The 140,064-nt window shown below is 48.6% G+C and overlaps 8 protein-coding genes and 2 long non-coding RNA genes across 14 annotated transcripts; 4 read left to right on the top strand and 6 right to left on the bottom strand.

Annotated features, from left to right (window-relative positions):
* Positions 1-18,433: 18,433 nt before the first annotated feature.
* LOC146752912 (uncharacterized) lies at positions 18,434-25,544 on the bottom strand. Of its 3 annotated transcripts, XM_085531004.1 has the most exons (8): positions 24,162-25,534; positions 21,975-22,954; positions 21,540-21,617; positions 21,046-21,117; positions 20,853-20,954; positions 20,002-20,145; positions 19,335-19,476; positions 18,434-19,149 (listed from the first exon to the last, which is right to left on the bottom strand). In XM_085531004.1, exons 2-8 carry the CDS (start codon positions 22,063-22,065, stop codon positions 19,053-19,055), a joined length of 726 nt encoding a protein of 241 aa, XP_085387130.1. In that variant the 5' UTR covers positions 22,066-22,954; positions 24,162-25,534; the 3' UTR covers positions 18,434-19,052. The 3 variants fall into 3 exon arrangements, with proteins under 3 accessions (XP_085387130.1, XP_085387131.1, XP_085387132.1); XM_085531005.1 differs by lacking the exon at positions 21,975-22,954 and having other exon boundaries at positions 24,162-25,527; XM_085531006.1 differs by lacking the exons at positions 18,434-19,149; positions 19,335-19,476; positions 20,002-20,145 and adding an exon at positions 20,167-20,712 and having other exon boundaries at positions 21,975-25,544.
* Positions 25,545-26,045: 501 nt separating this feature from the next.
* On the bottom strand, positions 26,046-27,234 carry LOC107323797 (uncharacterized). 2 transcript variants are annotated; one of them, XM_015883197.3, is made up of 2 exons: positions 27,031-27,234; positions 26,046-26,728 (listed from the first exon to the last, which is right to left on the bottom strand). In XM_015883197.3, the coding sequence occupies exon 2, from the start codon at positions 26,723-26,725 to the stop codon at positions 26,378-26,380; it is 348 nt and encodes a 115-aa protein (XP_015738683.2). In that variant the 5' UTR covers positions 26,726-26,728; positions 27,031-27,234; the 3' UTR covers positions 26,046-26,377. The 2 variants fall into 2 exon arrangements, with proteins under 2 accessions (XP_015738683.2, XP_015738682.2); XM_015883196.3 differs by having other exon boundaries at positions 27,009-27,234.
* A 12,838-nt stretch (positions 27,235-40,072) lies between these two features.
* Positions 40,073-43,238, bottom strand: LOC146752913 (uncharacterized). The gene is made up of 8 exons (XM_085531223.1): positions 42,936-43,238; positions 42,746-42,844; positions 42,376-42,500; positions 42,024-42,186; positions 41,826-41,932; positions 41,497-41,607; positions 41,227-41,345; positions 40,073-41,061 (listed from the first exon to the last, which is right to left on the bottom strand). Exons 1-8 carry the CDS (start codon positions 43,236-43,238, stop codon positions 40,262-40,264), a joined length of 1,827 nt encoding a protein of 608 aa, XP_085387349.1. The 3' UTR covers positions 40,073-40,261.
* A 290-nt stretch (positions 43,239-43,528) lies between these two features.
* Positions 43,529-46,673, top strand: LOC146752914 (uncharacterized). The gene is made up of 9 exons (XM_085531026.1): positions 43,529-43,672; positions 43,814-43,905; positions 43,997-44,095; positions 44,342-44,466; positions 44,611-44,818; positions 44,910-45,016; positions 45,228-45,338; positions 45,490-45,608; positions 45,774-46,673. The coding sequence occupies exons 1-9, from the start codon at positions 43,618-43,620 to the stop codon at positions 46,571-46,573; spliced, it is 1,716 nt and encodes a 571-aa protein (XP_085387152.1). The 5' UTR covers positions 43,529-43,617; the 3' UTR covers positions 46,574-46,673.
* Positions 46,674-62,296: 15,623 nt separating this feature from the next.
* On the top strand, positions 62,297-71,403 carry LOC146752915 (titin-like). The gene is made up of 10 exons (XM_085531027.1): positions 62,297-62,366; positions 63,058-63,186; positions 65,366-65,454; positions 67,937-67,989; positions 68,576-68,668; positions 68,856-68,883; positions 68,957-69,005; positions 69,724-69,981; positions 70,463-70,732; positions 70,821-71,403. The coding sequence occupies exons 1-10, from the start codon at positions 62,297-62,299 to the stop codon at positions 70,961-70,963; spliced, it is 1,182 nt and encodes a 393-aa protein (XP_085387153.1). The 3' UTR covers positions 70,964-71,403.
* A 9,584-nt stretch (positions 71,404-80,987) lies between these two features.
* LOC146752916 (fibrous sheath-interacting protein 2-like) lies at positions 80,988-84,033 on the bottom strand. The gene is made up of 3 exons (XM_085531033.1): positions 81,985-84,033; positions 81,599-81,724; positions 80,988-81,272 (listed from the first exon to the last, which is right to left on the bottom strand). The coding sequence occupies exons 1-3, from the start codon at positions 82,054-82,056 to the stop codon at positions 80,988-80,990; spliced, it is 483 nt and encodes a 160-aa protein (XP_085387159.1). The 5' UTR covers positions 82,057-84,033.
* Positions 84,034-88,559: 4,526 nt separating this feature from the next.
* Positions 88,560-92,504, bottom strand: LOC146752917 (uncharacterized). The gene is made up of 3 exons (XR_014940276.1): positions 92,407-92,504; positions 90,336-90,520; positions 88,560-88,856 (listed from the first exon to the last, which is right to left on the bottom strand). It is a non-coding gene; the product is annotated as an uncharacterized LOC146752917 (long non-coding RNA).
* Positions 92,505-97,086: 4,582 nt separating this feature from the next.
* Positions 97,087-101,789, top strand: LOC146752918 (uncharacterized). Its single transcript, XM_085531024.1, has 5 exons — positions 97,087-100,061; positions 100,145-100,216; positions 100,323-100,394; positions 100,495-100,563; positions 100,672-101,789. The coding sequence occupies exons 1-5, from the start codon at positions 99,476-99,478 to the stop codon at positions 101,241-101,243; spliced, it is 1,371 nt and encodes a 456-aa protein (XP_085387150.1). The 5' UTR covers positions 97,087-99,475; the 3' UTR covers positions 101,244-101,789.
* Positions 101,790-120,475: 18,686 nt separating this feature from the next.
* On the bottom strand, positions 120,476-127,290 carry LOC146752919 (uncharacterized). 2 transcript variants are annotated; one of them, XR_014940291.1, is made up of 5 exons: positions 127,150-127,290; positions 125,067-125,600; positions 124,346-124,455; positions 123,916-124,039; positions 120,476-121,936 (listed from the first exon to the last, which is right to left on the bottom strand). It is a non-coding gene; the product is annotated as an uncharacterized LOC146752919 (long non-coding RNA). The 2 variants fall into 2 exon arrangements; XR_014940290.1 differs by having other exon boundaries at positions 123,916-124,455.
* A 1,141-nt stretch (positions 127,291-128,431) lies between these two features.
* Positions 128,432-130,236, top strand: LOC146752920 (zinc finger CCCH domain-containing protein 11A-like). The gene is made up of 5 exons (XM_085531034.1): positions 128,432-128,439; positions 128,551-128,717; positions 129,015-129,293; positions 129,607-129,677; positions 130,125-130,236. Exons 1-5 carry the CDS (start codon positions 128,432-128,434, stop codon positions 130,182-130,184), a joined length of 585 nt encoding a protein of 194 aa, XP_085387160.1. The 3' UTR covers positions 130,185-130,236.
* The last annotated feature ends 9,828 nt before the right edge of the window (positions 130,237-140,064 follow it).

Raw genomic sequence — 140,064 nt, forward strand, 5'->3', positions numbered from 1 at the left:
AGATCTATCTAGGCTGCACCATCCCTGACTCAAATACTGGCTTAGTTTCTCGGGATCCCACAGGTGTTCAAGAGTTAAATCCCATGACATTGCGGGCCCCCATGCGTTGGCGAACCTGAAGGCAAAAGTCAGCGTTCTAGGACAAACAACCACACACCAATATAGTTAAATATAGCTGTGTCCATCTATTGCCTGAAAAGCCGTACTTTTATAGCAAACAAACAAGGATGTTCAAAAATCACACGTACTAATTGGAAGAAAGCTTCTGCAATAAGAACCCTAAAACCCCGCTTCAAAGCCACGAGCCTTTCACTCTTTTGCTAGAGGTGTCCTTGGTTCTCATGCTGTTTATCCTGCTCCGCAGCTGCTGCTCTGTAAAGTGCTTATCTTGATCCATGGCTGCTGCACTGTAAAATTCTTCTTGTATTACAACAGAATGGCAGTTCCCTGGGGTCTCCAGCACACCCCCAGCCAGCTGGCAAATGCTGCTGAGGACCTTCAGGAAAGACATGCCCAGGGTAGTGACAATGTCCACTGGACAACTGTGAGCCCCACAATGGGTCTCGTACCTGTGTGCCACCTTCTGAACACCAGTAGCACGGTGTAGATGCAAGGCCCAGCCAGGCAAAATCAAAACATGCTTCTGGAAGGGGATGCATTCTGAAGAGTCGTTACACTAATGAGAGGACCACAAACATTCACTCAGCAAACTCCAAATCTCTGTGCCTTTGCAGGCCTAGGGTCTTGTTTGGTTCACAGAGACATGGTGGGTTGATTCTCAGCTCTATACTGTAGCAAATGGGGTACAGATTCTGCATGACGGGTGGGCAAGGAAGAAGAGAAAAGGCTGCTGCCATCCATGAGAGGGCACTGAGCTCTGCCTGGGGATGGCAGAGGAGCCAGCTGAGAACTGATGGAAAGGGCTCAGAAAGGAGAGCAGCAGATTCTGTTCCTTGCTTCCTGATCAGGAAGAACAAGAGGAAGAGGAAAGGCAGGTATGTGAGTTACAGCTGGGATGGAATTGTTTTCTTCAGACATTCTGCTATGGTGCAGTGCTTTGGTTCTAGGAGAAAACCATTGATAAAACTCTGATGTTTACAGCTGCTGCTAAGCAGTGTTGTACAGAGCCAAGGCCATGGTCAGTGGAGGGCACATGGAGCTGGGAGGGAACAGAGTGAGGACAGCTGACTGATAGTGGCCAAAGGGACATTCTCTATCAGCTGACAGCAAGCAGAAATTGTATTGAAAGGGGTGGGAGTTCATCTCAGTCTCTTCACTGCCCAGGGCCCAGCTGGGCATCAGTCTGGTGGTGCTGAGCAAGTGCTTATGCATCAGTTGTTACACACGATTCCATATCAACGGATATATAGTGATAACTATTACTCCTTTTATCTCTCTTAGTAAACTGCTTTGTTACAACCCAGAAGTTGTACTTTTTTTCCCAGTTCTCATCCCCATCCCACTGGGAATTGGGCAGTGCACAAAGCACTGTGTGCTGCTGAGCCACATGTTGGGTTCAACAACCACTGTCATTTTGGTGCCTGATGTGAGACTCCAAGGGTTGAGATAACGGCACATCTGTCCTGAGCAGATAGGGCTTTGTGGGAGCTGGAGAAGTGCAGGCCATGGTGCTGATATGTGTGGATGTGCTCCCTATGTGTGGAGCTTGTTGAGTCTTCTCATGAAGCTTCACTGCACAGCTCCTTACTTGGTGCTTGGATGCTTGATTAGGGTATTTATTTTGCTATGCTGTTTGACCTCAGTTTGTACCACGATAAAATTGGCAGCTGACAAAGTGAAGTTTTGTGCACATTCAGCTCTGCGGTCATCTTTGGGTTTTGGAAGTAACATTGTCCATATGATTAGGAATTACACAATTTACATTGTCGCCTCTGTGAGTCCGGGGGTGTACTGGATATTGTGTTGAGGGACATGGTTTAGTGGGAGCTATAGGTAATAGGTGAACAGTTGGACTGGATGATCTTTTAGGCCTTTTCCAACCTTGGTGATTCTATGAATCTATGATTGAGGTTAAACAATTATTCAGGAATATCACTGAGAGATCTGCCCCAGGGTGAGAAGGCTCTGCATGGCAGAGGGTGTGGGACAGTCTGGGCAGCTGCCTGGAGTGGTGGGCACCCCCAGGGCTTTGGAACTTCATCTCTGAGCAACTGCAGGATCCTGAGAAACTGGTAGAATATTGGGGGCAGGTCTGATGAAACCCTGGAGATCTCAAACAGGCACAAATAACTGCAGTGTGCCAGGGCCTGGCCCACACCTACTGAGCTGTGTTTAACATTCTTCAGCATCATCAATGGGAAGATCGCTGGATCTGCTGACAGATCCTGCTGCCACTCCACCCCTCATAATGAGCTCTGCAGTCACTCCTGCTACAGGTCCTGTAGCTGTTCCAAGTATTGCTATAAGAAAATGAAACAAATTCCTCCCAAGTGAGGTGCACTGTGCCAGGAGGTACAGCCCTGTAACCCTCCAACCCCTCCAATGAGCACAGTGGCTGCTCCAACTTCAGTCAAAGGTCCTATGGTGATTTCAGCTCTGGCAATGAGCTCTGCAGTTGCTCCAACTCCTGCAGTAGGAAAACAGCCTCTCCAGTTCCTACAGAGAACCTTGAGGCTGTTAAAACCCCTGCAACAGGTCCTTGACTTGCAAACATATGCATATAAACTATTATCATCTATGTATCATATGTATATGTATTAGTACATGCACACGTTAGCCACTGCCTATATTGTATATATGTGAAAATATACTATATATATAAGATATGCATATATGCATTTATCATATTTATAATCATTTTCTTTTTATCTTGACCTTAGACCACAGATTCTAAACCTCAGCACTGCCTTGAGTCCCTTACAGATCTCCTTGGGACTTCTGAAACTATCCCTGCCAGTCAGTGAAATGCATCAGAATATCTTGATGTCTTCTCAGGGAGCAGCTCCTGAGGTATATTCCTTACATCAGCTTTGAAAGAGGCCTCCAGTTCTCTGGACCTGCTCTGAAGCAGCCCTCTTGTTATGGCAGTGCCAGCAAGGAGACCAGCTCTGACTGACCTGTTCATATTGCCGGCTACTGACTGCAGCCCTGAATTGCTGCTGTAGAGACAACAGGACTGTCGTGAGACACACAAGACCTTCAGGACTGCACAAATGAGAGGACTCAAGAGCACTGCAGCACTGGAAAGAGCACATGAATGAAAAGAGCACTTTGTGCTGCTGTCTGTGGCTGTACCTCCCCAAATCCAGGCAAAGTAGGAAGAAAGAAAAGCTAAGTAAGTCTATTTTGAAAGCTTTTTAGGTATCTTATAACATATTCAGGGAATCTGGTTCCATGTTTACATGAGCTCTTGGAGTGAGAAAATGGAAATTAGGTAGGAAAGAATTTAAATACATTTTTATTTATAAGTTCAATAACATTTTTTTTTGCACATTCCTATATGTCACATAATCAAACAGATAAAGATGCATAAAACATAAAGAACCATCACTGGGAATCCTATTGAGGAAGTTGTGCATTTTATTGTAGCTGGAATAGTGCGTATTGCAACACCTTCCTGAGAGCGTGCTTGATCACCCTGTTCCTCATGCTGTAGATAATAGGGTTTAGGGTTGGAGGAACCACTGCGTACAGAAGTGCCACTGTCAGATCCAGGAGTGGGGAGGAAATGGATGGGGGCTTCAGGTGGGCAAAAGCATCAGTGCTGAGAAACAGGGAGACCACGGCCAGGTGAGGGAGGCACGTGGAGAAGGCTTTGTGCCGTCCCTGCTCAGAGGGCATCCTCAGCACAGCCATGAAGATCTGCACATAGGACACAACGATGAAAACAAAGCAGCCAAAGGCTAAACTGACACCAAAAAAGAGAAACACAACTTCCCTGAGGTTGGAGTCTGAGCAGGAGAGCTTGAGGATCTGGGGGATTTCACAGAAAAACTGGTTCACAACATTGCCTTGGCAGAGAGGCAGTGAAAACGTACTGGCAGTGTGCAGCAGGGAATGAAGAACCCCAGCGCCCCAGGCAGCTGCTGCCATGGTGGCACAAGCTCTGCTGTCCATCAAGGTCCCGTAGTGCAGGGGCTTGCAGATGGCAACGTAGCGGTCATAGGACATGATGGTGAGAAGGGAATACTCTGCTGACATGAAGAAGAGAAAGAAAAAGAGCTGTGCAGCACATCCTGTGTAGGAGATGGCCCTGGTGTCCCAGAGGACATTGGCCATGGCTTTGGGGATTGTGGTGGAGATGCAGCCCAGGTCGAGGAGGGCCAGGTTGAGGAGGAAGAAGTACATGGGGGTGTGCAGGCGGCGGTCGCAGGCTACGGCTGTGCTGATGAGGCCGTTGCCCAGGAGGGCAGCCAGGTAGATGCCCAGGAAGAGCCAGAAGTGCAGGAGCTGCAGCTGCCGCGTGTCTGCCAACGGCAGCAGGAGGAACTCGCTGATGGAGCTGCTGTTGGACATCTGCTGTTGTTGGGCTTGGAGTCCTGTTCAGAGTGCAGAAGATAATGACAAGTCCAGACCATTCTCAGAGACACTCCTCCTGCAATAATATAAAATGTTTTCATTCTCCTACAATAGTGTAAATTTAGCACCATTACTTGCATTTAATTTCATTTTGTTCAGCATTCCTTAGGCAGAAGCAGCATTTGGAGCTCTAACCATTCCTCTTACTTTCTTACCTTATCCTGTCTCCCTGGATATTTTCATCTGTTTCCTGTCTCGTATCTTTACCCCAACTGCTCTTAGTGCCCCAAAAGCAGCCTCTGTGCCATTCAACTTCAGTTAGAAAAAGCTGCCTGTTTGCAGCTAAAGTGAATTATTCATACCTACAGAAAATGATGATAATTAAAATTGGTTCCATCCTTCAAAAAATGGGAGACTGGAAGCACAAAACGTATGACTGTTCACAAAAGAAGCAACTGATGGATGCAAAATTCTCAGAAGTGTGACAGCTACTTTCTGCCTCCAATTCGTTTTGCTTCAGAACAAGAAATGGGAATCCCCTGCCTTGGATCTCCTCTTCCAAGGGCACTAGAAAACAGAGTTGTGCAATGGATCTGTGATCCCCCTGCCCCAGGCAGCAGCTGTGGCAGCACAAGCCCTGCCGGGGGGCTCCTTCCCCCCACCCGTCTCCCTGCAGCGCCCTGGTAAGCTCCCCGGGCAGGCTGAGTGCTGAGCCTGGCAGGCGGCAGAGTCCCATGCCCGGCACACAGCCCCTGGGGCACAGCAGGGACCCTGCTCTGCAGGACAGCCCTGGGCACCCGTCTCAGCTGGAGCAGAAAGCTTTTTCCACAGTAAAGAAACATGCAGTGTCTGCAGTCAGATCTCCTATGGGATGTCCCAGTTATAGTTATCCCTTAATTAAAAGCAGCTCATGGTCAGCTGTGAGACTTACCTTGTCATGGTCTGTGAGCAATGCTCCTGCAGTGAGCTCACAGCCCACTCACACTGCACACTTCCTGTAAGTTCTCTTCAATTTCTCTCCTCTCCTTCTGTCACCTGCAGGCTGTGCTGTGCACAAGAGCTGCTCCTGGGCACAGCTGTCTCTCTGCAGCTCTGCCCACTTTTATGAGCTCCCTGTGTCCCAGGAGCCTGGACAAGCAAGCAGCAGATGATGTCATTTTTATCCTTCCCACTCGTCTCCCCTGACACATCCCTGGGTCCTCATGGCCAACAGCTCCTGAAAGACAACTGCATCCTGACTGTGCTTTGAAATCCGCTCAATTAACCACCACATGTCCAGTGGTCAGTGACTGATTGGAGACATATGGGGAGTGCTCCCAGAATTCGTTTGATGAAACAATAAGGGCACCCAGACAAGGAAGGCGAGGTTTGGACTTTCCCTGTGCAGGACAGTGATACAGCTGAGGCAGTGCAGGAGTCTCATCCGTTGACAGAAATCCTGGAGCTGAAATGGGATTCAGCTCCCTACACACCCACAGGAGCTGGGATTCCTCTGGTTCAGTTCAGAAGTGCACAAGGAGTTGCCTGCATGTGAGCTCCTGCTCTGAGTCCTCGGTTCTTCAGCAGGGAGGCAGCTGCTCACACACAGACACTGGGTGATGCCCACCATGCCTGGGCTGCTCCTGATGTGTGCCAGTGCTTGTAAACTGTGTGGGAAATCCCTGAGATAGACACCTCCTTCCTGGGCTTCAGCTGAGGGCCAGAGAGGGGATAGCACCGGCTGTCTGGTGAATTCACATGCAGCTGCAAGAGCAGCACAGGGCCTTCAGCAAAGCCATGCCCATGGTGTGTTCATGCTGCAACGTCACCTCCAAGACCCAAAATCGCTCTAATGCCTGTGTGCCACCTTCTGCACACTGATACCATAGATGAGCTATCCAGTCTGGCTATGTCCAGTGATGCTTTCCAATTAGGATGTTTACTTCTGTGGTTTTGCACTAATGCAAACACCAACAAACAGTAAGCTAGAAATCTTGATAGAGCTGCTGGCCTGAGCTCCTGTTTGGACCATGGGGACACAGTTTAATGGCTTCCACAACTGCACTGTAGCACAAGGGGGATACCGAGTCTTTAGGATGGATGGGCAAGGAGACAAAGAAGGGTGAATGCCCTCTGTGAGAGTGCACTGAGCTCTGCCTGGGGATGGAAGAGCAGACAGGTCAGAGCTTATGGAAATGGCCAACAGAGGAGACCATCAGTGTCTTTTCCTGTCTTCCTGATCAGGGAGAGTAAATGGAAGGTGCCCTCTGCAGACAGATGGGAATCTGATGTTGTCTGTCCCTTGTCCCGTTTGGTGGCCTTTGTCACTCCATTATCTGCGGCAGGGACAGCACAGCAGGGCATGTGGCATCCAGCAGATCCATGGAGAGCACAGATGGCAGCTTCTTGACCAAGCCATGGAGGAACCAAAGAGGAGAGGTGCTCTGCTGGATCTCATACTCACCGGCATTGAAGGACTTGTGGGAACTGTGAAGGTCAAAGGGGCATCAGGCCATGTGCAAGATGCAAATGTATCTCTTTTAATTTATTTATTTATTTTGAGGCTGTAAGCTTAATAGTTCATCATAAATGTCAATAAAACTGAAACAAATAATTGAAGAGAAAGATGGAAATCAATGAAAATGTGTTAACCCTTCTCAACATGAAAAATTCTCATGAGTCTTGTTCCATTTTAAGTTGTAAATATGAATCTTTGAGGTGATTTGATGTCTTTTTTTTTCTTTTACTGAAACTACAATGTTTTCCAGAACTGTGTTCGCTGAACACAAATGCCTTCAGGTTCAGAGACACAGACAGTGGTGCCAGTGCCAATGCCCTGTGACTATAGCCCGGTGCCCAGCACTACTCTTCCCTGCTGCCTATTTGATGTGCCTCATCCTCCAAGTTTTTTCAGCTCTCCTAAATAAATGGCCATGGTTAAGGGCATGTTTTCAGCAGGCCATTTGGGCACACACTACTCCCACTGCCCTCCAGATTTCTCCATCCCTTGCTCTTTGTTCAGTCAGATACCTCCCAATTATCTGTCTGTTTTCTGACTTTTAGGGGGATTACTGGAATTTGTTCCATCTCCCCAAAGTCTGATGGAATGTGTTGTCAACTCCTTCACTGTGATTTGATCTATCCCTTCCTATCTATTCTTTTTCTTTTTCTTCTTATACTTTTTCTTTTTCTCAATCACTGTCTCTTTTTTATTAAGGCACGAAGTCTGAAAGATGTTCATTAATGTCAGTAAAAGTGTAAAATAGAGTTGGAGACAAAAATAGAAATCAGTGAGAATATGTTAACTCATCTCAATGTGTGAAATACTCACAAGTCCTGTTCAATTTTAAGTTGATACCTCTCAACTACCTGGCTGATCTATCCCAGGGAGATTACTGGAATTTGCTCCATCTCCCAGAGTCTGATGGCCTCTGTTTTCAACTCCTTCACTGTGATTAAATCTACCCTATCCTACCTCAGTATAAATCATTTCTTTTAAAAGTATTCCATATGAAAGACAAACTTCAATAGATGCCGCTTGAACATGGCATGCAGTTGATCACGGTGTTTTACTGTTCATTCAATTGCATCACCTTTCCTTCCATTTGCTGGCCAGATAAAAAAGAGAAATCTTTCCTTTTCCATGCGCAGCTGGTTCTCTGAGGAAAGCCAGTGGGAGTTGGTGCAAAGCAGTTTTAACACTGAGTGGATGAATGCAGAGGAGAAGATTGATGTGAAGAAAAGTGATGCAAGTCCAATAGGTCCATTGTGAGCAGAAATTGGGTGGGGAGGCTGAGAAGGACCTTTGTCAACACAGTAACAGTACAGAACTCATTGGGACATCCTGGATTGGTATCAGTTGCACAGTGATGCTTTAAACCCAGCTATAAATAAAGAGACAATAAATTTATAATGGATTCTTTCTCTTTAAGCTCTCTCCAGATATCCCTCCTTTTTGCTGAACAAGTTCTGATAACCTGAAGAAGATAACAAGATGGCATAAGGCACAGGAGATTCTTTAGGTTATAATGGTCCCAGGGTGCATTTGATGCTGAGTTCATCAGCCTCCAGTGCAGAGAGAAGTTTGCACAAAGTGCTCAACAAGACAAAGTCAGAAGTAACAGTGAAGTTTCTTGGAGTATTAATGGGCCCAGTGAGGGCCATTACCAAGCAAGCTTCCCAAGGGACTTGTTAGAGAAGATAACTGGAAACCATGACTACAGGCAGGCAAAGGCACTGGCATGCTAAGAAACCTCTCCTTTGCCTTACGAAGCAGACAGGTCAAGCCCTGATTACAAGACCAGTGGTAGAGAGGTCCTGTATCTCATGTTGGCTCCTGGCATTTCCTGGGGCAATGGGTTGGAGGTCTGTATGATGTTGAAAGACATGGGGACAGAAGATCCCAGGCTCTACATGTGGTGCAAGGACGCTGTGAGGTTCATGTCCCATATGAGACCTATGTTTCATTGCAGGATGTGGGATGTGAGAAGGGCCCAGTGTGAACAAGCAGTCAATCCCTGTGAAACTCTGAACTTTAGATCTCTCAGTTCCAGTGCCCTCCTTTGCACATTCTCCCAGAGTTTGAAGTCCTTTATGTTCTGTGGTGCCCAGAACATAGTGAGGCAGTAGCAATGCAGAGCAGAGGGATGATCCTTTCCCTCACCCAGCTGGCAATAAGTTGCTTCATTCTATCCAGGGGACCGTTGGCTTTCCTGGCTGCCTTGGCACACTGCTGACTCATATTCAGTGTGATGCTGACCAGCACCCCAATCCTTTCCAGTCAGACTCCTCTCCAGTGTCCCATATCCAGTCAGTGTGTATGTCCAGCATTGCCCCTACCCAGGTGCACAATCAGGCACTTGTTCTTGTCATACTTTATGCACTTGGTGCTTAGTACCAATTGGTACCCACTTCTCTGACTTGTCCACATCTCTCTGCAAGTCCTCTCCACCCTCAGTGGAGGCAACAGCACCTCCTCATCTGGTCTCATCAGCAAACTTGCTCAGAACGTCTTCTAGTCCTGCATTCAAGTCATCTGCATAAACATGAAAGGAAAGTGGCCCCAAAATGGAACCCTGGGGACCCCGACAGTGACCATCTACCAGCCTGATGGAACCCACTGACTATAATCCTTTGGGACTGACCTACTGTCCAACTGCTCACCCACCACATTGTGTTTCCGTCTAGCCATATGCAGAACATTCTGTCCAGAAGGTTGTTGTGAGAAACAGTATCAAAATCTCCACTGAAATCCTCAAGGATTACATCAACTGGCTTCCCTTGGTCAACTAAACGGATAACTGTGTCACAGAATGAGCTTAAATTAAACAGGACCTTCGCCTCACAAACTTGTGTTGGCTGCGACCAATGACAGAATTGTCCTTCAGCTGTTTTTCCATAACTCCCACCATCATTTTCTCCATAATTTTACCAGGCTCTGGACTGACAGGTCCATAATTGCCCATGTCATCTTTCTTGCTCTTCCTTACAACGAGACAACATTTGCCAGCTTCCTGTCAGCTGGCATGACCCTAGACTTCTTTAGATGCAATTGAAATGAGAGCCCAGAGCACACTAAGGTGTCATCATTGAAAGAAAGTAGATGTGCCATAGCGTTGCAATGCCTTGAACTCCAGAGTATGCCACAAATGGAGCAGAGGGGAAGATTTGCCTCTTCTGTAGTGAACTCATTCATTTGGTAAGCAGAATAACACTACCTGACACATGGGGACTGTGTCTCTGCTCTGCTCTGCTCAGCTCACAGGGCAGCGGTGCAGGGTGTTGCTCTCATGTCAGTGCAGGTAAACTCACTGTAACCTTTTTCCTCTGTAAATGCTTCCTCTATTTGTATGCTCAGATACACTTCCACATTCCCTCAAGTACACTTTCATATATCATTAACAATTACACTTTCTTATACCATCAAAACAGTTTGTGAAACAGTACAGTTCTTCAGTTCACATAAACTCCCTTAATACAGTCTGTATTCTTCAGTTATAAACACTGTGCCACAGAACCAACACTAATTGAACCACCTCCCTCACACACTTCCTCACAAGCGGTACATAGTATTACATAAATGGGTTGACACTCATTGGTCGGGTGGAATGTACACCTCTCCTCAGGACAATCTTACTAATCTACAGAGTACAAACTCCTGTCTTCTTACATACAAGCAGAAAGTACTTATGAGTGGACAGACAACACAGTCTTTCACTTTGTCCGTGTCCGGCCATTTCCCTCACAGGAGGAAGGAAACATGGATCGGGACTCGGCACTCACCCTGCAGCTGTTCTGTGTCTCACTCACACCACACTCACTCTGACATTTAGATCAAAAACCATGGTTTATTCATACTACACAACGCTGACAACGTTTTCTAGCTGGAATCTTAATAACACTCATACTCTGGTCGACCAGTTGCAAATGTTAATGTTTTTCCCAGAGTTGGCTTGACACACGGTACCAAACACTTAAAGCAGATGATAATATTGAACATACAACCTATAAGCCACGTGATTACAACTTGGAGAACCCAGGCTACCATTTGACAGGCTATCCACTATATCCCATACCCGTAGGAGACACCAACCTAGGTCCCTCCTATTGTCAACTACCTGGGAGAGAGTATTTATTCTTGTTTCCATTCATATGACATACAGTTCCCTTTCATAGGAACTCACCCAAGGAGTCTTCCTACCCCAGCTGGCAACCAAAGCCATGAGCTCACCTCCCTGGGAGCAGCACGTATGGCTGTAAACTGTGTAGGATGTCTCCTCAAGACATATGGGCTCCACTTACCATACACATACCTGGTCCACCTATGGGTGGTCCTTGTCTGTCCCTGCAGTGATCAGGTGAGGAAGGGAGTCCTTCAGAGAAATCTCAGGGTGCGCCAAAAGTGTCTCCCTCTCAGCTGGTCCTGCAGCAAACAGAGCTGGTCCCACCTGGGCCGCCAAATTGACTACAGGAATTGAACTCTATAACCTCTATAACTAATACAGTCTCCCATGACATACTTATACCAAAGTTGAGGAAGTATGGGATAGGTGAGTGGACAGTGAAGTGGGTCGAGAATTGGCTGACTGGCAGAGTGCAGAGGGTTGTCGTTGGCGGTGCAGTGTCTGGCTGAAGGCCTGTAACTAGCGGCGTCCCCCAGGGGTCTGTGCTGGGTCCGGTCTTGTTCAACATCTTCATCAATGACCTTGATGAGGGGATAGTGACCACCCTCAGCAAGTTTGCTGATGACACGAAGTTGGGAGGATTGGCTGAATCTGGCTGTGCTGCCATTCAGCGAGACCTGGACAGGCTGGAGAGCTGGGCAGTAAGAAACCGGATGAGGTTTAACAAAAGCAAGTGTAGAGACTTGCACCTGGGTAGAAATAATTGCATGCACCGGTACAGGCTGGGGGATGAGCTGCTAGAGAGGAGCTCTGCTGAGAGGGACCTGGGCGTCCTGGTGGACGACACATTGGCCATGAGCCAGCAGTGTGCCCTTGTAGCCAAAAAAGCCAATGGCATCCTGGGGTGCATTAAAAAGAGCGTGTCCAGCAGGTCAAAGGAGGTGATCCTCCCCCTCTACTCTGCCCTGGTGAGGCCTCATCTGGAATATTGTGTCCAGTTCTGGGCTCCCCAGTACAAAAAAGACAGAGATCTCTTAGAAAGAGTCCAGTGGAGGGCCACAAAGATGGTAAAGGGCCTGGAGCATCTCCCCTATGAGGAGAGACTGAGGGAACTGGGTCTGTTTAGCCTTGAGAAAAGAAGGCTGAGAGGGGACCTGATGCAGGTCTACAAATATTTGAGGTGTGAGGGGCAAAGTGGTGAGGACAGACTCTTTTCAGCAGTGTGTGGAGACGGGACAAGGGGAAACAGACAGAAACTGGAGCAATAAAATTCTGCACTAATGTGTGCAATAACTTCTTTATGGTGAGGGTGACAGAGCACTGGAACAGGCTGCCCAGGGTGGTTGTGGAATCTCCTTCTCTGGAGATATTCAAGACCTGCCTGGATGCCGAGCTGTGCGACGTGGTGTAGGGAACCTGCTTTGGCAGGGGGGTTGGACTCAATGGTCTCTGGAGGTCCCTTCCAACCCCTACAATTCTGTGATTCTGTGAATATCATGGGGTGGTTTGGATGGGGAAAGACAACCCCTTTGAATGACCTTTTGTCAGGGCATGTCCTGGGATTCCTAGGATCCTCAAAATGCAGCATTGCTTCTGTCACTGAAAAATGGGGCCCTGTATGGGACGAAGGGAGGGTCCATGAGTCCCTGGCTCACCTGACTGAGTATTTCCATGGTCTTAGCAAAGACATACGTACAACTTGAGAATGACAGTTAGCTGTGTTCATGGTGGCATGGCCACTGCTGATGGCCTTGAACTGTCTGAACATAACTGAAGAGGCTCAGGCTGATGCAAATCAGCTATTGAATGACAGTGTTGAAAAACTGGAAAGACAGGTGGCAGTTTTGATGGGGAAAAAACCTAATTCAATCATTCTCCTATGGAAGATCAGTAACAACTCTCTGGAAGACCATGGGGACCCTGTACAAGGGAATCTGTATAAAATGGACTCTGTAAATGAAGGTACTAAAAGATCAGATTTTGAGGTTCCATTTGGACTAGATCTATTTGAGATCTGACTGATTGTAACCCAAAAATGAAAAAAAAAATGCAGGATAGGCTGGTGGGAGTGCCCTGACCAGTGTCCAACCCCCCAAACCCTGCTGCCCATAATACAGCAGCTGAACTGATGGATAAAGTACAATGGTTTAGACAGAAACCAAGAGAGAATGCCAGCATAGCTGCTCTGGTTATGGGACATGGAGGCAGAAAGCGCTGTGGTGAACGGACTGGAAGTTTCAAAACTGACATCCATTACTACTCACCCTGCCCTCAGGCAAAGACTGTATGCTCTGTCCAACATAATGAGGATAGCCATTTGATCAGTGAATGATTTATGGTTGTGTGTCATATAACATATAACATGGTCAAATAAGAATGACATACCATTAAACATCAGCCTGTGGTCCTCTATGGAGGACCAACAAAATTATATTAGAGAATTAGGCATGAAAGAGGCAATCGATGAAGATGATTTTGAGAGCCCAGACAATAAATGTTTCATCAGGAACGAGGGATCTCATCCTACAGCCATCACCTTTACATCAGGATGGGTCTATGTTATCCATACTGAACCCCCCCGTGGCCCTCAGGTGCTGTAATACAACAGGCTGCCCAATTGATGGGGACACAAGAGTGCCTGCGGCCAGATGCAGTCTCTGAATGGTGGTGGAAAGGTCAGAGAACCATCTGCTGCCATGACTTAGGCGTCCAGCCCCTAAGGTAATCCAGTCTGGACCCATTAGGGTCTTGAGACAACAAATGTTTAAAGAGCAGATTAGAGCAGGAGTTCAGTTTAAAAAGATCGATGGACAGCATAATCAGGAAAAAAATATCTGTTAAACAGGCCCAAGCACTGAGTATTTATAGTCCAACCTTTTCAGCCAAACTAGATGTGAATGTAACTCAAGAAGGGTCTGGATGGGGGCTCTGGCAGAGCCAGAGTTCTTTGTGAACCCCTATGAGGTTTTGGTCACAGGTTTGGCATGGAGCAGAATAAAGATACATCACAGTTGAAAAGCATTTATTGGCTACCTATTCTACACTACAGGTGGTAGAACCAGTAACTCAGATTTCAGAGGTTATCGTTAAACAACAAGGCCAGTCCAGGGGTGGGTAAAAGATCTAACACACATCTCTATGATGGGGGTGGCCCAATCACAAGCAGTGGTGCGCTCAGTTGTTCTGCTTGCCTGCTCCTCAAGGAGTTAGGAGAAATCTATGCCTGTTGCGTGTTCGAGTGCATGCGCAATGCCATGTGGAGGGCTTATCGCAATAAAGATTGGCGGATTTGCTGCGTAGACCGGTCAGAACTCAGATCTGCGTTGTGCTTCCTGCGGCACCAAACGCCCAACAGTGGCAGTTCCGTGTATTGGCCAGCAGGTGGCAGCAGAGACCACGGAAAGAACGTCTTGTGTGAGAAACTCTCAAAGTCAAAGATTTCTAGTTAGGCAAAGATGGCAGCGATAGCAGCAGTGCTTATTCATTATTGCAATACTGCGCGCACATCCCCTGTTGGCAAGGGAGAAATTGCACACCAGTCAGTGAAATCAATTCTGTTCTATGCCCTAAACCCAATGCAGGTGATGCTCTCATGGCTCTCATTGGTTGAGCATCTCAGGCTCACAGACTCCTCCAGACTGTTGCTAGGATTCATTTCCATATAAGGTCAATTACCAACCTCTTGTTTTTAGGTTTGCCTTGTACTTTTCTGCGGACAGAGAAGGGCAATGTTTCCAAAAGTCAGTACATTCATTCTGTCCTGTGCTGGGCTCTACCCACCCTGTGTATTTATCTTGTGCTTGTCTCAATTCTACCCATGTCAGAATGCCCCCAGTCTGAACTTAACTCTGTTCAGCAACTTTCTTGGTGGAAAAACTACTTATACAGCTGTTTTACAAGAGGGTTATACATTCAGTTAGGGCCGACACTATGTACTGAAAATACTGGAAACTTCCACTGCAAAAACACAATCTACCTCTTCCATCTGTGCAGCCTTGCAGACCCAGAGCACGCTAGGTTATTTCTGCTTTCATAGCATTTGCATGCTGTAGGGTGAGCAAAAGGTTCTGCTGCTTGATTCTTCTGCAAGAGCTGCCTACCGGCAAATGGTTGCAGGGATGGAGGATGTGACAGAAAGCATTTGTCTCCACAAGAGCAGAGTTACATTCAGTGCAGAGTGTGAGAGTCAGGTTGGTGTGGAAAAGCACTGACACGCTGGGGATGATGCAGTGCTCACATGTCTAACACTCACAGACATTACTGTCAGAAGGATGGTGCTGTGTTGTGCTTCTACCTTTGGCAGCCCCTGGAGAAATGCTGTGGCACACAGAACACCTTTGTATTGCACTGACTGCTGCCATGCAGCATGGATTTAACACACCAAATCCAGAGGAGCATGACTGCATCTAACTGCCCTGAGGAAAACTACTGTAGCTGAAGAGATGAGGAGGCAGCTGCTCATCTGCAGAACAAGCAGTACTGCCAGACATTGGGCCAGGTGAGCACCTCCTGCTGCAGCGTGATGATGACAGGGCTGGAGATGATCTGCAAAGCCAGCTTAAAAGTGGGAGACGTGAGTCAACACGGCAGGAGGACAGAGGTGTTAGGGAGCAGCCAAGGCATCAAAGAGTATCAAAAGGCTTTGAAAAGTATCACAAAGCGACAGCCAGGAAGACTGGGATTATCATGAGCAGCAGCCTGGATGCTAGAGATTATTTGCTCCCATACAAAATGGTAGAGATCTTGCTGCAGACATCCCAAAGCCAGGCAAAATGGGAACCCAGAGCTCTGCCTGCACGAACCCCACAGCCAGAGTGCTGCAAGCTGAGCTGCCTTGCTGTTTGTTGCATTCATTGCAATCCCTGTGAATGAATACTCAGAATGCAGTCAAGGCGATGATTGAGCATGAGAGTGACTTTATTCAATAAAAGACAGGAGGGCTTGAGAGGTCAAGGGTGAAGATGGGACTCCTCTTGTCAAGATGAGAGTGGCTCAGAGCTGGTGCTGCTGCCTGGTGCCTGGGACTGGCAGCCTGACTCTAAGTCCCCATCTAAGATGCTCAGCTTCACCTCACTGATGCTGACCTGCTCCTGCATGGTGGTGCTGCTGTTGGGGCACTCGGGCTGTGCTTGGGATGGGCAGCACTGCAAAGGCGCTGGGTCACAATCCAGGCAGGTGACTGCTGTGTCTGGCAGGCTCAGGTCAGCATCTTCAGCAGAGCCAGGAGATATGAGAGCATGAACGTGGATGAGCCCCTTGTGTCCATCACTGTTATAATGTGGAAGGCTGTCATCCGAATTGCAGCAATTTGTGCTTAATAAGAACTCTCCATTGATGGAAACACACTGCACATCACTACTTGGTTTGGATCTTTGGGGTTGACAAGGGCTCGAATCACCTAGGAAGGCATAGAAACACAAGGGTTAGTGTCAAACGTTTGCAAGTTGAATCATGAAAGAGGCTGTTGATACTTGGTAATAGAGTGGCGGCAGGAAGAAGCAAATAGGCTTCAAGCAACAGAGCCACTGTCTTGAAAGTGATCCTCATGCAGGTCCAGCTCGTGTGTTGTTTCACTGTAATCCGCTTCTTTGGGTCTACCTAGTGGGCAGCAGCACTCGAGCTGTTACTGATATCATTGAAAAGAAATGGAGACAATTGTTCTATTCCTAAGAGCTTCAAGGTGCCTAGAAGCACAAATAGAAACCAGCAGGATTTCATCCCTTCACCAAAAGGAAGGTCAAACACCTGAGCTGTGAAGAGCAGTTACAGAACCTATGCATAAGATCACACCAGGCATACTTTGTTCTAACAACAGTTATGGCACATAGTCCATTTCCTTCAATATTCCCAAAATGAAAGGATGTGGAGCATTACAGGGAAAGAAACACTGCACACAGACACTATGACCCTGATTATACTCAAGCAGCAGACTTAAAACAAGTCAGAGTTTTAGATTCCAGGATATTTCAGGACCTATCGTGTGAAATCCAGTTACACAACAGTGCCTAGGTGCCTGCGTTTCAAGCAACTTTCAGATCACAGCCATGTAAAATAAAAACAAATTCAGTGCAGAAATAGCAATCCTGTACCTTAATACTCATGAGATTATCCATTTTTTACAGCACTCTGACTAAGTTCTAAAACTTGCTCATCCCAGTTCACTTCAACAAGTTCCACCAGTTCAAGCAACGCAGTTCTGAGATCCTGTGTATGTCAGGCAGATAGAATTGAACAGTGCAGGAATAATCTCTGACAGCTTTAAGAGCTCCATTCTGCTTACAAACTCTCAGTCCAAAATTATTCGCAGTTTTAAGGAAATGAACACCTGAAGCAGTTGGATCATCTGCCATTTGCTGCATTCTGCTTCTTGGCATCATGATTAGCACAAAGGGTTTTCTGCTGTCCTGCAGAGATGGACAAAGTCCTGCTTACAAATGGACCAAGTTTCAGTGTACAGCAGAGTTTGTACCAGACTAAAAAGCCACGTCATTCAATTCATGTGCTCAGGTTGTTATGCACTCAGAAAGGAAACAGAACTAACTGTTGAATTCTGAAGGTAATCTGTGGGGTCCTGTAGAGAGTGTTTTTTACAGCTAGTTAGCTGAGAAGGGTCGTAAACACGGTGCGGTTAATCAAGCAGCCATAACACCTGCAAGGACAGTGAGAACATCAGGATGCCCTGTGATGGTTAGAAACTAGCCATGGTTCTGGGAACTCAGCAAGGGAGTAGCTTTCAGGATGATAACGACAAGCTGTTAAGATACTCGGGGATAGTTTGTAATTGGGAACCAATGATGAGCTCCACTTTTGCAATATGTATGAGCTAATTATCCGTATTATAAAGGTACACGCAGCCAAGGAATAAACGAGATTCGCTGATCATGTCAATGACAGGTGTGGTCGTCTGCTTTTCTCCCGCCGTTCTGCAACATCGTTGTTGTTTAGTGTCACTGGGTTCGTTAAACTGCTGTTCATTCTCAGATCGTTGGTTTTTTTTCATTTTTTCCCTCCTAGACCCACTCGCAATCTTACTTCCCTTCCCCTCTCGGCCGCGCCGCACCGCGCTGTTAGAGAGGGGAGGTTCTTTGTTCCTTCTCTCCCTGGGTTTGTTCCCACTGTCACCGAGTGAGCTCTAGAGAGAACTCCGTGACACAAACTCATTGCAAAGTCTAAGCTAGAAGAAGCGTCACCTCAGTGTATCCCAGAAAAAGAATAGCGTTGAGATTTTAATTGGTTTTGGTTTTTTGTTTTATTGGGGGTGGGTTGTTTTTTGTTGGTTTTTTAGGGTTTATTTTTGTTTTTTTTGTCTTTTTTTTTTTGGGGGGGGGGGGGGGAGGGGGGGGGGGTGGAGGGGTGCGAGGGGAAGGGAGAGGGAGGGGACAGTTGTTTGGTTGTTTTTAATATACAATAAAGCTCTGCAGTTCCGCTGTCAGTCGCCTCAGAGAGTTCCCGAAGGAGCTCAACCACATTCTGCTCAACATCGAGTTGTTCCATTGAGTGGAGCAATGGTAGTCTTGCAGATGGAGCAGTGCAGGAATTCTGACAGGATCTCCAGGTGTATCCAGTTCATCAACTGAAAGCTCCGCAACCAAATTGGAAGGGACCAGTCCTCTTGTGCCATCTGTCAGCTCTCCCTGAAACCAGCCATTCTCACCCACATCTCCAAAGACATTACGTTTTGTCCAGCAGTCAGAGGAAGCTCGTTTTCTGGGTCCTCATGAGGACCCTCAACAGGAATGTAGCTGTGTCGAGCTAAGAATCTTCAAACTGCTGGTGATACCTGTCCTGGAGAATGCAGGATGAAGGACAAAAGCTCTGCTCTCACATTCAGGGCCATCCTCTGACAGAAGGCAGCACTCAGGACTGTTCCCAAGGATCTCTTTCATGGCTTTCAGTTCAAGCTCCTGGTCTTCCAGATGACCTTGAAGACTTCGGGCCTCTTCAATGGCAGAATGGAACGGACTGGAGCTATTACGGAGATTCTTGTTTGACTGGGTCAGAATCTGTCTCGTTGCCTTCCCCAGCTCCATCTGCTGCTTCTGCTGCTCTCTTTTCCCTCTTGCGCGCTCTGTGAGAATGAGTTTCAGAAAGCACTACTCAGTGACAGGAAATAAGGGGAAACTTGAAAGACTTTGCAACCTAAGTCCTGGCAGTGTACTGCCAGCGGCTGATTTGGCCGTCCAGGATCCTGGCACCACAAATGCTTCATTGCCAAATGCAGCAATAAGGTGTTCTGGGGAAAGGCCAACTCACAGGTAGTCTTTGAGCACCCATATCCCAAAACCAACGGCCAGCACCAGCGCAGGCAGCAGCATCGCTGAGACCGTCACCGGAATGTGGCGCTTCCGCACAGATGTGTGAGCAGCATCCTCTGTGCTTTTGCCTGTGTTCATCCCTGGAAGAAATGAGACAATGTCCCACGTTACCTTCAGCTGCACTACAGATAATCTCTCAGTGTGCTTCATGGACCCAAGAGGTCATTTTGTCAGTGGGTGCCTCCGTCTCTGGTGCCGAAGCACCGGAGGACAAGAATGATTGCTTCCACCTCTCGTTGGGTATGGAGAGGCTGCACAGGCACTACCCATGTCCTCCTCTGGGCCGAGAGCTGGGGCTGTACTCTGGGGTCTGGGCTTGGTCCGTGGGGAGAGCTACAGAGCAGAATCCCTCACGCTTTTCCCGGCATGCGTGTCCTGAGCTCCCCCTGTGGGACGCCCCCCAGGCTGAAGGTCAGGCTTCAGCCAGCACAGGGCACAGCCAGAGCCAGCCCAGGGGAGAAACACTCCTGCTTCTTTTACATGTGCTCTATGCTCACACGCTCAGGTCTGGCTGCTGACCTGGTGTGCAAGAGCTGGCAGCAAGAGCCTGCAGGCACGCAGTGACTCTGGTTCGTGACACCGTATGATCATAGGACAGAAATTACCTGGCATGCCGGTTGGTGCTGCCTGCATTCCTCTGTCCGGGACGGGCAGTGTGGGATATCCACCTTCCTGCAGCGCATCCGGGACGGGCAGTGTGGGATATCCACCTTCCTGGAGTGCATCCCGCTCACTTTGTTGGTCCGTTCCTTTAGAAAGAAAGCAGGGCAGTAGGATTGGGATGTCACGTGCCCTCATCAAAAACTGAGCTTCTCCAATCCCGAGCTCAGGTAAAGTCCAGGCCCCCTCCAAGTACACTGTGAGCCCCTCTGTTACCCAAGGGCATTCGGGCCCTCCCAGCTATTGGACAATGCTGACTCCCTCACACCTCTTGAGAAATCAGCTCCTGTGCAAGGCCCTCACATTCTGTGCTGTCACCAGCCCGTCACAGCCAGGTAGCTGCAGGCTGAAATCCAAGCTCTAACACACAGTCCAAGCCCTCAGAATTAGCATCTCCACCTCATTTCCAGCATTAGCAAAGGCAGCCAACCCTGCTCGGGATGCTCCTCCTGCCTTGAACTTGCTCAGCTGCACGGAGGGCTTTGGATGAACAGAAGCACAGCGCTTGCCACTTTGCCACTTGCTGCCATCTGGGTGCCAACGACTGCACAAAACAGCTCTGACAAGTAATGGTTGTGCTGGGGGAGCAGCTGCCTCTGGGTCTTGGCTGGATGCAGACCATCTGGCAGCAGACCAGCTCCGGTGCTTGACAGCACCTGCAAGGTGATACAGGGAACATGGCTGCAGCACAGCTCTGACCCATCCCTTCCTGCTGTGCAGGCTACAGCCTGCCCACACCTGTATATCACACCTCAGCTTCCCAGGTCCCACAGTGAACAGACTGAAGTATACCCACCACGCTCTGCCTTCTCCATTTCCTTCAGCAGTCGCTTCAGGAGACGGGATGAGCCCTGAGAGTATTTTCCTTGTTTGGATTCATCCTCTTCTCTTTCCGGACCTTAACAGAATGTATGAAGTTAAATATCATGTGCATGAAGATCTGAAGACCAGCGGCGAGTCAGCCAAGTCAGTGAAGACAGAGTACTCACTGCTGGGATTCCAGCTGGGCTCCAGCACAGGAGGAAACCGATGACCGGGCAAGGCCCACACTGGGGGCACTTCTGCAACCAAAGACCCATGAAAAGTTTTAGTCACACACTACAGCATCAACTGAGTAGCAGAGCATACAGGGGACAGGGCCTGCAGACACAAGTGTGATCAGACACAGGTGAGGAGAGCTTCCGGCACATGTGGGGGCCTCCTTTTCCCTGAGTGACCTGTAGGGTCTGGCGGTGGTTGGGGAATGCCACAGCCCAAATACAAAGGTCTGGGCTCCCTCAGCTGCAGAGGGGCAGTGGTAACCTTCCCACTGAAACGTGGCAACTCTCCGAGAGAAAAAATACTCATGGCTCATCTGTGCAAACCCTTCCGGGCACAAACAGGCTTGGAAGACCTGGAGAGGATCTCCAGTAAAATTGCACCCAGGTAAACCATGAGAGCATGAACGTTTCAGCCTCCAAGGAAACAGACACTCACAACTTACCCCTGGGTTGTCCCCCAGGCACAGGCATGAAGTCCGGATCCAAAGGAGCATCCGGAAAGGGAGCACGAAGCTCATCATCTAGAATCAAGAACAGATGAGATAAGTTCCCACTTATATACACTATATGATGTGATCTCCTTCTCCCTCAGTAACTGGATGTGGGGCATGGGAGAATAACTCAGGTCATGATTTCCAAAGTTGCAGGGTGGACGGGATGACCCGTAGGCTGGCACCTGGCAGCGTATGCAGTGCTCTCTCCGGGCCACGTGCCACATCTCTCACAGATTACATGGAAGAAGATGCCCATCACCCCCTACCCAGCAACACCCCCATGGAAGGCAGGCCCCAGGGAAGTGTACTACAGGGCCGTGGGGACACAGCCTGACTTCTTGCTCCCAGCGCTGCTCAGTTTGGGTCCCATCTCTACCCACTCACCTGCTCCCCGTGCTCGCCACGGAGCAGCACAGCTCTCCTGAAAACTCATGGCCACCAATAGGAGGAAGAGAACAAGGCGGGCAGGGTCCATGGCCGCCCCCACACTTGCACCACGCTTCCAACACCACCGCTGCAGCCACAGTGAGTGTCGCACTGAGCCAAGCCTGCAGCCAGGCCTTGTGAGCTCATGACGCAGCTCAGCACAGTCATAGGATGGGGCATTGTGACCTCACATCTCTGTGATTCCGGGTGGTGGCTCCCCGCAGGCTGCTGCTCTTGTGATGCACTGCACCAGGGCTGTGGGGCTGGTGCTTACATCATAGAAATGCAGAATCATAGAATGGCTTGGCTTGCAAGGGACAGTGAAGAACTCAGAACCCCAGCCCCACTGCCTCGGGCAGAGATGCCACCCACAGAGTCTTGCTGCCCAGAGCTCCATCCAGCCTGGCCTTGAACACCTCCAGGGATGGAGCACCCACAACTTTGCTTGGCAAACTTTTGCAGAGCTTCAACAACCCCAAGAAGGCATTATTTCCAGCCTGGTGCACCACCTCAGGCCACAGAGGTAGTGACGCAATATGCACAGGTTATCCACGCGTGTGAAACGTGCTGCAATTAAGCAAGCCAAGCGGATAAATCCTCTCCAGTGTGGAGGATGATGGCTGAAATACAAACACGGAGAAGCTGACCTTCCCACAGACCCGCCAAGTCGAGTGTCACGTGCTTACATTTTTGTTGATAGATCTGCAGTTTCATCTTTTTTTGATGGCTAAGGAAATCCCCTTTCCTGCACCAAGTGTATTTCCCACGTGTAACGTGCTTCCAAGCCTGATTTTAGTAGCAGATATTGAAGGCTTGCTAGTTGGCACCTCCCATCCCCAAAGTCCCAGTGAACTCACCCACTGCTGGCAACTGGATGCTTGGTGGCAAGAGAACCATCACCTATAGGATCCCACCTGGGTTTCCAGAAACTGTTGCACCTTTGGATACATGGCGATAAATACTGTGTCCATACAACACCCTCATTGAATCAGAGCCTGCCACCTTCCCTACAACCAGGCAAAGGGCGCAAAGGAAGCTGAACTGCTGAACCAGGCACCAATGGGGCTTACGTGTTTGCATCAAAAGACAAAATACCAAGCAGAGAGCATGGGAATCAGATGTTGTTTCTGAAGCAGAATTAAGATTAAAAAAATTGATTTCACAGTCTGACATCAACCCTCCTCCACCCCTCCCATTCCCCCCCCAGAGCACCCCTCCCTTCCTTCCCTCTTTGTTTAAAGGAAACAAGGGGCCTGGGAGAGCAGGAAGGATGCAGGTAAGGAGTGAGACCTCACGGAAGACATCAGGCAAGGAGGAGAATAGATGTTGTAAATACCAGAAGAGGAGTTGCATCCCCCTGATAAGAACAAGAGGGGGTCTGCATGCTAAACAACTATTGAATATGTATCAGAATTCTGAGAAATCATTGACTATGTATGAGATGTACCTATATCTGTGTCAAGATTTTACAAGTCCATGTGCAAGTCTGGTGGAGCTATCCCCCTTGCTCCCAGCGCTGGAATAAACATACCTGCTTTATAACCCATCTATGTGCTATAGAGTTTGATTCCGCAAGTCACTTACACCCCATATTTTCCCTAACAGCCACACTGGGTTATCTGGATTTGTTACACTTATCCATAGTTGCTGGCAGATGTTTCTCTCTCTCTCTCTGTCTTAAATCCCCACACAGCCCATCTTCCCAACTGTGGGTTTCGGTTAGGAGGTATGCACCCATAGGGTCCATGCCCTGCTTGTAGATATTTATCCTGCCCAGCCCCAGGTGCCCAATCTGAGGCAATAGTTTCACATCCCTAATAGGCACAGTAATATGAGCCTGGGTGGTTACAGTATCCCCTCCCTGGGTTTGAGCTTAGGCAAAAATAGTAACCCTTTTGGTTTAGACTGGGCTGTATAGGTACCAGGTCACACAGGGATGTAAGGAAGCTTGGTGTGGGTGGCGCTGTTCTGCTATACAAAATGTGATCACTGTGAGAATCCCCAAGTACCAATGGATACCCCTAAGGCCCATCTTTCCCCACAGTTCACTCCTCTGCCTCACTCGTCAACTGGGTTGCAACCAGCTACGAGGGGTTTTCTTAGTTCTTCTCAGCAGCAGTAGTGTTCTTCAGGGGAAGCCTTTACCTGGAATACCCATTGGGCTTGTCGCAGTGTGAGCTTCAAGTCGTCACTCCCGGGAGCTACCTCCCACTTCTCGTCACCGATGGGTCCTTTAACACGTCTGGCATGAGTCCATCCTCTCTCTGCAGTTCGAATAGCTGTTTCTGCAGTAAATAAAACAACATAGGGACCTTCCCCTTGTGGTGTTAGTGTAGCTTCTTTCCAAGTTTTTATTAGGACCCCATCCCCTGCCTGTATCCTATGGATTGCTATCTCCAATGGGGACTGCTGTGCAATCAGATCCTTCTTGTAGTTCCTTGCACCCATTCATTAATTGTATAAGATTTTAATTGATCATCTTGTAAATGGGGGTGACCAAGAGGTATTTCAAGATTATAGGGCATACCATACAGCATTTCAAAAGGTGAAATTCCCAGATCAGTTCTGGGCTTCACACATATATTTAACAGAGCTAACAGCAAGCATTTTATCCAAGATGTCTTAGTTCCTATCATTAATTTTCTAAGTTGTTTTTTAATTTCCCCATTCATTCATTCTACTTTACCAGAGCTCTGAGGGTGCCAAGGAATATGATATTCCCATTTAATCCTTAGAATTTTCATTGTGTCATGTGTAACCTTTGACACAAAATGAGGTCCCCTGTCAGAATCTATTGCTTCTCTAATTCCATATCGAGGAATTATATTTTCTAATAGTACCTTCACTACTGTTTGTGCTGTAGCCCTTGCTTTAGGGAATGCCTCAACATAGTTTGTAAGATGGTCTACAATCACTAATAAATATTTATATCTCCCAGTTTTAGGGAGTTCAGTAAAGTCCAACTGGATCCTTGCGAATAGTTGATAAGCCAATTCTCGCCCTCCTGGGATTCTTTTTCTCATATTCTTTGCATTCACCCTCCAGCAAGTCATATATCCATTAACAATCCCCTTTGCTATGTTATATAGCCCTGTACACATATAATTATTGGCAAACTGATCCACTAAGGCCTGAGTACCCCAATGTAACATGGAACCTCCATAACACCCTCATAGCTACTGATTTTGGTAAAACCACCCATCCATCAGATAATGTCCATTTTCCCATTTCATTTTCCCAAATTCCCATTTGTATCATCTTTTCTTTTTCCATAGTCATGCACACACACGCACATGCGCGCACACACTCACGCACACACACATGCACACACGCACGGACATGCGCACACACGCACATGCACGCACACACGCACACGCACACACACACACGCACACACACTTACGCACACACGAACACGCACACACACACACGCACACACACACACATACGCACACACACACGCACAGACACACACACGCACACACACGCACACACACACACACACACGCACAGACACACACACGCACACACACGCACACACACGCACAGACACACGCACACACACGCACACACACGCACACGCACAGACACACACACGCACACACACGCACACACACACGCACAGACACACACACGCACACACACGCACACACACACACACACGCACAGACACACACACGCACACACACGCGCGCGCACACACACACACGCACATGCACACACACACGCACACGCATACACACACACACACACTCACACACACACGCACACACACACGCGCACACACACACACTCACACACACGCGCGCACACAAACACACGCACACACGCAGACACACACGCGCACACACTCACACGCACAGACACACACACGCACACACACACACATACGCACACACACACGCACAGACACACACACGCACACACACGCACACACACACACACACACGCACAGACACACACACGCACACACACGCACACACACGCACAGACACACGCACACACACGCACACACACGCACAGACACACGCACACACACGCACACACACGCACACGCACAGACACACACACGCACACACACGCACACGCACACACACACGCACACACGCACACACACACACACACGCACACACACGCACACACACACAGACACACACACGCACACACACGCACACACACACACGCGCGCGCACACACACACACGCACATGCACATACACACGCACACGCATACACACACACACACACTCACACACACACGCACACACACACGCGCACACTCACACACACTCACACACACGTGCGCACACACACACACGCACACACGCAGACACACACGCGCACACACTCACGCGCACACACTCATGCACACACACACACACAAACACACGCTTCCCCCTTTTCGTGGCCTTCCAGCAGCCGCTCAGCCCCACTGAAACCGCGTCCCAGCGCCTCAGCCATCGCACCCCGCAGCCGCCCCTCTCCCGCCCCCAGCTGCTGCTGCAGCAGTGAGGTGCCCCCCCAGGACACCCCCGGCAGTGGCACTCGGGACACGCCGTCCTCTTCCTCCTCCTCCTCAGTCTCCGACGCCTCCCCAGGAACCTTCAGCCCCACCGCACGGGTCCCGGCTGTGGTCCCCCCCGGCTCCGGCTCCGAGTCGCTCTCCGAGGCCTCACCCAGCACCACCGTGGGGGACAGAGGGGCAGCCATGGTCTGCAAGAGCAGAACGAAAGGGAGGAGGGGGAATCGCGGGGAGAACAGCCCTGTCGGGCACGGAGACCCCCGGCCCCTTCTCCCGAGTCTCAGGGGAATACCCCGCATAACAGCCCCTCATAACAGCCCCGCGCTCCCCCGGCCTCATGAGACCCCCCGCTTCCCCGCCCCCCTCCCAGCCCCACGCGGACCCCAAACACGTCCAGGCACCCGCAGCTCCATCGGAACGCCTCGCAGTCCCTTCCCAGCCCTACGGGACCCCCCACGCCCCGTAACGCACCGCCAGCCCCGCAACCACTCACTCCCCTCAGCCCCGCACCGCCGCGGCCCCGGGTCACGTGACGCTCACCCCCATCCACCGCGCGGCGCGTCGTGTTGAGTGACGTCACGCCTCCACGCGCCGGATGAAGGGCGCGCCAATAATAGGCAGCAGTGAAAACCAATCAGATGGCCGAACGGGGAAGGGCTGGCCAATAGGAGGGGTGGAGGGGAGGGGCGTGCAGGAGGCCGTGCAGGGCCGGAGCCTGTGCCTGCTGCGCGTTCGTGTGGTCCGGCGGTGCCGCCCGGTGTCCGCTGCTGCTTGGGGCGGCGTGTGCCAGGGCCCTCATCGGGAAACACTGCGTCCTTCTATGGAAGCCGCCGAGCGCCTCGGCCTGCACTCTGTACATAAGGACGCGGCGATGACCGACTTGGTGTGCGCAGGGCGACGAGTCCGCTGCTGGGACACTGTCAGGGCGCGTAAGAAGTCACGGTCCCTCCGTGTGTGAGCTCCCTCCGAGGACGAGAAGGCCGCCATCAGGTCTCCCCAGAGCCTTCTCCGGGCCGCACGAGCACAGCCATCTCAGCCCTTCCTGTCGGGAGAGGCTGTTCCTGGGCAATGGGGCGCAAAGCCAGGAGTCGGATGCAACGGGGGCATCCCCTGATGTTCCGATCCATCGCCCCGTGCTACCCAGAAGCGAGCAGGGACGAGGGAAGGGGAGAGCCTCCACTTCTTGTCTGAGGAGAAGAGGTGCACCGAGAGGCCTGAGAGAAGGGGGAGAATGTGGGGTGCGGGAGTTGCACTGCCACAGTTGACGCAGGCATTCCAGGCTTTAGGTGACGACTGCCCGAGAAATCCAAACACCAAACCTTCCTTCCAAATGAGCCCCACGCTGAGTTTTACCAAGCAGAGCGAGGAAGGAAGAAGCATGACATTTGGGCCTTGCAGGTGGGCATCTTTCTGTGCCAGAAGTTCTTTGTCCTCTTAATAGTGAAGGGACATAGTGAATAGACATGCGGAATCAAACTCTATAACCCACGTAAGCTTATAAAGCAGCTATGCTCGTCATGGCGCCAGATGCGAGGGGGATATCTCCTCCTCCAAGAGGACTCGCACTCCAAGAAAAGCTCTAGGTACATATTTACAGACAGAACATTTACATATTCATTACGTTTCACAGAAATGGCCTGGAATTCTGAGAAATTATTAACATATTGTCCGACTCTCTTGAACATGCGTCCTAAAAATGGGGTGGGGGTCTCCGGTGGTCATTGGATGAAGGCTAGTAGTCTACCCCGCTGTGAACTTCCAACCTTTTAGTGGGGGGTAGTCCAAACCAGCTCGTACTGGTGTTTTGTTGAGCCGAGGCATCTGTTTCACTCTCCCATCTTCTACAACAGGAGTCCATTCTTCTTTCTTATCGTTGATGGGCGGCAAGTTTCCGTGGACTCTGCATTCTGTTCTTCAGCTTACGTGCCTGCAAGTGCCTTGTCCTTCAGCGTGGACCTTCAGCTGACCTACAAGGAAGATAACCACGCACTCCTGCTATCAGGTACTCCCACAGCCCGGATGGTAGAAGTCTATACAGTCTGGATAAATGTTCCCATGTAACCAATGAATCACCTAGGAATGAAGCTCAACTCACACAATGGAATTTCTGAAGTTTCAGTTTGCTTTTACAAAAACAAACAAACAAACAAACAAAAAACCACAAAAAAACAAAAAAAACAAAAAAAAACCAACAAAAAAAACCCCCAATGAATTTATGCACATATACGTGCACAAGCATACATAAGAGAAGCAAAGCCCTGAAGAAATTGCTGATACTGAAATGTCATGTATTTAGAAGGCAGGAAATAGCAGGTGCAAATGTAACATGAAGACCTAGCAAATCCAGCTCCTTTGCACATATTTCTAGCAATCTGGTCCCTTCCTGTTCTATCACATACTATTTGCAGGCAGAAGCCTGATTCACACATTGCACATGGCAGACCTATGCTTCAGAAGAGCAAGATGTTTGACTGAGAGTGGATGTTTTCCATAGGATCTCTACTTGTCTATTGCAGGGATGAAGAGGTACAGCAAATACCAGGAACTGCAAAGAAAGAAGAGGAAGGTCTCAAGGCTGATGTTGCTGAATGTCTAATTTCATGTCTTCAATCCATACCTGAATGTCTAGAGGGATGGATTTTCCCAGTACTAAGCAAAATGATTAAACCAAGCACCAGGAGAGATCACCCACCCATTGGGTTGGCCCTGTGTTCTCGGTCCCTGACTCCAACCAAAACTAATGGATAAAATAAATGGTTAAAATGAGAGATGCTTCATAACGCTAAGTCGGACCTAAAAATTAGACATAGGGGATTTAAATTGAGCAGCACAAAACTAGGAAATTCCCTACTGTAACATCCCTGCCTCCCAAACAGAAACCCAAACCCATCATCTGCCCGCACCAACCTGAGATGCTGTGCAACTAAGTTAGTTGGCAGCTTGCTGCTATGACCCCCCCAAAAAACCCACTCTGACAAAATTAATGATCTTCTCTCCAGAGTATGGTTTGAATTGTGTCCAGCAAGCAAAGCCTGCAGCCATATGCCAAACAATGAGAAGGAAATAAAATACTGACTAGCTGTTTGTTCATAAAGCTCCACCTATTCTGTGCACCACCTCAAACATTGCTGCTTTGTAAAGGTTGGGTTTAAAGATGGCACTGGATACCCAAGAGAAGACTCAGGTTTGTGTTTGCTAACTTTGCATTTGGTGTTTGCTGAGTTATGGAGCTTCCCTTGCAGTTTTGGAAATGTCTGTATAACAGCAATTGTCTGCATGGAGTTGTTACCCTGAGCAGTATCACAGTCAGGACTGGGTCCAGAATTCCTCTGGATATCAGCTATATTGGAAGCTATTAACAGTAGCAAACTACTGAAATATGATTAGAGGCAAGCTGATAACTCACTTTAAATCATAGCTGGCTTCTGCAGCCAGGGAGAAATAGCCAGACTCGCTGACAAGGCAGATGAAAGCCTCCAAGGGCTCTCTGTACCTCTCTGCCTCCCTCTGCTCCTGAGCAGAGATCCATGTGTATTCCTTGGGAACGCTGTCTGTGCCAGAGAGGTTTTAGCCAACCAGCTGTGTAATCTGCAGGACAAGAGGTCAGGGTCTCAGCAGGGAATTCAGAGCGGCTCTGAGCATCTCTGGGGAAAGCAATGGCAAGACCTGGGGATGCAAGAACTTGGGATGCTCTTATCACACAGGCTGCTGACTTTGTGTCCTTTCCCTGTGTATGCTGGACACCAGACCAGAGATGGGAGTTATTTGGCCCTTTGAGTCTAGTTCCCACTGTTTTGCCTGTAACTAGAGCAAAATTCCCTTCCATAAGCTTCCTTTTAAAAACGACCATCTTAAATATAGTTCAGTTGTCTGCCTGTTGGTTATATGGTCCTTCCCCAGTCTTTCTCTCCAACTCTTTTAGTTACTAGTTTAGACGTATCCATATCAAGGTTACCCCATTTCTTCTGGTGTTTCCATGAATCTTCCCTTGCAAGCATTTACCACAGTGCACTTAAAACCTTTTTTTTCCTGTCTTCTTGACTGTTATTATTATCACAGAATCACCTGGGGATTCACGCAATATCAAGAAGCCTCCAGGCTAGGAATAATCCTTTTCCTGAAAGGTTTACAGTCTAAGTAGGCAGGACTGTAAGTGGCAATGAATTGAAGCAGAAGGTCAAATAAATAATCTAACAGATCAATAGCAAATGTAAACAAGTTCCTATTTGCATTTTCCTGATTTGCCCACCACAAACCACACAAACATCTATGGATGCACCTATTGGTCACATCTGCTGCCTTGTCCATGCCACAGAACACCTGCTTTGCCCTGCACACACTAAAATTGCCCTACCATTCCCTGGGCTTGATATAGAACTAAGGTTGGCTCAGCTGCTCATTGCCAAGTGTGTGTGGCCAGCAGTATCACCATGAGACTCATGAGATGGCTTCACTGATATGGAGTCATCTCAGATATCAAAACATCTTTGTGTCTCTTATTCATTTTGCTGAAAGAATGCTTTTTTTTTTTTTTTTTTCCTGTTAGAAAAGAATCACAGAACTATTTTTAAAAGAAGAAATGAAGAAATCAAAGAAGCCAGGTTGCTTACAGGTCCTGAAAATTTCTGCGCTTCCATACTTGCACATTCCTCCAATGTAGACACGTAAATACAAAACCCATCAAGTGGAAACACATGCAGTCAGGTAGAGACAAGCAATTTCCATTTGTCACGCAACGTGCAGAGCCAGGCACAGGCTGTGCAATCCTGACCTCTGGTCTCAGCCATCACCAGGGCTGTGTCTGCACCACGTCCAGCTGCCGCCCTTCCACCTACACTGGGGGAGATTCCCTCTCCACCTCCTCAGTAACAACAGGGTCTGAATCATGATAGTAGAATTGGCAACGTACCTGAGTGCATGGACACATATCCACCCTGTATCACAGTGATAACAGATCCTGCTGTAGGGCCGAGGACTTAAACTGAAGGAAATCAATCCATGCCTCTTGAGCTTGTTCTTGACATGAGCTCTGCTGCTTCCTGATCTCTGCATCCTTTCCTGTTCCTTTGGATTGGCAAAGCAAGAAAAACATACAGTTTTAGGCCTATCCCCTGGCAAAATGGCTGGCTCAACAGAAAGAATACACAATCCTCTGCAGAGGCACAGATCCTATCTCCTACTGTAGATCACATCAGATAACCCTATAAAAGGGCTTTTGTTCTAAGCTTCTATTTTGTTTGATTAAGAATTTAATATAATTTCTGCTTACTGAGTGTTTGTCTTCAAGATAAATCATTCTCAAATGATTAATAAGTGTGGTTAATTATTTTATACATTTCTCTATGTCTCCTGAGTGATAACAAAATTGTTCTGGTAAAAACAAAAACATATAACTTAATTCTTAAGTTTCTAAGCTTTGATTTAACATAGGAAATGTAAAACTGATCCACTACTGAGGAATTCTGAGTTCATCAGCCCTTAATGAAGCTGGTCTCATTCAGGGAAATCCCTTGTGGAAATGCTCAGTCATGGCCTGAAACAGTGATGGAGCAGGTGGGAAGGCAGGGCCAACCCAGGAGAGCTCAGGTGCAAGCAGTGCAGCTGAATAACTGGAAGGGGTGGAGGCAGGATTCACCCCTTCCCAGACCTCATTTAAGGGTTGGCAGTGGAGCTGAGGGCATCTCTTGCTGGCAGTCCCTGCCTACCTGAGGCTCTACAGAGGTAGGCAATTCTTGTCTTTCACTTCTCCATCTGTGGCTGCTGCATTTGGGTTTGTTCTCATTTGCTGTATCCAAAGACTTTGCTGCCCTGCTATTACCATCTCAGCATAGCTTTGCAACAAGCATAGGCTGCATAAGGGCTGCCATTGTGAATGTGGTTTCTCAGTTAAAAATTTAGCAAGTATTACCCTGCTCTAATACCATTTCATTTTCTTTTTCTAACAGTAAGAGGAAATCAAGTAATCACTTCCGAAGCACATGCAAATACACAATGTGAATGGATGGTCTCTCATGGAAAAGAGTGTTCCAATGGTGTCTGCCCAAATAGTGCTGTGATAATGTTTTTTCTCCTTTCTTACATCACACCTCTCCCAAACTCCAAGCCATGCAGTAGGCAGGAAATGCCATTAAAATCTGCACATAAGAATATTATGAAGAATGCATAGCTGAACATCTGAGGCTCTCAGATTAAGTTTGAATTCTTTGTGTCAGCTCTGACTCAAGGGTTTAAATCGTGGCATGGCCTTGCTCCTTTTTTACAGGACACACAGTATTACCAGGTCGTTTTTCTCTATAAATCTTGGGTGTACACATAGAATCTGGTGCTGTATCACCAAGTCCAGTCTGCTGGAGTAATTGATTTGAAAAGTATGAAAAGTGTTTGCCATCCTTACTCAGATCACATATCTTATTCTGCAAGAAACCCCGAGAGGAATTTATAGGATTATTCAATGAGTGAGGTACTATTCATGGTGAGTAAAGGTGGCAAAATGAACTTGCTGCTGATTATGAGCAGCTTTTCCTCACTTGCACTGCTGTAAATTTAAATTAACTCCACTCAATCAATGGTGAGTAATTGATATAAAATCAGAGTAAGAGGAGAATTAGTCTGTAAGTATGTCTAGAATGAATAAACAGCAAAAATTTGCTGGCGTGCAGAACTCCCCCTTGAAGCTTAGCTGCAAGTTTACTTTTATAACTGATTGCTTCATTCTCAGAAGCTCTGCACTGCTGCTCGAAAAGGAGGTCTATACTGAGTTGCTACATGCTAAAAACACACATGGTTTGCAAAATCCCATTGAGTCTGGGACAGCCTTTGGGCACAGCCTTAGCAAGCAGCTCCTGTGCAGTGCCCTGCTGTGCGCTGCCAGCTTGCAGCTGGTTTTGCACTGGAGGACACTGGGCTGACACAGGAGAGGAGTGATTTGAGCACTGCATCCCCTTCCTCACAAGCAATTCAGCAGATGCTTTATAAGAGCAAACAGAAGCTCTTGCCTTCAGCTGGGAGGTGTCTGCTCCTTCCTGCCTCCCCAGAGCAAGCATTGCACTCAGTTATGTTTGTATGGCAGTTCCCACTGTGGGGTTTGGAGCTGGCCAATACCTCTAGTTACTAACACAAAGCTATTATTATTTAATCTGCGGAGACCTCAGGATGCCTTTCGGGTGGCATATTTTTAATGCTCATGAATGTATCGCCTGGATATCGTTTAATTTTAGCTCTGCTTATTAGATTTAGAGAACAAAAAAACCTGCCTTCCTCCCTCTGTGATGCTGACCCTGCTCTCACCTGAACTCTGGCCATGGCTTTTCCTGCCCCACTTCCCTCTCCTTCCCCTCCCCCAAGCAGTGGGTTGAGGAGGGTGCCATCACCTCTGGAACTTGAAGATTAAAAGGCAAAAAATTGACAGTAAACCGCCAGTGGCTCATTTACTGTTGACGGTGAGTCAATCAAAATCCTGCTTTCCCTCTGCTTCCTGGCTTTCCCATCTGTGTGAGTTCATGACCTGATTTCTGATGTGTTCCACGCTGTAACTTTTTTCCCCTCGGAATTTAATTGCTTCTGTTTCACATTTGGGCGCTGAAAAGTTGACAGAAGCTGTACAATCCCCTCCAGCAACAGATCCTATTTATAATGCTGTAAACTATGTTTTGCAGTGATATGATTAGTAACAAAAGGGAGAAAATTACACAGAAATGTGCATCTCTTTGTATAAAACCCTGTTATCTGCCAAGTTTTACTATGAGGATCACCAGAAATGTTAGCACAGCGTAAGGAAGCCACCAAGTCTGCCTGCACAGGGCATTCTGAGAGCAGCACCACAGCGACTTGCCCTACACCAGGGACAGCATTTACCCAAACAGAGGTCAGAGTCAGGACTGAGCATCCTCAGGCACAGTGCACAGAGGAGGAGGGAGAGCAGGGGGAGGAAGGCTGGAATTTAGAGATTGTGGCAGCAAGGTGGTTGTGCTGTGATCATCTAAGGATGTCAATAAGGCTAATATCTTTTAAAAGACCGATCATTATAGCTGGAGGGAAAGAAAAAACTGAGGAAAGCTTTTGGGCACATAAACCCATCTTGAATGACATTTCAAGTCTCCTTCCATTTTCACAGGGTCTGAAATAGACCCATTTCTTCTTCGTCAGGAGCCCATGACATTTTTGTCGATATTTTTCTACCTCTTTTTTGTCTTGAAAACACATCTGAACTTTTATTTGCTGGAAACCACATATGCAGTAAATAAAAAGGGATACCTAAAGTTACCAAGTGTTTTATTTACTAAAAGATATTCTCGTGCAGGGAATGCTTGATGACTGTTTTGGTATTACTTTAGTATTTTAATTTTTAAGAATTGAAATGATCCAGAAACACTCCTAAGAACCAGGAAACTGAGGAAAGCTGGATGCACCAATGTTTTGCATAGGGTTTCTCTTTTCGCATATGCCTTTTGGGGTGGGAGACCTTTGCCTGAGATATGCCTGACCCACTCCACTGCAATAAGATGACTGTGAGAGCAACTGTTGGAGCCTGACTTGGCCTCAGCCATGGGCCAGTGCTCACTGATGGATGTTTTTAACCCTTATGAGGTTCTTTCCTAACTCTGGGCTCTGCTGAGCTGCCTTGTAGGACTGGAGCACAGGGAGGCCTCTGACAGTGATTCAGTCCTCCAACCCTTTTGATGTCATTAGACTTTCCCCAGACGGGTGGGGACTTCTACGAGTAAAGCAAACACCCACCTTTTTTGCAGTCAGACGTTTGTTTCATCATGCTGTAGATCATTATGTGTAGCCAGACATTAGGCAGCATGTCAAGGCCTTCAAGAGAGACCTGCTGCTCAGAGAGGTAACAGACTTCAGCCCAAGCGAGGACATCTTCATTATGGCCAAGGTAGCCCAAAGTTTTTAAGGCAGAAAATACAGGACTCCGAGCAACAGTGAGCACTGAGGAGACAAGGTTTGGCTGAGAACAGACTCCAAGCAACTGCTAGCTCTAGTCTGAGTGTACCAGAGGGATGCTATCAGCTTCTCCATACTAACAAGCACCAGTTTAGAGATACACTGGCAGATAAGCAGCAGAGTGATCCTTCCCACCTTCCCTGAGGCTGTAACACATTAAGTAAGGAATAAATCCCTTAAGCTGCAAGCAACAAATGTTCCTTGTGGACCAACTGGAATGCAGCTTCCTATCCTTTTCCCTCCCATGGCTAAAGTCTGTCTCTTAGCTGCTTCCTCTTCCACCAAGTCTCCATGAACAAGGAACAGCAGCTCCTCAGCTTTCAGCACTGGAATGGCTCTTCTATCGCTCTGACCCGTTTATTAAGAAACTCTTCTAATAAACTGCAATGCTAAGCTAGTACACTGCCTGGTTCTCTCCAGCAGGCAGCTGTTCCTAGAGGGGAAGAAATAGATTTATCCTGCCACCCACAGCACACCCTGGCAGGAAGTTTGGATGCTGCTATCATTCCATCAGTCTTTTTTAGCTCTCTCTTCTTGCAGGCACTTTTTGCTGTGTCACAGTGTTTGTGCTTGTTTATGTGGCCATGCACACATTTTCATGTTCCTGTAACAGGCAGACATGTGGAGATGCATAGGAGCTGCTGCATCTCATGATGCTGACATATGAGAACTTATTTGTTCAGCCTAGATCTGCTTTGCTCCCCCCTGTTTCAGCCACGATTACCTTAATATATGGAGGCACAGTAGCAGTCTCCTCACTTCATTACCCCCTAACATCACACATCTCTCCAACATCCTGAACACTATTTCATTCGCAAATGTAAAGGTGGGCATCCTCGTTTACCTCTGACAGATGGCATCTGAGCTATCTACAAAGATATGTGCTTTTACCCCAGAAAAGAAGCAAAGTCAGCCACGTTGATCTGATCAGAGATGGATGGGATGGAAGTAGGAATGGCAAGAAGAGTCTTATACTCTTTGGTAGAAAATCAACACAGAGCAGCGTGACAGTAATTACTGCACCTGGTTTATGATTCAAAGAACTGGCAGTACCAGTCCAGCTACTAATAGAGAAATCTGTCCATTAAACTTACCTTAAATGTTCTGTGAAAGACAGCAAAGTCAGGTCCTGTACAGGGACGTGAGCCTGTCAGTACATTATCTGGTCTTCAGTTCCAGCTCTTAGACAAGAGAGTCCAGTTTCTCTCCCTTCAGATGATGAACTGGCTGGAGAGTGTCACCATAAAAATGCCACAAGGAGCAGATCCCAAATGTGACTTCCGTGGCAATATGGTTTGGAAAGCTTGCAGCGCTGTCACCTGAGGAACACCACCTCAAAACACCGAGGCAGGACTTCAGCCTTCACCACTTTCAACCCAGCACCAGCTCTACAGAGAAAAGGGTATTTAGTCTATCAGATTTGGCGACGGGACCAGTGGGAAGCAGATTGAAAACCAGCAATTCGGGCAGCTTATAGTTATAGCCCAGGAAATAAAAAAATAAGAGGTGTAGGGGTTTAGAAATGAAGAGTGGGAATGAAGACCTAGCGCTGTCTTTCAAGAGGTTCAGAATTCCCCTCAGCCCCTTTTTAAAGGCAAACCCCTGCAGCTAAGGCCAAGGCAATGCAATGGCTGTGCATCTCATTGCACAGAACTTCTTGTCCTTTTACAAGGGCATCTAGTGCCATCTTCTCCAGAAAAGCCCTTTCTCTAGAGACATAGGTGTGCTGGTGCAGCATTTCTGTTACCACATTACCTGCCTTCCTTCACATATCCTGGTGCACACTTACATGGACAGCACAGTTTTGCAGAGGCACTGCACCCACGTCGAGTTGTCAAGAGGTAATGTTACCTTTCCAAAGGATTGCTGCCAGAGTGACAACAGCTTTAGAAATGTGAATCTTCCAAATTCAAGGCTGAGGTCCTGGAAGCTCCTCACTCATTTGTCCAGGAGCTCCCTTTTTTTTCAGCACCCAGGCAGAGATGTGCAGTGCAGTCTAACAGAGAGGAGACCAAAGCTCTGTCCTAGATTGCCTCTGTGGATTTGGACAAATAACTTCATTCACTCTGTTTATATTTCCTTATCCCTATGGAGATGATGCTTCACAGGGTTGTTCTAAAGGTAACATCAGTTTACTACAACTGAGCTGCTGAGCACTGGCTGAGGACGCAGTGTGCATTCTGTTAATTAATCTGATCCAGTCTGTGTCAGTGCAAGGCTTCCCCATACATGACGTTGGCTTTTTTTTGTTATAATTCTGTATGAAAAAGCAAGCAGACAGATAGCCTTTAACCACCCAACAGCCTGGAAGGCAGGGGAAGCCGACTGGACTGCTTGTTGGAGGCATGGAGCAGGAACAAGGAATGTCAGTTCTGCCACTTATTCACTATTTGACTCTGGACGAAGCATCTACCCTCTGCACACCTAATTTCATTAAAAACAAATCAGGAGGGTATGCCAAGGTTATTGTTTTTCTAATTACCCCAGAGCCCTTCCTTGCATGGAAGGCCTTTCAGAGAAGGGATTCGCTCAGAAAATAGTAATCCATCATTCAGGTGCCAAGAAATCACAAAAATGCCATGAACAAGCTGTGTCACCAAAGCATATTTCTGCTTCAGTGTGACAAACACCTGAGCAAACAAGCTGTGGGAATAAACATAATCAAAGGTTATTAGTTAATAGGGACTAATCTCCCACAAACACTTGTGTACTGAAGCAGGCTCTTTCAAAAACACAGGTTCGGTCGCAGAAGGAATTCAGCTAATCTGGAGTTTGTTTTCTCCTGCCTGCTGTGTGGTATGTGGTAAAAATCACACACCGGGTCTTCCTGGCAAACCAGAATTGCTTTTGTTGATGTCCATTTCTTCATCTCTGCTCAGAAGCAATCGTGGGTTTGGATGTGCTTAGATAGCATCACTCGTATGGTAAGCTCTGCTCAGCCTGCTGTCATATGGGGAAGTGTATTGCTAATAGGGCCATGTGAAGAACAAAACTCTTCAAAGAGGTGAATATGCATCTTTTGAGTGATGTGTTTTACACTATGAACCTTTGAAAAACTGCTCTGGTGAAGCAGAGGGGTTTGTGAACTGCAGCATATGAGAGCTGACAAAGCTATCGTGTTGGCCACAGCTATGCAGGAGAGAGAACAACAGGTTCTGCTCCCTAGGAGAAGACACAGCCCCTGCCTCCTCCTCAGTATCTGTGCAGCAGGCTCTAAGGCTGCTCCCCAAACCAGGTAAGATGCTCAAGTGCTTACAAAGGAAAGGCTTTATGTGTTATTTCTGTCTGTCCCTAACTGTTCCAACGTGAGCCCCACAGCAGCAGCACGGAAGGACCTGCCTTTCTTACTGAAGCCCACAGGACTGTCTATGAACCTCAAGTCAAACCCATGCTTAAGTAGCTGTTACATGAAGTCCCACCACAGCTGGGGACTGTGTCAGTGATGAAGTCACCCCCGACCTCTGCATCTCAGCCTGAAACACTTTGTTGCCCAAAAATGCAGCTTTTTTTAAGAATTAACTCATCTAACATCAAATGGATTTCATGATCTTTCCACAGAATGAATCAATAATAGCGGGCAGAGACCCTAATGCCATTTACCAGCATTAGTTTACACTCTTTATGGAAATCTCCTTTCTCGTGGATTACAGTAAAGCAGAATTTATCAGGACTGCAGAGAAGCCGGGGGCATCGCTTTTGGTTTCTGATCACAGCTCTACCTTCCTCCACCAAGAAAACAGCAAATGATTAGTCATATAGTACTTATTGATTTAGTAGTCTTCGTTTATAAAATTATGTTTCCCAGGATTGTTCTTTTTTTTTATTATTATTATTATTATTACTGAAGCAAATTGTAACACACTAAATTGGAAGCTGGTTAACTCCTCCCTATCTCTGCTTTTATAGCTCATTTTCTCACTGATTGAACAAAAGCCATCAAGTGAGAACTGTTTTTTCTAAACACAGAAAATAAAAGTCAGGCTTCATAAGGATGTATCATGCTCAGATCGTTTGTGCTTCCTTCCTTCTCACCACCTGCTGCAATTCCTACCCTTCTTTCCCAACCGTTTTACCCTAATTTTTATGTGAGAATATCTATTAACAGAATCATACAGCAGATAACTGATGATAACAAGTACATTTGAATAAACAGTCACACAAAACACATTTTCTATTCCTACGACCAGGAGGGAGATAACAGTTTCGTTTGTCCTCCAGATCAGAGCAGGACCAGATAATCTCAAAGCCTTGCTCCCTCTGCTCTACAGGTACACTCCTGCTTTTCAAGGAGTACTCGGATGAAGTACAATAGGAAGCTCCAGTCTGCTTTCCATGCAGATGATTTCCAGAGACTCAGGAAGAGGAAAGAACATCACTGGAACAAGGACCACAGGGATGGATTCAGATGACATTGGACAGGAAGGGGAGATCGTTCACGGCTGCTCCTATGACATCAGTAGGGCCAGCTGGTGATGTTAACTGATATACAGGAACAGCTGAAACATTGCTAACTGTCTATCACAGAGTGCTTTTTGCCATGGGTTTTGCTTATCGCACACAGTGTGCAGCAGTGCCTGGAGCAGCCCCAGCCTTTACACTGCACGGTACTATTGACACTGTGAGTGATTTATAACAAAGCCAAACATGACACAGAAATAGGGTGGGGAAATTTATTAAGGGATATAATAAACATATGTATAATAATAATAAATAAATAAATAATATTATATCATAAAATAAACTATATAAATAATACTCCCGAGGCATCACTAGGGCTGGCTGGTGATGTGCCGGGCCCGACGTGTTACCCGGGAGCGGCTCCGGCCCTGGGCTGGCCCTCGCCGCCTGGACCGGCTCGTGCGGCGTCTTCGGGGCTGGCTGCCGGTCTCTGCAGCCCGACGATGGAGAGGCGAGCGGCTTCGAGTCCGGGCCCGCGCTGGATGTCTGGATGGGCTTCCGTCGGCTGTTCTGGAAGCCCTGGAGGACCCTGGTGCTGCCGGTGTGGTGTAGCTGCAGCTCTGAGCACCTGGGCTTGCTGTCTGCCTGCTCCCAAGGTGTCTCTGGGGCCGGCTCAGAGATTCTGGGGCCCAGTGCCGCAATGGAGAGCGGCTTCTTGTCTGGGCCCGCAGTCCCTGCCTGCACCTGAGGTTGTATCCCAGTGCAGGGCAGCTCCTCGAGGACCGAGAGGTCCCCTGGCTGGCAGAGTCTGAGCTGCTGCTCTCAGCAATTGGGGCAGCATTATGGATTCTTCTACGGTGTCTTCTTGACTCATTAAAGGTGTTTTCATCCCTCTGTAGATGTGGCATGCCTCTCCTGTGGTCCGTCCTGCGCTGGATGGACAGGCCGCTGCTCTCAGGCACACAAGACTGGATAGCTGGCTCCGATGGTGCCTGTCTGGTGGTGATGGAGCTGCTGCTCTCTGTTGTCAAAGAGCTTTCGGTTGCCTGCAGTCCGTGCTCGCTGGTGGTGTCGGAGCTGCTGCTCTCGGGTGTCAGGGAGCTCTGAGATGGCTGCAGTCCCTGCTGGCTGGTGGTGCCGAGGCCAGCAAGAGCTGAGCTGGTGCTGGAGGCTGTAAGGGAAGGCAGGAAGGTGAGCAGGATGGAATTCCAGCCATGGGGTGGAACTGGCTCCCGTTTATCCCGGGATGGAGGGATTTGAGCAGGGCCGCTCTGAGCAGCCGCTGCCAGGCCTGGCCTGGCCCCAGCCCAGCAGCACGCGGCTGTTTGCCTCTTACAGGTGCCCTCTCCAGCACAGACGTTGCAATCCCATTCGGTTCTGCTATTACTCAGGTAGGAGCAACGGCGGTGTGTGCCTCGTGCAGCACAGTAGCTGCAGAGGAGCAGCTGCCAGGGCCTGTGGAAAGCAACAGGTTGTGGCCGTGAGGACAAAGTGCCGTGAGCCAGGGAGTGCCCGGCACAGCTCTGGTGCTCAGTCTGTGCTCCCCCAGCCCGTGGTGAGGCTGCGATGCCACATAGAGCCCCAGAGGGCAGCTGAGGACACTCACCCCTCTCCTGACCGCAATCTGCCATAGGGGTAAAGGCAGTTTCTGGCATGGCACCGTCGATACCAAACTGCCAGCGCTTCATAGACGTTGTTGTCGTAGAATTCTGGAAATCTGCCAGAGAAGGGAGGGAATGTGATGAGCGCTCACTGACCCAGAACTAAAACTAACCCATGAAATCCATCCCCATCCACCTTATCCCTGCTTCCAGCTTCCCAATGACACTGAGGCCCATGTTAATGGCTGCCAAGGGCCAGGCCTTGCGGGGCAGTCCTTGGGCAGGCACAGCTCATGTGCCCTCACATCTCAAGAGCTGGATGAAAGACACCAACCTGTCTGGGATATGGATCCCCACAGTCAGCAAGTCTCGAAGAAATGTCTGTCTCTCTCTGCAGTGGGGGCACTGGATGCTGAGATACCCAGAGCTCAAGGCCATTCTCTGCAGCAGAAACACAAGCAGTGTGGGTGTGAGCCGGGCCTGGTTCTGCTGAGCGCCTGCGGTGCCCACAGGGCGAGGGGAGGGCTCCTACCTGGATGCAGGCCCGGTGGAACCAGGCGTGCTGGCAGGCTGCGCACACCATGGTGCTGTACGACCTGCTGTCACCTACAGGCTCCATGCAGATGACACAGGTTGTGTCCGGCTCCGGTGCTGCCTGCACTGCCTGCTGTGGGCGGTGCACCCTGCAGAAGGACCTGGAGGAAGATGGAAGGGATGGGCGAGGTGAGAAGGGCTGCCAGGAGGGCAGAGGAATGGGAAGGAGCCCCAGGCCTTGGCTCTGGCTCTGTCAGGCTGCTGGGAGGTGTCACAGCGCGTTCCTTGCTGCTTTGGCTGGTGCTGACAGCAGGGTTAGAGGCCCACAGGACACACCTGGCAGCCCTTACCTGAACACTCCAAAGTACTGGGTGACACATTGGCCCTCGTGGGCGCAGGGGAGATGGAAGCTCCTCTCACATCCCGGCTCTGCGCAGGTGATGCTGGCCCCCAAAGTGCCACAGACGAAGCAGAACTGGAAAGAGCAGAGCAGCCCCATCAGCTGCAGGCTCAGGGCCTACGCAGTGGGCCCCGCACCTCTGGGCAGGGCTTAGGATGCGGGCAGGGCTGGGTGGCACTCTGCAGAGCTGCCTTGTGAACAGGGCTGGTCTGCAAGAGCAGGGATTTCTCCTGGAGCTGGGAGGAGGGGCTGGGATTGCTTTCTGGGGACCAGGCTGAGCTCTACTGGCACCAAGCTCCCTGTTCCGGTCCAGTGCTCACCGTCTGTGTTGCCTCCCACACTGTGCGTATCAGGTCTTCAAAGCAAAAACGTGCCTCATGATTATCTTGCGCGTTTTCACAAAGACCGCTGGCAAATCTCTGTACAGGAGGAAAGAGCACGGTCGAGTTAGGGCAGAAAGGAGGGAATCACTGATGGGAGGAAGGTGGCAGGAGACTCAAGGGAACTCACCGCACAAAATTCATGGTAATACAGTCTACGAATCCTCTTTCTGTGGCCAAGGATGTCCGAGTCTTCATCCTGTAGGCCACAGAGCACGCATGCTGGAGAGGAGAGAGTAACAGCAGTGAGCGCCTTGCAGGGCCAGGTGCCCCCGGGGGCTGTCCCAGGGGCTGCTCTGTGCCGGCTGTGCCAGCTGAGGGGTAGGGCCGCAGGCTGTGGATGCAGGGATACTTGGCTCTCACCTGGCTCTCCCGAGCCGGCAGCCTCCTGTGTGCGCGTCAACCGCAACCAAGTGCAGAGTGTCTGTCCCATCACTGCTGGGCTTCGTCCTCTGCGTGCAAACCTATGGAGAAGCGGGACGAGGCTGAGCCCCTTCCTCCCTGCTCACCTCACCGGTTCGCACTGAGCTCGGCCTGAGCCCTGCAGCCTCAGCTCTGCTCCACAGCCCACATGTCACAATGGCCGTTCAATTCTGATGCAATTCTTGGATGACCTCAGCCCCGTGAGGTGTGATGGCATCACAGAGGGTGGCACGGAACGGCCATTGTGACACATTGGCTGTGGATCAGAGCTGAGGCTGTGGGGCTCAGGCCGAGCTCAGTGCGAACCGGTGAGGTGAGCAGGGAGGAAGGGGCTCAGCCTCGTCCCGCTTCTCCATAGGTTGGCACGCAGAGGACGAAGCCCAGCAGTGATGGGACAGACACTCTGCACTTGGTTGAGGTCGACGCGCGGCTTGGGAGAGCCAGGTGAGAGCCAAGTATCCCTGCATCCACGGCCTGCGGCCCTGCCCCTCAGCTGGCACAGCCGGCACAGAGCAGCCCCTGGGACAGCCCCCGGGGGCACCTGGCCCTGCAAGGCGCTCATTGCTGTTACTCTCTCCTCTCCAGCATGCGTGCTCTGTGGCCTACAGGATGAAGACTCGGACATCCTTGGCCGCAGAAAGAGGATTCGTAGACTGTATTACCATGAATTTTGTGCGGTGAGTTCCCTTGAGTCTCCTGCCACCTTCCTCCCATCAGTGATTCCCTCCTTTCTGCCCTAACTCGACCGTGCTCTTTCCTCCTGTACAGAGATTTGCCAGCGGTCTTTGTGAAAACGCGCAAGATAATCATGAGGCACGTTTTTGCTTTGAAGACCTGATACGCACAGTGATGGAGGCAAAGCAGACGGTGAGCACTGGACCGGAACAGGGAGCTTGGTGCCAGTAGAGCTCAGCCTGGTCCCCAGAAAGCAATCCCAGCCCCTCCTCCCAGCTCCAGGAGAAATCCCTGCTCTTGCAGACCAGCCCTGTTCACAAGGCAGCTCTGCAGAGTGCCACCCAGCCCTGCCCGCATCCTATGCCCTGCCCAGAGGTGCGGGGCCCACTGCGTAGGCCCTGAGCCTGCAGCTGATGGGGGCTGCTCTGCTCTTTCCAGTTCTGCTTCGTCTGTGGCAGTTTGGGGGCCAGCATCACCTGCGCAGAGCCGGGATGTGAGAGGAGCTTCCATCTCCCCTGCGCCTACGAGGGCCAGTGTGTCACCCAGTACTTGGGGGAGTTTAGGTAAGAGCTGCCAGGTGTGTCCTGTGGGCCTCCAACCCTGCTTTCAGCACCAGCCAAAGCAGCAAGGAACGCGCTGTGACACCTCCCAGCAGCCTGACAGAGCCAGAGCCAAGGCCTGGGGCTCCTTCCCATTCCTCTGCCCTCCTGGCAGCCCTTCTCACCTCGCCCATCCCTTCCATCTTCCCCCAGGTCCTTCTGCAGGGAGCACAGCCCACAGCAGGCAGTGCAGGCAGCACCGGAGCCGGACACGACCTGTGTCATCTGCATGGAGCCTGTAGGTGACAGCAGGTCGTACAGCACCATGTCATGCCCAGCCTGCCAGCACGCCTGGTTCCACCGGGCCTGCATCCAGGTAGGAGCCCTCCCCTCGCCCCGCGGGTACCGCAGGCGCTCAGCAGAACCAGGCCCAGCTCACACCCACACTGCTTGTGTTTCTGCTGCAGAGAATGGCCTTGAGCTCTGGGATTCTCAACTTCCACTGCCCCCACTGCAGAGACATAATGATGTTTCTTCGAGACTTGCTGACTGTGGGGATCCATATCCCAGACAGGTTGGTGTCTTTCATCCAGCTCTTGAGATGTGAGGGCACATGAGCTGTGCCTGCCCAAGGACTGCCCCGCAAGGCCTGGCCCTTGGCAGCCGTTAACATGGGCCTCAGTGTCATTGGGAAGCAGGGATAAGGTGGATGGGGATGGATTTCATGGGTTAGTTTTAGTTCTGAGTCAGTGAGCGCTCATCACATTCCCTCCCTTCTCTGGCAGTGTTGAAGAATGGGAGGAGAACAACGCCTATGAAGCGCTGGCAGTTTGGTATCGACGGTGCCATGCCAGAAACTGCCTTTACCCCTATGGCAGATTGCGGTCAGGAGAGGGGTGAGTGTCCTCAGCTGCCCTCTGGGGCTCTACGTGGCATCGCAGCCTCACCACGGGCTGGGGGAGCACAGACTGAGCACCAGAGCTGTGACGGGCACTCCCTGGCTCACGGCACTTTGTCCTCACGGCCACAACCTGTTGCTTTCCACAGGCCCTGGCAGCTGCTCCTCTGCAGCTACTGTGCTGCACGAGGCACACACCGCCGTTGCTCCTACCTGATTGATAGCAGAACCGAATGGGAGTGCAACGCCTGTGCTGGAGAGGGCACCTGTAAGAGGCAAACAGCCGCGTGCTGCTGGGCTGGGGCCAGGCCAGGCCTGGCAGCGGCTGCTCAGAGCGGCCCTGCTCAAATCCCTCCATCCCGGGATAAACGGGAGCCAGTTCCACCCCATGGCTGGAATTCCATCCTGCTCACCTTCCTGCCTTCCCTTACAGCCTCCAGCACCAGCTCAGCTCTTGCTGGCCTCGGCACCACCAGCCAGCAGGGACTGCAGCCATCTCAGAGCTCCCTGACACCCGAGAGCAGCAGCTCCGACACCACCAGCGAGCATGGACTGCAGGCAACCGAAAGCTCTTTGACAACAGAGAGCAGCAGCTCCATCACCACCAGACAGGCACCATCGGAGCCAGCTATCCAGTCTTGTGTGCCTGAGAGCAGCGGCCTGTCCATCCAGCGCAGGACGGACCGCAGGAGAGGCATGCCACATCTACAGAGGGATGAAAACACCTTTAATGAGTCAAGAAGGCACCGTAGAAGAATCCATAATGCTGCCCCAATTGCTGAGAGCAGCAGCTCAGACTCTGCCAGCCAGGGGACCTCTCGGTCCTCGAGGAGCTGCCCTGCACTGGGATACAACCTCAGGTGCAGGCAGGGACTGCGGGCCCAGACAAGAAGCCGCTCTCCATTGTGGCACTGGGCCCCAGAATCTCTGAGCCAGCCCCAGAGACACCTTGGGAGCAGGCAGACAGCAAGCCCAGGTGCTCAGAGCTGCAGCTACACCACACCGGCAGCACCAGGGTCCTCCAGGGCTTCCAGAACAGCCGACGGAAGCCCATCCAGACATCCAGCGTGGGCCCGGACTCGAAGCCGCTCGCCTCTCCATCGTCGGGCTGCAGAGACCGGCAGCCAGCCCCGAAGACGCCGCACGAGCCGGTCCAGGCGGCGAGGGCCAGCCCAGGGCCGGAGCCGCTCCCGGGTAACACGTCGGGCCCGGCACATCACCAGCCAGCCCTAGTGATGCCGCAGGAGTATTATTTATATAGTTTATTTTATGATATAATAATATTTATTTATTTATTATTATTATACATATGTTTATTATATCCCTTAATAAATTTCCCCACCCTATTTCTGTGTCATGTTTGGCTTTGTTATAAATCACTCGCAATGTCAATAGTACCGTGCAGTGTAAAGGCCGGGGCTGCTCCAGGCACTGCTGCACACTGTGTGCGATAAGCAAAACCCATGGCAAAAAGCACTCTGTGATAGACAGTTAGCAATGTTTCAGCTGTTCCTGTATATCAGTTAACATCACCAGCTGGCCCTACTGATGTCATAGGAGCAGTATGTACAATTTCTCCTTCCTATCCAATGTCATCTGAATCCATCCCAATAAAACTTAATTCCAGGTGCCAATTAAATCGCTATGTGGCAAAAAAAAACCCTGGAACTCCTGCACTTCCACCAGCCTCTCATCCACATATTTATGAGATGGGTTTTCTTGTTCCTCTTACAAGGCAAGAGGATGCAATTGCCAGTCTGCCTTGGATTGAAGCGATAGCTGATGCTGCGCAGAAGAAAGGAATGCTCTCTCATAGAATGTCACATCATAATTTTGAGTAATCCCTGCAGAGATGAACTACATCAGTCTAAGTGAAAAAAAGCTTCCAGGCAACTTACAAGAGTGGGAAAATGGTTGTTTGGGTCAGAGAGGTCGAATTCTGAGAATCTGAGAGGTGAACTCTTATGAACGGTAAAGTCTGGGAGAGGAAGATTAAAATTAAGCAAGGGTGGGGCTTTTGTTGTGTTCATGTGCTGAGCTTCCAATATAACCGTGCTCCAAGAAGAATGATAGAATAAACCAAGGGAATGGGTGTTGTAATCAATGACTGTTGTGACAGTCCACCGATAAGTATTAAATTGCAGTCATTGTTCTGGATATTTGTTCAAAGCTTTGCTAAGCTCTTTTCCTTCTCAGTCTTTGCCCAGTGACCTTCATTTAGCCTCCTTAACAGGCATGGCTGGGACAGCCAGGCATACATCCCCTAACTGGTAAAGATAAATAGATTCATAGAATTGTTGGGTCTGAATTGCATCCACAGCATGTGTGCTCTGAGGATATACTCTTTAGCTCAGGCAGAAGTTATGGGCTTGAATTTTTGGGTGAAATTCTTTGGCCTAAGCCATGTGACGAGCCAGCCTCAGCTATCTAATACACACTTCTGGCTTTAAAATCCACGAATCCATGAAAGAAAAGCCATCTGTTTTATGCTTTGTTATGTTTTGTTTTTTTCCTGCAAGCCTGCTATCTCTCCAGGCTACCTATACTCAGCTTTCAGCATCTTCAAGCTTAAAGAGTCTTAGTGATTACCATTCTACCATTTTGCACCTCCCAGGCTTTTGCATGGAGGCCTCCAGAGACTGGAGCGAAACAAAGTTTAGTTGTCATTCCAGTTCACCAGTCAAACTGTAGGCTGGCTGACTGCAATGGTATCGTCATCAGCACAGAATGACAGAGCTGGTTCTTGAGAATGAGCTGGAGACTGGTGACACTGCTCAGTAGAAATGGCATCGGAAAGCTGAGAGGTCTTAACAGCAGTCTTACCCTTCAGCTTCTTCCATTTTCATTCCTATATTGTGCTTTCAATTAATCAGGCTTCTGGTCCATCAGCACCTTAAGAATAATCCTGCTATCCATGCTCTGTATCTCCTTCTCAATAACTTAAAGATGGATTCTTACTTAAACTGGTGCCATTTCATTGCCTGCAGTGGGGTCACTTGGAATTGCCATAGGTCCATGGGGAGGAACACTGTCCACTTTACGTAGTCCCCATTTCACCCTCACAAAAGCTCATTTGTTTTTATTTTTCCAGGCTCTAATTGAACCAAGCCATAGTTTCCGCTACCTCTGGAATCAATATTTTCTCTGTCTTCTGACACTTCTTTTTTTTATTTTATTTTTACATGCGGTCTCCAAAAGGGTATAATTTACTGTTAATACCATGCAATCAAAGACAATGGCAGGATCCCTGAGAGCAGAGCAATCCTGGCTTCCTAATCATGGCCCTCAGGCTCCACAGAAGAATTACAATCCTGCTCAAGGAACAGAGAATGCTTTCTCTTGTGAGCACAGCTTAGTATTTTAAAGCAGGAAAATCTATGTCTCTCTTTGCTCAGAAGGACATGGCTTCAAGTTGAATCACCCCTTGGGAAGTAAGAAATGAAGATTCTCTGGTTGGGAAAAGCAGGATGAGTGCAAAATAGCCCATACTGCATTACTACATGTCCTTTGTGTTAGAAAGGGTACCTGTAAGCATGCAAGGCCACTTCCAGCCCTGTTTGGTGACTGCACTGAGGTTCTGCCTTGCTGGGAGCTGATGCAGCAGGCTAAATTCATGGCTCTGTCTGCTGAATAATTGCTATTCCCAGCAGAGTAATAATGCCAAAGGGGTTCCTGCTGCATTTCCACACTCAGGAGATCAGTGCCATGTAACACCTCTGACTTCTGGGGAACAATAGTGCTGCCCTAGGACCTAAATAAACAGAGCTCATAGTTACAAACTCATGCTTTAAGATGTCCCTAAAACACACAGGTATTCATGTGGGCTTTTACTGGCTGTGGAAAGCTTTCAGTTTTGGTGAAAGGAATCTGGATATGCTGTAGCAGTGATGCATTTCTTTCTGAACTGTTCTCTCTTGAACCCTGTCATCCCCTGCTCGCTATGGCTTTGCTGGAAAACAATTGCCTTCACTAAATAAAATAAAAATGACCAGAACGTGTCAAGTGAGAAGCAATAAGCAAAGCAGCCAGACACAAAAGACTATAGAGAAAGGGTAGGAAGTATTCCTTACTTTCTACAAGCATAAAGAGATGTAACCTGCTGCTGCAGCAACAGTTATCCCACCAGTTATGGAGAGTACCAATGATGGTTCTTTTAAAGGTTGAGACCAAGTGGAACAACACTATGGCACAGCATCGGGGTGGTTTGCACCCAGAAATGATGGCAGCCATGTCAAAGGGCTCCTCCTCTCGAGCTGCCTGTAATTATCCCTCTGCCAGGGGAGGCCAGTTTGGGTGGGATGACCAGTGAAAGCTGCTATGTGCTCCAGAGCAAGGCTCTGAGCTCTGCACACATCAAGCAGCCCTTACACATCTCACCCAATAACTAGCAGGAATCTGTGATCTGTCCCTCCTTGCCAATGGCTGTCAATGAAGATGAGAGAGTTATTTTCCCTCATCTTTCTGTTCCCATCCCAAGCTCCATCTCAAGAATTCCTTTTGCAATGGATTCTTGAGAATCAGGGGAATATAGCAATAGAAAGGTCACTCAGCACATGCTCTGTTTATGGCATGATTCCCTATAGATTTGCTGCAGACTGTCCAAGAAGAGCTGGTATCGTGCACGCTGGTATTGAGAACACAAGAGAGATGTAAATAAATTGCAGAGAATCCAGTAAAGGTGCAGCATAAGTCCATGCAAAAAATCAGAGCTATTGGCTTTGATCTTTTGACTCCCAAGGAATGGAAGAATGTGTCTCTGAGAAGGGCAACCCAGGGAGAGAGGATATTGGTAAGTATATAGTGCATTCAGGAGGAACTGAAGGGGAACAAAGGCATGTCCAACAGTGTGTCTATGTGCTGCAGACAGGCAATTACTCTATAAATCACAGTTAAAGGAGACTTCTGCTAGCCAGCACTAACCACAGTCCCTTACCTTCTGCGAGGATCAGCCACTGTGATTGCAGGCAAAGACAGAGTGCTGGTAAGGCAAACCCAACTATTCAGACAGATAGACAGGCATCAGCACAAACCCTCAGACCACAGGTCCCTGACTGCAGTCGCCTTGAAGGGACAAGTTCTGAAAGTGGCACAGATGAGATGATGGGATACCTGACCTGAAGGGGGTGGCCACAAGGGCATGATGAGGAGCGCTGGCTAAACCACTTATCATGATGGCTTCACTGCTGGTAACAGTCATGCACTATTAGTGCTGAAAGATTTTCCTGCCCTAACGGCTAGGATTTTAAGAATCTATTTAAGTTTGATAGTCTATAGCCCATCACTGGGAGTCTGCTTAATGATGTGATTGCTCTTCTTTGTATTGGAATTGCTGACAGATCCTTAACTATTATGGTGCTTACCAGCAGTAACCATTTAAATAGAAAGAAGGAGCAGAGCATAGACTTGTGCTGTTTGAATTTGATTTACCCAGCAGCAGAAAGAAAGTTCAGTGTACAGATCCTTGCTACACTATCTAGCCTACGAGTCTGCCCTGCTCTTTGTATATCCGTATACTACAGTTAGAAAGTACATTATCCTGGAGGAAGGACGCTGCATTGATAGGAATTCTGGGGCTGGTTGTTTTTTGAACTGCAATATGTGGCACTGTAATTCTGTCAGTGATTTAAATGCACGGATTGTTGGAAGTAACCGCGGGAGACAAGTCTCATGCTATCATGGTCAACAAGCCTCGTTTATTAGGTGTTACAACATCTCATTTATACAATCAGTAATAAGTTCATGCATATTGCAAAAGTTAAGCTCAGGATTGGTGAATTAGACATTACTTCATCTGACCTTTGTGGTTAGTCTTATAGATACTTTTTCTTTGCAGCTTTGTCTACACCTTGCTACACATCTTGCTTTTCCCTTAGGCCGTCCTTGCTTCTAGATACATATTTCATCTTTAGCTACATACCCTGTCTTTTCACATCCTGATTTCTTCTCAGCTGCGTAGCCCATGATCGGCCCTAGAATAGACCGTCTTTGTCTTTAATCACGTTCATTCTTTTACAATTTAACTAGTGGAATCTCTTCATGTCCTTTCTCATGAAGCCATTCTGCATAAACACTCTCCACATTTCCCCCGTTTTCTTTTAAAATGAAAAGGCTCAGTTCAACGACCGATTAATCATATTTAACAAGCAATTCAGTTCAATTGTTCAATTAGTTCTCATGTAGTTTTATCCTGCTCCATAGCTGCTGCTCTGTGAACTTCTCATCTCGATCCATGACTGCTGCTCCATAAAATTCTTCTTGTATTACAACAATTCCAAGATACTGCCTATAGAATAACAACACTACTTATATTAATGACATAACTATTATAACTCAATCAAGACCTCGATTGACAATACTCTAAAAGTGAAAAAAGAGACAAGTCAAATACAACATAACAACATTACTGTTAAACCTACTAAAAAGAACAAACATGTTTGTACTGCAACCTAAGTTTCTGCAACCTGAAAATAAATCCGTGAGGGTCCCATTGTGTTAATCTGTAACTGATCAGGAAAAGTCTTCAATTTTCATATACTCTGATATATTGATTTTAATGACCACTAAAATTTGTGCAATAAATGCTTTTAAGATGCTCATAACCATGCTCTACCAACTGAGTTATCCGGGCTAATAATTGATTAATGAACGTGCAATTTATGAAGTAGCATGTCAAATAGAACCAATTTTAGAGGACAAACGTACTAGAGTATCACTAGGGGCATTAATAGTCATTGACCCTTGAGAAACAGCAAGCCATGTTGGTGGTGGATGCGACAGGTAGTGCCAGCAGGGCGTCCCCTGCTTCAAGGTGCACATTTCCTCTCTCACCCATCACAGATTCTCTCCTGCATTCAGAGTCTGAAGGATTTCTTCCAGTTGTACACCATATCCGCATGGCCAGTGCGTGATATAGAGCCCAAGTGGAACACCTGCTTAGAAAACAGAATAAACTATCAAATTTAGTTCTATTAGCGTGCACTTTTGTCTAAAATGATGCATGGTTATATTTTCAGATCCCAATTAATTGGATGTAAAATAGGTATCCGTTATATGATACAGGGTCATCTCTTTGACTAGAATTCCTTTCCAGGTTTTGTCTTTGCAAATTAAGAAAAGCTAATTAATAGGCTAATAACATCATAACCAAACAGTACTAAAACATTAAAAGATCTATTCCTGTAGATTCTAGCATTGATTACATCAAATCCTGTTTAATACACATCTGATCTATTACTAAAATAGAAGAAGCACACAACATCCTAGCTAATGCCTTAAACTCTAAATCTTGAGACTGCATTGGTAAAACAGAAAATCACACACTATGTCAAACTATTACTAATATTATCTATAACACAGCAAGTTACAAAGCAATACCACTAAGTAATAAACACACAATTACAATTACTATAAAGGCTGGATGCTATTTTCTGCCTTCAGATGAGACCGAAGATATCATGCTGGAACCCACATAGGGCCAGTCCCTGTGGAAATATGAGCATATTCACGACCCCAAGTTGTCAGTGGTAGAGGACAGTCCCAAAGTCCTGTGGCCATATTCCAAACATTAACCATAGGCTGTTCCTTTAGCACCGGGGAAGCCTCAAAATGATGATCCACATAAGCTGTATCTCTATGAGCACGATTCAAAAAATTCAGCACAAACAAAACAAGCAAAACCTTACATAATATTTCTTGTAGTGTGCCTCCCATATTCCCCCTTTTTTGTTTATTAATAAGAATGGATTTCAATGTTTGATAAATGTGATCAGTAATAGCTTGTCCAGTGGGAGAATGAGCAATGGCTGTAGTATGTTTAACACACCCTTCTTGGAGGAAAGTTTGAGTGGCCTTAGAGGTATACGCAGGCCCATTATCTGTTTTTGTAGTATGTGGGATTCCCATAGCAGCATAAGCAGATAACCAGTGTTTACGGGTGTCATGACTGAGTTCACCTGTATGTGCTGTGGCAAATATGTAAGAAGAATGAATATCTATTGTTACATGTGCATATTTTAGACGGCCAAATTCAGGAATGTGAGTGACATTTGTCTGACACAGTTGAAGAGGTGCTGTGCCACATGGATTTGTCCGAGTCTGAGGCAAAGAGGTATCAGTCAAATTATGTAGCTGATATTCAGTCATAAACACGGTGTATTGCATAGGAGAGAGGATCATTCTTAACACAGTTTTCCAATCGTGAGGGGTCATAGCGTAAGTGTCACTGTTTGTAACCAAAAGATTGTATGTAAAGGCTGACTGAACTCTGTATGTTCTCACTGACTCCCTTAGCTCCTTCACTGCCTCATAAGGCAGGGATTCCAAATGGGGGACCTGATTAGGAAAGGTTTGCAACGTGTCAGCATCACCCCTTAATATTGTTTCTTCTCTGCATTGCTCTAAGACATCACAGTACGCTGTAGGGAAATTTGTCATTCCTGCTCCCTTCAAAGTATCATCAGGAGGAAATGCGTCCGATTCGCTTTCTGGATCTACTGGACCTGGGTCACAACAATCCCCTGGTTTCAGTCCATCCGTGTCTTTAACCACGTTACACACGGGCTGCAGAGACACAGCCGCGCACGACGAGGGAGGGGCGGCATGGCGAGGTGCAGAGAACGACGTGGGCGAAGCAGAGGGCGGGGGTGCTGTAGAGACCGACAACGCGACGAGCGACGTGTGCGGGGGGGCAAGCGGCCGCTGGCTGGGAACGGCAGCTTGTATCGGAGCGCGGCCGCTGTTCTTTCGTGCGCTGCTTCTCACGTTTCCCGACTTCCTATAGCATACAGCAGCGTTGTGGGTGTTGGATTGACACTTGCTGCGCCAAATCCCAGTGGCTTGGCACTCGTGACGGATGTGGCCAGTTTTTTCACAACGGAAACATTTCATGAGGGAGCTGATCTGCGAGCGTGGGCTTGTAGCGACTGCAGCTTGGAGGGGTGCAAGGGCTGCTAACACTTGATTCTGAGAAGCCTCAGCCTGTGCCTTTAATCCTGCCCCTAGCTCTTTAATAGCCTCAACTATGAAAGCCTGAGCCCCTGTGGGCACGCTCGATAGTCTGTCTAACGCCTCCTCTATTGTCCAGTTACTCCTCAAAGTACTTAGAATGCCATGAGCTGTAGCATTACAATTCTGAAGTGCACAATGTTTTAGCATTATTTCCCTCATGTACTCTGGTACTCCAGCCTTCTCTATGGCTCCAGCTACCTTATCTAGAAACGCTCCAAAATCCTCATTTCTTCCCTGCCGGATTCCCATATAAGACAACAACCCACCTGGTGCCTTGATCTTATCCATAGCCTGCCTGGCCAGATGCATTGACTCCCTACATTTAGCTGGTCCTAATAAAGCCTGGGCCTCCGTCCGGATGAAAGGACCCACCCCTAAAAGTTCTTCAACAGTGACATTATACAAGGGATCTCCAGGCTGCCTAACTATCGCAACTCTCTGTTGGCACATCTCTTCCCAATAAGCATTAAATAGCAGTTGTTCGTGCTGCGAAAAAATCAACCTAGCTATAGCCCCACAATCAGATGGCAACAAAACCTGAGTACTCCAGATATAATCCAGTATCTGTCTCGCTGGCTCACTTTTTACTCCAAACTGACTGACCGTAGACCGCAATTGTGACAACAACTTCCAATCTAAAGCACTGATAGCAGCCTGTGTCCCACCTGCAGCATTAGGCGAATACCCCACCGACAGCACCACCTGTGGCACCGCTTCCAACGCCTCACCGTCTCCCGTCTCTAAACAAGCCCGCGCCAGCGCAGCCCAAGCCCCCCCCCGCTCCCGCGCGACGGCCTCCGCCAGGTCACTCTGTGCCCCAGGGAGCGGCTCATTGCAAAGGGGGGTCGAGGGGGCCGGCTGTAGCGCCATGGTCGATGCAGGCGGCTCGTCTGATACAGACGTGCAGGGAGACGGAGACGGGGCACTCGGCTCCACAGCCACCGGCAACGCAGGCTCGGCGGCCGGCGGCAACTTTACGGTGGACACTGCAGGGGGCCCCGGGCAATCTGACCATTCATTATAATTCTTATTCCTCCCCTGCGCAGCACTAGCTTTCTCTACCGCTTCCTTTTCTGCCTGATATTGCAACAAATCATTATAAACAACACGCCACCACTTCCCGCATTTTTTAACCATTTTCTCCCCATCTATCATTCCCTGAAAAATTGTATCCCCAAATTTACGCCACTCAGCAAGATCATGCACTAAATGCGGATTCTGAAATAACCCTTTAGCATAACCATACACTAATAACTTAGGGAGTTCCTTTTCCAAGTCTACCCCCTTAAACTGTCTCCGCTTAAGAAAAGCGGAAAATAAATTATATGCTGCTTGCCTGTCCATATTTACTCACGTCGGTACCGTTGCAGCCCTCCAGGCTTCGGCAGCACGTATCGGTCGAGCCCACCTGTGTGGTCACTCGAGACGCGGAGCTCCAATTTTAGCTCTTTTCGTCGTCCGTCGGGCTGTGAAATCCGGACCCGAACCCAACGCAGTTCTTCACCCGTGGCGCCCTTTTTTCCTTATCACGTCGGGGTCACCATTTGTTGGAAGTAACCGCGGGAGACAAGTCTCATGCTATCATGGTCAACAAGCCTCGTTTATTAGGTGTTACAACATCTCATTTATACAATCAGTAATAAGTTCATGCATATTGCAAAAGTTAAGCTCAGGATTGGTGAATTAGACATTACTTCATCTGACCTTTGTGGTTAGTCTTATAGATACTTTTTCTTTGCAGCTTTGTCTACACCTTGCTACACATCTTGCTTTTCCCTTAGGCCGTCCTTGCTTCTAGATACATATTTCATCTTTAGCTACATACCCTGTCTTTTCACATCCTGATTTCTTCTCAGCTGCGTAGCCCATGATCGGCCCTAGAATAGACCGTCTTTGTCTTTAATCACGTTCATTCTTTTACAATTTAACTAGTGGAATCTCTTCATGTCCTTTCTCATGAAGCCATTCTGCATAAACACTCTCCACAACGGATAGAGTTGGTGACAGCTTAAATGGCTCCAGCCCCCAGCCTTCCCTCACCCCTCCTCCCTGCCTGCAGCTCGTCTAAGGCTGACAAGTTCTGTGCAGGAACAAAGGAGAGTGGGAGAATAGGTGTAGAGACCGGTAATTGTTTCGGGTGGGGTTTTTCTAGCGTTGTTTTAAAATACGGACATAAATGGAGAGATTCCACCTTCTTTTTTTGTGCTCAGGCACAAGAATACTGTGAGAGGCTGACTGCAGGACCGTTTATTGTCCCTGCCCTCTGAAGGAGGAGACTGAAGAGAAGGAGAGGCTGCTAGGACCCTTCTGAAGGCTGAAGGACAAAGCGGGCAGCTCCAAGTGGAGGTGATGAAAATGACCATTGTTTCTCTTCAGATGTTTACAATGAAGGTTGTCATGTCACAAACACCAGAGGGGCAAAAAGACAAGTTAAGGGCTGGAAAAATGCAGACACTGTGTAGGACGGAGCCCCACTGGGAAATAAGGCATCACAGCATCTTGTTATCACTGCCACCCCTATTAATAACGTCAGTGACTTCAGGTACAACCTCAGCAACTCCAGAACGGTCTGAAAATATCGAGTGATGGACGGAGCAGCATCATACCACTGATTTACATTTGTTAGAAGCAAACATCCACAACTCACTGCCAGTAAATATGTGACGCTGTCATCCCTAACTGGTGGGAATAAAAAATGTATTACCCTGCTCTTTATCATGTGCCCTGACTCTATTTACACTTTCTCTCTCTCATGCATGCTGATATAGATATAATGGAAATGGAAAGGGTAAGGAAAGCATATCCATCAGAGAGAGGAAAAGCCATGTGAAGCAGGTTACATTTGTATGCTGAAGGAGTGGGTTGTAGGTGTGCTTACTGTGGATATTTAGACCTCGGTGCTTCACAAGGTCAGCGTGGTCTACTCCTAGCAGCAGTCAAACACTCAGCTTCTTTGCCTTAGACACACACACTGTATGGAAATATGATGCCTTCTACAAGACAGATAGAAGAGGTCCTTAAGCCTCCCACTGAAAGCAGCGGTGGATTTCCAAAGCCCAGTTTCGTCACATTCAACTTCACCCACTTAAATTCAGCATCTGAAATAGAAACCTTCCCATGCTAGGCTCCCTCTCCAGTAAGTGGAGAAAGAAACACCACCAGAGCGTAAAGCCATTCCTTGACAGCCTCTTGCTTTTACAAGGAACTCAGGGCAATTACATTTCCAGTTGAAATGTCTTAAGTGCCTAACGTTAGGTAGGACCAATCTAGATCAGCATCCTCTGATCTCTACATACAGGTTGCCCTCTCCCCATCGCTTCAGGAAGGTTCTCCGCTGTGGTTAGCCCACAGCATCCAAGCCCACTGCTCATTTGCTGTATATACAAGCAAGTTACTTAACTGCAGGAGCAGTTCTCCATAAACATTCCATAAGGCACATGACAGTTTTCCATCATGGTTCTTCTAAAACACAGGTTCTCGAGTAGGTTAGCTCTCTGGAAGGGGTCACTACTGTTGAACAGCTCTGTGTGGGGAAGGGTTGGTAGCTTAAGGACTTGTGCCCTTATTGCAGGGACAGCAAATGGTGGGAGGAAGCCTTCCAAAGCTCAGCTGCATGCCTGCAGTGGCTGGAGACACTTGGCAGTAGCAGATCATATGAGGAGGCTCAAGATTGGAGCACAGAGCTGCTGCTATATTCCACTTCAGCATGGCCAGGCCTGAATTACAGACTGCTGCATGGAGCCATGACTATGGGGCAAGAATAGAATAGAGAAGATGATCTGCCTAACCACCTTAATGAAAAGACTGGAATCGCTGCCACTCCCAGCTGCTCATTTCAAATGACAATGTTTTCATTAGAGCTAAGAAAGAATGGGAAGGAGAAGGAGTGTTGTGTGAAGCCTGTGCTGGCCTTTGCACCTGCTGCTGGGGGTGGTGATCAACAACACCAGCTGGTGACTCTTTGGATAAGAAAAGAAATAGAGCGTTCCGGGGGAATGCAATGTGAACAAGAGCAAGCAGAGCACTCAGTGCAGGAAAAACAGCTGGCGAGGGACACAGGCTGTCAAGGCACAAATTGCAGTCAAAGCCAATTAGAATTTCCTCCTAATTCCCAGGAAGTTCACTCCATCACTCCAGCTTCCCTCAACGCTCCTTCATGGCCTCCCACCATCCTGCTTTTGGTGATGCAAGATTTGGCACCTTTGGCACTGAGATCCTGGGGGACAAGCTGTCCCTTGCTCTGGAATGGGCTGAGGAGAGATGAGTGGACTCTGTCATGCATTGCAAGTTTTCAAACTTGGAGCTTCATGCAAGTTTTGGAACTTAGGAACTTGTATCCTGAGAAACCAGCCCACAGAGCAGAGAACTGTGGATGGTCCTGTCCTGCAGACCCATCCTGCAGACCCATCCTGCCATAGCAGCCCCAGGCTCCTAACCAGCTCATTAAAACATTTCACACGTTCACAGCTCCACCTGCCGTGTCACAGGAGGGTCCCGTGATCCAGCAGAGCTCAGATGACTTCAGTCAGCCCTGCCTTGAGGTTTCCTGCCTTTCAGTCCTGCACCACACAGATGATGCAAATCTAGTTCTTCCCTGCACACCCTCAGGTGTCCTAGAAGTCACTTTATGTTGATAAAAGTCAGTCCTCTGCAGCCAAACCCCATGGTGTGCTGTTTGCTGCACACCCATACCAGTGTATTCACAGTGTATTCATTCACATGAGCAGAGACAATGAGATTTTATTCTCCCTTTGATTTGAGATACTAATTAAACTTATTTTGTCCAGATACCAGTTGCATTCCAATCCTTCTGTCATTCTCTCCTAAAGACCATTTTGTTTCTTGAGGGCAACAAGGTGAGACAGAAGCAGGCAGTGAGAAAAGATCATTAGCTCGGGAACGAACCCTGGCTCTGACACTGACCTACTCCCTGTGACTCTGAGCATCTTACTTTGCCATGCGTGACAAACACCAATTAATTTGCTGCATACGCCACTAAGAAGTTGTTAGCATATAATGTGATGAGAAACGGGATGCAAGAACTTGGGAAAAAATAAGCTGGGAGGTCAGACCTGGGCTGGAGTGCCTACGTGTAGCCATAGGAGTGTATCTAACTGAGTGATAACTCAGACTTTGAAAGAAAAAAAAGGTGAGTTTAAAAATTTAAATCAAGAAATAATTGTGCAGCCTTTAGCTCTAGATAATGGCAGCGTGAGAAGAGGGATAATTAAATGATTGATATGATTTCAGAAAGAAAGCACACTTTCCCTGGGCATGCACAAGGTTATCTGTGTCATTTAATTAACCTGCATGCAGGAGAGGAATTCTCCGCTGTTATCTCTTGATCCCAGTCCTGTGATGTCTGCTGGGGGTTAGTTTTTGTTTTTGTTTTTAGAGCTAGGGTTTTTTTTTCTTCCATAGGGATTGCTAAGAGCTGAAGAGGCTGCCAAAGAAGTGAAGACAAATATCTTTGCAGGTTCTTTAAAATGGTGCTAACTGGAGAAGGTTTTGTACCGGTTGTTTTGTGCAGGGTGTGCTGATGAGGCTGCTGCCGTGGTTCCTTTCCTGCCGTGGGGAAGCAATGTTTTGCTATTTCAGCATTGCAGTGAATCCAATCTCCATGACACAAGTGAACGTATGCCCTTCTCCTGCCTAATAACACTGCTTCAGCCATTGCTATACTTCTTACTCTTACTTCTTTACTCTTTACTTTTCCTCTTTTCCTGGTCCCCATCCCTGAAGAGTGATCTGTGCTCCCCTCTGGAAACAAGCTCCACTCCTTCCTGCAGTTGCACTTCACTTCCTGTTTTCCTTCTGTCTGGTTTTCATTTGATTTTTTCTGGACTCCCAATACTTAGGCAGCTCTCCCCGTTTACAGTAGTCTCTGAGGAGAGAAGTGGCCACACAGAGAGCTGAGGAAAGGGCTCTAACATGCAGGGCCAGGACCATGGCAAAGGCAGCAGCCTTCCAGTGAGGTACATCAGTATTCTGAATAGTCCCAGCCAGGTCAGAACGGCTTCCTTGCTGCCAGTCTCAGCAGCCATGCCAGTGGATACCTCAGCCATGAAGATGCAGCTCTCTTCTGTCTCCCCTGTGCATCCTCTCTGCTGTAGGGTGGCATGGAGTGATAGAAACCTGTCCTAATAGTATCTGCTTTATCCGAAATTCCCACTAGCCTATATTTAAACATAGGGGAGATAGGTTGCTCAGGACAGCTGCAAAAGTGGAAGTCTCTGCTCTATCCTTGATTGCAAGTTCAGTCTTTCTAAAGCACATCTCAAGCTGTGCATGCTACAAGTCTGCACTTCTACTGAAGATGCCAAGTAGCAATATAAATCACGAGAGCGATGAGTCTATATGTAGTAGACAGGCATGTATAGGGGAAAACAGTGTGAAAGAAAGAAAGAAGATAGATAGATAGATAGATGTGTGCTTTAGAAATGTTTTTCAGAAGCCTTTGACGGTGCTCTTCTATCCTTGTCAAGAAAAACGAGAAAAAGTCTGAAAGCTCATATATAAAATACTCCATCTTCATCTTAAAACTCATCTCTGTATCTTTCAATTAGGTCTCATACAAGACTCAAAGGCGCGGTTTATTTTTGTACCAGCTGACACTGATGCTCCAGCCATTGAAACAAGCCTCAGAAACCAAAGGTTACTTTGGCAAAGCCTCATTCACACTAAAGGGAGCTGGAGATCTGTCTCAAAGCAACAATCTTCATAAGCTGGTCCAAATATCAAGGCAGTTCTGGACTCAGAAGTAGCATGGAACAGGGTTGTTCAGCTCAAGTTGTCAATCTGTTCTCTTTTTGAAAAGGTTTTTTGACATCAAATCTTGTTCACAACAATCTTATGCCAATAGAGCAACAATAATTCAGTTCTGCTGGTCCTGGACACTAAGGCTTTGAAGAATGGCAGTACCAGAAGCAATACTCAACATCAGAAGAATAGATGTGATGCTATATGGCACACGTTCATTCTGGAAGCTCTCCCTTCAGTCATCAAATGACTGTGTTTGGTGACAAATTTCAGTCAGGTTACTGTACTGGTTATCATCCTCACCTGGCTGCAGCCACTCTACATTAACACGTTATGCTGAAAGCTGCAGTGGCTCAGAAGCTGATTCACAAGCACATCAAGCACTCATGCCTTGGAGGCAGCAATGTCAGAAGAATGGAGGGAAGCCAAGGGAGATAGCCACTTAGAACTGTCTGATCTTAATCTAGCAACACAATTCTGTCACAGCCTTCAGGAAAACTTCCTTGCTGACTTCCTTCAGGCCTGGGACAACCTCCCTTACACCAGAAGACAGCTGTGATGTCTCAGAACTATAGAATGGTTTAGGTTGGAAGGGACCTTGAAGATCATCTGCTTCCAACCCCTCTGATGTAGGCTGGGTTGCAAGCTCTCAAAAGACCTTGCATATGCAGAACTGCTAAGAAATATTTAATGAAGAGTGGGGCAGCCCCAGTGCACTGGACTTGGTATCTGCAGCGAGACTGTGCTTTTCTCTAGAAAGGAATAACCTTAATGACTGAATAATGAAAGAAAAACAGTCACACAGTGGTTTTAGCAAAGGCACGTGGCAAGCCAGTAGCAGAGATGGAGTTAAAATTCAAGCCTCCTAAGTGCAAGTTCTATCCATTAGAACACTCTGCCTGTAATCTAAGTGTAGTGCAAACATCCCGTTGATAAGCTTTTTACAACAGCAATGACAAAGTGGAAAAAATAATCTCTTGGATATGCTGCTTTGTGGCCGGGAGAGGATTCTGTTGTAGTTTTGTTTTTTTAGCCAGTAAGATTAGGCTGCCTCCCCTGGAATAAGAAAATAGAAAAAGAGGGCAAATCATGCAGTCTGTTCACATACCAGACACTGCATTTGACATCCCTGCCCCATTTCTGGGCCTATGACAATCAGGATGCGCATGGGATGCATGACGAGAGGCAGGCATGGGAGTATGCATCATGATGGGAACTCTTCATGACTTAGCACTGCAGCTCAGGCTCTTGATGGAGAACAGTACAAGTCTGAGGGGCAATGATTCTGGCAAAGCAGTCCCAGTGTAAATTTGACAGAGAAGTCCTACAGGGCTATAAAAGAAATGTCAGTGTGGAGCCTTCCCCCATCCCGGCAATCCCGACAAGAGATCAGTGGCTACCCCTTCCCTTTCCACTCTGAAAGCATGAAATGACAGACCAAGGTCAAGTATTTTGTAGAGTGAAACGAGCTTGTGGGATTATTTTGAAAATTCACCCAAGAACACAATTTGTGAACATTCCAGGGGTGACATCTGCAGATAAAATCATCATCTGCCCTGAAGAACAGCAGTCAAGACAAGGATTTTAAAGGAAGCATATATAAGCTACACAGGCACATTTCACTGCCGTGAGATCCTGGTTTCCAGTCCACATGTTCCCAAGGGCTATTTATTTTTTTTAAAAGAACAGTTAGTCAAAGCTGGGAGCCCGCAGAAAAGGGGGGGAAATGGGAAATACAATCTCTCTCTCTTTAGCAATTGCTTGTAGTCACGAGGATAAACAAAGTCCTGAACACTGAAGGACAGGAAGACCCAGAAAAACAACACTGCAAAAAGTCGTCACCCCCAGCCTCAGCTGAGATGAGGGATTTCAGCAGAGGGTTTGGAAAAGCAGAGCAACATTCAAGTGTGCACCCCAAAATCAGCACAACACCTGATCCTCTCTCCTTGCAGACTCTGGTGAAAAGCTTGAGCTCTATGGCAAGTCACAGACGTGCCACCAAGCAGCAGATCCGCAGAGGCGGTGCACTGCAAGTGGCAGGAAATGCAGGTTTGACGGCAGCAGCATCACGGGGAGCCCAGGCGAGTCGCACACACAACACGTGCCACCCGGCCTTTGTTCAGCACAGAGCTTTAGAGACAACACACAGGCGGGTTCGGCCTAAAGAGCCCCAGTGGGATGAGTGCATCACAGACAAGGCTCCTGGAGGAGGCTGAGGTGCTCACCACAGAGCATGGCGTCTCGCTGCTTCACAGCACGTTTCTGAGTCACCAAGATGCTGAAGGAAGGGAAAGGAGAAACAGCAAAATATTTTGTGCAAATGTGGAGATGGAGAGGCTGTAAACATGTCTCAGCTCCAGCCCAGCTTCTTCTGCTCCCTTCTCTGGCGTGCCCGTGACACACATCTCCATGCCATTGGCAAGCTGAGGGAGGCTGCGACCACCCCCCCCACTGCCAGCACTTACTCACTGAGGCTTGCAGAGTCAGCAGCGCTAAGCAAGCAGCTAGAGAAGAGCATGTGACACTGAAATGAAAGTTAATTTGCTGCAATGTTATATTTTACCAGTAGAAAATAACAGAGCAAGGCCCCAGCTTTGGGACTATTACCCACAGCCCCCTGCGCGTGACAGCCGTGACAAAGTGTCAGCTTCCATGGGCTGTATGAAAGTGACACTTGCCGGAGGGTGTCACTCCTCTTTAGTGAGGACGTTACCTGTCACCCACTACTAAACTGGAGTATCTAGAATTCATTCTGACTTAGACGAAAGCCTTTGTCTGATCTGTCTTGAAAAGTCAAATACCCTTTCTCTTCCTGCAGAACCTCAGTGCAGGATGAAGAGTGGAAAACACTGAAGCTATTTCTGATTCTCTTGACATCACTGAATCTTCCAGTCTTACACTGCTGACAAAACCTTACTCTTCAAAAACAAAGAAAAAAAACCAACCCCCCCCAAAAAAAACACAGCAAGGGCTTAAACAAACAGAAAACTCAGCCATTCTTTCCCCCTTTCCTCAGCACAAGAGCTGCTTATGCAGCAAAAGGCAATGACAAACCTAATGCACTGCTAATGCATGAAGGAGAACTACAGCTGTAGTGTGAAGAGCTGTGCCCCTATGGCTGTGCAGAAATGTGCTGCAGAACTTTTAACTCATGTAAGCAGAATCCACGTGGGAGGGCTCCTCCAGCCCTGAGGTGCTGTGTCACACCCCAATAGCTCTACTGCACCCCAGCAGAACATGCTGAGGTGGCTGTGGAAACCCCAATTCCCCTTGCCAGCACATCAGATTTAGGAATATATTTGGACCATGCTCTACTTTGCTTACTCCTGTACATGCAGATGGTTGAGATGCTTAGGTAGAAACTCACCCAATCATGACTGAATTCAAGAATTAAGTGTATAAAATTATCAGAGGAAGCTCTATTAAAACTTCCAGGACTCGCCTTGGCTCAGCCCTATGCCCCTGGTCTCTCTTCCATCCATAGAAATATTCCCACCCCGGCTCCAGGCATGATGGATTGCTCCCCTCTCCCTTATCTCATTGCTACAACACTAAGACATAACGTGGGGCTCGGAGGGGAGGGAAGAAGATGCCTGTAGTGCCTGTAAAGTTGAAGATAATGTTTAAGCTTTGTTACACCGATGAGGCTGCATTAAGCTCCCATGACCTTGAGTGAGAGCTGCAGCTTGGGTTCCTCTCCTTAAGACTTTAATAAAGTGAAAAATTGTTTCAATACAAAATGTGATATTGGGACGTTGTTCGTGAATATATTGAGCTTAAGTCAAATATTCTGTGTCCTCAAATCCGACTGATTAATAATTAGAACCAGAAATTCTGTCTTAACTCTAATGTGTTTAGGAAAACTGATGGATTTAATTTTTTTATCAGCCGAAAGTAAGAAAATGTAGTCTTTCTTAGAGTATCTAATACAACAATGCAGAATAATTAGTTTCTATGAAAACAGGCATAATAGGACAGAATAATAAATTACTTTCTGTTTTGTATCTGTCTGTCTGATGGAGGAGAGATTTACTATATCGTATAGTGCATGATGCTGTAGGAAATATCAGGCAAGAAAAGAAAACTATAAGGGGATAAGGTATTTCCAGCTGTGTATTATAAGGTAGTGTTTCATCTTGTGACAAGGCTTCAGAGATAGGTCCAAGGAATTATCATGCAAAAAAACAGCCCCCTCTTTGGGTTACAAGTTGTCAAAAAATGTTGGTCCTTAAAGCTCTGATTCTGTGCATCCCATGGCAGCATTCCCACTCATGTCAATAGACCTGCGCACTTACTGGCATTATACCTTTCCCCTTTCTTCTAAGACCCCAACAGATGCCTTAGAAACAGTAATGAACTGAAAGGGGCTGTTATGTGCCTCTCTCATTCAGGCAGTGTTAATCCCTATTTTGCACCAGGATAAGCCAAGGCACAGTGAGACACACTGTGATGGCCATGCCCATGGGACAGGCAGCTGCCGAGCTAACAGACTGAACCCCAAACCCTCTTAATTGAATTTCAAGGATTGATTCACGGATCTCAGGAGGAAGTGGGATCCTCCAGTTGCTACAGCTCTGCTTTACTTGTTTTAAGTTGCAGCTTTACTCTTTTCTCTTCAGCTCCCTTCTATGGAAAGAAACAGAATGAAACCATGGAGGCTGATATCTTCACTGTTCTCTAGGCCTGTCCAAAACAGGCTTGTTGCTGGGCATTATCATCCTGCACTCACTGTCTGCTGCTAGCAGAAAATCTCTGCTGCTTCCATTTGCTCTTGGCTTCAAGGGCATAACTTAGTCTGACAACTTTTAGTGCAAGAGAGTTATTCCCGATTTACCTTGCCAAACCACACCAGAATCTGTCCCTCTGGGTTTAATCAGTACTCGCACAGAGACCATTTTTAGATCCTAGATTCCTCTCCTCTTCTTCAGAGTTCTTTTGAGGTCAAGAGATGGTGGAAAACACAAGAAATTGCAGAAGTGCCTTCAAGTGGATCCTGTTTGAAGGCGCTGCAGTGGGCTGATGACCTGAAGTACAGTCAGATGAAGGGACCGACCCATTACATTCAAATGCAATACTTCCTGTAACCAATCTGACTCAATTCTTATGGAAGCTCTGAGGGTATCTGCTATTCTCGCTGACTTCTCATGAGCATGGGTCAAGGTATGTTTATTTTTTTCTTGTTGACAGTAGATTGTCTCCAGTTCTTTCTCCTTAGAGCATCTGGGAGCCCTATATGCAGTCAGTGGTGATGCTCAGGAGGTTCTAAAACCAAAGAAGAACAACAGCATCTGTATATCCTTGCTTTCAGACCACAGCACTCCTGCTGTTTTATTTAGAAACAATATGCAAGTAAGAACTTTACCTAGAACAGATATGAAACTGTAGTGGAGCATGGTATCTGTTTTGCAGCACACCAGAGAAAGACAGAAGAGTTTAGGAATAGAAAGAGGAAGAAATGAGCCACCTGATCAAAAACACAGTATGAATCTAAGTAGGCAGATATAAATATTCGAAGCATACCCGTGTATACGCTGCTAAAAGAATTATTACAGATGATTTATTTCTTAGCTGTAAGACATCTACCCTGTAACAGATCACCCTCTACAGATCTGATTTGGCTTCTATTCAGTACAACACAGAATCACTCTGGCATATGACTAATCCTACATTATCACCTCCAGTTATCCCATATTGCACCTCAGTCTTGGTATGCTCCAGACCATTTTCCAGGTCACCTGGGATTTGCAGTTGAAAGGGATGCAGTCACCATAAGCAGCACCAGTAATCAACATCAACAGCATGTTACCTCTGCAAGTAGCCCGCACAGTGATCTAATCACAAGACCTATGTCAAAAAAAGCTATCAATTGCTTTAGAATACCACAAAGAAAAAACAGAATGGGAACTGTGCACCTTACATTACCACCTAAGAGTGATTACCAGTGCCAGGTTAGGGTACAGTATGCCCCCAGATTGGATAAATCTGAGTGATGAAATATGTGCCAAGAAGTGCTGTGCAGTCTGGACCCCAAGGAAGATTTCAGACACGCTGCTTCAAACCTAGAGCAAGGTTGTTCTACCAAGAAAGTAAAATACCAAGTAGCAAGTGGCCAATAGAGGAAAGACAATACTAGGCTGGGACACTGGAAGCCCAAGTTAAGTTCTCAGCTCATTCACAGCTTTACTGTAGATGTTAAGGGAGACATTTAGTTCCTGTATACATCAGCTACTCATCTGCAAATTGAGGATGAAGAATCATTTCTTTGCCCTTGCTTTCTGTTTACAGTGTAAGCTCCCAGGGGCTGAGGCTTCCACTTATTGCTGACAACTCTACAGCAGACATGAAATCTTTGCAGAAAACTGTATATAAATGCAGAATATCTTTTTTTTGCAAACAATCTAGCTTGGGCCCAGAACTGCCACATGCTCTGAGCACAGCCCAACAAGCTCTTCTGGACTCAGCCACAGGCTCAGTAGCTGAGGCACAGCTTTTTATTAAGACATTTCAGCAGCAGATTGTTCCTGTATATTTGCATAGAGCTGTGCACAGCTAAATGGGACCCCCTTGATACGGATGCACTTGAGAGCGCAGCAGAGCAATTCTGGTGCCAGCTCTGTGAAAGCCAGCTAATATCTGGAAGCAAAAGTATTATTTAAGGATTTTCAGATGTCTGGAGTGTTCTAGCCCACTCTCTCCACAACAGAGATGTGATTACATACATGTAGACTGCTAGCCCTGATCCCAACCAGGGTACCCAGGAAATGTCAAAGTATGGCAGTGTGGAGTCAGGTGTCAGCCCCATGCCCTGCTCTCGCCCCCCTTCTTTTCCAGGAGGCTCCTTTCCAGATCCCTCTCCTTTGGCAGGAGTTGGGAATGGTGCTCAAGTAAGACGTGTTTGCAAAGGACCGTGGAGGAGGAAGAAGCTCTGTCTGCACAGAGGATCCAAGAAGACTTGGCCCACCTTCTTCATTACAATGGGCTGCACGAAAAGAAAGGAACCGAAGCTTGAAACACATCTCATGTGAGCACAGGGTTGATCATAAGCATCAAGCCCTCTTTATTCCTCTGCCATGGGAGATGCAAAAACAAAGAAGTGGCTTCTGTGGGTGGGCCTCATTTTTTAACAAGTTACCACGTGGTTCTTGCTCCAAATTTTAGGTGTTTGTCTTTGTAATGTCTATTGCAAACACTGTAATTTTCTAGCAGCCAGGTACATAGGAGGCAAAAGCACTAATAACGTGACATCACTATTTTTCTTCCATAGCAACACCCCCCTACACCCTTTACACAACAGGTTATAAGTCTGTAAAACTCTGCATTTTACAGTGCCATAAAACTCCTCCAGCTGTTATAAATATATCGTTTTAACCACCCGCATTTAAAAAATGAAACAAAAATACCACTGAAAAGTTCAATGCTTTTTCTTCTCCACATTCAATTGCATTAACTTTTCCCCTGCTGGCCTCCCAGACCCACCGCTGGGCTGGCAGACTTCCATGGCAAGCAGGGGAACATTCAGGATGCACGCAGGCTGTGTGTTGGTACAAAAACATCCATTTTGCTGTGAGAGATGTCCAGTGGTGGTGAACTTTTACTAAAAGGATGCATCTGGCTTGTTTGCCAACACTGCAGGTGTGAACTGTCTGGTTGGATCCAGGGCCATTGGCCAAGGATCTGTGGGGACTGAATCCCTGTGAGTGCAGGAAGGAGGGAGGAGATTGTCACTGGTGTATCTGCATCCTAATTGCAGGCGTAAGGACTGGTGCTGCGACAGCTGGGTATGACTCCACCTCAAGGCCATTCTAAACTTCTCAATGATGCATTATGTCCTTTTGGGGATATTTCCTTTAGTCAGCTACTTGGGCAGCTGGAAGTGGGCAAGACTCCACTGAAGCACAAGGTAAGGGCTGGGGAAGAGGCAGAAGCTCTGCACTGCCAGGATGGAAATGTGATGGTCTTTGAGGTTCTTTTCAACCCAGGCCATTTAATGATTTGGGAGAGCTTGTCCTGGGACAGAGCTGTCACTTGGCCACTCCCCAGTGATGCTTGCATCAAAAGGGTTCTGTATTTCTATTCTGAATTATGTTGGTTCGAGCAGTGTCTATAAAATAGCAAATCAGAGCTGCTCTATTTGAAAGCAGTGGAAGTTTTGCTACCAGTTTGAATTTGGTACAGATACTTCAACAGATGTCCATGGATTTTCTTTCCTGAACCAAGAAAGGGAGCATCTCACCCTCAGCTTGTGCATTCAGTGGAAACAGATGCTAATCATAGTCCTCAACCACCAGTACCTGCCATACTGAGTAAAATACAGTCCCTGTTGTTGCTTCTGCTGAAGCTGAAACACGCCAGAGCAGGGATTGTCTCTCATATTGCACAGAGATGAGTGTAACAAGAGCCCTGACCTCAGCTTAGATTTGATGGAGCCCTACTTTGCTGGATTGCACACTTAACAGGCACTGGGAAGGCTTCTGATTTGTTCCTTTTCATGCACATTATTATTATTTATATTTTTCTTGCCAGTGCTTGAAGCCATCGTGACAGCATATTGGGCAATGACAGGATAATTGTTTGTTTTATTGATTATAAATCATTCTGCATCTCTCTGTGATTTATAGCATTTAAAATACTTTCTCCTTTCCTCTCTTTCTCCTGCCGTGAGGGCAGTGTCACTTTAAGCTGTGAAGTGAGCCATGCCAAAGGGAAGGTGGTGTGGCGCAGGAAAGCAGTTGAGATCAAACCCAGCAAACGTTTCCAGATTGATGAGGAAGGGGTCAGAAGAACCCTGACAATAAGAGGGATCCGGGCTGAGGATGAGGGAGAGTACTTGTGTGAGTCCAGAGATGACAAGAGCAGCATTACCATCACCCCCAAAGGTATGTCTCTGGAAATGAAGGCTGACAGTGTGGAAGGATCCGTGGCTTCCCTCATCAGCCATTACAACACTGCAACGCTGAGTTTATTTGTGTGTTTATGCTGTTCTCTGTGTTAACAACCAAGTACAAAACTCGTCTTTCTCTCTAAATAGCTGTGGAACAACTGCTTCTGAAGAGCACAGCTGTAAAATCAGCCTTCAAGGTTGGAATTAAGCATCCCAAATGTAAGATGGGATTTTTTTTTACCCCTTCTTTGCCTCTTTTCTTCTTGCATCTTTGTAGATGCAAAGAGGATCTCCTCTACAGGCAGGAGATGTGAGTGTGAGTTATGGTGATCACTTCCTGCGAGTCATAAAATCTGAAGCTTCCAATAAAATCATTGACTCTGTTGGCTCTTTGAAGGTGCTCATACATAAAGGAGCTCATACACTTAGGGACACATCTTTTATGTGCTCCTAAGTGGTTTCTTTTTCTCCATCAGCTCCCAGGGTGGTGAAATTTGCTACGAGCCTCAACAACGTGATTTCTGAAGAAGGCAAAGAGGCTGTGTTCAAGTGCACTGTTTCTCCCAGTGATGCTGTGGTCACCTGGTTCAGGAATGGTGTCAAGATTGAAGCCAGTAAGAAATACATGATCTCACAGAAGGACACCAACCACAGCCTCACCATCACCAATCTGACACTGGAAGATGCAGCTGAAATCTCTGCCAATGCTGAGGGCGTAGAAAGCACAGCCAATCTCAGAGTCCGAGGTAAGGGGCTGTAATGCCCCATTGATAGGCTGTCACTCTGTTTTGTGGATTCTCTGTGTTCTTACTATTATTTCTTCTCATTTTTCAGAGGCCTCAATCTCATTCAAGAAGAAACTGGAGCCTAAAACTGTTGAAGAGAGAGACAGTGACCCTGGAGGTAGAGCTGACCAAGCCTGCAGAAGTCAAGTGGATGAGGAACAGCATTGTATTGAAGCCCAATGCATATGTTGATAGTTAAGGACATCTCCTTTGCAGACAGGGGCTTTTACTGCTGCGAGAGTCCTGACAACAAGACCCAAGCTAAGATCAATGTGGAAAGTAAGTGGAATGATTGCAAGGTCTGTAAAGACACTGGATGTGAACTTGGATTCAGGTCTTCTCTATTATCACAGTGGCTACTGCCAGCCCTACTTGCCATGGGGGCAGGGAGATACAGCCCTGGGCTTGGACACCATTGTAATGCTTGAAATAAGGTGAAAGAGAGGGCAGTCTTCCCAGCAGCCCTCAGCCATGTCATTGACATAAGCTCTTAGCTGATTCTTCTCTGGAATTTCTCACTCTGGTGCAGTCTGTTTTTCTTCATCTGTAAGGCCATTAGCAACCTATTCCCTGCTTACCATCTGTTCTTCTCTACAAAGCACGTCTTTCAAAGCATCTCTTTATAATCAGTCAGAGTTAAAAGAAAAAAATAAAAATAAAAACACAACAGTGCATCTATCTATGGATGATTTCCTTTCAAGTAAGCTAATGGTGCCTCAGCTGTAGCCATGTACTTCTGTCCTATTTCCTGCATCCTTTTGTTGTGTTTGCTACGGAATGGACAAGGACAGAATTTAAGGTCTATCTGATTTTTGTCTACAAAGCCCCTGCCACCAATTGCTGCTGTGTAGATCATAAACAGGTACTGAAAGGCTTGATAGCAGGCTTTGAGTACATAAAAGGCTCTTAGAAAGTGGAAGCAAACAATCTGTTCTCTGTGCAGAAATAAGGGACTTCAATTGCAATGACAAAGATGCAAGTTCTACAACAGAAAAGCTTTTCAATGGCTGGATGACTGGATAAGTCATTTGGAGGGGCTTTGAAGCCTTCACGGTGGGTTTCAGAAAAGGTTAGTGAAATATCTGGGGCACAAAGAGCTGAGCATGTCCTGGAGCAATGGAGAAGGGCTGGATGATTTTTGCGGGTATTTTCAGCCATAGAATTTTGTGTTCTGGTGGTGTCAGTACATTCCTTCGTACAACATGGACGGGTTGGTTTGTTGCATTGGTTCAGACTTTTATACTAGGAGCTCAGCAGTGGTTAAAGCTCACACTTCTGCAAAGTAAACAAGCTCCTGCAATTTGTCTCTACTCTGTTTTAGCTGTGGATTAGCTTGACAGTTCCCTTCCATAATCTTTATGGTTCCCTTCTGTAAGTCTACTTACATAGAGTGCGTTGCTTAACTTGAAGTCTTGCTCCAGGATTTTGAGCATATTATTAGCAAAAATATCACAAATAATTTCACCAGCAATTCTCCCCACCCATCTGTAGCTTTCCTTTTTTTCACTGGAAGGGTTTACACTGGCAGATAGGGTGGGCATGTAGAAACAACCCCATTAATTCTCATGAAGCTCTGATTTCTCTGACTGGCCTTTGTTTTGTGATTCTGCATGCATGCCCTGTAGCTAAAGCCTGGATGTCTTCCCCAACACCTTCAGTCTCCCATCCTTACTTAAGTTACTCCATGAAGATCAGAAGGCTTGCTTATTAGCAAGACAACAAACATGGCCTAGACCAACCAGGTGATGCAAAACTTCTCACAGATGCAATGGAGCTTTGGCCCACTTCAAAGATGGACTTCAGCGTGCACCACAAATACTGAGATAATGAGATGGCACAATCAGCCCTTTTTACTGTCGTTTTCTATAGGTCCCCAAGGTGTGCAGCACTTGTTTCTTTTAAGCAAGAAGGTCTAATCTGCATCCCGTAACGCTCAACACTGAGCACCTAACATTCAACATGTCCTTAAAATGGGATTGTTCTGTGCTACCAGTGGAACCCTGGGGTAGAGGAACCCTGAAAATCTTTCTGAGTGCAATGGTAAGAGGACAAATTAAGACTCAGAAAGCCATTGCACTTTGGGAGAAGCTAGTAAGATGAGGATTTCTGTAGTGAAAGAGCCAACCACTCCATGAGTACTCATAATCCCTCCTGACTTTCACACCACATCATTTTGCAGTGAGTGCTGGACTTGCACGTCATGTTACAGTGGTACACATGAGAAATACAGGAACGGTAGCTAGGCAAGCACTCTCCACGTATGGCAGAGGAGGAGGTATTACATTACCCTGTGCAGCCATGAGCTCATCCGGTCTGAAAGAGAACAGAAAACCTTTGGTTTCTGAAGCAAACAGCTAATAATAGCCCTCAGCTAGCAAAATTCAAGTGTAAAAGCACTACATTGCTGTGTTTTCTCCCTACACCTCTGCAATAAGACGTGGGCTGGCTTTGGCTGCTGAGGATTAACTTGGTTGATTCCAGCTGTTGCCATAGTCTTTCTGTCATTGTTCATATTTCATTTTCTCTGACAGATACCTCCCAAATCTACCCTTTCTGTAATCCACTCTTTGCTGAAACTGCCAGTTTCCTGAGCCAAAAGCATGAGCTACACAACTCACGGAACAGATCCAAAGGCCCCAGAATCACATCCACGTGGTGTGGGAACAGTAAGAGCTGATAGTTTAGAGTCTACACCACAGGCAGCAGCAAAACTGTCTACTACAGGAGCAGAGATATATTGCACACCAGGGACTGAAGGAGCAGAATGCCCCAAGATGGAGAGAGCAAAGACTGCAACCTTTACAAGGGAACAGAACGCAAGCTATGCCCTGCAAGGACACCAGGTCTGCGTGAGCAGAAAGGCAGTAGACTCCCAGTACAGTTGCTCCTCCACATAGCTGATAAAATGCCAAACCTTGACCAGGATTAAGCTCCAATGTGTTCACTGCCATAAGAAAGAAGAGGAGAAAACAGATTCCCTGTCCTGATCAGCTCAGAATACAAGACGAGAACTGTAAAGTTAACAGAGAACAAGCTGACTTACGAGCAAAAACCAGCAGAGTGCAGCTACAAATAAAACAGAAGACAAACCCTCGTCATCAGCCAGCTCACTAATGGTCACTCAGAATGCAGCTGATGTGCCCATGGCTATCTGGAGTCTAAGTTACAATTTACCAGATCTTGTGCAAAATATACTGACACCAGAGCAATCTCTACTGCCGCTGGAGTGAGAGATCTGCCTCCGTGCTAAACTCTCAGACTAATGAGAAACGTACAATTAGAAAGGTATCAATGGATTCATGACTGGTCATTACATTTACAGAACATGGAATGAATGGTCGTCAACGTGGGATTCAACAAACCAAAGGCAAGTGCAATGCCTCTGACTAAAAGTTCTTAGGACACCAACAACCAAACCTCAGTGCAGCCACAGTAGAGATCTGTAACTACTACTGTTGAAATATCAACTGGCAGAGCAGTGTTGCACATTGTACAAATCACAGTTGGACATCTATGGACAGCTCATTATAAAAGTAGTCGTTGGGGAAGAGCTGGATGAAACACTATTAAAAACAAATAATCATTTTAGCTGCACGTTTGTAAGCATTTCTTTTCATCCTCCCCAAAACAGTTTCATGTCAGAATAAAGAGGACACGTTCACACAGACGTTTCCACAGCCAGACTATGGAATAATCAAAGAATATCAACCAAAATGTGTTTCCTACCAGTTACATGAATCTTGAAGGTGAGTTTCTGGCCAGCAGCCTCGCAGCTGTACTCCCCTGCACCTTTCTTCTCCACCTGGCTCACCACCAGCCGACGCTGTTTGCCCTCTGACTGCACCTTGAACTTCTTGCTCGAGGTGATCAGTTTCCCCTCCTTGTACCACTTCACCTCCGTCTTCTCCTGGGCCACCTCGCAGCTCAGCGTGGCATTTTGAGTCAGTACAGCCTTCACCTCCTCTTGTACCTTGTCCTTGTTTGTAAACACGTCTTCTTTCTCTGCAGGGACATCACAACAGTCACACCGTTTTGCTGTAGTCTGCTGCAGAGCTTACTCCAGTTCCCCGTTTTCACTATACTTGCCCTTCACAGGGAGCATCGTGATGCCTCATTAAGACAGGAAAACACTTTCCCCTCTATTTTGCCTTGGGAAATGATAAGCATATCATTTCATTTCATATCATATCACATCATATCACAAAGCTAAACATTTCGCAGTCTGATAGCAGATTTGGACATGAGATTTAGAACACCTGCATGCACTGCTGAACCTCCTCCCTTCTCTTTTTTTCTTCTCATGTCTCTCTACATTTCCAGTAAATCAGAAGGGAACGGCCCTCTAGAACAGGTTGCCCAAGGAGACTGTGGATGCTCCATCCCTGCAGGCATTCAAGGCCAGGCTGGATGTGGTTCTGGGCAACCTGGGCAGCTGGTTGGCAACCCTGCACATAGGAGGGGTTTGGAACTGGATGAGCACCGTGGGGCTTTGCAACCCAGGCCATTTATGAGTCTGATTATTGGCATTTTCCACCTCATTGTGTCATTCAAATTTTGTAACCAGATCTCTTCAAACACCTCCCCTTTTCTCACTCCTTGCATGCCTGGTGTGCTCTTGCACTGTAACCCTGCAGACACCAGCTGACTACAAGAGCTGCACAAGTTACCCTCCTTGCCTATTGTTTGTTGCAGTAATTCATTCCTGGATGGAAAAGCACATGTAGAAAAGTGTTGCTATGACACTAGATGACAAAGAAAGTCCTATAGCCAAAATGTTTTGCACCAGAGAGGCTGTCAGTTGATCCTCCAAATGCAAGACACACCAAATGAAGCGTTCCTTTATCTCTGGGATTTCAAGCATTTTCTCACCTCTGACTTTCACCTGGAATGTTGCTTTGTCATCTTTTGTTTCACAGCTGTAGCTCCCTTGGTCTTTCAGGGTCACATTTTTGACCATGAGCTTGCGGTGCGTCCCCTGGGAGATGATGGTTGTCCTCTGGTCCTGCTTCACCTCTGTTTGATCTTTCTTCCATACGACAGCTCCGCTTGCAGCTGACACCTCACACACCAGCTCCAGGTCTTCAGAAGGACTGACTGATATTTCTGGAGTCGTTTTGGGCTTGTTGACAAAATTAATGGCTTCATCTGAAGAAAAAAAGAGAAAGTGGTTTACATCCTGACTCAGGCTTATTCAGCACAGCATTAAGATACAGTTAGAGCTGATTGTAATGTCTCTGCTCATTACATTTGGGTGATCGAGTTTCACCTCTGGAGGTACTCACATACAAACGTGTGCTTGATTCTCCTGTGTAAAGGAAAGAGTAAGTTCTATGCAGACAGTTCTTATTTCTTTTAATCAATTCTGTATTCTGCACATGTTCTTCTGAAGATAAAATGAAGGCAGCTAAGTAACATGTTTGCAATACATGAACAAACCTATTTAACACCTTGTCTCTAAGCTAACAAGCAGCGTTTGATGAGCACATCAGTATTTCATGCCCTTCATTCCATCCACACAGAACCTGCCTGAGGAGCAAGCTGATGGCTGTCAGCTACAGGCAGACCTAGCTTAGTATTGCATTTCTTAGAGCAACAACTGTTGCTTTCAGTCACTGAATATGAATCCTTGGGACCTGATGAGGTGCATCCATAGGTGCTGAGGGAGCTGCTGGAGGTCGTTGCTGAGCCGCTCTCAGTAATCTGTCAGAGGTCTTGGAGAACTGGGGAGGTGCCTGAAGACTGGAGGACGGCCAGTGTCACTCCTGTCTTCAAAATGGCAAGAAGGAAGACCCGGGTAATTATAGGCCGGTCAGCCTCACCTCTGTCCCAGGGAAGGTGATGGAACAGCTTGTGCTGGATGCCATCTCCAGACAACTGGGAGAAAAGGAGGTTATCAGGAGTACTCAGCATGGGTTCACCAAGGGGAGGTCGTGCTCGACCAACCTGTAGGCCTTTTATGAAGATGTCACTAGCTGGGTGGACAGGGGGAGAGCGGTAGATGTAGTCTACCTTGATTTCTGTAAGGCTTTTGATGCTGTCCCCCTTGACATCCTTATAACAAAGCTGAGGAAGTATGGGATAGATGAGTGGACGGTGAAGTGGGTCGAGAATTGGCTGACTGGCAGAGTGCAGAGGGTTGTCGTTGGTGGTGCGGAATCTGGCTGGAGGCCTGTAACTAGCGGCGTCCCCCAGGGGTCTGTGCTGGGTCCGGTCTTGTTCAACATCTTCATCAGCGACCTTGATGAGGGGATAGTGACCACCCTCAGCAAGTTTGCTGATGCCACGAAGTTGTGAGGATTGGCTGACACGCCTGAAGGCTGTGCTGCCATTCAGAGAGACCTAGACAGGCTGGAGAGCTGAGCAGTAAGAAACCAGATGAGGTTTAACAAAAGCAAGTGTAGAGTCTTGCACCTAGGGAGAAATAATTTCATGCACCAGTACAGGCTGGGGGAAGAGCTGCTGGAGAGGGGCTCTGCTGAGTGGGACCTGGGCGTCCTGGTGGACGACAGATTGACCATGAGCCAGCAGTGTGCCCTTGTGGCCAAGAAGGCCAATGGCATCCTGGGGTGTATTAAAAAGAGCATGGCCAGCGGGTCGAGGGAGGTGATCCTCCCCCTCTACTCTGCCCCGGTGGGGCCTCCTCTGGAGTGCTGTGTCCAGTTCTGGGCTCCCCAGTACAAAAAAGACAGGGATCTCTTGGAAAGAGTCCAGCGGAGGGCCACTAAGATGGTGGAGGGCCTGGAGCATTTCCCCTATGAGGAGAGATTTAGCAAACTGGGTCTGTTTAGCCTTGAGAAAGGAAGGCTGAGAGGGGATTTGATCCAGGTTTATAAATACATGAGGTGTGGGTGCCATAGTGGCGTGGCTGGTCTCTTTTCAGTAATGTGTAGGGACAGGACTAGGGGTAATGGGATGAAACTTCAGCATTGGAAGTTCTGCACGAAGATGCGGAAGAACTTCTTTACGGCGAGGGTGACGTAGCACTGGAACGGGCTGCCCAGGGAGGTGGTGGAGTCTCCTTCTGTGGAGATATTCAAGATCCGACTGGACGCCGAGCTGTGCGACGTGGTGTAGGGAGCCTGCTTTCCAGGAGGGTTGGACTCGATGATCTCTAGAGGTCCCTTCCAACCCCTGCAATTCTGTGATTCTGTGAGGCAACCACAGCCTCACTGGGAAGACTGTTCCAGTGTTTCACCACCCTCACAGTAAAGTTCTTCCTGGTATGTATTCTAAATCTACCCTCTTCCAGTTTAAAACCATTTCCCTTCATCCTGTCACTACATGCATTTATAAAATGTCCCTCCCAAGCTTTCCTATGCACTCCCTTCAGATACTGGGAGGTTGCTATAAGGTCCCCCTGGAGCCTTCTCTTCTCCAGGCTGAAGAGCCCCAGCTCTCTCAGCCTGTCCTTCTAGGGGAGGTGCTCCAGCCCTCTGATCATCTCCATTTCCCTCATCTGGACCTGCTCCAACAGCACAGTGTCCTTGTGTTGGGGTCCCCAGAGCTGGACGCAGTACTCCATGTGGGGTCTTACGGGAGCAGCGCGGAGGGGCAGAGTCGCCTCCTCGACTCGCTGGTCACACTTCTCTTGATGAAACCTGGGATATATTTGGCCTTCCAGGCCGCAAGCGTACACTGCCACCTCGTGCTGAATCATCTGAGACCCCCAAATCCTTCTCCTCGGTGCTGCTCTCAAGCCATTCTCCACCCAACCTTTATCTGTGCTTGAGATTTCCCCAACTCAGGGCACTTGTCCTTGTTGAACTTCATGAAGTTGACATGGGCCACCAAGTTTGTCACGTCTGACTTGCCCATGGTGAAACCATTTTGATTACCACCAGCCACCTTGTCTTTATTTTTCCGTGTGGTGCAGTAGGGCCTTCAGTTGGATCTACCCCGCGATCTTACCAAGCACAGAGGTGAGACTGACTGGCCTGTAGTTCCCTGGATCTTCTTTTTTCCCGATCCGGAATAGGGGGGTTATGTTTCCCCTTTTCTGATCAGTGGGAACTTCACCAGACTGCCATGACCTTTCAAATACGATGCACAGCGGCTTGGCAAGTTCATCCACCAGTTCCCTCAGAACCTGCGGATGGATCCCTTGGACTTGTGCAGCTTCAGATTCTTTCGATGGTCTAGAACCTCATCTTCACTTACAGCACTTACAGATCCACCTTCTCCAAGTTTTACTGTTGCTTTCTGCAGTTTGGGCTCTGGGCCTAGAGCACTTGCCAGTGAGGCCTGAAGCAAAGAAGTCATTGAGCACCTCAGCTCTCTCTGTATTCCTCATGACCAGGCCTCTAGTTGCCTTCCAGAGAGGGCCCACATCCTCGCTTACCTTCTTTTTAATCACTGATATACCTGTTCCCCTTTCTGTCCCCAGCTAGATTTAGTTCTGCCTGGGTTTTAGCTTTCCTAACCTGATCTTTGAGGTTCCCATACTACTTGGAAGAGGAAGTTATCATCAGCACATTCCAGAAACCTCTTTGATTTCTGGTGCAATGCTGTGTTGTCCCTCCCACAGATATCAGGGTGGTTGAAGTCCCCTGTGAGGACCTCATCCTCCATGTCCTTCTTGTAGTGAGGAGCCCAAAACTGAACACAGTACTTGAGATGCGGCCTCACCAGAGCTGAGTACAGAGGGATGATCACCTCTCTGCTCCTGCTGGCCACACTGTTTCTTATACAGGCCAGGATGCCCTTGGCCTTCTTGGCCACCTGGGCACACTGTGGGCTCATGTTGAGCAGAGCATCGACCAACAGCCCCAGGTCCCTTTCCTCTTCACAGTCATCCAGCCATTCTGTCCCAAGCCTGTAACACTGCATGTACCCCCAGCAGAGAACAACTACATCCCCCAGAGGATTGCTTGCTGCTCTGTCACCCTTTATGTTCAGTGCAAAAGATAAAAGCCATCCGTATATCACTTGATCTCCCCTTTCCTTTTTGATCCCAGCAGCACAAGAACTCCCTGGGTTGTCTCACCTCGGCTTTAGAATAAGGACTTCAGTTTTCGGACACACTTTGTAATGTTATTTTTTTAATTTTTTTTATTGGTTTTAATTCTAATTCTGATACTAATTATGATATATTGTACTGTAGTGTGTTATCTTGCATTCTGGTATCATCTTTGGTCAATTAATTAAACAAATTAAAACGAATTAAACAAATTAAAATTAATTAAGCCAATTAAAACTAATTTGTTGCCACTGTTTTGGTTTTTGGCCAATCTCTCTACTTGTTTTCCCCTTTTTTTCCTTTTCCCTTCACTGGGGCCTGGATGCTTCTAGGGACTCTGGAGTTTGTTTTTGGGTCAGAAGCAGTACGAATGCTTCTGGGGAGTTTGGAGTTTGTTGTTGACGCAGAAGTAGTCTGGATGATTCTGGGGACTCTGGAGTTTGCTGTTGGGTCAGAAGCAGTACGAATGCTTCTGGGGAGTTTGGAGTTTGTTGTTGACACAGAAGTAGTCTGGATGATTCTGGGGAGTTTGGAGCCTTCCCTGCCCAACGCAGGTTTGGGTGACTTCTCAGGCAGCTTCATTGCACGCCCTGTGCTCCATGAGTCTCCCTGAAGGCCACACTCCATCAAAGCCACATTCCTTCTGCATTGTCCAGACAGAAGATTATAGCATGAAGGAGAGGGGCCAGCTGGTTTATGAAGCATTGTGGGTCTGATTTTTGAACCCGCAATGTAATCCACGGGACCGGGCTGGAACTTGTCCCTGGCCATCTGTAGTCTGTGGATCGATTCCTTCAAATTGGAAATCTCCCGAAGAAGCTCATCCTGGAAGGGAACAGAGGGTTTATGCTTGGTCTTGTCTTAGAGAGTGCTTCCCACCCTAAGTACTGCTGCTTTACGCAGAAGAGGGCAAGCACACTGCTTCAGCCTTGCAATGAGGGCAGAAGAGAACGGCTGCCACAGTGCTCTGCTTGTAAGCAAGCAACTTTCCAGGCTGCCTTCACACCAGCACGCTGTGCTAGCTCAGCTCTGAGCTGAGCTGTCCTTTCCATGCCTCAATGCCTAGACCACCAGCCCGCCCCTCACCTTTTCTGCTTTCCCCATCTCCCTCAGATCCATCAAGTAAAGCCCGTGCCCTCAGTGCCATGCTGCTGACACGTGCCTACCAATACTGGGCTTTGCCTACCTCTTCTCGCCTCTTTGCTTGCTTTTTCTCCAGCTTCAGCCTGGTCAGGTACTGCCTGTACTCGTTGAACTCCTTCAGAGTGCAGACAACCTACAGAAGAGACAATGACAGATGGCTGTAGTGTCAGGCCCCTGCCTGGCAGACTGGAAAGCCCTCCTGAGGAGACCCATGTTGGTCAGCCCAACAGCCAAACTTACGTCGCCATCCTCGGTGACCAAGCCCCGTTTCTTCAGGTTCCGCAGGTTGTTTTTGCGGTTGTGGAACTCCCGCAGATGCGGGTCATGCAGGCTGTTGTACTCTGTGCACAGATTGCGACTGTACGGATCTCTCAGGTCAAACTGAGGAGAAGGCTGGTGGAGCTGGAAGAGATGTGTTGTAGAGTGTGAATGGGGAAGGAGAGAGCAGCAAAGAAACAGAGACACTTCCAAGCTGCTCACACCCACAGGCTGGCCTCTTGCCTCTTTCCCAAACAGTCATGTCTGGGTTTTCCTAAGTCCTCCAAGAGGGAGAGCAGAGGGTTGCACCCTCCTCCAGGAACGACCCGGTCTCCACATTTCTGTGCCTGATGGGTGCCTGGCCCCAGCATCCCAACACATGGGATTGGCATCCCAACACAAGGCCTCCTTGGCATGGCGGCAACCCCAGGAAACAAGAGCCCTTTTTGACGCTTCCTTACTCCTCTCACCTTTTCCCCCAGCTTTCTCCTGGCGAAAAGGAGCTTGGTGCCAGGCTGCACAGGGATTTTAACCCCGAGTGGAAGGTCCAACAGCCAGCTACCTCCTGCTCCAACTTCCTGTCCTCTGGGTCGGAGCTAGAAAGACAAAGACACGCTTGGACACTCAGACACTCCATTCCTCTCTCCAGCCCACCTCCGCTCCCTTTGGCAGCTCCCTCCCCACTTCTGTAACTGATGCTGGGATGTGCAGAGAGGTGCGATTCCCTGCAAGCCTTCTCCAGCACCAGCATGAGGAGAAGTGTCCCTCAGCCTCTGGAGAGCATCTACAGCCCCAGAGCAGCCCTGCATACCCCAGGCTACTGCACTCAGCCCTCTCTTGATGTAGCAGCGCTCACCTTTCCGCTCTTCCCCGCTCTGCTCAGAAATTCATCTGGATTTCGGAATCCAGCACTGCAACAGCACTCCATGGCTCCTGGTAGGAACTCTCTGAGAGCTGCAACCCTCCGCTACCACCTCTCGCTCCAGCAGCAGCGAACTGAGGCCACCCCAGCCGGAGTTCCAGCCTGCAGCTTTATGTCACGCTCACCCACTGTTGCATCACAATGACATGCAATGACATGCGGCAAGCCTGCAGCTGCATGGAGGCCCTTCTGGGTGCACTCGTGGTAAGCTGCTCCAGCTGGCCCTGCTTTGAGCCAAAAAGGCTTGCTGAGTCCTGAGGCCTGCTGTAGGCTTCCTTGGTTTCTATCACAGGTGATGCTGCACGTGGAACAAATACCTTCTCGGGTTGTCCCAGAGCTTGTTTTATAAGTAAATGACACTGAAACAATGTGGGAGAGCTGGCCTGTTTTTCTGTCCTAGAATCTTAGAATGGTTTGTGTTGGAAGGGACCCTTAAGATCACCTCGTTCCAACCTGCTATAGACAGGGACACCTCGCTGTAGACCAGGTTGCTCACAACACATCCAGCCTGGCCTTGAGTGCTTCCAGGGAGAGGAGGGATGCTGAGGAGGTGGAAATAGTGAACGCCTTTTTTGCTTCTGTCTTTAGTGAAAGGGCTCTCCCTCCGGAATCCCAGGCCCTGGAGGTTAATGAGAGAGTGTGGGGAATGGGAGATTTCCCTTTAGTCAGGGAAGAGGTGGTCTGTGAGTGCCTAGGAAACATTAAGGTCCATAAATCCTTGGGACCTGATGGGGTGCATCCACAGGTGCTGAGGGAGCTGCTGGAGGTCGTTGCTGAGCCGCTCTCTGTAATCTATCAGAGGTCTTGGAGAACTGGGGAGGTGCCTGAAGACTGGAGGACGGCCAGTGTCACTCCTGTCTTCAAAATGGCAAGAAGGAGGACCCGGGTAATTATAGGCCAGTCAGCCTCACCTCTGTCCCAGGGAAGGTGATGGAACAGCTTGTGCTGGATGCCATCTCCAGACAACTGGGAGAAAAGGAGGTTATCAGGAGTACTCAGCATGGGTTCACCAAGGGGAGGTCGTGCTCGACCAACCTGGTGGCCTTTTATGAAGATGTCACTAGCTGGGTGGACAGGGGGAGAGCGGTAGATGTAGTCTACCTTAATTTCTGTAAGGCTTTTGATGCTGTCCCCCTTGACATCCTTATAATAAAGCTGAGGAAGTATGGGATAGATGAGTGGACGGTGAAGTGGGTCGAGAATTGGCTGACTGGCAGAGTGCAGAGGGTTGTCGTTGGTGGTGCGGAATCTGGCTGGAGGCCTGTAACTAGTGGCGTCCCCCAGGGGTCTGTGCTGGGTCCGGTCTTGTTCAACATCTTCATCAGTGACCTTGATGAGGGGATAGTGACCACCCTCAGCAAGTTTGCTGATGCCACGAAGTTGTGAGGATTGGCTGACACGCCTGAAGGCTGTGCTGCCATTCAGAGAGACCTGGACAGGCTGGAGAGCTGAGCAGTAAGAAACCAGATGAGGTTTAACAAAAGCAAGTGTAGAGTCTTGCACCTAGGGAGAAATAATTGCATGCACCAGTACAGGCTGGGGGAAGAGCTGCTGGACAGGAGCTCTGCTGAGTGGGACCTGGGCGTCCTGGTGGACGACAGATTGACCATGAGCCAGCAGTGTGCCCTTGTGGCCAAAAAGGCCAATGGCATCCTGGGGTGTATTAAAAAGAGCATGGCCAGCGGGTCGAGGGAGGTGATCCTCCTCCTCTACTCTGCCCCGGTGAGGCCTCCTCTGGAGTGCTGTGTCCAGTTCTGGGCTCCCCAGTACAAAAAAGACAGGGATCTCTTGGAAAGAGTCCAGCGGAGGGCCACTAAGATGGTGAAGGGCCTGGAGCATTTCCCCTATGAGGAGAGATTTAGCGAGCTGGGTCTGTTTAGCCTTGAGAAAGGAAGGCTGAGAGGGGATTTGATCCAGGTTTATAAATACCTGAGGTGTGGGTGCCATAGTGGCGTGGCTGGTCTCTTTTCAGTAATGTGTAGGGACAGGACTAGGGGTAATGGGATGAAACTTCAGCATTGGAAGTTCTGCACGAAGATGCGGAAGAACTTCTTTACGGCGAGGGTGACGTAGCACTGGAACAGGCTGCCCAGGGAGGTGGTGGAGTCTCCTTCTGTGGAGATATTCAAGATCCGACTGGACGCCGAGCTGAATATACCAAGGCCAATTGCTATGCCAGGCACATTTATGGCATCAGTGAACAAATAATGCCTTAAAAATTGTAATAGACAGGAGCCATCTATTCTTTTAAAACTAGGTGACCAAAGAAGAACAGTCCCTCTAGAGTCAAGCTGTTAAGAACTAACAGCATCAATCAATATCACATAGATAGATTACTTCCCTGCCCTAAGACCATCTTGTGACCATTTGGTGCTCCTAATTAAGCCCTCTTGATGGCATTTTGTCTGAGCCATGTGACATTTTGTGATAGGAGTTACTGCTAGTGTTCCCTTAACCCTACACCAAAGTAGGAGGTATCCATTCTCAGGGAATCATGCAGGCTTCCTCTGTATCTGATGCTCAGAGACAGCCCCAGAACTTTTTAAATCTTAGCTTAGCTCTCATCCAATAATGTTCATCAAACAGTGCAACTTGTCCTTTGGGGATGTCCTTTGTTCTGCATCAACCAGTTCCAACGGAGTCTTCTTGGCTTGTTTTAGATCAGTTTGTCAACAGATAAAGCCAGGGTCTTTGAATTACAAAGTGAAATTGCAGAATGCATGATTCTCAACCAAACAGAACAGGAGGTGGGATGCAGGGTGAATACCTGAGCCAACACCACCTGCAATCAATCCTTCAATATCTTAGGAATCTCTAGCCATCCCAAATCCAGTGTTGTGCTTGATCTATCATCTCTGCTGAGTTTTTAGCTAGCTGATGGTGAGCATCATGGTGGTGATGGGTGAGCAGTCGGACTAGAGGGTCTTAATCAACCTTAAGGATCCTGTGATCAGAGGAATGTGAATGTGCTGTTAAAGGTCACAAGCGCTGCGCTGCAGCATGAGCATACACAGCGAAAGGCTTTCAGTAGAGCTTCAGTTCATAAATGAGGACTGGGTTATGGAAAATAGGCTCAAGATATAAACCAGAAAACAGATCTTAACGCCAGGTTCTGTGAATGCAGCCAGCTGAATTTCACAGATCTTGAATTTCAATGACAATTTCTTGTGTTATTTTACCCTCCAGCTCCACCCTGAACAGGAACATGTCAGTGACAAGCATTACTCCTCCAGGCTTGACCTGACAGTGCTTTACTTGTACTATGAGCTAATGCCAGGAAGAGCAGGAAAAGAGTTTCATCCACGTGCCTTCTCCTTCCTTAGTAAAACCAGTGTGAAACTGCAGCCACGTCAGGCTGAAGGAGACGTCTCAGATGTCCTGCCTGGATGCAGGAGGTCACGTGTCAGAGGATGTCTGGCACGTCAAGTCTCATGGCAGTGCAGTGCATGACAAACTGCAACAACACTTTCCTGTGGGCTCCTTTGGGCACGAGGCCCAGCGGGTGACACACCTCTGGCTGCAGCTCTTCAGAGCCTCCCAGCAGCCACGTGATGCCCATGGCAGAGATACAGCTGACCCGCACAGCAGATGATTTACCAGCTAGCTCTGGTTTACAGCAAGAGAAGATACAAGTGGCGATGCTGAATGGTGAAATACTGCGAGTGTGTGGCATGGGTATAAGATTGGTGAGCCTGAGGATGTTCAAAGTCAGGCTGGACAGGGCTCAGAGCACCTGATGGAGCTGCGGTGCCCCTGTTCATTGCGGGGGGAGTCCAACTAGCTGACCCTTCAGGGTCTCTTCCCTATCTATGAGATACACGAAAGCTGATTCTGCAGTAACCAAGCTACCAACAGCAGTTGTTTGTCTTACAGCTTGCCAACACAGGTTTTAAAATAACAGCATTGATTACTCATTTGATAGTCACATTACAGTGCAAAGCACATGGAAACGTCCATCAGCTAATTCAGTTAATTCTGGGGGCAGACCTGCCAGTATGAAATATTATGCTAACATGACTGAGAGAAGAAAAGCAAAATTAAGACTAGCTGACAAGCCTTGGCAGGAAGTTCTGCTCTCCATCAATTTAGTCCCATTATTCAGTTCTGTTTGGAGCTTTCTCCATGTCTCTCTGGAGTTTGTTCTTTGAGAAGAAGCAATTAAGTAAGCTCTCCAATGCCAAAGTGCATACACTACTCTAGGGCTTTGTTGTTTCTCCATGGACCAACAAGGGTGACAAGCCAGCAGAATATGATGAAGAGCCTCATGCATACTCAGTGTAAAAAAAAAAAAAAGTCAATTGTTGCTGGGAAGAAGGTGCATTTGCATTTGTGTCATCTGCAGAGGGTACTGCAGAAATGGAAAGTCTTCCACTGGAGCAAACAAAGGGCTCTCATTTATTGCAATCAAGGCCCAGCGTGTGGATCTCAGAGATCAGACCTACACCCTGCAGCAAAACAGAGACCTGCGTGGGAAAGTTCAGTTTCTCTCTACATCTGTGTAAGAAAAAGCCCACCATGGAATGACAGCTAAGTAAACATCCCTGTGACTCTTCACAGGTCTCTTCCACATTTGGGATCATTGCTACAAAAAGAGCTGTTGACATCATCTCTTGTGGCCACCCTGACAGAAGAGCAGGAAGGCTGGGATGCTCTTTTTCCTATCTTTCCCTTCATTTCCTCTATATCTTAGGGACGAATCACAGGACAGAACACAGAAATCAAATGGCTCTACAAAGCAGATTGGCCAGTTCAAGTCAAAACAGCCACTGAAAACACCCCAGATGCTGTCTGACAACAGCTGGACTGTCGGGGAGTCAGGTGAATGCAGTCTGCTGGCCCTGGGCTGGAAGAGCACAGCCCAGACTGTCACATACCTTTCAGTGAAAGCTGATAGAGCATTTTATCCCCCTCACAGATGCACTGACAACTTCCAGCATCATCCATTGAGACGCTGTGAATTTTCAGGGTGTGTTTCTTCCCCACAATTTGCAGTTCCTATTTTTCACTGGCCTTGAGCTCCTTCCCATCCTTCATCCACTCCACAGTAGCGCCTGTGTCTGAAAGCTCAGCCTGCAGTTTGGCTTCCTCACGCAGCCGAGCGGAGATCTTTTCTACATCTTTGCTCTTCTTGGTAAATCTCACTGCAGCACCTGTCAGGAGCAAAGGCCGCGTTATTTCAATTTATATCAGGCTAACGTGGTCAATGTTTGCTGCAACATCTCTGAAAAAGTATCACCTTCTGTTCCTGCACTCATCATTGTGTCACTGCTGAGCAATTCAAGATATTTCATTTAGTCTTCTTGCCGGATTTACTAAGTAAAAATCAACCAAACATCTCCTTCTACTGATTAATAATGCTCTAAACATGCTTCTGCAGAGGTTTCCACCCAACGACAAACAGCTCCTCCCATAATGAATGTTTATTTGTTCTATTTTGTCATGCAAAGCTGATTGATAGAGATATTATTGGAATGATTGCTCCCCTACTTCTAAACTATTCCAGTGCAATCAGAAAGGCTGTCTGAACCTGGAGCTGAAAGTACTGCTCTATGGTGATGCAGTGGTAAACTTGCTGACTGAATGCACTGGCCAATAGCTGTGAACTGCAGACATTCATCAGCTGGCATGAAGCAATCTGGTTCAGATACCAAGCAGCTGGGTAGATTGGCTTACCCTACACTCAGTGCTATCATGTTTAGGTCATTACCAGGACTCACGTCAGTCCATGGGATGCAATTTCAGGTATTTGGTACAGTCAGTGAATGCCTGCAGCCCCAGTTCTAATCATCAGATCACAGCAACTATGCCTTGACTGTAAGAGGAAAGGAGAAGGATCAAAGCAAATACCTCTCACTCTCATCTTGCTGCTGACATCAACATTTTTGGCAACAAATTTCACTTCTGCTCCATCATCGTTCTTGGTGACGTTCTTTATGATTAGGCTGGGAGTAGTTTGGGTTCTCTTGATGATCCAGGTCTCGCTTTCCTGTAAGACTTTACCACTGAGGTACCAAGTGCCACAACACGTTGTTGTAAGGTCAATAGTAAACATGGCATCCCCTCCAGGTACAGCTTCACCAGTTGTTAGGGGGGATTTCACAACCAGGACTGGTTCTGAGGAAGAACAACATGAATGTCTTAATGCTCTTTAGATGCAAGTCTGGTATCTCATTTAGAGATGGAAGATTAAATCATAGGGACATTTCTACTTCTCCCTTTGCATGAGTGCTGGAAGAAGCACTTCTATGCTTAAGATCTGTTACAGATCTTGCACATATGAGATATCAAAAGATAAGGATATTCATGTCCCTGTCACAGAAACATAACTTGCATCACTTTAGTGGTAGCTGGAGGTTGATAGGAGATAGGAGAACTAGGAATAAGGGAAAGCCTTTGGTGTGTTAATGCACTACTATCCTTAAAGTCAAAGGAAACATCTTTAGGGAACCAACACAGCTGCTCAGCACACACTGACCCATTTCCATTGGGGTTTTTGTGCTTACCAAGGTGCACGCTCCCTGGGAATTCCAGAGACGGGCTCTGTCCATGCGCATTGACTGCAGACACTCGGAACTGATCATCAGCCTCTTCAGACAGATTGCTCACCGTGAACTCTGGGACGGGGACATGAGACTCGTGGCACCTCACCCAGGTGAAGCCAGTTAGTTTCTTGCATTCCACGACGTAGCCATTGATTGGAATGGGGCAGTGCATCTTCGGAGGGGTCCATGCCAGCATCACTGAGGTTTCTGTTTTATTTTTCACCACGGGGTCAACTGGGGGCTGGGTGGGAGGTTTTCTGGGAGCTGAACAGAAATAAATACAGAAATATTAGCATAAGGTCATGTAGGCTGGAAAAGACCTTCAAGATCAGCAGACTCAACTTTCAGCATGACCTACTGAGTCCCACCATTAACTACTGTGGTACCTGAGGACATACATGACAAGCTTATTCCTGCAGGTATTTGCATAGTGAATATATTCACCCTCTGGTTGCTTTGGAACATTTTAGAGGTTAAAATCCCATCAGACTTTTTCACTGTGTGCAGCCACTGATACAGGCAGGAGGCTGGGAATTACCTGATGGGCTCTAGTTACAGACTACTGACACAGTCAAGGATTGATTTCATTTAATTTTGGCCATCAGAAAGTTTGGTGTCTGGTTTAAGTCACCCAATTATAATTTAAGACTCCAAATATAATCATATGGAGAACAGTGCATTTAGGAGAACTCATCTCATCTTAATAAACCTGAGTGAAATCACAGAATCATAGGATCATGGGAGGGCTTGGGTTGGAAGAAACCTTCAAGATCATTAAGTGCTAGATGCCAAAGGTCCCACTAACATAGCATGAAGCTGAAAGCTAGACGCTGGAATCAGATCTCCTGACCTTACCATCAGAAATTGAGATGTCATATTTTGCTCAGAGGTGCCTGCTTGTAGGAGGGACAGCTTCCGAGCTTTTTCTGCTCCAGGAAACAGCTCGAGCTTCAGAATTTAAACAGCAGTCAGAAATTAAACTGAGCTTTGTCACCTTCATCAAATAGAAGGAGTGGTTGGGTGGTACAGCTTTCCAAATAACTTAGAAACTGGCACAACAATCAGATGCCTACCTTTTCTTTTTGAACTTGTTAATACATAGAGCTTAATAGCATCAGAATGCTACAAGCACTTCAGATAACAGGACAGCTGTAAACCCTTCTTTAAGGATTCCTTTGTTTAACCACTGAGTAACTGTAATTCAGTGGTACTGGTGGGAGAAGGGAAGTCTTAATCTTCCCAGATGGAGAGTAGAGTTGATGTTCACATGCAGACTGGTGCTGCAGCAGAGCCAGAAACCACTCATTTGGGAAACACAGCACCAAGAAAATAATGTGAATAGCTTCATAAAATCAGGCAGCTTCACCCAAATTTCATGGCAGGTCCATTATTCTTCCTATTTTCAGGAAGAAATGTTTTCCCTGTTTCTTGTAGTTTTATTTTCTCTTCCTTTCATGCAAGCAGCTTTGTAGCTTACAAATTGTTTTCTAATCACCTCCTGGTGTGGACAAATCACACAGGTTTGACTCCATGTTTTACATAGTTAGCATTTTATATTTGTTCCAGTATGGAACTGTACAGTCATAGAATGGCCTGGGTTGAAAAGGATCTCAAAGATCACAGAATCACACAGAATCACAGAATCCTTCTGCAAAAGAAAACACAAAAGCTACAGGGACTTGGAACTACTTTGTATATCGAGATCAGAAGGAACTGAGAAGTTTTCAAGTACAAAGAACTTACTTTTCCAGATTGCCTTTTCCAGACTGCTGTTCCAGCAGTGACAACAAGCGCAGGCAGCCCGGAGGACATGGCTGACATTGATGATCGGCTGGCATGGATCAGCGAGGATGAGTTTGGGCACAGCACAGCTGGCAAGGGATGCTGGGGTGGCTGCAGCAAGACAAGAGCTCCTCCAGCCTGAAGATCTCCATCACCAGAAGAAAAAGGACAGGGTGAAAGTAAGGAAGACGCGCAGACGAGAAGAGCAGAAAGGGAGATGAGGAGGGAACTTGGTGCGGTGGCAATTCTGGGGGAGAAATTGTACTCTGATAATGTTACACTCTGAAATTCAGTGTTGCAATTTGGAGGAAGGAATTATTGGGGTGGGAATCTGGGGGGCCGTTGTAATACCAGAAGTATTTTACAGAGCAGCAGCCATGCATCAAGAGAAGGGCTTCACAGAGCAGCAGCTGTGGAGGGAGAAACAGCATGAGAACCAAGGACACCTCTAGGAAAAGAATGAGTAGCTCGGGGCTTTCAACGGGGGTTTTAGGGTTGTTATTGCAATAGCTTTCCTTCAATTAGTGTGTGTGGTTTTTAAATGCCCTCGTCTGTCTGCTATAAAAGCATGGCTTTTCGGGCAGTCGATGGACGCAGCCATATTTAACCATATTGCTGTCTGGCTGTTTGTCCTAGTGGGCTGACCTTTTGCCTTCAGGTTTGCCAACTACTGTCTCAGGAACCAGAGTTATTAGGCATTATCCAGGTTATCTTGTGCTTCTACTATGTTAATAGATTGGATGTGAATCCAATGGGGTCTGATGTTACCAATGGTGCTGGAATCTGCGGCAATAATCATTGAATGTATTAGTAATGCTCGGTTATGATGCTATTACCTCTCTTATATCCAACTAATTTGGATTTTTCAAATATGACCACGCATCACTTGAGAGGAAGGCGCACGCTCATAGAACTGAATGGGGGAGTTGATTTCATTTTCCAAGCAGGTGTTCCACTTGGGCTCTATATCACGCACTGGCCACGCGGATATGGAGTACAACTGGAAGAAATCCCTCAGACCCTGAATGCAGGAGAGAATGTGTGGTGGGTGAGAGAGGAAAGGTGCACTTTGAAGCAGGGGACGCCCTGCTGGCACTGCCTGTCGCATCCACCACCAACACGGTTTGCTCTTTATCCTGCTCCACAGCTGCTGCTCTGTCAAGTCCTTCTCTTGATCCATGGCTGCTGCCATTCTTCTTGATTACAACAGGGGGCTGGGAGGTTTTTGGCAGAGGGAGGGAAGTTGATTGGGGGTGGGAGTTTGAGGGGGTGGGATCAGAAAGGATTGTTAGGATGGGAAATGGTTGGGAATACTGTCATTTCTTGACTGTTTGCTACGTTCAATGATTAAATGTCTTTGCCATATTTCTGCCTGCCTGCGGCCGTTCCTTCAGTTACAAAGCCCACCTCCCCAGGCCCCCAGGCCCACCTTCAGGGCAATGTGAAAGGGCAGCAGAAAGGGCAGTGTCCCAGATCTGCCACCACCATTGGACCCATCCCTCCCCTCCTCAGTCAGTTCTGCGTGGGAATGGAGGGATGAGAAAGGGGGATGGACGGGAATTCTGGGAGAGCTGAGTGGCTCAGCCTGGAGTGGAGGAGGCTCACTGCCATCCCAGACACAGCCATCAGTCCCCAGGTGCAGAGAGGACTGAGCCAGGCTGCACCCTGCAGCACCCAGCAGCAGGATCCCAGTCTGAGGCCTGCCTAGGTCGTGTGGCTGCGCTGCAGGCTGAGCTATGGAGAAAGCCCCACTTGGAGATTTCTTCGCTCCCTGAATGTTCCCCCCTTTCTCCATCTTGCTCTGCTCCATCTCCAGCCGCAGCCCGGCGTCCCCGACATGTTGCTGTGCTTGCAGAGCTGGACTTGGCCCTTGACCTGTACAGGCCCCTGTCCCCACCTGTCGGATATCCACCTTGCCTTCTCACCCCTCTCTCTAGATCCAGTTCATGCCCCATCTATCTCACCTCCATGTCCCACCTACGTCCTCTCTACGTCTTTTGGTCTCCCCCAAACCACCCTCACGGTGCCTTACCTCCTGGCAGGCTCAGGGAAGGAGCACCCGGTGCCCTGAGCCCACAGGCCCAGCCCTGCACAGCACTGCACACAGCACTGTCATGGCGGCGCCCGGTGCTGCCGCACAGCATCCTGGGAGTGGTAGTTCCTGCGGGGCCTGCAGCTCCCAGCAGGCCCTGCAGCTCCCAGCAGGCCCGGGCGAGGGCAGAGGGGAGCAGTGCTGTCAGCCGGGAGCTCGCCCAGAGAGCCCGATGTTCGGAGCACTTCACACCAGGAACTTTGGACTCGGCTGCTTCTGTCCACAACGTCCCTGAGCTGCTCAGGAAGCACAACTGTCTCACCCTCTGAGAGCTGGGCTGTGCAAAGGAGGCTGCAGTTGCAGGCTCAGCTCTGCCCTGTTCCAGCAATGCACTTCCTTACAACTGGAGCACTGTCACGCTTGCTTCTTGCTTCAACGGAGCAATCGCCCACCGCTTTGCACACCTCTGTGCTCGTGCAAATGGCCACCACCCCATCCCTGCACACACACACACACACACACACACACACGTACCACCCCATCCCTGCACACACACACACACACACACACACACACGTACCACCCCATCCCTGCACACACACACACACACGTACCACCCCATCCTTGCACACACACACACACACACACACACACACACGTACCACCCCATCCTTGCATACACACACACACACACGTACCACCCCATCCCTGCACACACACACACACACACACACACACACACACACGTACCACCCCATCCCTGCACACACACACACACACACACACACACACGTACCACCCCATCCCTGCACACACACACACACACACACACGTACCACCCCATCCCTGCACACACACACACACACACGTACCACCCCATCCCTGCACACACACACACACACACACACGTACCACCTCATCCCTGCACACACACACACACACACACACACACACACGTATCACCCCATCCCTGCACACACACACACACACACACACACACACGTACCACCCCATCCCTGCACACCCTGACATTCAGCCCCATCCTTGCACACATACACGTGAAAGAACATCCCTTCACACTCTGCTTAGGCACGTGCATCCACATGCTTGCAGGCACTCTGCAAATCCACGTGCAAATACCATCCAGGAACACTTTTGCATCTTCACACATGTACAACCCCACCCCTCTGCACACCCCTCTGCTCATACCAATGTGCACAACCCCATCCTTGCACTCCATGCACATGCATGCACACACATTTCCCACCCATCCTGCACACACTCACACTTGCACTCACACACTTTTGCTACCCCACTTCTCCGCACACTCCTGTGTACACGCACTTCTGCAGCTGCTTTTCCCATCCAGCAGCCGGCAATGCTCCAACCTGAGGGGTGCCTGGCTGTGAGAGGAACGTCTCAGTGGAAGCGTGGCTGTTCCTCCCCTCTGACGGGGCAGATGGAGTGGGACAGAAGAGGAAAGCAGAATGTGCCCACACTTTCTTTGTGGCTCCTAGTTCCTGTCTTATGGTGGGAAACAAGATGAGCAACTCTCCCTCTCTATGATGCTCAGCTCTGTACCTCTGCCATCATCTCTATACACAGATGTTTCTTGACGCAATGCTCCACACAATGAACCTGCAGATCCCAAAGGAATCCTTGGCTGCTCTCCCCCACCTGGAGGTTGCAGGGTGCTGGGCCTCCTGCCTGTACTTCCTTCCTGGTGACATTTGCAAGACCCTGTATGTAAAAGGGATATCAAAAGTTTTCCTTCACCAGACACCAGCCGTACCAGCACCTCAGTGTACCCCTTACAGGAGGTACCACTGGGACAAGGACAAATAGGCTGTGTAAACTCCCCACTCAGTAGTGGAGAAGTCAGACATTTTATAAAGGAATTGAAATCCTCGACTGAAGATCCTATAAGAGTAGCAGAACAATTAGATCAATTTCTGGGGCCAAATTTGTACTCGTGGATGGAAATGATGTCTATTATGGATATGTTGTTTACTGGAGAAGAAAGAGGCATGATTAGGCGAGCAACTACACAAGAGTGGGAAAATAATAACCCTCCTGGGCGTCCTGGAGTGCAAAAATAGCCAGTGGAAGACCCCAGCTGGGATAGTAATAATGCACAACATTGGCAAAATATCGGTGAGACATAATAATGGCTGGGATTAGGGAGGCAGTACCCAAGTCCCCGAATCTTACCTAGGCATTTGGGATTCAGCAGGATAGAGAAGAACCCCCCAGTGATTTTCTGGAAAGGCTTAGAGATAAAATGAGAAAATACTCGGGAATGAATCCTGAGGATCCTGTAGCCCAAGGGCTTCTAAAAGTTAACTCTGTAACCAAGGCGCAGCCAGATGTGCAAAAGAGGCTTCAGAAGACAGAAGGATGGAGTAAGAGGTCTCTGGAGGAGATCTTACGAGAGGCTCAGAGCGTGTACGTTAGAAGGGGAGATGAGAAGGAAAAACAAAAGGCAAAGTTAATGGTTTCCATGGCAGAACAGGTGGTGAAACAAAGAATGGGTAATAGGGAAAAGAAAATTGGAGGAAGGTTGTGCCCTGGAGGGAGGCAGGGAGAAGAAAGATCCCAAGGATATCCAGTGAGGCCCCAGTTGCAGCCAAGTGTAGGGAAATGCTTCTGGTGTGGTCAGCCAGGACGCATAAAGAAAAACTGCCCAGAACGGAAGAGAGAGGAAAAGTTACCAGCTGCTTTGAATTCAGAATAGGGGGGTCCGGGGCTTTCAAAACTGTGGTCCCACCAGGAGCCCCTGGTAAATATAAAAGTGGGACCTGAGGGGGAAGAAGTTGTGTTTTTACAGGGCCAGCTTGTTCATCGCTGGCCCATAAGGAGTCAGGACTCATATTAAGAAATGAGACCTTAAAGATAAATGGGGTAGAGGGAACTGGGATGAAAGTATCGAGTTGAAACTGGGGTTTAAAGCAATCACAGGACAATTATTCTATGTACCTGATGCAGGGACTAACTTGCTGGGGAGACATCTCATGATGAAACCAGGAATACAAACAACAACCTGTCAAGATGGAATTACTGTATCAATAAATGTATTAACTGAGGCAGATGAGAGAAGGATAGACCCTGTGGTTTGGGTCAAAGAAGGAAATAGAGGGGGATTAAAAATAACCCCTTTGAAAATAAAAATGCAAGCAAAATATGAAGTCATAAGACAGAGACAATATCCACATCCATTTGAGGGACGTATTGGCCTTAAACCTGTAATACAGTGATTACTAAGGGATGGGTTGCTGGAACATGGCTGTCACCTTTCAATACCCCCATTTTGCCATTTAAAAAAACCCGATGGTTCCTACTGATTAGTGCAAGATTTGAGAAAAATGAATGACATAGTACAAAATATAGTGGCTCCAAACCCATATACCTTGATGAACAAAATCCCAAATGGGAACAGGCGGATCAGTGTTATAGATCGAAAGGATGCCCTTTTGGTCTTGTCCATTGGATCTGAAAGCAGAGACATATTTGCCTTTGAGTGGGAAGATCCTGAGCGTGGGCGGAAACAACAGTATTGGTGGACAGTTCTAGCCCAGGGGTTCACAGAGTCACCCAATTGGTTCGGGCAAACCTTGGAACAAATATTAGAACATTTTCGGCCACCAGAGGGAGCATTACTCCTACAAGATGTAGGTGACCTCGTGTTGTCAGGGTCAGAGAAGGTGGGAGTTAAAAGAGCCACAAATGAACTGTTAAACTTCCTGGGGAAACAAGGACTGAGAGTATCAAAGAATAAGCCACAGTCCGTGGAAAGAGAAGCCAAGTCTTTGGGACAGCTGGTCTCTGAGGGAAAGTATAAAATAACCCCAGGGAGGATTCAGGGAGTTATCGAGCTACCCATGCCCAGAACAAAGAGGGAACTGAGAAAATTCCTGGGGGTAGTAGGATATTGCAGACTCTGGATAGAGGCATATGCTCAGAATATCAAGGGCTGATACCTTAAGTTATTAGATGAAGAACCCAACATGCTTCAGTGGACTACTGAAGAGAAGGAACTAAGAAAAGAATTAAAACAAGGCCAAATTACAGCCCCAGTCCTAGCTCTTCCTGCCTTGAAGCCCTTCCAGCTTTTTGTTACTGTAGATCGAGGGGCAGCTCTGGGAGTGCTAACCCAGGAATGGGGACGTAAGCGTCAACCAGTGGCATACCTATCTAAATTGATAGATCCAGTATCACAAGGGTGGCCAGAGTACATCCAAGCCGTAGCAGCAACCGCCCTTCGGGTAGAAGAGAGCAGAAAATTGACCTTTGGAAGGCAATTGGTAGTCACAGCCCCAGACCAGGTTAGAACTATTCTAACTCAAAAACTCATCCTCGCACTCCCCAGCTGCATGCATACATGCACCACCATTCCTGCACTCCCTGCCTGCACACACACACACACACACACACACGTACCACCAACACACACGTGTGCCACCTCTTCCTTGCTTACACACTGATGCACGTGCAACGCCACCCCTTTGCACACCCCTCCGCTCATATGAATGTGTGCAACCCCATCCTTGCACTCCATGCACATGCGTGCACACGCATTTACCACCCATCCCTGCACACACTCACACACAATCAAAGATTATTAATAAGGGTCCTATGGGAATTCACAGAAGTTGTGGACACACCCTCTCTGGAAATGTTCAAGGCCAGGCTGGATAGTGCTTTGAGCAACCTGGTCTAGTGGGGGGTGTCCTTGTCCACAGCAGGGTGCGTTGAAATAAGATGATCTCTAAGGTTCCTTCCAACCCAAACTGTTCTGTTATTTTATGATCTTTTAACTTAATATCACATTAAGAACAATGTTCAGAAACGCTCAACACTCACCAGGAAAAACTCATATTAAAATGCTGTGCTGTTGTTTGGATCTTCTCGCTCCTGCATTCCCAGCTTTTCCTGCTGCAGTTGAGCTGCTGGAAGTAGGAACTACTTCTATCTGCCCCCTGCTGTTCCTGATACAGGACGAACAAACAGATTTCTCCAACCTGTTACTTCATTTCCATTAAAAAGAATCTTGTAAGCTTAATGGTTTTGTTCTTGTTGCTGTGGGGTTATTTTGTTGTTGTTTATTTGTTTGATTTTTCCTGTCATGAGACATGTATGTCTTCATTTCCAATAGTGAACTCTGTATTAGGGTCATGACCAAACTTACAAAATAAAAATGTACAGTCACTTGAGAACACCAGGTATGGTATCTGCTTGAGATTTTCGCTCTACAGAGCCCTTAACCTCTATGCCAAAACTTAACTGTTGCAGCAACATGAAAATTATCATCTCTTTCTGAATGGAGAAAATTTACCCCACATAACATAATCTTCTAGTGCAAAGAATGTTAATTTATACTGTTCACTAACGTGAATGAAATGATCAGCAAAATATATTTAGGATGTAAAACTTCACAAGTCAGATAAACAGGACAGCAATCACTATATCCCAGCAGTCTAAAGTCTGTACATATATACTGGCAGCAGCAAGACCAGCAGATTTTTATTCCCCATCCTGCAGCAATCTCCATTCCACTTCAAAAGTTTCAGTTGCAGTAGATAGCAAGCTGGATTTAGGATGAGGTACAGTGTGCCAAGTGCTATGACAACCTTTTGTGAGCTGCAGACTTGACTGCCTCACTCCAGAAGCACTTCCAGCAAACACTAAAAGCTTAGCTCATATTTTCCATCATTTTGGTTCTTAGAGAAGTACTGGTCATGTTGAGAACATGTCCTTCAATACAGATGTCCTTAACTAGTTCCTTTTCCTGTTCAATCATATAAAATCACACACAAATATATGAATATCTTTCTCCACCCCAAAAGTAATTCTGACATAGAGCTGCGGTGCAGGCATTGGACACTGAGCAGAGCAGGAGAGGAGCAGCAGACGGGAAGAGCGGATACAGGTAAGACAGAACTAAAGAAGAGCAGAAGAGAGGAATGAGAAAGGATGCAGGTAAGAAAGAAAAGCAGCGGACAAAAGGGGCAACACAGGAAAGGAGTGGAGGCAGGCAAGGCAGCAAAACAACAGGAAGAGGAGATGAGCAGAAGAGGAGAAGAGCAGAAGAAAAAGGAGAGGGTGTAGGTAAGGAAGACGTGCAGACGAGGAGAAGAGCAGAAAGGGAGATGAGCAGATAGAGGTAAGGCAGAAAGGCACAAGTGGAGAGGAGCTGAATAGGAGAAGAGTGAATGGCTGCATGGCAGAAGGACGGAAGACGGGAAGAGAGGACAGCAGTCAGTGAGAAGTGCAGAAGAGAAAAAGAGCAGAAGGGAGGAAGAGAGGGCAGAAGAGCAGAGAAGGAAACGCAGCCTGGAGCAGAAGAGCAGAGAGTGGTGGGAAGAGAAGAACAGTAGAGCATGAGAGGTGCAAAGAGGATGCAGTGAAGTGGGAAGAGCAGATGAGAAGAACGGGAGAGGATGCGGGTAAGAAAGAAAAGCAGAAGAGGAGTAGACGTGCAAGAGAGGAGTGAGCATCCAAGGAAAGAAAAAGAGCAGAAGAGCTGAAGAGGAGAGGAGAAGAGTCAGGGAGAAGAGCTGAAGGTTGGATGGTGGATGAGGAAAGGGAAGCAGCCAAGAGGGAAGAGCAGCAAAGACAGTGCTGTGTGTTCTGCCCCAAGATACATTGGAAGCCAGGAGAAAAGGTCCACGCTCTCAGGTTAGAGATGGGAAGGGAAGGATGTTTGGGTCTGACAAATGGAACCATGACAAGCCTGGGGGAAAGGGGCTGAGCCCAACGGCCACAGAAGCCCCGTTGGGGGAGGGGCTCCCCTAACTGCCACTCTCCAGCTGTCATGGCAGGTAAGGCAGCAGGCTCCCCCTGCTCCCGTGCTTCAGCTGGCCCCAGCTGAAGCCCCAGATCCCAGCTGAAGCCCCACATGCCACCCTTGTGAGCCACATCTCAGCCCAGCAGCCCAGCAGCCTAGATCTCAGCCCAGTGCCCCTTATGGCCTTTCCCCACAGAGAGAATCCCTCGAGGAGCGCTGACGGTGCCTGTGACGCCTGAAGCCACTTTATTTCAAGCCACTGTGCCGCCACCGGACCCCGCCTGGATGCAGCCCACCATCCGCGGACCGATGCCGGTACCACCCCAACCCCTCCCTGTCCCCAGTGCCACCCACCTGGTGCCTCAGGCCTCTGTCTGGCCTGGGGTACCAGGTGTCTGGGGACAGGCAGCACAGCAGCTCCCACCTGGGGGGCTGCCCCCAACTGCGGGGCTGCACTCACCGCTGCTGCAGCTGCTGCCTGGGGGGCTGCACCCACCGATGGCTCCCCCCGCTGCCCCTGCTCACTGCTGGGGACATCCCCTGCTGGCAGGGATGCTGCTGCCCCAGCAGCCCATGGGGCTGTGGCCTGGGGCCGTGCCCCATGCAGAGCCCCCGCAGCCCGCAGGCACCTGCCTGCCGCAGGCCCCCGGCCGCCCCGGCCCCCCACCACTTCTTTTGCAGGTACCGGCACTGCAGCAGCACGTGCTCCCCGTGCCCTGCACCCTGCCCGCCAGCTGGGAGCCCCCCATGGAGCCCTTGCAAGACGCCGTGCTGCTCATGGAGGACCAGGGGCATCCAGCGCCAACCGACGTCTGCCCCCATCCCGACATGGCTCCGATCACCTGCAGCGCTGCCACGCCGCAATCAGGCGGTGAGTTCAGGGGCTGCAGAGCGAGTGGCTGGCTGTGGAAAGCTGCCAGCATTGCCCCACTGGAAATCTTCTGGCTTTTCCAGCAGGGACAACAAGCACAGGCACCCCGCAGGACACAGCAGACATGGATCATCTGCTGGCATGGATCGACCATGGTGAGTGGCAGCAGAGCTGGCCAGGCTTGGTGGTACCCAGTGCTCCCAGCTGTGGGAGAGCTGCCAGCATTGCCCCACTGGGCAATGGATTTTCTTCCTTCCCCAGAAGTCACATCCGAGACGGCCATCCAAGACGACAGCACAGACTTTGACCAGCTGCTGACATGGATCAGCCAGGGTGAGTTTGGGGGCAGCAGAGCTGCTGGGGGGGTGTCTGCACCGAGTGGCCGAGTGGGAAAGCTGGCACTGCCCCACTGGGGATTTTCTTCCTTTTCCAGAAGAGACACCCAGCAGCAACAGACGTGAGGACGACATGGAAATGGACAGTTTCCTCACCTGCATTCTTGGTGAGTTTGTGGCTTACAGAGGTGATTGACGGGTGGCTGTCTGCACCCAGCAGGTGTGGGAAGGCTGCCATCATCCTTCTGCTCTGGGGGATGCTCTTGCTTTTTCAGAAGCGACGAGTGCTCTGGAGGTCCCCCAGCACAACCGGGGCCTGCCTGCAGTCACAGGAGAGGGGACCAAAGAGAACGAGAACAACACAGAGCACCCTGATTCCCTGGGAGCCAGCAGGGAGCTCAGCAACGAGCCCGATCCTGAATCAGGGCTCCTCACAAACCCGCTCTGGCGGCAGCCAGCATCCCCTGAGCTGCCTGAGCCGACCCCCCTGGCTGCCCCCGCACCTCCGTCGCCCCGCACCGCACATCTGATGGAAGAGGCGCGGCGGAGGCAGCCCCGGGTGCATCTCAGACGCCTGGCACTGCCACCCGGGTGCATCTCCTGCCAGCTGGCAGACAAGGACAAGCAGCACAGGGACAGCAGCCAGCCGGCCAAGCACCCCGTGCCTCCTCTGATGCAAACTGGACAGCTCATGGAGGAGGCACAGCGAAGGCAGCCCCAAGTGCTTCTCACCCGCCTGGCACTGCCCACCCCCCTGGCTGCCCCCGCACCTCCGTCGCCCTGCACTGCACACCTGATGGAGGAGGCACGGCGGAGGCAGCCCCGGGTGCTGCTCAGCCGCCTTTGACTGCCACCCGGCTGCATCTCCTGCCAAATGGCAGACAAGCAGCACGCGGACAGCAGCCAGCCGGCCAAGTGCCCAGCACCCACCTGCACCACCACAAGAGGCCAGAGCAGCGGGCACAAGCAGCACACTGGCAGCCAGTGTCCCCGCCACAACCAGGAAGCCACCGCGCTGCCAGCATGTTCCAGGCCACAACCACCGGCGCTAGGTGGAGCTGCCTGTGTCAGCACGGCGGCCGGCAGGAGGACTTGGTGCTCATCACACCCCAACAGCGGCTCCAGCGGGAGCGGACCAGGAAACCGGCCCACTTGATGGAGCAGGAGACGTGGCCGTAACCAACCAAGGCGCTTCCCTGTAGCCCTGGGCTCCTGGCTGGCCCCCACCACACCCAGAGAGCAGCAGCAGTGTTCCAGGGGCACCAGCACCAGCCCCAGCCCTACCCCTCTCAAACTGGGCTGTCCGCAAACGGCATCTTGGACTGGGGCACTGCAGGGCTCTGAAGCTGATGGACCGACAAAGTGTTGCACTGTCAAAGCTCCGGGCTGGGAAATGCTGGGTGGGGGGTGGGAAATGGTTGGGGGGGGAAGGGGTGGGAATTCTTGGGGTGGCCAATATTAGGGTGGGAATTGGGGGTGGCTGGTGGGTGGGAATCAGGGGTGGGGAATTTTGGGGGTGGGGGAGTGGTTGGGGGGCGGGAGTTTGGGGTTGGAATTCGTGGGAATTGGCGGTGGGACCTTTTTGGGGTGGGCAATGAAATGGCTGTACTCTGCTACTGGTGGGGTGGGAATCTGGGGGGCCGTTGTAATACCAGAAGAATTTTACAGAGCAGCAGCCATGCATCAAGAGAAAGGCTTCACAGAGCAGCAGCTGTGGAGGGAGAAACAGCATGAGAACCAAGGACACCTCTAGGAAAAGAATGAGTAGCTCGTGGCTTTCAAGGGGGGCCTTTGAAGGGGGGGTTGTTATTGCAGTAGCTTTCCTCCAATTGGTATGTATGGTTTTAAACGCCCTCATCTGTCTGCTATAAAAGCATGGCTTTTCGGGCAGTCGATGGACGCAGCCATATTTAACCATACTGCTGTCTGGCTGTTTGTCCTAGCGCGCTGACCTTTTGCCTTCAGGTTTGCCAACTACTGTCTCAGGAACCAGAGTTATTAGGCATTATCCAGGTTATCGTGTGCTTCTATGTTAATAGATTGGATGTGAATCCAATAGGATCTGATGTTACCAGATCTGATGTGCTGGAATCTGAGGCAATAATCATTGAATGTATTAGTAATGCTAGGTTATGATTGTATTAGCCTATCTTAATTTAAAGCCTTTTCCTAATTTGCAAAGGCAAAACCTGGAAAGGAATCCCAGGCAAAGGGATGACCCTGTATCACAGAATGCTGATTACATCTTAATCTTCCATCCAGCTAATTTGGATTTTTCAAATATGACCACGCATCACTTGAGAGGAAGGCGCACGCTCATAGAACTGAATGGGAGAGTTGATTTCATTTTCCAAGCAGGTGTTCCACTTGGGCTCTGTATCACGCACTGGCCATGCGGATATGGAGTACAACTGGAAGAAATCCCTCAGACCCTGAATGCAGGAGAGAATGTGTGGTGGGTGAGAGAGGAAAGGTGCACTTTGAAGCAGGGGACGCCCTGCTGGCACTGCCTGCCGCATCCACCACCAACACGGTTTGCTGTTTATCCTGCTCCACAGCTGCTGCTCTGTCAAGTCCTTCTCTTGATCCATGGCTGCTGCCTTTCTTCTTGTATTACAACAGGGGGCTGGGAGCTTTTTTTGCACAGGGAGGGAACTATTGGTGGGAGGGAGCGGGGGGGCGAGAAGTTGATTGGGGGTGGGAGTTTTAGGGGGTGGGATCAGAAAGAATTGTTAGGATGGGAAATGGTTGGGAATACTGTCATTTCTTTACTGTTTGCTATGTTCAATGATTAAATGTCTTTGCCATATTTCTGCCTGCCTGCGGCCGTTCCTTCAGTTACAAAGCCCACCTCCCCAGGCCCCCAGGCCCACCTTCAGGGCAATGTGAAAGGGCAGCAGAAAGGGCAGTGTCCCAGATCTGCCACCACCATTGGACCCATCCCTACCCTCCTCAGTCAGTTCTGCGTGGGAATGGAGGGATGAGAAAGGGGGATGGACGGGAATTCTGGGAGAGCTGAGTGGCTCAGCCTGGAGTGGAGGAGGCTCACTGCCATCCCAGACACAGCCATCAGTCCCCAGGTGCAGAGAGGACTGAGCCAGGCTGCACCCTGCAGCACCCAGCAGCAGGATCCCAGTCCGAGGCCTGCCTAGGTCGTGTGGCTGCGCTGCAGGCTGAGCTATGGAGAAAGCCCCACTTGGAGATTTCTTCGCTCCCTGAATGTTCCCCCCTTTCTCCATCTTGCTCTGCTCCATCCCCAGCCGCAGCCCGGCGTCCCCGACATGTTGCTGTGCTTGCAGAGCTGGACTTGGCCCTTGACCTGTACAGGCCCCTGTCCCCACCTGTCGGATATCCACCTTGCCTTCTCACCCCTCTCTCTAGATCCAGTTCATGCCCCATCTATCTCACCTCCATGTCCCACCTACGTCCTCTCTACGTCTTTTGGTCTCCCCCAAACCACCCTCACGGTGCCTTACCTCCTGGCAGGCTCAGGGAAGGAGCACCCGGTGCCCTGAGCCCACAGGCCCAGCCCTGCACAGCACTGCACACAGCACTGTCATGGCGGCGCCCGGTGCTGCCGCACAGCATCCTGGGAGTGGTAGTTCCTGCGGGGCCTGCAGCTCCCAGCAGGCCCTGCAGCTCCCAGCAGGCCCGGGCGAGGGCAGAGGGGAGCAGTGCTGTCAGCCGGGAGCTCGCCCAGAGAGCCCGATGTTCGGAGCACTTCACACCAGGAACTTTGGACTCGGCTGCTTCTGGCCACAACGTCCCTGAGCTGCTCAGGAAGCACAACTGTCTCACCCTCTGAGAGCTGGGCTGTGCAAAGGAGGCTGCAGTTGCAGGCTCAGCTCTGCCCTGTTCCAGCAATGCACTTCCTTACAACTGGAGCACTGTCACGCTTGCTTCTTGCTTCAACGGAGCAATCGCCCACCGCTTTGCACACCTCTGTGCTCGTGCAAATGGCCACCACCCCATCCCTGCACACACACACACACACACACACACACACGTACCACCCCATCCCTGCACACACACACACACACACACACACACACGTACCACCCCATCCCTGCACACACACACACACACGTACCACCCCATCCTTGCACACACACACACACACACACACACACACACGTACCACCCCATCCTTGCATACACACACACACACACGTACCACCCCATCCCTGCACACACACACACACACACACGTACCACCCCATCCTTGCACACACACACACACACACGTACCACCTCATCCTTGCACACCCTCCCACATGCGTGCACTAATGGACTCACCCGTACACACCCACATGTGTGCAACCCCAGCACTGTCCACAGCTCCGTGCACGCTCATTTGTGCATGAAGATGTGCACAGCCTTGCTCACAGCCATGTGCATACACACAAGTGGGCAAGAACACACAGTCCACTGGCGTCCCTCTGTCTGTGTCTCACCGGCTGTGTCACCAGAAGAGAATTCAACTCTCAAGAATGAAGAACTCACATCTGGCTCCAAGGAATGTAACTCTCCTGTCTCCCAGAGATCTCCACTGTCTCACCTGGTCGTGAGCGTCCCTCACAGCCAGCCAGAAAAGCAAGCAGAGGCTGAGACCAAGGAACCCCTCCCTGATGTGCAGCTCTCTGACAGTTTCTCTTTACACAGAGTGCTGGCCGCAGCCGTGTGCATTATCACACGCACTTGTATGGGCAGTTGGTGTCTAGACGTGAAGGAGACTTGCTAATTGCCCTGCTGATATATAGGGACAGACAGAAAATTTCAAGCAGGAGGTGGAGCATGTATATAAAGGATGTACGGACCTACAGTTAAGGATGTGGATTTGCATCTGAGTCCGTGCCCGCAGACGATGCAAGCACTATGCATTGTCACCCAATGGAAATGATCAAACAGCTGCTTTGGGACAGACTGTCCGTAGGGCTCAGGAAGTGTGGCCTTCCAAGGTACTTCAGGTGTCCCAAAGAACAGAGGCAAGCAGTGATGATTCCTTTCTCTCTTGATTCTAATACTTGTAGGTAGAGCGCTTGAGAAAGACTTTGGAGGCTTTCCTCAGCCTCTACCTTTCCTTGTACCTTTACAAAAGCAGACTGTCTAAAAACAAGAAGACTGGACACACATTTTGGGTTTGGTTATTTTTATTAGTTTTTAAAAAATATTATAATATATATAATATAATATTATTTATTATTGTATTTATTATATTATATATATTATGTATATAATGTATATTATGTATATTATAATATATATTGTTTAATCATATATTATAATATATATAATATATAAATAATATATAATGTAAATTTTTTTTAAAGTTGTTTTGGTGTTTTTGGTGTTTTTGGTGGTTTTTGTTGTTTTTTGTTGTTTTAGTCCAGTCCAGTGTAATAAATTCTCAGTCTTACAAGGGATGAATTTTTAAGGCCTTCCTGCTGATGGACCACACTCCACTTGAACGTCAAGTGGAGCATGAGGTAGCCTTCATCCAGAAAGGTGGAATCTTGATGGGATGTTACTGTCTTATGGAGAGGAATCTCGGCGTCCCCAGGCTGAGCCAACACACGGACACAGATTTCTGGATGGTGACCACTTTCTGCCCCTGCTCCTGCTGCCTGGTCTCTCTTCCTCATCGGTATCCAGCAGGAGATCACGAAGCCCTGGAGGCACGGTGGTATCCAGGTCATCATCTGAAACTTCTTCCACCAGATTGGAAGGGACCAGTCCTCTTGTGCCGTCCGTCAGCTCTCCCAGAAACCAGCCATCCTCATCCATGTCTCCACAGATGTAAACGTATTGTCCAGCTGTCAGTGGAAGCTCGTTTTCTGGGTCCTCATTAGGGCCCTCATAAGGATTTTGTAGCTGTGACGAGCTAAGAATCTTCATTTTGGTGGTGATGGTCTGCGAAAATGTAGATGCAGACTGCCACTGGCCACTCTTTTGACTTTTCCTGGGGATCAGGGCATTCCTGTTTGGGATTTCTGTGTGGCCTCAGCTTTTTCCCCATCTCCTGGAGCTGTGTGCATTTTTCCTCCAGACGCTTGCTGAGCGCTCCAAGCTTGACGTCAGCCTGCTGGAGACTCTGCAGCTTCTGGCACGCTTCTGGAGAGCGTCCCTCTCTCAGCAGGTGGTTCTGGGCCTTCAGGGCCTGGCACTGCTTCTCCAGGTTGCTCAGGGCTTGTTGGAGGTAGCTGCACTGCTCCAGCAGCTTGCTGCTTGTGCTGCCTGGGAACCCCGGGTCTTCCTTGGCCATCTCATTCTGCTTTTCCAGATGCTGTCCCTGCAGCTGGTTGACGTCCTCTGCCTTCTCTGTGGCCTCTTTGGATGCAGAAGAGGCCTTTTTGAGCTGCTGGACTATTTCCAGCAGCTGCTGGGTACGGAGGCAGAGCGTACGCGTCTTGTCCTTGAGCCGCTCCACCTCCTCCCACATCTGCTGAGAGCTTCTGCTCCTCAGCAGGCAGCACTTCTCTCCAAGGAGGCTGCACTGTCTATGCAGCTCCTTTAGCTTCCTCAGCAGGTGGGTGTTCTGCTCCTGCTGCTCTCTGTGCTCAGGTGGGCAGGCCTCTTGTTGCTCTGCAGCCTCCTTTTCCACATGCTGTTCCTGCAGCTGGTTGACGTCCTCTGCCTTCTCTGTGGCCTCTTTGGATGTGGAAGAGGCCTCCTTGAGCTGCCAGACTATTTCCAGCAGCTGCTGGGTACGGAGGCAGAGCGTACGCATCTTGTCCTTGAGCCACTCCACCTCCTCCCACATCTGCTGAGAGCTTCTGCTCTTCTCTTCAAGGAGGCTGCACCGTCTCTGCAGCTCCTTCAGCTTACTCAGCAGATGGGTGTTCTGCTCCTGCTGCTCCCAGCGCTCAGGTGGACAGGCCTCTTGTTGCTCTGTAGCCTGAACACCCACCTCTGCTACAGCCCGATGGCAGGCCCTGGCCCTGTTGAAGAAGACGCGTGGCTGCCCCTCCACGTGCTCCAGGATGTACTGCAGGAAGTGTCTTCTCTGCTCCTGCAGCTCACACTGGAGGCGCTTGCTCTCCACGGCCTGCTCTGCACGGGACTTCCAGCAGAGCTGCCGCTGGACTTCCTGCTGCATTCTGCGGTCCGCTCTGCTGCTGTCGCACCTCAGCAGCGCCTCCGCCAGCTGCCGCTGCAGTTGCCATGCCTGGCGGATGGTGTCATTGCGCTGCTTCTGCAGCAGCTCCTGCATCTGGCATAGCTGGGCCTCCTTCTCCTGCAGCAGTTGGCAGATCTCTGCTTGCCACTGCCTCAGGCTCTGCTCCCGCAGGCGCTGCAGCTTTGACACCCGCACCCGCTCCCACTTGGAGCGCAGTTTGTCGGCCAGCAGCTGCCGCTCCCGCTCTGCCGCCTCCTGCCGCTCACGTCTCTCAGCAGCGCAGCGGCGCTGCAGCTCCTGGGAGCGGAGCCGCTCGCCCTCCAGCTGGGCCTGCAGTGCCTTCAGCTCCTGCCTCTTCTCCTCCCACTGCGCAGGGCAGGTGGGGGGCTGTGCCGGGCCCCGGCGGGGAGAGGGCCGGCTGCCCGGGAGCCCCAGGTCTTCCTTGGCTGTCTCTGGCACCTAGAACCAGAAAATCATAGAATAACAGAATGGTTTGTGTAGGAAGGGGCCTTCAAGACTCTCCCGTTCCAAGCCCATGCCAAGGGCAGGGACAACTTCCACTAGGTCAGGTTGCCCAAAGGTGCGTCCAGCCTGGCCTGGGGCACTGCCAGGCGTGTGGCAACCACAGCCTCTCTGGGCAGCCTGTGCCAGCACCTCTGCCCCCTCATGGTGTCCCGTCTTCGTATACCTCATCTAGATCTCCCCTCTTCTACTTTCAGGGCGTTGTCCTTTGTTGTATCACTACCCTCCCTTACAACCAGTACATCTCCAGCTTTCCCCAGCTCTCCTTCAGGCACTGGATGGCCGCTCTGTGGTTTCTCCAGAGCCTCCCCTCCCCAGGCTGAACAATCCCCACTCTCTCAGTGTGTCATCTTACCTGGACCTGAGCGTCCTTCATGGCCGGTTGACTGGAGCCCTGCTCTGCACGGTGGCGGTGCAGAGCTCCCTGTTTTTCCTGGGAGCAGGACATTGCGTTACGGAGCAAGTCTGCCCAGCTCCCCACGATGTAAAAGGTGAAGAGCCTCCTCTCCAGCTCCAGCTGACGCTGGAGGTGGCGGATGCAGGCGGGCTGCTCACCATCCGTCTCCCAGCGCAGCTTGCTGAGGACGTCCTGCAGCTGGGCATGGGCTGCCTCGCTGCTGGGGGGGTTCCTCAGCACCTTGGCCAGCTGCTGCTGCAGCTCCCGAGCCTGGCGCAGGGCTGCATCGCAATCACGCTGCAGCTGCTCCTTTGTCGCGCGCAGCTCGGCCTCCTTCCAGAGCAGCAGCTGCCGGGTCCCCGTCGCCCGCTGCCGCTGCACCCACTCCTTCAGCTGCTGCTCTTCCTGGGCCTGCTGCTTCTCCCAGGCACAGCGCAGTTGGTCGGTCAGCAGCTGCCGCTCCCGCTCTGCCGCCTTCTGCAGTTCACATCTCTCGGCAGCCCAGCGGCGCTGCAGCTCCTGGCAGTGGAGCCGCTCGCCCTCCAGCTGGGCCTGCAGCACCTCCAGCTCCCAGCTGTTCTCCTCCTGCTGCACAGCGCAGGCTGGGGGCTGTGCCGGGCCCCGGCGGGGAGAGGGCCGGCTGCACTTGGCTTGTCCCCGTCCTGCAATGCCTCGCAGCATGGCCATGGGAATCTGAAGAGACCTTCGGCCTCCAAAAGCTGTAGCCAAAGGCCACCAACAATCACTCTCACTCTCACTCGTGGGATCTGCAAGGACAGATGCCCCTGACCCCGTAGCGCCCACTGCCTCTCGTCCCTGTCGCAAGGGTGTGCAGACAGTGAATGCCTTGGGGGTGCTGTGCCAGCACCTTCTGTGCTGTGTGCTGGCCCAGCTCATAATGGAGGGCGGGGCAGTGACCTTCAGTGCTATTGGACAGTGGGGCCTTCTGGCCCAGCTCATAATTGAGGGCGGGGCAGTGGCCTTGAACGCTATGGGGCAGTGAGACCCTGTGCCCCCTGCACGTCATCGAGGGTGGGGCAGTGGCCTTCTGTGCTGTGGGGCAGTGCGGCCTTCTGGCCCCAGCACAAAATGGAGGCTGGGCAAAGTGGATTGAAGCGGTGTTGGGAGGAACCGCCTCCCACAGTGCTGGGCTACGTGGACTTCTCTGGCACTGGAGAAGAACAGCAGCAGGCCACCCGTCTCATTGTGATTTCCATTTAGATGGCAATAAAGGAAACATCTCACCATACCTACGAGCTAGTTAAGTTAAAAGAACCTGGTTGCCGGTGTACCCTGCTCAAGGAGCTGCTCGAGCAGATGGCCAGGCTGCTGCAAGAAATCAGCAGCCTGAGGAGCTCTTGGGAATCTCTGAGGGAGACAGGTAGGGGGAGGTGTGAGCCTACTTCCACCACAGACAAACAGCCTCATCCTAAGTCCCCGCGAGTGGGAAGAGCCAATCCAGCTGCTCAGCTGCAGGTCAGAGACCTAGACAGCCCACGAGAGGAAGGGGGCTGGGCCCTCGTATCTGCTCAGATCAGAAGGAAGCGTCTGCCCCCAAGCTCCACACAATACTGCCAACCTGTGCAGCGTCCCCTACAGCGTCCCTGAGTAATAGATTCCAGGTGTGAGAGGTAGGTTGTGTTTTTGCAGCATAAATTGTCAGTATTTCTGTATGTAGCATAGGAAAAGTTGCCTTTCACAAAGAAAGCTTCTGAACAGAGTAAACTTGAGACTAGGGCATTCTGACCACAGTAAAATTGGCATAGGCACCAGGTGAGGTAATTATGCAGGGCAGGGGCAAAAAGACAAAAAATGGACACAAAATGTACACAGATCGGACAAAGGATTAGACAAAAAATAGAGAAAATAATTGTATTAAGAAAGTAAAAAGGAAAAGAATTGGACAAAAAAATTGGAATAAGAAACTGAAAAGGACAAAGAATTGGACAAAAATGGGAGAAAGAACTTGAAAGGAAGAGAACTGGATCTGCAGCTTCATCACAGAATCACAGAATTGTAGGGGTTGGAAGGGACCTCTAGAGATCATCGAGTCCAACCCCCCTGCCAAAGCAGGCTCCCTACACCATGTTGCACAGCTCGGCGTCCAGGCGGGTCTTGAATAGCTCCAGAGAAGGAGACTCCACCACCTCCCTGGCAGCCTGTTCCAGTGCTCCGTCACCCTCACCGTAAAGAAGTTCTTGCACACATTAATGCGGAACTTCCTATGCTGAAGTTTCAGCCCGTTACCCCTAGTCCTGTCCCCACGCACTACTGAAAAGAGACCAGCCTCACCACTATGGCTCCCACACCTCAGGTATTTATAAACCTGGATCAAGTCCCTCTCAGCCTTCTTTTTTCAAGGCTAAACAGACCCAGTTCACTTAGTCTCTCCTCATAGGGGAGATGCTCCAGGCCCTTCACCATCTTTGTGGCCCTCTGCTGGACTCTTTCCAAGAGATCCCTGTCTTTTTTGTACTGGGGAGCCATGAACTGGACACAATATTCCAGATGAGGCCTCACCAGGGCAGAGTAGAGGGGGAGGATCACCTCCTTCGACCTGCTGGACACGCTCTTTTTAATACACCCCAGTATGCCATTGGCTTTTTTGGCTACAAGGGCACACTGCTGGCTCATGGTCAATCTGTCGTCCACCAGGACGCCCAGGTCCCTCTCAGCAGAGCTCCTCTCCAGCAGCTCTTCCCCCAGCCTGCACCGGTGCATGCAATTATTTCTCCCTAGGTGCAAGACTCTACACTTGCTTTTGTTGACCCTCATCTGGTTTCTTACTGCCCAGCTCTCCAGCCTGTCCAGGTCTCACTGAATGGCAGCACAGCCTTCAGGCGTGTCAGCCAATCCTCCCAACTTCGTGTCATCAGCAAACTTGCTGAGGGTGGTCACTATCCCCTCATCAAGGTCATTGATGAAGCCGTTGAACAAGACTGGAGCCAGTACAAACCCCTCGGGGATGCCGCTAGTTACAGGCCTCCAGCCAGACACCCTACCACCAAGGACAACTCTCTGCACTCTGCCAGTCAGCCAATTCTCGACCCACTTCACTTTCCGCTCATCTATCCCATATTTCCTCAGCTTTGTTATAAGGATGTCATGGGGAACAGTATCAAAAGCCTTACTGAAATCAAGGTAGACTACATCTACTGCTCTCCCCCCGTCCACCCAGCTAGTGACATCTTCATAAAAGGCCACCAGGTTGGTCGAGCACGACCTACCCTTGGTGAACCCATGCTGGGTACTCCTGATAACCTCCTTATCACCCAGTATTAAACCCAATACTACTCAATAGTAAAGTCTTACAGGAAAGCGAGACCTGCAGCATCAAGAGAACCCAAACTACTCACAGCCTAATCATAAAGAACGTCACTAAGAAAGATGATGGAGCAGGAGTGAAATTTGCAGCCATCCCCTGCCATCATGGCAGTGAATCTCAGTTTGGCCCCAGTGCACACCTGTCACTCACAACAACCAAAAATGGCCTTACTGGGAATGGCAACCACTGTCACCAAACCAGACCAATGCATTTCTTTCAGAAATACAAGGTCTGGTATCCTAACAGTTTTATCACAGGATCACAGAATCACAGAATTACCCGGGTTGGAAGGGACCTCAAGGATCATGTAGTTCCAACCCCCCTGCCTAGCAGGGCCACCAAACATACACATTTACTAGATCAGGTTGCCCAGGGCCCTGTCCAACCTGGTCTTGAACACCTCCAAGGATGGGGCATCCACAACCTCACTGGGCAGCCTGTTCCAGGACCTAACCACCCTTCTAGTAAAGAACTTTCCCCTAACATCCAACCTAAATCTTCCCTCCTTCAACTTAAAACCATTTCCCCTAGTCCTGCTATTATCAGCCCTTTCGAAGAGTTTACTCCCCTCCTGGGAGTAAGTTCCCTTCAGGTATTGAAAGGCTGCAATGAGGTCACCTCGCAACCTTCTCTTCTCCAGGCTGATATGAGATTTATGATCTTGTATCTTTCCCAGTTTTTATTTAAAAAAACAACTAAATAAATTGTATTACTCATATAAACCATATATAATGTTGTATATGATGATTTGTTCCCCCTCTGCCCCATCAACATAAACTACCTGTAACTACCCTTTGCTTTGGTTTCTATGAGGCCCTCTTTCCCTTTCAGTAGCAAAGTGCTCCCTTTTCATTTATTATGGGGTCCTTTCGGCTCTTCATTGTGGCCCATGACAATTCATCTTCACACAGTGCAGACCAGATATGCCATAAGGTTAACAGCTCTGTTGCACTAGAAAGCAAAGCACTGGCTTGCAACCACCCTGTTCACCCATCTGCAGGGCTTACACCAAGACACCCATCATCTCTCCTCCCTACTTTGACGACTTGCCACTGCTGTGAGGTACAACGACATTTAATTGCAAATGATAAACAAACATACTGAAAAGATCTCTCATGCTGCTTAGGCTGACCCCTGCTTTGTGATGTAACTCCATCCAGTCAGATCCACCACCGTGACTTTGACGGCTAGGAACAGAACAGCCTAAGACTGTCAAAAAGAAAATGATTCAGACACCCAGGTGCCACAGCATTTCAGCACTTTACTCCCAGAACACTGAGACTCCAAACCCTCAGATGGATAACACCGAACTGGGTGCCAGCACTCTATGTAAAATGGCCTGCGTGGAGTTAGTTATTCTCAGCACCATCAGACCATCAGACTCAACTCCTCCAATAGGAACCCTTCCCTGATGCCCATCTCTCCCCTATGCCCAGAGCCCCCATGTTGGGTGCCAGCTCTCCGCCTGCTGTTGCCCTGTCGGGGCTGCTGCTGCAAGCAGGGCAGTGTGAGGCTGCCAGGGAGGTGGACTTGGCACAGCCAGAGCAGAGGCTGCCACAGGAGCCTGATAAGACTGAACGTGAACGAGTCTACGGGGCACCACAGACAACAGGCATCCCAGGGTCCCTTCCAACCCAAGTCAGTCGGCAGCTCACAGCAATTCCAGTGTTTTGTTCAATGCCACATCTCATAAGCCAAAGTGTCAGCGAGGCTGGAAGCAGCACGTTTGGTAACGGACATTAAGCTGGATGACAACAGGTGACACCCAGCTACAACACAAATGATCAGATTCAACTTCAAGCACACTTTTTGGTTTCTACAACACTTCCCCTGTGCAACCAAACGAGGCCGGGTGGACGGAGCTCCCACCAGAGGCAGGCTGCAGTGTGATTGGTTTGCCAGGCCTCAACTTTTCTAATCTGCTGCAGACAGGAAGTAAATACAGCTGCTCTTGAATTAAATACACACACTGAAATGGCACAGTGAAGCACCATGCTGAAGACAGAGCGGGTTTGGTGTGCACATGGCTTTGTGCAGCAGCACACGGAAAATTCAGTGACAGTAATTCCCACCATCGCTGTAAACAGCTTCCCTTTTGCATTGCAACCCACAGCCACACAGCCCAGCCCATCCTGCAGCCATCCCCTGCCATCATGGCAGTGACTCTGCCCCAACAAGCGGCTCATTACTGCCTGTAAGGCTCACCTGCCCATATGCTTACAAGCAAATCTCACACCTCTTGGTTCTGGATTCTAAATCAACCAGCACTTAAAAGGAGCCTAACAGGAGGGAGAGCAACATTTACCACTGTCAGGACAAGTGGAAAGAGTTTTAAGCAAAACAAGGGACAATCAGGTTCCACACAAAGGGAAATTTCTTTACTCAGAGGGCGGTGAGGCCCTGGCACTGCTGCCCAGAGAAGTGTGGGTGCCCCAACCCCAAAGGATTCCAAGGCCAAGTTGGATGGAGCTCGTGATGTCTGAGCAGCTGCACGGAAACCCTGGCCATGGCAAAGGGCTGGAAGTGAGTGGGCTTCAAGGTCCTTTCCAACCTAAGCCATGACATGAGCCCAAGAATACAGAGAGATGCAGTTGTGCTTAGAATTGTTACCAGGAAAGTCTGTTGGGATTGGAAATATTAAAGCCTCAAGCAGTTAATACGTAGCAATTCACAAGATCAGGCCATGGGAGTGAAACATGAGTTTGTGACATGAGGCCGGATCCTGACCAAGGGAAACGAAGCTCAGAGACAGGGCTGCAAGCTGAGCGACCACACTCAGATGGCAGTATGGGATGTTTACATGCTAGCAGTGCCATCAGCAAGTGCAGGCGTTAGGGTGACAATTGTAACTGTGCCATGAAACAACTTCACCTGCACCTGGAAAATGACTCAGGGCAACATGCAGACAATGAAAAGCAGAGGCACCTGTTTCTCCTCATAACTCTACACCTCTGCTGCTCTGCCTGAATGTGGGAGAATTGCAGCCACCCTGCAGGATCATTGCAGAGGACAAAAGTGGGTCCAGACCCATAGAAGAGCCCCAAGGATGCTCTGGGTGATGGAACACAGCGTACCCTCACAGGGCAACGCAGGATCCCAAATTGGGAGCAGCGGCTGATGCAGCAGAAGGCTGTGCAGCCAGAAACAGCTTGAGGGAAATCTCAAGATTGCACCAAGGGAAAGGGCAAAGTTCCTCCCTTGGGGAGGACCTAAATGAGGCACCAGGGAAGGTGGGGAGTGACCAGCTGGAAAGCAACCCTGTAGAAAAGCCCCGGGGAAGCAACGTTGGCAAGGGACACGGAGACAAACAGAGGCTACCAAAGTACATTGGCCAGAAAAGGGAGAGGACAGAAAATATTCAACCCACATCCCACCAACAAACAAGACAGGGGGACTGATGGCTAACAAATGACATGCAGGAGGCAGAAGTGTAATATTAAAGAGCAAAGCCCTGAGTAGGATCACACAATCCATAAGAACATGCTATAAACATGAGGCTGATGTTCACAACTCTCCATCCAAGTCATGTTAAACATCACCCAAAACGGGAAGAGAGAAGGCTGGGATGTGAGGGATAGTACAGGAGGGTGCAGAGGAGGGGCGGGATGAGAGATTAAGGAGACGAGAGAAACCAAGAAGCTGGGCTGCGCTTTCCTAACCAAGACAGGGATCCCTTCTTGGTAAGCACTGCCCCTTCACTTCCTGCTGAAAAACACCCAGGATAGCATTTGCTTTGCTAGCACTGCTACCAAATACCAGCACAGTCACAGCCACAGCACTGAGCAACAGCATCCACAAATCTGTTACATTTCTAGCTTCAATAGATCATTTATTCTCACTGTTAGTGAAAATGTCCCAGTTAAAGCCCTAGGGTGGACTCTGGCTGGAAAACGCCACAAATATCAACGCCACAACCACCGGACAGCAAACCTCCACCTATCTGTGCAGTCTGTGATGGCAGCGCAGGGTCACAGTGGCCCCGTGACCTCACAGTGGGCCGGGTGCCTACCCATAGCCAGCGGGCCCAGCCCGCATTGAGTCTTGCTGGCGACTCTCGAGGTGTGAACGTCTCCTGTGGGAGCACGAGACACTGAGACCTTGCCAGTGCGAGAGACATCAGAGTCCTGCGAGAGGACTGCGAGTCACTGAGGATCCCATTGGAGGATCCCCAGAGCTCAGAGCTTCTGCCGGTGGCACACGAGCTGTCTGCCACAGGTAGGACGCCTGACAGGCGCTGAGGCCCGGAGGCTGCCGACTGCTCTGCAAGAGGCAGCTTCACCCAAATCCATCCTTGGAGCCACACAGCGCCAGGGCAGCCGCAGCCATGAGCCGGGAGGCGGCTTCCAACCGGAGGAGGAGGGAGACATGGACGTGGCCGGCGGAGGCCCACGAGGAGCCATGCCCCATCTGCCTGGGCCCCATGGAGGATGCCGTCCGCGCTCTGCCCTGCAGGCACATCTTCTGCAGGGAGTGCATCCAGCACTGGACGGCCAACACGCCCAACTGCCCCCTGTGCCGGGGGTTAATCACCGGCATGCTGCGCCTCAGCTGGCGCCCCTCGGGTCGCCCCCCGACCCGCCGGCCCCGGGGAAGGCTGCAGCGCACCAGGGAGCGGCGGCAGACGAGATCAAGATCTGCCCATCGCTCCCGCAGCGTCCCAGCACGGCGCACGCAGCGCAGCCCCTCCAGGCCCCCCCGCCCGCTGGTGCGCAGCAACTCCTGGCACGGGGACCCCAACCAGCGCAGCCGCTTCGAGGAGCCACCCCGCGAAGAAGAGGACGGGGAATGGCTGAGGCGGGTGGCCCAGGAGCGGCGGATGGCCGCCGGAGACCACGCGCGGCGCCACGACGGGCCCCAGGTGTGAGCGGGCGGCCCAACCTCAGCCGGGAACAGCAACACCCAGAGCTCAGAGCTGCAGCTGAGAGCTGGAAGAACAGAACATCATCACCACGACCATAGGGCTGGGATGGCCCTCCTGCGACACACAGGGTGCACGGGGAGCGGGACACTGTCAAGAAATTAGAGTGCACCTGAAATGGGACATAAAGCTCCCCTCGATTTTTGCCACCAGAATCTAAAAAAAAAAATCGCCATCTCTTGCATTAATCCCATCCCTGCTGTTGATGCAACACCTGGAAGATGTATATAGCAAGTGCCACCCTACACATGCTATGGACTGAGCAAATCTTCCTGGATTTTATTGGCAACAAGAAATCCTACAGCTCTGCCAACTTCTCATGCCGCATTCAGTGACAGTCATTCCCACCGTCACTGTAAGCAGCTTCCCTTTCCTATCCCAACCCGCAAACAAACAACCCACCCCATCCTGCAGCCATCCCCTGCCATCATGGCAGTGAATCTCAGTTTGGCCCCAGTGCACACCCGTCACTCACAACAACCAAACATGGCCTTACTGAGAATGGCAGCCACTGTCACCAAACCAGACAGATGCATTTGTTTCAGAAAAACAAGGTCTGGTATCCCAACGGTTTTATGATCTTATATCTTTCCCAGTTTTTATTTAAAAAATACACTAAATAAATTGTATTACTCATATAAACCATATATAATGTTGTATATGATGATTTGTTCCCCCTCTGCCCCCTCAACATAAACTACCTGTAACTACCCTTTGCTTTGGTTTCTATGAGGCCCTCTTTCCCTTTCAGTAGCAAAGTGCTCCCTTTTCATTTATTATGGGGTCCTTTCGGCTCTTCAATGTGGCCCAAGACAATTCATCTTCACACAGTGCAGACCAGATAAGCCACAAGGTTGAACAGCTCGGTTGCATTAGAAAGCAAAGCACTGGCTTGCAACCACCATGTTCACCCATCTGCAGGGCTCACACCAAGACACCCATCATCTCTCCTTCCTACTTTGTTCCACTGGGCACAGACTGTTGGCTGCCCATCCTTCTGCTTTTCGCTCCAAGTCCTTACAGTGTCAGCTTCAACTTTAATTGCAACCAGTCAAAAGTAGCCACGAGTGGTACAAGAAGGAACCACAAGAAGTCCTACGGCTGGGACGAGCACATCTGCAGCTCGGGGCCTGTGTGAGCCCTGAATGCAAAGCCCTACATCTTTGCAAAGCCTCTGCCAGGAGCTGAGGGCAACAGCAGTGACTTGCAGATACAGGTGTGAGGGTGATCTTACCCGTCAGTAACAGCTTAGGTTAAGACTCTCTCATGCTGATTTACGTTTGACAGAGTAGTGATAAATAAGAAGCATGTAAATTTATCTGTTTGCTGCAAGTAGAAGGCATTTACACTTTTACTGATTATTAGAAATAGATAAGATGTGCTGAGAAGGGCATTGCTCCCTACCCTGTGAACGTACCGCCTCACCTCCAAATACCTGTGCTGACAGCATGTATAGCTTATCCTGCAGTCCATGGAGATAAAGGTAGCATCTGCTGTAACACAACACCTGACCCTTTTAGGGGGCAGGTTTGCTTTCTAACACGCTGCAAGGAGTTCCACCAGCAATTGTGCTACACAACTCCTTACATTATGGAGCCACTGATGTTTTTAAAGAAGTCAGGTTGCAGTTTCACAGCTCCTCTTGCAGACCTTTCCATGGCACCATCGCAGCCACACACAGACCATTTTCCACCGCCCAGCTGACGTGGTGTTGGATTCCCTTCTGCCTACAGCCTCATAACAGAGAGGGCAGGTAGGGAAGATGACTTCAAGGAGAAGAAACTGCTGAAACTGTCACTGAGGTCCCCATAAATATTCCCCATGGACCTCATTATACATTTGAGCAAACATTACCTTCACTCACACAGCTAAATTTCCTGTTTGCTTGGCTGATCAATTCCTCATCAAATTTTAATGCGGGGTTCAGGCCGTCTGCGGCGTTTTAATTAGGCCTAAGATTGCACAGCGTTGGAGGCAAGCTCAGAGCCACCCAAACCCCCTCTGCCTGTGTATTCAGGGGGAGGGGAAAGGGGACAGGAGGAAATGAAGAGGCCAAGAACTAATTAACTCCTGTTACTAGGCTACGTCTGCTCTCTAGTGGTCACATCGCTCAAAACACAGTGCATGAAAAGGTTATGCAAAAGAAAACGTATCCAAAAGTAATCAAACTCCTCTCCATCGAATAGAGGGAAAAGGAAAAAAGCAAAATCTATCGTGCTTATTGCAAACGGAAACATTTACTTCCCCTGCAAAGTCTTATCTTTCCCCCCACTCCACAATTCATACTCCTATAGGCACAAGAGCAACATGAGATTGTGACCATGTTCAAGGAAACTCTTCTTCCTACATGGTTGGAAACTGTTCCTGATGCTCAGAGCACTCTATACGTCCAGCTATCCATAACTATGAGCAGCTGCCTTCTGTCCCTTCGATCCAGAACACACGGACTGTGGCACCTCCAGCCTCAGGTTTGAGGAGTTTGCCAGTAGCATCCAGCCAAATTCCTTCCAAGTCCACCAGAATGATTAAGTTGTTAAAATCTCTATCTATTCATTGAAAGAAAATGGGCTGGAAAGAAGCGAAAACAAATCAAACACCTTATTTTCCTTTGCAGTTTGGGAGTGGTTGTTTAAAGCATTACTCCGCAGGGTGCAAAAGCATCATATGTATTTAAAACAGCTGTTTATTTCACAGAGACTCTACTCAACTTGGATTTTCTTAAAATCACAGTTTCTTTGAGAAGACATTAATAATATCAGCATCTGCAAGAGCACCAATTCACTGCTGAGTGGCATTGCAGCACGTATAGCAGTTGGTGCCTTAAGGAATGCAGTACTGTGTGCAGAACAGATCCCAAAAGTCACCAGGCAAGCATATTTTCAGGCACAAAATCTGATTCTTAACTGTATCTCTCTCTTAATAGATGTCAAGATGGCTGTCTTAAATCTGAAAGACACGAGATCTAAATTTCTTCACAGCAAAGACCAAAATCAATAGTTAATCTGAGTGTAACCTCTCTGCTTGAAACCCATGTGCACTTAATTTAGGAATTACAAATTAATTAGTATGAATTATTATAATACAAATGATCAAAACACCATTTAGCATGAAGAACAAGCATAGCACAGGGCTTAAAAAAACAGCACAGCTTGTCAGTGAAGTATCACAAGGCTTGAACCATCCAATGCTTTTTTCCTGCACCAGGAGCTACGTCATATTGTAGGTCTGCAAAAACCAACATTGCAGGATCTTACTCCAGAATGCTGAGGGGTCTGAGCAAGGACAGACTTGCATCCTACATTTAGCATGAAATCACATCAGTTTAGAAGAAGAGCAGAATCAAAGAAAAACGACTGAGGAGGAAACAGTTAAACAAGATTCATTTATAGGACAAACATATTTAATACGAAAATGCAACAGGAAGGGTTTTCTGCCTCATTTCTAATTCTCTACTATGATCCCAGGACCTCTTCTGGTTACAGACTATGTCAAGCCACAGCATCACCTTCTCCTCCTCCTCCCCCAGCCCAGACTGAACAGCACTTGGCCCTTTGCTTGATGCTTCTTTCCCACCTCAAATGCCACCACAGCTCCTTCACATCAACACTCAGCAGCAATAACGCGAGATGCGGAAGCTCAGACTCAGAAACCCATTGATCCTGGAAAGGCAGAATGCTTTGGGGGTTTCAGTTCATGGATATGCAGTTCCTCCTTCCTCCAGCTCAGGCCTCAGGTGCTGGCAGGACAACAGAGCTGAGATTCAGCCCACAGACCCAGAATAACCATTGCTCCTGAGGAGGTGTCATTTACCACAGGCAGCTTTTATTTCCAAAGGGTTTCCACTGTCAGTTGTTCTCCCCAAATCAATGTTATCAATCCCACTTGTAATTTTACAAACTTCAAAGGGTTAAGGCAGCAAGCGCGTTTATTGACTGGTGCTTCTTGGTGGGACCAGTAAAGCATGACTGATTAGAGCCCAGTTCTAAAGAGCCCAGCTTTGTGAGGCTGGAATAAATAGGAGTCTGTCAATAACTCAGATCCAGGCATATTGACATAGTTTACAGCCTCAATAGGCAATTAACACTTTACAGTGGATATTACCCAGTGGCCTCCCCATGTTTTACTGCACATTTTCTGCCGTCAGCTGCAATATTGAAGGTTTGGAATAGAAATGATATTGGACAGACAGCACCTTTCTTCACCTGCACAGAAATTTCTTTAACATCTGGGAGACATCACAGTTTTGTTCCTCCCTCTTCACTCACACCCACTGTCTCAGTTCCTCCATCATTTACAGTTTTTAGCCTGCACTGGAAAACTCGAGAAACGCTTAACTGAGTGAATTCAATCTGTTGCATGCTGAAAGCCTTTAGGTGGGTGACAACCTCAGCCTCTTCTCCTAGCACAGGAGAAACTAAGGGGAGAAGCTAAGGTGACAAACAGATGTCCCTTCGGCAGACAAACTACCCTGATAAATAACCGAAACTTAGCCAGAGCAACTAAAGCTGAAATAGCTGATACAAGTTACATTCAGCTCACACTCATCTCTCATCATCAGGTCCAAGCCCACACCAACACAGAACTGCAGCAGCGCTTCCCAGTAGTCTCACACAGAGGGAAGGAAAAAAAAGTCTACAACAAGATGGATCCTTTCTTGGTTTTCCAGCTCACTTGCCCTAGAGAAATAGGCTGGAATAGCAGCTTGATGTGACCATCATGATATTTTATTCCAACACCTCTGCACCAACAACATCAAAAGACAAAGCTGTGCAAAGCAACTGAGAACTCCTCCCAGGCTCGCTGGTGTTGGCACACAGCAACCTGCCCTACCACTGCATAGCTGGGAAGGCCAAAACAAAACGCTGAACCAAAGCAGAGCTTACAGCATTTTGCAACATCTACCTATTAAAAAAAAACACATCTCTTTTCCTCATTAGCAACAAAAACAATGTTATGTACTTACCACAGAACAACAAACTTGAGAGAAAACCTTCTCAAACCCAACAGCACTCTGCCTATAGCCCAGAACAGACCTGCCTTACCCAGCACGTGCTCCTTTACAAAGCGGCTGTAGCTGCTGCTGGTTGCCCTGTTGCAAAGCAGGTGGCAGGGCCCATCGCCCCGGCAGAGCAATGGGCCACGGGACCGGGGCAAAAGGGGCTCCGCAAGGGCAAAACGGGCTCCGCAAGGGCAAAACGGGCTCTGCAAGGGCAAAACGGGCTCCGCAAGGGCAAAACGGGCTCCAAGATGGAAAAGCAGCCCTGAAAGAGAAAAGCATTACAGAATATGAAAAGGGGCTCCGCAAGGGGAAAAGGGGCTCCAAGAAGGAAAAGCAGCCCTGAAAGAGAAAAGCACTACAGAATATGAAAAGGGGCTCCGCAAGGGCAAAAAGGGGCTCCGCAAGGGCAAAAAGGGGCTCCGCAAGGGCAAAAAGGGGCTCCGCAAGGGCAAAAAGGGGCTCCGCAAGGGCAAAAAGGGGCTCCGCAAGGGCAAAAAGGGGCTCCGCAAGGGCAAAAAGGGGCTCCGCAAGGGCAAAAAGGGGCTCCGCAAGGGCAAAAAGGGGCTCCGCAAGGGCAAAAAGGGGCTCCGCAAGGGCAAAAAGGGGCTCCGCAAGGGCAAAAAGGGGCTCCGCAAGGGCAAAAAGGGGCTCCGCAAGGGCAAAAAGGGGCTCCGCAAGGGCAAAAAGGGGCTCCGCAAGGGCAAAAAGGGGCTCCGCAAGGGCAAAAAGGGGCTCCGCAAGGGCAAAAAAGGGCTCCGCAAGGGCAAAAAAGGGCTCCGCAAGGGCAAAAAGGGGCTCCAAGAAGGACAAGCAGCCCTGAAAGGAAAAAAGAACAAGGAAAAGCAGCCCTGAAAGAGAAAAGCATTACAGAATATGAAAGGGGCTTTGAAAGGGAAAAAGAGCAAGGAAAAGCAGACAACAAAGAGAAAAGAATTACAGAATTGGTAAAGGAGCCCTGCAAGGGGGAAAGGAGCCCTGCAAGGGGGAAAGGAGCCCTGCAAGGGGGAAAGGAGCCCTGCAAGGGGGAAAGGAGCCCTGCAAGGGGGAAAGGAGCCCTGCAAGGGGGAAAGGAGCCCTGCAAGGGGGAAAGGAGCCCTGCAAGGGGGAAAGGAGCCCTGCAAGGGGGAAAGGAGCCCTGCAAGGGGGAAAGGAGCCCTGCAAGGGGGAAAGGAGCCCTGCAAGGGGGAAAGGAGCCCTGCAAGGGGGAAAGGAGCCCTGCAAGGGGGAAAGGAGCCCTGCAAGGGGGAAAGGAGCCCTGCAAGGGGGAAAGGAGCCCTGCAAGGGGGAAAGGAGCCCTGCAAGGGGGAAAGGAGCCCTGCAAGGGGGAAAGGAGCCCTGCAAGGGGGAAAGGAGCCCTGCAAGGGGGAAAGGAGCCCTGCAAGGGGGAAAGGAGCCCTGCAAGGGGGAAAGGAGCCCTGCAAGGGGGAAAGGAGCCCTGCAAGGGGGAAAGGAGCCCTGCAAGGGGGAAAGGAGCCCTGCAAGGGGGAAAGGAGCCCTGCAAGGGGGAAAGGAGCCCTGCAAGGGGGAAAGGAGCCCTGCAAGGGGGAAAGGAGCCCTGCAAGGGGGAAAGGAGCCCTGCAAGGGGGAAAGGAGCAAGGAAAAGCAGCCCTGAAAGAGTCAAGCATTACAGAATTGGAAAAGGAGCCCTGCAAGGGGGCAAGGAGCCCTGCAAGGGGGCAAGGAGCCCTGCAAGGGGGCAAGGAGCCCTGCAAGGGGGCAAGGAGCCCTGCAAGGGGGCAAGGAGCCCTGCAAGGGGGCAAGGAGCCCTGCAAGGGGGCAAGGAGCCCTGCAAGGGGGCAAGGAGCCCTGCAAGGGGGCAAGGAGCCCTGCAAGGGGGCAAGGAGCCCTGCAAGGGGGCAAGGAGCCCTGCAAGGGGGAAAGGAGCCCTGCAAGGGGGAAAGGAGCCCTGCAAGGGGGAAAGGAGCCCTGCAAGGGGGAAAGGAGCCCTGCAAGGGGGAAAGGAGCCCTGCAAGGGGGAAAGGAGCCCTGCAAGGGGGAAAGGAGCCCTGCAAGGGGGAAAGGAGCCCTGCAAGGGGGAAAGGAGCCCTGCAAGGGGGAAAGGAGCCCTGCAAGGGGGAAAGGAGCCCTGCAAGGGGGAAAGGAGCAAGGAAAAGCAGCCCTGAAAGAGTCAAGCATTACAGAATTGGAAAAGGAGCCCTGCAAGGGGGAAAGGAGCCCTGCAAGGGGCTGCAACTGCTCTGAATAATCAAAATTATATCATTCATGACATAAGAAACTCACTTTTGCCTGGTGGCAACGGCAGTCCATTCCCATCGTGTCACTCCATGTAATGAACATTGCATTTGGCCTTCTAACAGCCTCCTGGATTAATCCACCAAAGACGAGGTAGCACGCTGCACTTAATCTGAAGAGAGAAAGAAAGCAAGGTTCATGGAAAAAGGCACACAAGGCTCGCAAGAAGATACGGTGCTCCAGATCATGCCAGAGATAGGGCTACCACAGTGCCAGAACATGATTTACCACTAAAGGAAACATCTGGGGGCACATTCACAACTTCAGCACAAGCCGTAATGGCTCAGCATGTTCAGCTTTCTTACTGTTCAGCTGAAGAACGAGATACTCCCAAGTATCAGTCAGCAAGCAGTCGGATGATCCTGCCCTCTGGTTTTAACGATGACAGACATCATTACTGCCACCTCTGACACCTTACCAGGAGAAGCTTCCATTTATTAGCCTGGTCTTGATTCCTTCCATCAGCAGCTGCTCCTAAACTGACCTCCATTCATACAGTGATACCATTGACTTCTAGCACGAGCTGACCTGCAAGACAGAGAAGAGAAAGCAGGATGGCAACAAACACTGACATTGCACGTTCAAATATTCTTGAACAGCCACAAAAGAGACAAAACAGGAGAGAAACGCATCCGCAGCAACACCCCAGTTCATAAAGAAATGCAACTCCAGCCTGGCCTCAGCAGCCCTTATATATTTCTTACACATTTGATTAAGCCAACTGCAATTTGAACCAGGAGAATTCACAGTCTCTTGCAAATGCCACCGTAAAGCAGAACATGAGTCAGCAAAAGAAAGAAAAAAAATAAAAAATAGCAATACAAACACCAATAAAGAAAAAATCAAGCCAAAGACCAGGGAATCAAAGTTTTAAAATAAACACACAAAAGAAATATAAAAAAAAAAAAACACAGAGCATCTGTAATAGCAGAATAACTGGCACAATGGGAACATATTACAAAGGCAAGGAAAGAACGGCTCACCCACCTCTGAGGATAGAATTGCACAGAACAAACTCCACAGCGGAGAAATCCTCAGAAAAAAGTACCACCCAGGGGCAGTCAGCCTTCAAAAATGAGCTGTAAGAGAGGTGCAGCCAGGCTCCATCCCTTCCAGTCACTCAGCTGCATTGCCCTCACCTGTACTAACCAGGACTGACCAGGTCCTTTCCCTAGGTGATAATCAGTGGCTCAGGCTGTGATTCAACAGTTCTCATACAGCGTATCTAAAGAAAAATAGCAAAGCATAGATGAAAAACACAACAACAACAAATAAACCTTGAAGGATTCTAGGAAACAACACAAAATTTAAAAAAAAAAGATAAATAAATAAAAGCAAAGAAAAAATAATAAATCAAACAAAAGCAAAAAACTAAGACAAGGAAAAACAGAAACAAACTTATTAAAAAAAAAACAAAACAACAAAGAAAACACCAAATAGGAAAGAAAACCATAGCACTGCAAAGGAAAAAAAATAACACAGCAAAGCAAAGCACAGATGACAAAAAAACAACAAGGAAAACACACTTCCCTGACATGACATCTTGCCTCCTGAGCAGGTCACAATGTTTCTCACTCAGGTGCAGGGCAGGAAGGAAGCTGAGACCCCATGTGTTCCTTGCTGCACACTCCCATCTAAAAGGTCCATATGCTCCTTGGGAAGCACAATGCCACCTGAGGAAAAGAGAAAGCAGGAACAGGACATGCAGGTGGCTATCACCCACCAGAAGGCCAGATCCTTCCATCTGTTATCTGCTCCTCTTTTTAGTCCTAACAGGGCCCCGAGGATACAGAAATAGCAGTGCTTAGCAGAAGGACTCGGAGAAGGACCGGTAGAAACTGTCAGGAGGACAACTGGCATCGTGTGGACACAAACAGGCTGTTGGTGCAAGGAAGGAAACAGCACCTGAGCATTTCACCAAACAGGTTCCCTCCTCTCTGTCTTCCTGCAAAGATACAAGGATAAAAACCTCATTTTCTCTGAGCAACAATTGGAAACAAGACCAGAAAATTATTCATTCAAAGGCACTTTTAGGAGATGTATAACAGAGTCCTTCCCAGTTACACGAGCTTACGCTGTGGCCTTTGGAGAAACAAGCTGCCTTTGTGGTCCTGAGGACTCCTTTTTGTCATCTGCTGGGCACAGCAAGAGAGCTTTTCTTGTACAAATCTATGCCCTGTGTACCTTTCTCCATCCCAAAACCTATAGTTGCGGTGCAGACACTGGATGCTGACCAGAGCAGTAAAAGAACAGAAGAGGGGAAAAGCAGATACAGGTAAGACAACTAAAGGAAAGGAAAAGAGTAGAAGAGAAGGAAGGATACGGTTAAGAACAAAGGACAGAAGATGGAAAGTGCTATAGAGGATTGGACTGGACATGAGCAGATCAGAGCTACACCAAGGTGTGGCTTCTCCCTGTGTCCCTGTCCACCACTGGCAACATCCCCCAATGACAGGGATGCTGCTGCCCCAGCAGCTGATGGGGTTGTGGTCTGGGGTTATGCTCTATGCAGAGCCTCCACAACCTACTACAGACCTCCAGTTCCCTGCCACTTCTTTTTTTCAGGTGTTTGCACACAAGGAACAGGTGTTCTCTATAACCTGCATGCTGGTAATTAGTGTGGGCAATTACTGTGTGGGAATTGGGGGAGGGAAATTCAGGGGTGGGATAGTGAGGAGGAATTGGAGGGGGCTGGGAAATTGTTTGGGTGGGATTGTAGAGATCAGATATGACTGCTAGGATGGGGGATATTTGGTTGGAAATATTGTCATTTCTATTACTCATTGCTTTGTATGATAAGTTATTAAATGCTTTATGTTCCCTCTGCTACATCTCTGCTTGCAGTCATTTGTGCAGTCCTCAGCTCTACATGCCCACCTCCAGGGTAGGATGGAGCACCACAGATGGCAGTGTTCCACAGCTGCCACCAGCAGCCCCAGCTCATCCCTCCACACCTGAGGTGTGAGTGGCTGTGAGAGGAATGAATGTCTCTGTGGAAGTGCAGCTCATTCCTCCCCTCTGATGGGGGCAGAAGGCATCTGCATTTCCCTCATGGCTCTTATTTCCTGTGTTACTGTGGGAAATGAGCTGAGCCACTGTGCCTCCCTACTATGGCAAGCTCTGCAGCTCTGCCACTGTCTTTATAGTCAGCTGTTCCTGTGTGTAATGCTCCACACTTGGACCCTGCAGAGCCCAAAGGCCTCCTTGGCTGCTGTTACTCACCTGGACATTGAGGGTGCTGTGTCTCCAGTCTGTACCTGCTTCCAGGTGGCACTTGCAAGACACTGCGAGTCCACCTGGTTGGAACTGCAGTCAACAAACACAAATGTGAAAGAAATAAGAAAGGATTCTTTCATTTCACAGGCTTTCATCTCCATTGAAAGATGTTCTGCTGTGCAGCACAGCTGGGAGCATTTCATATGTGCAAAAAAGGGGGATAGGCCCTGGCTGTGCCGGGCCCCCTTCCGGCCCAGGCCCCAAAGCAGCCCCGACTGTGCTGGGTTCCCCTCTCACCTGGGCCCTGCAGTGGCCTCAGCTGTGCCTGGTCCCCCTCTGCTCTGGGCCCTGAGCTGGCCCCAGCTGTGCCTGGTCCTCCTCCATCCTGGGCCCCAAGGCCCTGCCTCTGCCTGCTCCCCCTCTGCTCTGGGCCCTGAGCTGGCCCTAACTGTGCCAGGCCCCCCTCTGGCACAGGCCCTGCCTCAAGCCCCGCCCCCTGTGGGCAGCAGTGCTAGTGCCTGTTGGTTTTGCTCTCTTCCCTCTTCTTTCCCTGTTCTCTTCACAAATGCTTTCAGATCCCCCAGGATGACGTGCACTGACACTGCTGCCTTCTTCCTGCACAAACTTTCTGGGCAGCTCAGCTTTTTCTACAGAGCAGCGTGCCTTTGGAAGTGCTTGGAGGATGTAAACTAACAGCAAGAGAACGCTGAGCTCTTCTGGGTCTTTCTAGGCATGGCAAAGAGACAGGAGAGTGTGCTCAGCCTCGAGTGGTTGCTTGTATGCAGAAATCACAGTTGTCAACATCTGTGCTGTTTTGCTGTAGGCAGTAGTGTGTGACAAGAAGCCTACAATTATCAATTTAGTGAACGTAATTAATTGTAACAGTTCCCCTTCCTTCTTCCCTCGACACTTGGGTTATGGAGTTCTCCTATGTTATGTGCCGGTGTAATACCTCTGAGCCACAGCACTGTTGCGTTTAGCAAAGCTCATGGCAACAGGCTTTGGCCAACCTCAGAGCTACGTAGATGATGAGAAGATATCCGATGATAGGAGAGAAAATGAACAAGCTCCAAGGTAAGTGTTGTTTTTTCCTTCTAGTCAGCACGCCATCGCTAAATCTTCCATGCTATCACTTTTATCGTGACAGTGATGATCCCTTAACCTCACACCTTTAGCACAGCACTTTCTGTGGAGATTCCCACCAGTGACAAAGTATTAGTGCCGCTTTTCTGCCTGTTTCTTTTTTGTCTGTATTTTCCAGAATGTGGGTATTTCTAAATAGGGCTGCATGGAGGGGTGCGTGTGTGATGGAAGAGTGAAGGAAGTCCACTGCAGATCTGTGCTTACTGCAGAAATGGCACCATGCTGTAGCAGCAAAAAGGCAAATGGTAGGAACTACACTTGAAGAGTGGAAGTTGGTGGTTGGCTGCGCTCAAATCTTCCTCCCAGGAGATGCTCTTCAAGTATTGCTTGTTCCTTTCTGCCAGAAGCTGACACAAGCGGTCTTCCAGCCAAGCGCAGCCTTGCGGAAAGTCTGGGGAGGACTGCAGCCTGTGACGTGGCACCCAGGAGAGGTACAGATGCACAACAGGCATCAGGGTTTGATTCAATGTCTTTCTAGTTAGGCTTTCTGTCCATTCTTTCTTCATACTCCTTTTGCTGCGTGTTGCTTGAGGTCTTCATCCCTGGGATTTACAATTACCTTCCCTGTCCAGATTTGAAATGCAAACCCACCCTTCAGCTCAGATCCTAAGATCCGCTACTGTGAACACGCAAGATGAGATTTCCTAGTATTGTGGCCCATTTTGCTACAGAAATTAGCCTTGGTCACTCTTTAAATCTTACTGCTTCTCCTTTCTTGATTATAACAGATGTATGCCTGGAGCCAAATGGAAACATCTATGCGAAAGTGGTGCAGGAAGTGCTTTCAGAGAAAGCTCATCTTCAGGCTGGAGGGCTTCCTGTAACAGCAGGTCCCAGCTCTGTCTCCAAGACCCTGGCTGGGTGTAAACACAAGGGTTTGGACAAAGAGAAACAGACTGCAGCGCAGTTGCCTGCTACCAAAAGAGCCAGAGGCCAGAACAGAGACAGTGTGCCGGCCCCAGCAGCACACCCTGGGCCTGCCCCAGCACTGAGCTCCAAGCAAAGAGGTAAGAAGGTGCTGCGGTACCGTCCTGGTGAAGTGCAACACATTGAGTTTGCTTAGGGCTTGCTTTTTCCTGCTCTGTAGAGGGGATAAGAGTTGAAGGCTACAAAGTCCAAAGGCAGTGAGGTGCCAGAATACCTAAATGCATCTCTTTCTGTTAATTTCACAGTGGTCTTCTGTATGTCCCCCTGGAAATGTCTGAGAGGCTTCCTAGTCCCATTTGCTTTGTCATTGGACTGCCATTTGTTTTCACAGCACCCATGTTTCTGCAGTTTTGCTGTTAACAAAATGAATTCATTGGTATTCTTGCTTTATAGAAAGAAGACAACGACAAAAAGAAAGGAGAAGGGAATTGAAAAAGGCTTCTCAGAGAGCTGCACATATAGAGGTGAGTCCTTGGTGAACACAGACACGCATTCTCTTGTTGGTCTCAGTGCCTCCATCTGTCAGATATGAAAGAGATGGTAAAATCCTGAGGGAAGCAATGGAATAGAAAAGCAGCCAGCTGTGTGTTTGAGGAAATGACACTGTCAGTGAGAGCTGCCATGGGGAGCTTGGACGCCTTCCTCTGGCTTGAGAAGGATGTGGTTGGTAACAGCCAGAAGGTTTTGCTGTGATAAAGAAGCTTGCCATGTCGGGCACTGCAACCTTTGAAACAGCCTTTCCACGACAGAGCATAGGCAGTGTGTCCTGGGAAGTAGTGTCAGTGACCTGAATGAAAGGAACATGCTGTTCCACACGGGGCCATTCTGGATGTTTACTGGTCAGAGTTTCTTCATGAGATCTCCCTAGATTTTTCCTGTCCTACTTCTACGCTTGCTTTGTTTCTTTCCAGTTCTCTGCAGCGATGAACAGCCTTGCAGAGATGATGCAGAAGCTGCAGCTGAAAGACTGAGAGGAGAAACATCACAAGGCAGCGGCTGCAGTGCGCGGTGTTTCAGTTGCTGCCCAACTCAGTACTTGTAGTTTGATTGCAGTCAATCAATAAACCATCACAATTAGAGATTCACAAAGAGCTCACAGCCTGATTTGTCCAGTGACACTCCATGAGCTGCTGCATGACTTTTGGTCCAGAGTAGCATCTACCATCTTCGGTCCACTATGCATCTTCGGCCCACCACAGCCCATCCCAGCACTGTTCTTCCTTTGCACACCCATGTGCCCACACAACATTGCATGCCCTTGTACTGATAATTGCTGCTATTCCTTCCCAGATTCAAGACTCTGCACTTGCTTTTGTTAAACCACTTCTTGTTTATTAGTGCCCAGCTCTCCAGTCTATCCAGGTCTTGCTGAATGGCAGCACAGACTTCAGGTGTGTCAGCCATTCCTCCCAGCTTTGTATCATAGGTGTACTTACTGAGCGTGGACACTATCCCCTCATCAAGGTCATCAGTGAAGATACTGAACAAGACCAGACACATCAACAAACCCCGGGGAACACAGGTCTATAACTGGACGCTGTGCTGGTGATCAAAACCCTCTGAGCTCGGCCAGTCAGACAGTTCTCAGCCCAGCTTACCATCCACTCATCTATCCCACACTTTCTCAGCTTTGTTACCAGGATGTCATGTGAGACAGTATCAAAAGCCTTGCTGAAGTCAAGGTAGATCACATCCACTGCTCTCCCCACATCTACCCAGCTGGTGATGCCATCACAGAAGGCTGCAGGGTTGGCTGAGCATGACATTTCCCCGGTGAATCCAAGCTGTCTACTGCTGGTAAACTTCTTCCCTTCCAGTTGCCTGGAGATGGCATCCAGACCAAGCTGTTCCACCACCTTTCCAGGGAGAGGTGAGACCGACTGCCCTGCAGTTTACCGGATCCTCCTCCTTGCCCTTTCTGAAGACTGCAGTGTCACAGGCTCTCCTCCAGCTTTCAGGCACTTCTCCAAGACCTGTCAAAGATGATAAAGAGTTTGACAATCACCTCTGCCAGCTCCCTCCACACATGTGGATGCATCCCATCAGAGTCTATGGATTGTGCACGCTGATCCCAACCAGATGCTCTCAGATCACCCCCTCCTCACCCAGAGGGAAGCTCTCCATTTCTCAAGCTCTCTCTCTTCCCTCCAGGGCCCAGGAGTCCCAAGGGGCAGTCACTGAAGTGAAAACCAAAGTAAAGAAGGTGTTCAACATCTTCACCATCTCAGCATCACCCATTTCCAGGACACCCCCCTTCCCTATTTCCTTCTCTGAGGGATGCACCAATCCTGAGCTCCGAAGAAGCGCTATTTAAATGCTGCCCAGCTCTCATGGCCCCCTTACCTTTGAGCACTCTAGCCTGTGAGATTCCTCCAAGTAGGCAACAGAAAAAACTCAAAGTAGGCTCTCTGGAAGTCCAGGGCTAAATTAGTTCTAGGCACATTGTTATCTCCACAGGTTAGCTGGGTGCCTGGCACTGACCCCTTCCAATCCAGTACTTTCGACCCCCAGTTGCTGGCTCCAGGGGGTGTCTCTACTGCAGTTCTGGCTGAGGACTTTGCCCGAGGAGACAAATCACACTGCTTTTGAAACTCCCAAGTTTCAGGATTTCCTGCTTGTTTCAACACGCCAGGGAAACACGTGGGTGGCATGAGTTGGGCAGCAGGGTGCTGGCTGCAAGCACACAGTGACAGCAACTGCAGCCATCAGCACAGTCTGAGCCTGCCTGCAAGACCTTGCACACAGACCTCAGTGCCACGACTCCCCTAACTGAACATAGCAACCTGGAAATCCAACCCAAATGGAAATGTCCTTAGAGTGCCATCACCCTGCACTCCACGCACTTCATCGTGCCCCAGAAACCAGAATCAAACCACACAGACCCTGACAATCACAGCTATGTCTGTTCTTCCCTAAAGAATCAAAGCTGCAGCAGGCCAGAAGTTTCAAGGAAGAAGAAGCGGCTCTTTTAACCATTTCCTGAGCAGTTTCTGAGGCTGTACGTGCAGTTTGATCACAGCCCGGCTGAGTCCTGGTCACACCCCGCTCCCTCTGACAACTAAGGGAATCAGCACAACGAATCTGAAGACAGAAGTGATAATGCAAACAAGACGAGAAGATATTTGCTGAGTCTGGATCCTCAAATGCATTTCAGCTGGGAAAAAGGACAGAGATGCCCACCTTGTAAATTTGGGTCACCTCCTCCCAGACGCACCAACACATCACCATTGTGAGAAACTCAAGTTTGGAGTTGTGCCAGATGTTCTCAAGTAAGTTTTGGACTGTTTTGTGTTTGCTTGAGACAGCTGCGTTCCCAGCCAGTTCTGGAGAGTCCCTGCAGAAGTCCATCCCTTGAACACATGGCAGGTGCTCAAAAACCAGCTCTGAAAGAAAGCAAAGTTGGTGTGTAATTTGTGGTGGAGCTTGCAGATCTTAACAGCCAAATTAGAGCGACAGCAAAGTTGGAGGACAACTGGCAGAGCAATTGCTTTACCAGCTTTTGTGAAGTGTATTTTGACCTTAACAAAGTGTATGGGAAACTACTGATCACAGCCTGAACTTCTGATTGACCACCTGAGGCAAGCAATGAGTCAGCTGCAGGAGCACAGGTGAAGGTAATTCAGCTGTGCTACTGGAAGGGGTGGAGCTTGGCTCCAACTCTCCCAGATCTCATGTAAGGGCTGACCAGCACTAAGGCAGGATTTCTTCCTCTGGTGATTTTTTTTTTTTTTTTTTTGACTTTACTGTGGACCTTCAGTGTTGGTGAGCATTTTCCCTTTATCCTTCTATCATATTAATCATTTGTATGAAGCATCTGTATACTCTGTGTTTACATTTACATTACATTACCTATTGGCTGTCTAAGTGTTCAGTTGTATAACTATACACATATAGGGTCAAAACTAAAACAACGCGTGTTTTATGTCTGCTCTTAGCAGCTTGGAAGGAACCAGGCTAGACCTTGTGGTAGGGCATTCTGTGCTGGGAAGTCAGCAGCACTGTGCGCATACAGCTGTTTATGCCAGGTGAGGCTGTGTGCACACGGTGTGTGGGGGCAAACGCTGCATTGGGAACATATTAGCATGAAGCACAGAAATACATGCTCAGAGGTACTATGGGGCATGCTGGGTTTGATTGTTTCAAGACGTGAAATTAGAAGGCTGAACAGACATCATGTGCTTCTGGTTTGGAGAGGGGATTTTAATAAATGTATTTGAAGTTCTACAGAAACTTGGTTTTACAGCAGGCAGTGTCACATTAGTCCAGTCTTTTTCCTATCATCCTGAGGATAATATCACCAGATTAAATTGCTGGTACACCTCGATCCCCTGAGTTTTAAGAGCTTATGCTGTAGTTAAAAGTTGCTTTCAGACTTCCAAAGTGGGTCACCAGCACACGTACTGGCACTGTGAAAGCACACAAGACACAGCTGTTTGCTCTAAAACATTTATGATTACACAAGAAAGATAAAGCAATTGTAACTACTCACTGCCAAGGTAGGAATGAAGTGATGAAGCAAGCTTCCCAAATATGTGGGCACTGCAAGCTGGAATAATCCACTAATGGATTATTCCATTATACCACTAATGGTCTTCTAATGCAATTCCTTCTAGATTTGGTTTTCCATGTCCTGGGTGAAGGCAATAAACAATTAACAGTAACTGCTGGCAAATTCTTGTTTGAAGACTGCATTAGAAGAGTCTGCCTTATAAATACCAGACTGCTGCACACTGGTTCCTGCTGCATGAAGAGGCAGGAATGGGAATCAGCAGAGCACACAGTCCGGCACATGGGGAAAAACCAGTAAGAACCAAACAAGGTAACACTTGATTTGGATTTGTTGAGATAGCTTCTATTTCTTTTCTTCAACAGGGTGCTAGTCTGAATTGTTCTGTGACCAGAAGGAATACATTGGGCAAAGAAACTTCTGATTAGCTTGGAAACCATCAGGGAGAACAAAAATGTTCCTGAACTGACTGATCCTCTCTACAAGCATTTCCATCATGTGGACATTCAGGTGCAGATGGATTGATCTAAGAGTAGAGTAGAGGGTGTTATATGACAATATACAAGCTTTTGGCTGTGGTTAGACCCAGAAGATGGCTAAGCACCATGCCATACTGTACAGAACACCCCTTTGGCCAGCGTAAACCAGCTGTCCTAATTCTGTTCTTTCCCAGCTCCTTGGATCCTTTCCTGAGAACAGCTTTGTCTGTGCACAACATGCTTAGCAGGAGCTATAAACATTGGTGTGTTATCAGCATTGCTTTTCTCCTAGAACCAACACATTGCATCATACCTGACAAGCTGAAGAAAGCAGGTCTGTCCCAGCTGGAAATGAGCCACATTTACATTGCTTGGGCTTTTTGTTGTGTTTGTTTATTTATTTTGTAGTTGTTGTTGGGTTTCTTTTGGGTTGTGCTAACGATGAGATTTGGTAGTATCAGAATGTATCTGGTGAAGGGGGAAACAGTATTTGTTGAGAACTTCTCTTAGTTGTAGAACTGTATCTGCTTGGATGACACTGACCTCCCTGAGCACTGACTTTCTTCCAGAAGTATTTTCTTGTCTCAGAGGAAAATGAGCGATGTTGTTAACTTTCTCCTACCCGATTCCTTCCTGGCTGTTGGCATGCACCAGCTGTTCCAAGTATCAGTGTGTACGAGGTATAACTTGTTTTTCGCTTTGCTTGTAGGTCTTTCAGGTTGCAGCCTATGAAGAAGAGGCACGTATAGCACTTGCAGTGCTGGATGCAGTTGAAGGCAAAACTGATGATGCTTTCCTAGCATTTGAAGCTATGAAGAATGTGGTTCACACTGGAATCTTGCCGAGGTTGGTTCCTAGCTTGCATTACCCCAAATGCTTTTTGTTACTTGCATTCCAGCTGATTCTCATTAATCTAAATACTGTTGCTTAGCTTTGGCAAAGAAAGGCAGATGAGTTTATGAATGATGGTGTGTTGGCAGAAGCACAAGAAGTGCACAAACCCTGTCTTCAAAGAAAGCACTGCCTAATGAAGATCATTGATGAATGCTCCTCAGATCTGTCAGTAGCTGACAAAGTCATTCTTGCTCTACAGCTTGTTTGGAGAGATGCCGTGGTGTTGCTTACAGCTACACTGTGGCACTGTTTCATGCCAAAGCCCAAATCCAGCTATGTGGGAAACACAGTAATGGCCCTCTCTTACTGAATGTGCTGCAGGTTTCAAAGCCAGCCGTAATACTGCACAGGAGAAATGTGGATCTGTCTTTGCTAAAAAGGCAGGAAGGTCAATGGGACTGTATAATCTGTTTGGTGAGAAACAATCATGCTGCCTCCTAATGCACTGCCTGCTGGAATCCAAGCAAAACTAATACCAGAGCTTTTCTTCAGCGATTCTCCTTTAAACTTGAGCAAGTAGATGCTCCAAAGACCACTCAGAATTACTCAAAAATGACTTTTTCTTTAGCTGTTCTGTATGCCTAGTCCAAAATGAAGCAAGTGATGAAAACTGTTGATCCTGTCAGAATCCTAACTCACAATGTCAACCTAGTGTGCTAGTATCTGTTGTTCAGGTGCGTAATTACATGCGTTTCAAATATCTAATACCTATAATATTTGTTATGCACCTGTCTGTTACATTTCAGAGACTGAGAGCAGTGTTCTGGTTGTCTCAGGAGCATGCAACTAAAGGATGACTTCTTGAACAGTAAAAGTTTCAGTAACAGCTACCATGGTAATAGACTGAGGTTAGTTGGTAAGAAGCACAGACTTCCCCCAAATAATTTGAAACCAGTCCTCTTCAGTTGCTGGTTAATGTTTTCTGGGATGTCAAACCCTCACAGTTACTCAGTGATTCAGTAGTACACATTGCTGCAGACAGCTCAGCTCAGAAATAAGGGCACTGTGGGGTTAGTGTTGCTGTTCTGAAGTAATTCAGTCTTCACGTTTGGCTCAATTTCTGTCCAAAGCTGAGATGACGACTGTGCCATCAGACAATCCTCCATCTGATGGTGCTACAATTGCTGATGAACCAGCACCTATCCCAGAGCAGAGAGCTCGTGCTGGCTTTCTCAATGCGCCTTCGATGTTCTTCTGTTATAAGAATAAGCCTGGATACGTACCTGAAGAGGGTGATGGTAAGGAGAGACCAAGTTGATTTTTGTGTTGCCTTTTTTGTGGGGAAAGGACATTTGGAACCGACAGATGCTGATACAGTTTGGACTGATGGGCAGCAATACTGCTGCCTCCTTCCTTTTGGGAGAGGATCATGCGTCTCCCTTCCCAAATCTGTCTTGTGGCTCTCTTAATAAAATTACCAACACACTATTTTCTCTGGAAACACAAAACCTACGCCAGACCTCTAGGCTGAAAAGCTGTCAATAGTGTAATAAGGCACCTGTACACAAATAGGAATGGGAAGCTTGCTTGCTGACGCATAAAGCTCTTAACACTTATGCAGAAGTTTTTTTATATGCTTGCTAGGCTTGTAAGTCTGAAGGGCGTAACAGACTTAGACTTCTCTGTGTTTGGAACATCACTGAGTAAAAAAGAAGCCTTTACAAAAGCTTTGGTCACAAAATTCATAGGATTATTCTCACACCTCTGAGACGTGACTATTTTCACTCTGTGAGGAATAAAACGCAGCAGAAGAAACACTCTCTGGCTCCTCTCACTGCACCTCAGGTCTTTTCAAACACTGGAAGGGAGACACAGATCTTACATTTCTCTGGGAGAGAAAGAAGTCACAGCTGTTTCCAAACCTGGATCCAGCTTCAGCTACTAAAACTCCAACCGTGTTTGAATTAACTGATTTCAGAGAGAGATTTCAGAGGCAAACAGTACATCATTTTATGGAGTGATACTACTTCAAAGGTATAGCAGTCAACAACCTTTTTTTTTTTTTTTTTTTTTATAGTGCCAAATTGGCATTAAGTGAAAATTGAACAGGTTTTGGAGCTATTTCAACATTTTCCCCTTGATTTTTGCAGCTCCATGGAAAAGAAGAAGCTCTGATGGAGCAAGAAGCCTCTCTAGATAATCTGAAAGAGGTGCGGTAATGTAAGGACGCTTATTGCAACTTGGCTTGTAATCGTTTCTAAAATGATCTGGTTCATCCTGTTTGGAATGTGATATTTCTACAGCAGAAGGATGCAGAAGTGAAAAGGCTTGAAATGCTGCTGAAGGAAATTGCCGAATGTCAGGACGACCTTGAGGAAGCAAATGAATCCATATGAAATCCATCGAGAGGAATTATTTCCTATGATCAGTAACTCTCCAAGTCTGAGTTAACACTGCTGGTTGTCTGAACGGGATGTCTGCAAAGCTGATGACTTGGTTTTTCTGTGACAGGAAAGGTGTGAATGCAGTCAATTACTTTCCCTCTCTCTGTTTCTGAGTTCTTGAGGCATTTTTGCAGCGCGGTCTCTACTGTTCTGTCACTTGTTTACAAGAAGAGAAAGGGTAAAGCAGTTGTTGATTTAATCACTCTGCTGCTCAGGAACTCCGTCAAAGGATTTCGGAGTGTTGTTTACCAAAAAAATCGAATTTTCTGTACACAGATATTTGAGTATTTTTCTTTTATTTCAGGTAAATGACGGGATTCTAGGGAAGAAGTACTCAAATCAATAGATAAGGACAGCAGAAGCTTGTTTCATCTATCTTGAAGGTAAGGTGTTTTCTTACCTGGACAAGATTCCTTTGTAGGTCAGAAGAAAAACAGAATTCCTTGTTCTGTTTTGTTGTAGTGTAAATATCAGTTTATAGTGGCAGAGATGCGTAAGGATACTGGTGAAGTGGCGCAACAGATGACATCTTTCATGCAGGAGGAAGTGAGGGCAGCATCAGGAAGGGATCAAGTAAGAGTTGGGCAAAGTGGGAAATTCACTCAAAAGCCATTCAGCAATGGAACATTCTCTGCATACCTGTTGAAATAAGGAAACTTTTCTAATTTCATTTGTTTCATGAGTTAATTAGTTGGAGAAAGAATAGATTCTATGAGGGGGAAGTGGGCAGAGAAAATAAAGCTTGCTGCTAGGACCATCTTTTGAATTTTATGGGGTGTCTGTATCTACTTCTTATTTGTTTGACATATCATGCATCATTCAGTGGATAATGAGCAGAACTGATGTGCTCTGGTGCATGCCCATCTGCTCAGGTTTTGGCTTGGAAGATCATCAAGTTGAAAGCTGAAATAGCTGATGATGTGACTATATTACAACTACCACCAAATTCTGAAGTTGATGAGCTCCTGACTGCTCTTAAGGATTGGATCTCAGACGAGCACCTGAGCAAACTCCAAAGAGGAGAAGAAAGCAAGGATGGTCAGAAGCCTCAGTCTGCTGGAAGAACCCACATCCAGGAGAAGGTAGAGGGACTGGAATTTGCTCTGCTTCATGTGTTTTCAGATTCACGTATGTATTGATTGATTTTGAGAATGGGTAAAGTCAGCCTGTTTAGTGTAGACTTTGGATAGAGCAATGAAAGCCAAACAACAGTTACTAATGCAGTACTAATCCCAGCAGTCAAATGCAATGGGTGATTTGCCACTTGTAAAATAGAGCCATCATTTTGAAGGGAAAGTGTCATGTCCAGTCTCAGCTTGCAAGTTTCAGCCTTTTATTACCTGTATGTGTAACACTGTTGTATTTTATGTGTAACACTGTACATAACTGATTTTTTATTATTTTTTTTTCTACAGAGATGCTCAAACCCAATTGAAAATACTTTAATGTCTCTGTTGGATCTTGAAGTTTCAGTGAATGACTTATGACAGATCATACTATGTGATACTGAAAGCCTTTCCTTCCATCTCTCCAGGGGCACCAAGGCATGGAAATCAATGTGGTGTTCAGGAGTTCTACTTGTACTGCTTTCCTTCATTCTCTGAAGGGTTTGTAGGCACTGGTGTTGGTCTTGGTGGTTGAGCTCACACGATGAATCTCCGCTTTGCATGCAAACCTGTGTAAAGCTTAAAAATCTGCCTAGGGTGTGATAATTCTTTGACCTCTACAGGACCTGATGAGTGAGTGTTTGCAAATACAGTCTGACAAAGTTGTGTGTTTTGTATGTGAAGTACAAATACAAAGGGGATATTTTCAGGGTGTACGTAGGATGGAAGCTCGGCTGTCTTTGCAAAATTCATAATGCAGAGATGGAAAAATACAGCAAGAAGAAACCACTTCCCATGAGCTGAACTTTCCCAAGATCATGTTTGATGTTTTTGCACTGTGTATCAAAACACACTTTTACACACACATGCGATCGCTGTTGCAGCAGTGTCTGAGCATCTCAGGAAATATGTTTTCATCAGCGTGTTTAGCAGACTATGAGGTAGAGAAGGAAACAGGTTTTTGTTCACTGTATGTGTGAGGTGAGCTGAGATTAATGGCAAAGTGTGACAAAGCAGCACGGGGATTTTGACTTTGTGCTCTGCCAAATGTCTCACAGACTCAATTGCTGTTTCTCTTGCCAGTGAGGAGCTATTTGAAATGATCACGCTGTAAAGTTGGGTTCTGAAGTAATATTTCTGTACAGTTTATGATGAAAATGAGCATTGCTGGACCTCACCTGAATGGAGATCTGAAGGTTCAAGTTGAGATCTGTAAATGCTTTTGCTGCACGTGACTTCGGGCATCTGCACAGGACAGCGTAGGCAGCACTGACTGAAACGGGGTTTCCTCTGGAACCAGAGGCAGCTCCATATACCGTCAGAGTATCATGGGCCCTCACTCCCCAGTCTCTTTGTGCAGTCAGTGTTGATAAGGCCTTGTGCTGATGGTGTTCAGTCTCTTTTGTAACACAAGTAGTATCCTCTGTACAGAGTCTGCTGTGATACGAGGTCAAACCATTTGCTGCTTCACATTTAATCCT

This window comes from Coturnix japonica, unplaced genomic scaffold (assembly GCF_054131305.1).
Source record: "Coturnix japonica strain WE unplaced genomic scaffold, WE-NBRP24 Scf040, whole genome shotgun sequence".
Taxonomy (NCBI): domain Eukaryota; kingdom Metazoa; phylum Chordata; class Aves; order Galliformes; family Phasianidae; genus Coturnix; species Coturnix japonica.

Bases quoted from the DNA above. Each gene is read 5' to 3' on its own strand.
- LOC146752912 (XM_085531004.1), bottom strand. From the start codon at position 22,065: ATGGACCCTGCCCGCCTTGTTCTCTTCCTCCTATTGGTGGCCATGAGT. The intron at 21,618-21,974 runs GTGAGTGGGTAG...TCTTGATTCTAG, and splicing joins GTGGCGAGCACGGGGAGCAG to ATGATGAGCTTCGTGCTCCC. The intron at 20,146-20,852 runs GTGGGTATACTT...TTCTTTCTAAAG, and splicing joins AATGGAGAAGGCAGAGCGTG to GAACGGACCAACAAAGTGAG.
- LOC107323797 (XM_015883197.3), bottom strand. From the start codon at position 26,725: ATGGCTGCCCCTCTGTCCCCCACGGTGGTGCTGGGTGAGGCCTCGGAG.
- LOC146752913 (XM_085531223.1), bottom strand. From the start codon at position 43,238: ATGGGACAGACACTCTGCACTTGGTTGCGGTTGACGCGCACACAGGAG. The intron at 42,845-42,935 runs GTGAGTTCCCTT...CCTCCTGTACAG, and splicing joins ATTACCATGAATTTTGTGCG to AGATTTGCCAGCGGTCTTTG. The intron at 41,062-41,226 runs GTAAGAGGCAAA...CTTCCCTTACAG, and splicing joins CTGTGCTGGAGAGGGCACCT to CCTCCAGCACCAGCTCAGCT.
- LOC146752914 (XM_085531026.1), top strand. From the start codon at position 43,618: ATGGGACAGACACTCTGCACTTGGTTGAGGTCGACGCGCGGCTTGGGA. The intron at 43,673-43,813 runs GTGAGAGCCAAG...TCTCCTCTCCAG, and splicing joins GCGCGGCTTGGGAGAGCCAG to CATGCGTGCTCTGTGGCCTA. The intron at 45,017-45,227 runs GTTGGTGTCTTT...CTTCTCTGGCAG, and splicing joins GGGATCCATATCCCAGACAG to TGTTGAAGAATGGGAGGAGA.
- LOC146752915 (XM_085531027.1), top strand. From the start codon at position 62,297: ATGGGAGTATGCATCATGATGGGAACTCTTCATGACTTAGCACTGCAG. The intron at 65,455-67,936 runs GTAATGAACTGA...CTTCTTTTCCAG, and splicing joins CAACAGATGCCTTAGAAACA to GAGGCTCCTTTCCAGATCCC. The intron at 67,990-68,575 runs GTAAGACGTGTT...CTGGCCTCCCAG, and splicing joins GAGTTGGGAATGGTGCTCAA to ACCCACCGCTGGGCTGGCAG.
- LOC146752916 (XM_085531033.1), bottom strand. From the start codon at position 82,056: ATGGAGTGCTGTTGCAGTGCTGGATTCCGAAATCCAGATGAATTTCTG. The intron at 81,725-81,984 runs GTGAGCGCTGCT...TTGTCTTTCTAG, and splicing joins GAGCGGGGAAGAGCGGAAAG to CTCCGACCCAGAGGACAGGA. The intron at 81,273-81,598 runs GTGAGAGGAGTA...CATCTCTTCCAG, and splicing joins GGAGAAAGCTGGGGGAAAAG to CTCCACCAGCCTTCTCCTCA.
- LOC146752918 (XM_085531024.1), top strand. From the start codon at position 99,476: ATGCAGCCCACCATCCGCGGACCGATGCCGGTACCACCCCAACCCCTC. The intron at 100,395-100,494 runs GTGAGTTTGGGG...TTCCTTTTCCAG, and splicing joins GCTGACATGGATCAGCCAGG to AAGAGACACCCAGCAGCAAC. The intron at 100,564-100,671 runs GTGAGTTTGTGG...TTGCTTTTTCAG, and splicing joins TTTCCTCACCTGCATTCTTG to AAGCGACGAGTGCTCTGGAG.
- LOC146752920 (XM_085531034.1), top strand. The intron at 129,294-129,606 runs GTAAGAAGGTGC...CTTGCTTTATAG, and splicing joins ACTGAGCTCCAAGCAAAGAG to AAAGAAGACAACGACAAAAA. The intron at 129,678-130,124 runs GTGAGTCCTTGG...GTTTCTTTCCAG, and splicing joins AGAGAGCTGCACATATAGAG to TTCTCTGCAGCGATGAACAG.